The 144,179-nt window shown below is 37.9% G+C and overlaps 1 protein-coding gene and 1 pseudogene across 1 annotated transcript; both read right to left on the reverse strand.

Moving 5' to 3' along the window:
• Positions 1 to 24,846: 24,846 nt before the first annotated feature.
• Positions 24,847 to 121,082, reverse strand: ELL2 (elongation factor for RNA polymerase II 2). Its single transcript, XM_043976290.1, has 12 exons — positions 120,783 to 121,082; positions 100,555 to 100,602; positions 60,811 to 60,932; positions 56,092 to 56,255; positions 48,282 to 48,541; positions 43,645 to 43,769; positions 43,213 to 43,306; positions 39,692 to 40,277; positions 37,449 to 37,518; positions 31,538 to 31,709; positions 28,750 to 28,794; positions 24,847 to 28,658 (listed from the first exon to the last, which is right to left on the reverse strand). Exons 1-12 carry the CDS (start codon positions 120,933 to 120,935, stop codon positions 28,542 to 28,544), a joined length of 1,956 nt encoding a protein of 651 aa, XP_043832225.1. The 5' UTR covers positions 120,936 to 121,082; the 3' UTR covers positions 24,847 to 28,541.
• Positions 86,664 to 87,029, reverse strand: LOC122735041 (annotated as a pseudogene).
• Positions 121,083 to 144,179: the final 23,097 nt, after the last annotated feature.

A 144,179-nucleotide genomic window follows, 5' to 3' on the forward strand; every position in this document is an offset into this window, starting at 1 on the left:
AGGATTGTCATGAATGACTCCATTTCCGTCTTCCAACTCTTCAGGTTTAGAGGTAGCCCTGGAACATATACTGCTGGAAATCAATTTGTTAAGCAATTTCTGCTTGTCCCAGCTGGGCATAAAGGTGGGGCAAGTAGGTGGTGCTTGGAATAGAGTGCTACACCTGAAGTCAGGAAGACTCCTCTTCATGAGTTCACATTTGGCCTTAGCACTTACTGTGTGACCCTGGGCAAGTCACTTGGCCCTGTAAAATGATCTGGAGAAGGTGTAACAATTGAAGTGACACCACCTGCTGGAGAGTTACTGTAGGAAAGCTCCGCCATGAGGAGAAGGCATCTGAGGGCAAGCCATGTGGTCAGTTCCTTGGCATCAGGAAGTGACATTTGCTCATCGGAACTGTCTATCAAAGCTACCAGCCAATCAACTTGAGGAGCCTCCCATTTCTGGGAGGAGAACATGAAGTAGGAAGCCGACACTGGCGGAGGGGTTCTTCCTCTTTTGGGTATGAGACATCAGCTTGGTGGCAGGACTTCACGTGGGAGGTTAGAAAGGCTAGGATTTCCATGCTATAAGAAATCTGTTCTTAATCTTTCTCTCTCTTTACTATCTTATATTTTTTAATAAACCCTTAAAAGCCTAAACTCTTAGTGAATTTATCAGTGATTTTAGCCAGTTTTTCCCCAAAACTGGGGGGGACAGATTAGAACCCACATTTAGATTTTTAAACAACACAAAGGAAATGGCAAACCACTTCCATACCTTTGTCAAGAATATCCTAAAATGGGGTCACAGAGAGCTGGATGCGACTGAAACTACTGAACAACAATTAATTAGGGAGACAGCACAGTATAATGCATAGTGGACCTATTATTCAGGACAAATTGCTGAATCTAAAAGAGGAACAAAATTGCATGTCTGAAACCTCTACCTGTTCCTTGGCTTATTTAGTTCCAAGGGGGGAAAAAAGTAAAAAAAAAAAAAGAAAATTCCAGAGGTGAACATTAAGATGGATATTTGACATCCTAACAGCCACCAGTAGGCTAACAGGCTTACCTAAAGCATCATGACACCCTAAGGGGGGGGGGTGACAGGAAGTAGCATGTGCCAGGCACCAACATCATCACCACTTCCCCATAGACCCTGATGGGGACAGACCAGGACCCTGAATCCCAAAGCCTTGGGAATAGCTATGTTTCCAGCCCAGGGCCCTCAGTCACCATGCTCAGAAGCAACCCCTCTGGAGATACAGCCTGGCAACAGCTCCTTCAGTTGTTACTGGGATGCTACTCAAGACCCAGAAAGGAAAGTTCTTGCCACCAAAGACTTTCACCCTGTCAAATGGTTTAACATTAGAAACTGATGATTTTATCAGCGGAAATGACAGTAAATAAGAGGCATTGAAATCTACTTTGCTGTAGACTAGTGAACCAAGGGCTATTGGACCTTTCCATCTAACTTTTAGATGGAACCTTCCACACGTTTCTTCTTCCCCAACAGAATGTGAATTCTGAGTATGGACTGTCTTACATTTCTATTTATATCCCCAGAACTTAGTATAGTGCTGTGCACGTAGCAAGAGCTTAATAAAGGTCTTTTCATTCAGTCACTCATTCATTCGTTTGTTCATTCATTCATTTGTTCATTCATTCATTCATTCATTCATTCATTCATTCATCTATTATTGAGGGAAAATGGAATTTCAGTCAGGTAAAAGAACATCTCTGAGTCTAATTCAAAGCTAGCAAAACCGGGGCAGCTAGATGGCACAGTAGATAAAGCACTGGTCCTGGATTCAGGAGTACCTGAGTTCAAATCCGGCCTCAGACACTTAACACTTACTAGCTGTGTGACCCTGGGCAAGTCACTTAACCCCAATTGCCTCACCAAAAAAAAAAAAAGTTAAAAACAAAGCTAGCAAAACTAGGGGAGAAAGAGCTGACAGAGAATGGAGCTTCTTATTTAACTCCCTAGGTTCAATCATATACTCCTAGAAAGCAGGGAGAGTGTTCCCCATGGGAGAACTCTCTTACCTCACTTACCTTGCCTTCCTCTTTTCTTTAGCTCTTTTTGTATCCGTAGTATTTAGCATAGTGCCTGGCACAAAATAGGTACTTAATGATGTTTGTTGTTTGATTGATTGGTTGCTCAGTAATTATTGATTGGTTGATTGTTTGAGAGTAGGTTAGGAACTGCACTTTGAAGAATGGAAGTAGCAGGTTTAAGTACCTAGTGAGAAGAGGTGGTAGCTCTAACTTGGATGTAGACATGCTTCCACTCAGATTTAGAGAAGGGAAATACTACTAAATGAAGAGAAAGAAGACTTTGGTTCTGATCCCTGCTCTGATGTGTGACCTCAGACAACTCACTTCACCTCTGGGATCTCCACCCCTATAAAAATGGGGACAACTTCTACTCTACCTGCTTCACTGATCCATTTCCAAGTGCTGAGGAAAAGATAAAATGGAAATGTTGCCTTTTTGTCTTCCCAGCACTTTTCACAATGCTTGGCACATGTAGGTGCCTAATAACTATTTCAATTGATTGATTGAATGTATATGGAAGTGTTTTGAAAACTGAATAAAGTGTGATAAAATGCAAAGTAGCTAGACTTCCAGGAGTGGAGCCAAGATGGTGGAGGAAAGAAAATGTTTAACTGAGTCTTTCTAACATTCCTTATAAACAATTTAAAATCTTGCCTTAAATTGAATTTTGGAGTGGCAGAGTCAATAAAAGGTCAGAGTGAGACATTCTTTCAGTCCTAGGCAATTTAGGAGTTTGGAAAAAAAGATATGGGACATAGGAGTGGAGGCTGGCCTGGAGCCCATGTAGATGAAACACCAGTGATGGGACTAGGTGGTGGTGGTGACAGAAGCAACAGCAGCCTTGGGAGCTCAAAATCCAGAGGTAAGGGGACCTGGCAACTGGTCAGAAAGAGCCCACAGAGGACCACTGGGCTAGCACTGGACACAAGACCAGATGCTGTTTGACAACTCCATTGCTTATATCCATTTCATAGTTCAAGGGCAGGGAGGAGCACTTTTGGTCCAGAAGGAGTGGAAGGCCTGAGGGGCAACTGATTAGCAACTCCATTGTCTATACTTCTGGGTCATAGTTCAAGACTAGGGAGGAGCACTTTTGATTTAGAGGAAGTGGAGACAACTGTTTAGCAACTCCATTGTCTATACCTACTTCTGGGTCATAGTTCAAGGGCAAGGAGGAACACTTTTTTTTTTTTGGTGAGGCAATTGGGGTTAAGTGACTTGTCCAGGGTCACACAGCTAGTAAGTGTTAAGTGTCTGAGGCCAGATTTGAACTCAGGTCCTTCTGACTCCAGGGCTGGTGCTCTATCCGCTGCCCCAAGGAGGAATGGAAGCCCTGAGGGCAATATCACTTCTGGTCCCAAGGGATCTGGGACCCTGAGGAGGAATTAAGGATTTGCAATTCCAAAGAGCAGGGGCCCTCCTGGATAAGGATCAGAAAGCAGAAAAAGAGAGTACTGGCCACACCTCTACACCTTGGAAGCACCACAAACTTTCAAAACTAGCTCTGAAAACAGCAGTATGAAAAACCCCGAAGCTTGAGACAATACCTCTACCTCACTTACCCCAATGCTGGTAACAGTCAGGATCACAATAGATTTAGTAGCTACCACATTAAAGGAGCAGAGGGCTTGGAATATGATATTCTGGAAGGCAAAAGAGCTAGTATTACAACCAAGAATAATCTATCCTGCAGAACTGAGTATAATCCTTCAAGGGAAAAATAGATATTTCATGAAATAGAAGACTTTCAAGCACTGCTGATGAAAAGACCAGCACTGAGTAGTAAATTTGACTTTCAAATACAAGACTCAGAGAAGCATAAAAATGATAAACAAGAAAGAGAACTCATAGGGGACTCAATAAGGTTAAATCATTTACCTTTCTATATGGGAAGATGAAACATGTATCTTCTAAGAACTTTATTGTTATTATGGTAGTTAGAAGGATTCTTTTTTTTTTAAATAGGATTATAAATTTTTTTTTATTTGTTTATTTGTTTATTTTTTGCTGGGCAGTTAGAAGGATTCTTACACAGAAAGAAGGTACAGGAGTGAGTTGATTATGTTTGGATGATGTAAAAAAAAATGGATAGTTGAGAAAGAGGGATCCGCTAGGAGAAAGATGAAAGGGAAAGAATAGGGGAAATGATCCTACATAAAAGAAATTCACAAGGAAGCATTATTATAGTGGTGTGAGACTTTTTTTTTTGTTGTTTTCTAGATAGAGCTTTTATTTTTATGGTAGTCACAAGGTGATGTTGATTAGAAGGATAGGAAAGTAGAAATACAATACAAATCGTCTTAAGTCTAGGCTTAGTCTATATTCTGTATAAAACTCACCAAAACCCAAGGCCACCTTTGGGGAGAGAGACCGAGTCAAGCGTGTGCTGTTAACCGAGAGCCGGGCCAAGTCAAACTCCAGTCCGCGTCTGTCTGTGCAGCGCAGCCAGGAGACCAGCGGAGCAAGAAAAAAAGCCCCACTTCCATTCTCTCCTTGCCTTTTAAGCTCGCACCCCGGAAGTCGAGTGCTCAGCAGGCAATCTGGCGTGCGTTGCAGGCGGACTGGTGTGTGTAGCTCATGCTGTTGGTCTCCTCCCCAAAAGGGTGGTCCTAAAAAAACCTGGCGTCTCTCCATTATCTAATCGACTGTTAAAACTTTTTACCACAGTGGAGTGAAGGGAGGCAGGCAATGCTTGAACCTTGAACTAAATTGGTTCAAATAGGGACTATATATATATATATATATATATATATATATATATATATATATATTCAATTGATAATAGAAATATATTTTACCCAACAGGGATGTAGGAGGAGAAGGGGATAAGAGAAAGGAAGGATGATAAAAGGGGAGGCAGATAAAAGAAGGCAGTGGTCATTAGAGGAGGTACAGGATGAGAGAGAGAGAGAGAGAGAGAGAGAGAGAAGGATAAAAAGAAGAAAATAGAATGGAGGGAAATACAGAGTTAGCAATTGTGAATGTGAATAGGATGAACCTACCCATAAAACAGAAGCAGATAGCAGAATGGATTAGAAACCAGAATCTAACAATATATTGTTTACAAGAAATACACTTGAAGCAGAAACACACTTAAAATAAAGGGCTGGAGCAGAATCTATTATACAGGAAAACTATATCTTGCTAAAAAGAAACCATAAACAATGAAATATCAATGCCAAAGGTATATGCACTAAATGGCATAGCATCCAAATTCTTAAAGGCAAATTTAAACGAGTTACAGGAAGAAAAAGGTAGTAAAACTATCCTAGGTAGAGACATCAACTTTCCCCTTTCAAAGCTAAATAAATCTAACCACAAAATAATTATGAAATAAGTTGAAGAGATGAATAGAAACTTAGAAAAGTTATTTATGGTAGACCTCTGGAAAAAATGGAATGGGACTATTAAAGATGATACTTTTTTCTCAGCTGTACATGACCTTCTCCAAAATTGATCATGTATAAGGGCACAAAACCTTCACAACCAAATGCAGAAAAGCAGAAATGTTAAATGTATCCTTTTTAGCCAATAATGCAATAGAATTATATTTGATAAATGTTGTGGGAGCATAGATTAGAAGTTAATTAGAGGGGCAGCTAGATGGCGCAGTGGATAGAGCACCGGCCCTGGAGTCAGGAGTACCTGAGTTCAAATCCGGCCTCAGACACTTAACATTTACTAGCTGTGTGACCCTGGGCAAGTCACTTAACCCCAATTGCCTCACTAAAAAAAAAAAAAAATTAAAAAAAAAAAGAAGTTAATTAGAAACTAAATAATCTAATCCTAAATAATGAGTGAGTCAAAGAACAAATCATAGAAATAATTGTTTATTTCATTAAAGAGAATGACAACAGTGAGACATTTCAATATCTGTGGGATGCAGTCAAAGCTGTACTTTAAAAAAATTGTCTCTTAATGTGTATATCAATAAAAGAAAGAGCAGATCAATAAATTGGTCAGGTAACTAAAAAAAACCTAGAAAAAGAAAAAAATTTAAAATCTACAATTAAACACCAGAATCAAATGAGAGATTAATTAAAGCTGAAAGTAAAAACAAACAAAAAACATTGAAGTAATGAATAAAACTAGGAACTGGTTTTATGGAAAAAAAACCCCAACAAACCAATAAAATAGATTGGTTAATTTGGCTTAATAAAGAAAGAAAACCAAATTCCTAGTATCAAAAATGAAAAGTGTGAATACACCAGCAATGAAAATGAAATTAAAGCAATTAATAAGAATTATTTTTACCAAATTATATGCAAAAAACCTGACAATCTAAGTGAAGTGGATGAATATTTACAGAAAATATAAATTTCCTAGATTAAAAAAAGAGGAAATAAATAAATAAACTTTTCTTAGAAAAAGAAATTGAACAAGGCATCAATGAGCTCCCTAAAGAAAAAAACACACTGCAGAACCCAATGGATTTACAAGTGAATTCTACCAAATATTTAAGGAATAATTAATCCCAGTACTCACTCTCTTCTCCCCCCTCTCCCTCCATATATATTATTAAAATTTAAAATATTTTAAAAATCATATATGTATATATGTATTTATATGCATGTGTACATAAATGTGTGTATACATATATATATATATTTTTTTAAGTAGGTAAAGAAAGAGTCCTACCAAATTCTTTTTATGACCCAAACATGATTTTGAGACCTAAACCAGGGAGAACAAAAACAGAGAAAGAAAACTATGGACCAATTTCTTTAATGAATATTGATGCAAAAAAATTTTAAATCAAACACTAGCAAGGACATTACAGTGATATATCATAAAACGCATACACTATGAACAGGTGGGTTTTATACCAGGAATGCAGGTCTGGTTCAATATCAGGAAAAATACCAGTAAAATTGACCATATTAATAACAAAAATCATACAATTATCTCAATAGATGCAGAAAAAGCCTTTGACAAAATACAACACCCATTCCTATTAAAAATACTAGACAGCATAGGAATCAATAGAGCCTTTCTTATGTTGTTTTTTTATTTTTAATATTTTATTTTCTCCTCAATTACATGTAAAAACAATTTTAAACATTCATTGTTTCCTTTTTTTTTTTTTAAGTTTTGAGTTCCAAATTCTATTCCTCCCTCTGTTCCCTTTCCCTTCCCCTTCCCTGAGATGGTAAGCAATCTTATATAGGTTATAATTGTGAAATGATAATAATGTAATAATATATAATATGAAATAATATAATAAAGTAAAATATTTTTATATTAGTCATTTTGTAGAAGAAAATCCAAACAAAATTTTAAAAAGAGAGAAAGAAAGTGAAAAATAGTTTGCTTCATTCTATATATAGAGGGCATCAGTTCTTTCTCTGGAGGCAGATAGAATTTTTCATTATGAGTCCTTTGGGATTGTCTTACATCATTGTATTGCTGAGAATAGCTCAGTCATTCACGATTGTTTATTATACAATATTGTTACTGTGTACAATGTTCTCCTGGTTCTGCTAATTTCATTCTGTATCAGTTGATATAAGTCTTTCCAGGTTTTTCTGAAAACATTCTGCTCATCATTTCTTATAGAACAATATTTCATTATAATCATATACCACAAATTATTCAGTGATTCCCCAATTGATGGGCATCCCCTCAATTTCCAATTCTTAGTCACCACAAAAAGAACTCCTATAAATTATTTTGTACCAATACATCCCCCTCCCCTCCTACACACACACACACACACACACACACACACACACACACACACACACACACACTTTAAAAAAAATCTCTTTGGGATACAGACTTAGTAGTGGTATTGCTGGACCAAAGGATATGTACAATGCTATAAAGCCCTTTGGGCATAGTTAATGGAACTTTAAAAAAATAATTAGTATCTATCTAGAACGAAGAGCAAGCATGATCTGTAATGGGGATTAACTTGAAGCCTTCCCAATAAGATCAGGAGTGAAGCAAGAATGTCCATTATCACCACTATTATTCACCATTGTAGTAGAATTGCTAGCTATAGCAATAAGACAAGAAAAAGAAATTGAAGGAATAAAAGTAAGCAATGAGAAAACAAAACTATCACCCTTTACAGATGATATGATGGTACACCTAGAAAACCCTAGAAAATCAACTAAAAAATTAGTTGCAATGATTAACAACTTCAGCAAAGTTGCAGAATATAAAATAAAACCACATTAATCAGTAATTCTAGAGACTAGCAACAAAGTCCAGCAGGAGGAGACAGAAAAAGAAATTCCACTTAAAATAACTGTAGACAATATAAAATACTCAAAAGTCTACCTGCTAAGACAAACTAAGGCATGATATGAACATTATCACAAAACACTTTTCACACAAAGACAGAGCAAAACAATTGGAGAAATACTAATTGCTTATGGGTAGGTTGAGCCAATATAATAAAAATGACAATTCCACCAAGTTACTTTACTTATTCAGTGCTTTACCATTCAAACTACCAAAGAATTATTTTATAGAGCTAGAGAAGATTAGTAACAAAATGGGAAGACTTGTATGAACTCATGCAAAGTGAAGTGAGCAGAACCAGGAAAACATTTATGCAGTAACAGCAATATTGACAATCAACTGCGAAAGACTTAGCTACTCTGATCAAAACAATGATCCAAAACAATTCCAAAGGCCTTATGATGAAAAATGCTATCCACTCCACCTCCAGAGAGAAAACTGATGAACTCTGAATACAGATTGAAACATACATCTTTAAATCTTAATTTTATTTTCTAAAAAACCTTAATTTTATTTTTTAAAATAATTTCTTTTTAGTGAGGCAATTAGGGTTAAGTGACTTGCCCAGGGTCACACAGCTAGTAAGTGTTAAGTGTCTGAGGCCGGATTTGAACTCAGGTACTCCTGACTCCAGGGCCGGTGCTCTATCCACTGCGCCACCTAGCTGCCCCTAAAATAAAATTGTAAAATAAAAATTTGTGTTTTCTTTTATAACATGTCTTCTATGGAAATATATTTTGTATAATTCCCCATGTATAGTTATCAAATTGTATGCCTTCTCAGAGAGGGGAAATTTTTAAAAAAGTTATTTTTTTTTGCATATAATTGTGGAAATATTAAAATTAAAATAATTTTTTAAAATGCAGGGCAATATTGAGAATTCACTTTGCTTATCTTCTGTGCCCATCTTTGTCCAGAAGTATCCCCGAGTCTTCCTTTTCTTTTGTTTTTTTTGCTAGGCAATTGGCGTTAAGTGACTTGCCCAGGGTCACACAGCTAGTAAATGTTAAGTGTCTGAGGTCGGATTTGAACTCAGGTACTCCTGAATCCAGGGCTGGTGCTTGAGTCTTCCTTTTCAACGCTACTGGACCTCTTAGAGTTCTCCCTCAACCTTTCTATTGATTTTTGTGCCTTTTTTTTTTTTTTAAATCAGACCTGTGATTTCATTGGTATTGGAAACTCCTAGTGAGGACACTCCTCCTTCCAATGCAGGTTGGCATTTGTTCTGCAATACAAAGTCTTAAAAAGTTGCCCGGGGGCACTGAGAAGTTGAATCAGACAACCAGTACCAGTCATTGGCAGGATGTGAAAACCCTGGTCTTTCTGACTCCAAGCTCAGTCCTTGAACTACTATACCAAGGGTGACATTTTGTTTCCTGTTATATCACCAAATGTAATGCTCATTCTGTGGTGGTGCCAAATTTAATGATTAGCTTTAGCTCTTAAAAAAAGTTATATTTGGGGCAGCTAGATGGCGCAGTGGTTAAAGCACCGGCCCTGGATTCAGGAGTACCTGGGTTCGGATCCAGCCTCAGACACTTGACACTTACTAGCTGTGTGACCTTGGGCAAGTCACTTAACCCCAATTGCCTCACCAAAAAAAAAAAAAGTTATATTTCTTCACCAAAATCCTATTCAGATGTCTTACCATTGTTTGAAAGTACCCCCCTCCCCCTTTTTAAAAATAGGATATGCCAATGGAAGTCAAGCTCTGGTAGATAATAATGCAATTATTTATATAGCCCTTTAAGGTTTGCAAATCACTTTACAAATATCATCTCATTTGATCCTCACAACAATGCAGGAGGTGAGTGCTATTAATATCCCCACCTTACAGATGAGGAAGCTGAGGCAAACTGTTGCTTAGTGACTTGCCCAGGGTCATACACATAGTGAGGTTAGATTTGAACTCAAGTTTTCCTGACTCTAGGCCCAGTGCTCTATCTATTGGGTCACTTACCTATTTGTAGGCCCTACTAAGGTGAAAATTTTAAATATGGGCCTGGTAGTTTGGCTATTAACTAATTAATTAATTTATTTATCTATTCATCCATCTACCTATGCATTTATTTATTCATTTATAGGTCACTAGATGCTAAATTTTTATTTATTTGTTTATGGGCCACAGAAGCTCATGCAGATATAACGATTGGAATGACGCCACCTGCTGGAGACTTACTGTAGAAGAGTTCCGCCTATGAAGCAAAGGTCTTTGAGGGCAAGACCAGGAGTCTTTTCTTTGGAAAAGGAAGTGACGCGGGCTAGTGGGAGGAAGAAGGAAGAGACTAGCGCTCTGTCTGGCGCTCTTTCCTTTGGACTCTGGTGGAGAGCGGAGCTAGAAATGTGCTCTCCCTTTAATAGATAGGAATCTAGGCCTTTCTCTCTCTTTACCAAATTCTTATTCTCCTTAATAAATGCTTAAAAGTCTAACTCTTGCTAAAGCTTATAATTTATTGGCGACCACTCATTGGATATTTTAGACAGACTAGCTAGAATTTTAGCCCTTAACACAGACTATCTGAGAAAGGAGTAGTGGTAGAAAACTTGTATTTGTATCAGTGGAGGATGAAATACACAGGGATGGAATAAAGATTTCTCTATACTAGGATCATAGATTTTGAGTTGGGCAGGGCTACTTTTGGATCAGGCAATTCAATCTCTTCATTTTATAGACAAGGAAACTGGGGCCTATCTCTAAAGTCACTTGCCCTGGGTTACACAGGTATTGGATGGCAGTGTTGGGATTGAAACTGCATGTCCTCTGACTCCAAATTCTGGCTTTTCTATTATATAGAAAATTATATCATGCTGACTCTGAGCTGGAAATATTTTCTGGATGCCCATAACAAAATTTTGCTATTTTGGTAGGTCATTTTCTTCTTCATAAAACTGCCCGTGGACAACAGGCCCTTATAAGTTGGCCTAGACTTCCTGGTATAGCCCATAGAGACATTCTAAATTCAGTCTACCTGTGAATCTTAATCCCCTATGCACTCATTACACACCAACCTCTAACCTCAGGGATTTAGGTATCATTCTGGGGCTCTTGGGGAAGGCAGTCATTACTTCTTCCAAAGATTTAAACTCTTGCCTTACTTTAGGCTGTGTGTGTGTGTGTGTGTGTGTGTGTGTGTGTGTGTGTGCGTGTGCACGTGTATGTGCGCGCATGAGAGCGCGCATATATCTATACATGCGCATGTGCTTACACATATATGTATATATCACACACACACACACACACACACACACACACACACACACATTTCCTACGTATCTGAATTAAAAGCCTAGATTTCAAGACTGGTTGTCTTGAGTTTAGCAATAGGATACAGTAAATAGCCTGGCCAACCAACCAAAACATTATAGTATTTGGGCTAATGCCTCAAACTGGCCTGTGTCAAGTCTCAGGGATGGAATTTATGAAGGGGCATTTTTTCAATCCTGAAGCTGTTGCCCACTGAGAGTACTTAATATAGAGAGATAAACAACAGTATCACCTAAATATTGCATTATTCTTATTTATGAGTTATTTAGGTATTATTTATATAGTAATTATATTTAAACAAATTTGTCATATAAATTATTTATATAAATATATATTTGTTATAAAACAGTTATTTAAGGAATTAAAATACTAAGATATGTATTAGAATATATCTAGGTATATCTAAATGTAGTAATATAGGAAATTTACATTATATATGACATATGTGTCTGTGTATATCATATCTATGTTTGATATATACATATATGTAAATTTAATTATAAATCACAAAAATTAACATTTAAAATAAATATTGCTTTATTCTAAACAAAAACAAGGCTTGATGAAGGCTGATGTTGAACCTTGTGCAGGAAATATTTAGTACTGCACTCTCTGTGATCCAGCCATAGCTCCCTATCATTATGATTCCTTCTTGCCCCTGAGTCCCCAACAAACAGGGGGCAAGGTCTCTGTACTGACTGAAGGGTTCAGTCCTGACCACATCTTGCTTTTGCTTATCCTAGGACAGGAAAGGATATGGAGGAAGGAGCAGGTGGGGAGGTGATAATTGGCTTCCCCAGCACTCCCCACAGGACAGTAAAGATTTGTCAACAAAAGGGAGGGTTGAGGGGGGAAGCAGGAGGCTGAGCTGACGGCCCCTGGTGCCACCATCTACCGTGCAGCTGTTCCCAGCTTGGGGTTTTGGTGGCTCAGGTGGCCGTGACTTCCTCAGAGACCCTCCTGGAACTTCTTTGACCCCACTTAAAGGAACGTTGAACTAAATGGATTCTTTCCATTTGAAGGGCAAAGAAAATTTACAGAGCCCTGGGTGGAGTTGTTTCACAGCAGTCTCTGTCTAGAAGCATTTGATCCATGATTAGCCACTTCCACCCCCCCACAGGTGGCTTGGTTACTTGGGTGTGTGAATACTTTTGTTGCACAAACCCCACCCCCTTTAGGACCACTGAGACTTAATTAAAATACAGAAGCTGTAAAGTTTAGTTGGAGAGAGGATACTGAGAGATGAATCAATCAAAATACCTGAAGGCTTTTTGTAATATTAGGGAACTGCTTCCCTGCTGCTCCGTGACCAGGCTGAATTCATGAAAACATTAATATTGAAAGCTGATTTCTTAGAGGATAGGGTCAGTGTGTTTACTGTATGTCTTAGACTCTGCCTAGTGAAGCAAAAGATTATATTTGTGTAAACATCCAACAAAAAAACATAGCAATGCAACTTATTGGCGGTTTTTATGTTGTCATGCACTTTGTTAGGCCAGTTTGCCCAGGCTCGCTTTAGGACTTGGGGAAGAAAACAGATCTAGTTTTAGCAACTGCTTTTATTCACTTAATAATATAATTTACTGCCAAACATTTTTCTTGAGTTGCTTCACATATGTAAATGGTATCTCTGCAATAACACTGTAAGCTCTTTGAAAGGAAGGAGCAAGTTTTATAATGTGGAGTAGTCAGTCTCTGGTCAGTATCTCTCTCTCTCTCTCTCTCTCATCTAGAACAAGTTCTTTCATCTATCTGGGCCTGGTGTGTAAAATAAAGGAGTTGGATGAGAAAAGAGGGGTTCTTAACTGTGGATAGATTCCAGAGTGTACATCAATTTGGAACTTTTGATGTTTTGATAACTGTGTTTCAATATAAGTGGTTTCCTTTGAAATCCAATGTATTTCTTTTTTTGTTTGTTTGTTTGTTTTGGTGAGGCAATTGGGGCCAAGTGACTTGCCCAGGGTCACACAGCTAATAAGTGTCAAGTGTCTGAGGTTCAACCTGAACCCAGGTCCTCCTGACTCCAGGGCTGGTGCTCCATCCACTGCACCACCCAGCTGCCTCACAATGTATTTCATTTTACACATTTAGAAACATTGTTATGAGACTATCCACAGACCGAACCAGACTGACAAAGAGGTCTGTGACACACAAGAAGATTAGGAATTCCTGGATTAAATGAATTCTAAGATCTCCAGCAATAATAGTCTATAAACTATTAGTAGGTCTCCTTTGTATCTCTTGAGATACAGTGTCAAGCATCTTGCTAGATGCCAAATACTTGTTGAATTGGGTTAAAATAAATTCATCTTGGGGCAGATGCAAATTAAAACAACTCTGAGGTACCACCTGACACCTATCAGATTGGCTAATATGACAAAAAAGGAAAATAATAAATGTTGGAGAAGCTGTGGGAGAATTGGAACACTAATGCATTGTTAGTGGAGCTGTGAACTGATCCAACCATTCTGGAGAGCAATTTGGAATTATGCCCAAAGGGCTATAAAGCTGTGCATACCCTTTGACCCAGCAATATAGCTAACATCTTGAACTGGATTTTGGAACCAATTTGCCAGTTGTGTCAAATGACTGGACAAGTGGCACTGAAATCCTTGCAGACATGATGATATAGATTCCGTTTTAGAGAAGAGTAGGAGCAAAGGCTGCTAGCTAACTATGACAAAAAGAATGAGCTCCACGTCCACCAACTTGACACAGGCACTATAGTCAATTAATCAATAATTCATGATATTGAGGACAGAAGAGGAAGAATATGGAAACTTTGCATCATGCAATAATCCAGATTCTTCCTCAGGAATCCATTTACAGAAACTTTAGCATCCAAAGCTAAAGAGCAGGAATCTCTTCCATTTGTAAATATTTCTCTCATTTCTTACTTCCAGTGAGTGGCTGGTTCCAAACCATTTCTTAGTACTTTGGAAGGTCTATGATTTCACTGGTGTGGAAACTCCTTCTATTTATGCAGGGTACAATATCCCCATTCTAGGTCTTTTCATCTTGGGCAATTCTTTCCCTTGGTAGTCCATAAATCCTCTATCCAATGCACTAGAGGCTTTACTCTGATTCTTTTCATATCTCAGGGATATTGATAACTGCCCTTGGCTGCCCATTTGTTGTCTCTGATTCGGCAATCCAACTTAATGAGCATTCATTAATTACCTATTACTAGGTGGTATAGTAGATAGAGAGTACGGGGCTTGGAGTCAGGAAGAAAACATTATTGCCTTAGTCACTTACTAGCTGGGGGACTTCAGAAGAATGACTTAACTGCTCTCAGCCTCAGCTTCTTCACCTGTAAATTAGGATTAATAGCAGCAACTCCCTCACCGGGTGTTTGTGAGGATCAGATAACATATGTAAAACACTTTACAAATCTTAAAGATAAATGCTATTGTTGTTGGCGGTATTGTTAAGTATCAGGCAGTGTGCTGCCTACCCTTGAGGGACTGATAATTGACGGGGGGGGGGGGGGGGGGGGGGGGGGGGGGGGGGGGGGAAGCAATGTGTACAAAAATATGTAAATACAAAATATACAAAAGAATTTTTCAGAGAACTGGGGAAATGATAACAATTGGGAAGATAAGCAAAAGGGCTTCTTGAAGTAGGTGACATTTAATTGATCTGAGAAGGGAGCTAAGGGTTCCAAGAGGTAGAGGTGAGGAGGGAGAATGTTGTGGGCATGGGGAGTAGTAGTCTCTGAAAAAACACAGACATAGGAGATGTGGTATTGTATTCCAGGAGAAAAAAAAGCAGGCCAGTTTGCTTGGGATATAAAGTGCATCAGGGAGAATAGTGTGCAATCAATCTGGACAGACTGGCTAGAATTAGATCGTTAAGGGCTTTAAATGCCAGACAGAGGAATTTGTATTTTATTCTAGAGGAAATAGAAAGCCACTAAAGTGTCCTAAACTGGAGAGTGGCATAGTTAGACTTGCGCTTTAGAAATGCCAATATGGCATCTATGTGAAGGATGGGTTAGAGAGGGAGGGACTGCAGGTGGGGAAACAAATTAGGAGGGTATCCAAACAATCCAGGCAGTCAGTGATGAGGGCCTGAACCAGTGTATAAGTGGAGAAAAGGAGACAAATAAGATATATTAAATATTTGTAGTGGACCCAGTTAGTTTTATGACTTCCTATAGCAGTAGGTTTATCAGTACTAAGAAAAGCCTGGAGAAAGTGGATGGTTAGAATAATCTAAGATTGGAATTTTGAAAGGGATCTGTGGGGCCAGGACTAGGGGAACAGAGATTCAAGTTGAGTTTATTCACTATGGAGTCAAGATTTATAAGGGAAGAGAGTGAGGCCAGGATGGGATGATAGTCTGGGAAAGCTGGGAGGTATAGATTTGTTGGAGGTTGAGGGGAAACCTGGGAATAGGCCCTGACACACTTAAATTTAATCTGCATTATTATTATTTTCACGATTGTTTTTTGTCCAATCAAAACAATAAAACAAAGTATTGATTTGTAGCGTTTACTGATTTCTGGGGGATAAGTTCTCACAAGGGGTAAATTCTCTAAAATTAAAAATTTGGCTTTTGTTGGCAGGGCTCCAGCACACCAATGAAGGAAGGGCAAAAAGTTATGATCAGAGAGAATTTCAGAGTTATGGATTGTTGAGGTCAAATGCTTGAAAATGACTCTATCGAAGATATAACCTTCCCTGTGTTTGGCTAAGGTAGAGACAAGGTGCAGATGATGGAAGCTAAGGAAGCTGATGAACTGGGAAGCCAGGGTCTTTTGGGGGGGGGGCATCAACGGGAAGCTGGAGTCCCCCAGTATAAGAAGCAGGGCATGGGGGTAAAGAGAAACTGTGAGCTCTGTACTGAGCTCCTTCAGCAAGGAAGAATTTTCACTAAGTGACCACTTCTTTTCCTTTTCTAGGCATACATAATATTTTCATACATGCAAATAACTTGTAAGGGCCTAAAATTCTAGCTGTGATGTCTAAAATCTAATGAGTGGTTGCCTTAAATTAGAAAATGTATAGCACCAATCTTTGGGCATTAAGTATTTATTAAAGTATATTAGGGGTTAGTAAAGAGAAACACAAGGATAAAGTATCCCTATTCTGCCTGTCCCTGCTGCCTCTGCTGCCAAGCCGCTGTCCGGACCAAAAAGACCTTGCTCCTCAGCGGCTTTTATCCCAGAAGCCTCCTGTGAAACCAGAAACAGGGCTGTCCACATACACAGCTCCAAGCTAATTGGCTGGTAACACTGATTGACAGGACCCATGTATGGCAGACATCACTTCCAGATGCCAAAGTCATATGGTTTCTTTTCAGGCCAGAGCTCACAATGTCCCTCCCAGCAGGGGGTGTCATTCCAATTCTCACACACTGGAGTTTATTTCAGCCTACTTATGCTAGCCATCATCTTTCAGGTAATTCCCAACATTGATACTTCTGAAATCATGGCATTTTATTATTTGCAGCTATAGAACATCACTGGGAGCAGCTAGGTGGCACAGTGGATAAAGCACCAGCCCTGGATTCAGGAGGACCTGAGTTCAAATCCAGCCTCAGACATTTGACACTTACTAGCTGTGTGACCTTGGGCAAGTCACTTAACCCTCATTGCCCTGCAAAACAAAACAAACAAAAGAACATCACTGGCAGATCTTAGTGTTTCACAGAGGCCCATTAAATTCTTCCACCTTTTTCATATTACCTTAATTTTCTGTTCAAAATTTTCCATGGCTCCCCATGGTCTATAAGCTAGAGGTCCTATTCCTCATACTTAGGGGCTTCTCTACAACCTAGAGCCAAATGAGCTTTTCCAGTCTTATCTACCACCATTCTCCTGTAGAAAACCCAAACTAACCAAACTGGTCTAACTACTTCTCCCTTGAAATAATAACCTGTGCTTTCCTCTCCTCCCCTCTGTAGAATGTTCTCTCCCTTCTCTTCTCTAATCAAAGCCTATCCTCGAAGGCACAGATCCAGTCCTACCTCCTCTTGGAAGTCTTCCCAGGGTGCCTCCCTCCTCTGATACTTGTCCTACTCATTGATCTTTATTTACTGTCCTGTATTTTTAGTTACATCTTTATGTGCATTCTTATCTCCTCAATTAGACTGCAAGATCTTTTGATGTAGGACCTGTTTTATACATAGTAGCTTGTGCCTATTAATAAGCATTTATTTACTGTTTTGGAAGTATTGGGTGGCAGAAAGTTGTTCCAGGGGGTATTGGGCTGAATCAGCATCAATAAAAGACATTCAACTAGAAGTTGGGGTAATACAATGTTGTTCAGTTGGATTTGACTCTTTGTGATCCCGTTTGGTTTTTGTTTGTTTGTTTTTTGGCAAAGATATTGGAATAGTTTACCATTTCCTTCTCCCAGCTCATTTTACAGAGGAGGAAACTGAGGCTGACAGGATTAAGTGACTTGTCCAGAGTCACATAGCTAGTAAGTATCTGAGACCAAACTTGAACTCAGGAAGATGAGTCTTCCTGACTCCATGCCCAGCACTCTCTGCAGTGTGCCACCTAGCTGCCTGAGGTAATATGCTGTTGAAATTCAATAAATTCTGATAGAATTCAGGAAGAGTGGGAAAATGGCCATTCTACTAAGAATATGCCAAATAAACTTGAATATTATAGATAATTAAATCAATTTTCTTTAGGAAAAGAGTCCTTTATTATGAGTATATCATGTGCAAGACATTATACCAGGTCCTGAGGATATTCAAAGATTAAAAAAAAAATGACAGTGCTCATTCTCAAGGACTGTACATTTTATAATAGCAATGGTTCTAAAACTGTGGTCTGGGGACCACCTCTGGGGATCCTTGAGGCTCTTTGGGGGGGTGTCTGTGAGATCAAAACAATTTTCATAATAATACTATGATTAAAACATAATTCCTAATATGGTAAATAGCAAAACTTGTCACCCATGTAAATCAAAGCTCTTTGGGGGTCCTCAATAATTTTAAAGAGTGTAAAGGGGTAGTGAGACCAAAAAGTTTGAGAAGTGTTATGTATGCTGCTGTGATAAATATAATGAATGAATGATGAATGAAAATACACTGATTGAGCTCTTCCTCTGTGCAGATCACTGTGAGCTAAGTACTGGGGATACAAAAAAGAGGAGTTACCACAATGGAGAGGGCACATGGTGCTTAGGTACGGAGGCAAAATAGATTAATCCATTTTTAATGTTATTTCCATCCATAAAACTATTGACAGTGCAAGATGGAGTTAGATGCCAAGGATAAATCCAGGTCTTAGAACACGTAAAGGGAGGGTGCTTTCAGCGAAGGTGTTTCTTTAACAAAATAGGTATAGGATCATTGCTTGCCTTCTCAATAGGTGGGGGACCAGCTGGAGGAAGGGAGAAATTTGGAATTCAAAATTTTAAAAAAATGAATAATAAATTGTGAGGGAAAAATCCATCCTCTTCTCAATAATTCTCAGGAACTCAGCAGTGAAGTGACAAAGGCTTTATTTTCTTCTCATCAGAAGGAGGCACCCTAGTGTGCAGCTAGTGGGTGCCCCGAAAGGGGGCTCGCAGGCCCTGTTTTATACCCTATTCCCTAACGCAAATGGACCTTCCCCGTTTTCATCACTGGTCGGTTACAATCTACACGCAAAAACTAGCTAATCGTAATGCAGTATTCCCACCCCTCTTCCTTCTATGGGCATAACTCAGGAGTGGACCTTATACTTCCTTATATGGACAGAACTCTGGAGAGGACCTAATTGAGACCAGGGCTCCTTGAACCATGTGACCTTGCTAACCTGAGGGGGAGGAGGGGATCTGAGACCTTTGTTCTACAAACAGGTCAGGGGAGTAAGACTGACTGTTATATCCACATTGTGAGGAGACAATTACCCATTTCTCACATAAATGATAAAATTTTTTAAAGGCACAGAATCAATCAACAAGTATTGATTAAGTACACTTTATGTGACAAGTTCTGTGCTAGATGCTAGGGAAACAAGTACAATGAATGAAACAACCCTTGATCTTGATGAGGCTAACTCCAAAAAACTGAGAAGTGCCTCAGTAACCTGAGACTGTAAAACTCCATTAAACACTTGCTGCTATTTTGCATACTGAATATGATATTTCTCTTTAGTCATATGAATTTTTGCTTAGGTGTGTGGTCTGGATGCTTCACCCAAGACTTCTCCAGGTTTGTCTGTAGAATTCACTGCACCCCTTAGGGTTCTGCATTATTTTCTCTCTCTTGGTCAAGAATATGAACCAAGTTTTGTAGGCTAAAGGATTGCTAACTCTTTGACACAGAACAAAATGAAGGGTCCTAAGTCCTAGGCCCTGCTAGCAAACTCAGATAAAGAAATCTCTCCTACATTTCAGAGACCCATATGTATAGCTCATTGTCTTTCTACAAATGGTTACATTGTACTAAGGATTCAACTACAGCAAATACACAAAGCATGGCCAGCCCAGCTGAATCATCTAGGCAAGAAATACAAATAGCTCACGTTCATGGTCTGTCTTCACTCCCCATTCATTAAGTCATGGATGACAGAAACATTTGACCCCAAACATACATTTAAGCAATAACCCCATGTCAGGGCTACTGACTACCATTGCTTCCCTCCATACTTTCCTGGTTAGCTTAAACCTGTAGGGCAGGTAAGTATAGGTGCCAACCTTTAATAAAACAAAGCCCCAAACACCCCACCCCAAAACATCAAGCCTCTCTCCTCCTTTGTCTCCTTTGTATTTCATTTAAAACTGATTCATCACAGGATTCCTCACCTTGAAACCAATGGCCCCCAAAGGTCTTTAAGACTCCATCTTCAACACTCTAAGCACATGGTTTGTACTTAAAATACCTTTCATCCACTGAACTGCAAATGCTTTCCAAACAATAATTAATCCTTCCAATTGTCCAGCGAAGTAGGCATTATTTTTATTTTTAGAAAAGGGTTAAGTTAAATAGACTGGTCAGTACTACAAAGCATTCCATGGATGAAGTCCTAATTCTTAGCTTCTTCCTCCCAGGGTATTGCTTCATAGCATGTACATATCTGATATGTAGTTCTATACTTGGAGTTGAAATTCTATATAGTCAGACTCATCCACATCTGAAACATGGCATAAATACAGTGCAGAAGTACTTTACCAGTTCAGTTTACTTTTTTAACTAGTCTTCTTCCAATCGACCATACTGACTGGGTACATTATAAGTATGCATGTTATCCAGTTTCAACTGGGCCCTCACTGCAACAAGGCAATCCTTTTATAGCATTTTTCTCTCATAAACTTCTTATAGAAGTTCTTACTCCCTATAGAAGTCATTCTAAACCTCTTCTCTCTTCATGTTTCCTATACCTCCCTCCCCCTCCAGTGTAGGATCTTGCCTGTTTACTTTACTGAGAAACTGGATCTTGCCTGTTTACTGAGAAACTGAGATTATTCAATTTGAGTACTCTCTTCTCCCTTTCTCTTCATCTCAAAACCCCTTGACAGTATCCCCTACTCTCTTCTTTCTTCCAGTCTCTTTTTTGTTGTTGAGGCAATTGGGGTTAAGTGATTTGCCCAGGGTCACACAGCTAGTGTCAAGTGTCTGAGGCCGGATTTGAACTCAGGTACTCCTGACTCCAGGGCCAGTGCTCTATCCACTGTGCCACCTAGCTGCCCCTCCTCCAATCTCTCTTAATGAAGTGGCCCTTCTCCCTCCCAAGGCCAACCCCTCTACATCTGCCCTTGATTACATTTTGTGATGTGATTAGATTTTTATTGCAAACTCAATCACTCCTTGGCTAATCTTCAACTTCTTATCTAGTAGTTCCTTCCCTGCCAGCAAACACATATAGATCTCTTCCATCACCAAATGACCTTCACTAGCCCCTATGAATCCCTCAAACCATATGTCTCCTCTCCTCAGCCAAAATCCTAGAAAATAGTCCTCTAGTTGGCCCATGTCCTCTTTTCTCATACTCACTTAACTCTTTGCAGTCTGGCTTCTAACCCCATGAGTTAACCACAGGTGTTCTCTCCAAAGTTACAAGTCATTTTTTTGGGAGGCATTCAGGGTTAAGTGACTTACCCAGAGTCACACAACTAGTAAAGTGTCTGAGATCAATTTGAACTCAGGTCCTCCTGACTCCAGGGCCAGTGCTTTATCTACCCAGTCACTTAACTGTATCCCCCCCACCCTCATCTCGTCAAATCTGATTATCTTAGTCCATCTTCAACCATAGTACTTGGTACATAATAAGTACTTCATATATCTTACTGACTATCCCCTGCATTTGTCATTATTGATTCTCCTCCCCACTGGATACTCTTTCTCCTTAAATTTTTTTGTCACATTGCTCTCTCCAGGTTTTCTTTCCTGATCATGCCCCCCCCCCTTTTATATTCCCCAGGGCTGTTCTGGATTCTCTTTACCTCCTACTTCCTTTCTTTTTTTTTGGGGGGGGGGACCTACTTCTTTTCTTATTGACCTCATTAGCTCTAAAGAAGAGGGAAAGAGGGAAAACAAGCATCTCTTTTAAGTGTAACTTAGCATGGTGCTTAGTACTCTGCAAATCGTATCTCATTTGTTCCTTACAATGGTCCCAGGAGGTAGGCTTATCCCCATTTTACAGTTATGGAAACCAAGGCAGAGAAGTTAAATGACATACCCAGGATCACAAAGTGTCTGAAGCTGGATATGAACTCGGGTTTTCCTGACTTCAGGCTCAGAACTCTATACCACCTAGTTGCCATGGATTTATTATCTCAGTGTAGATGGCCCCTATTTCTCCTGAGCTTCAGTTCCACATCACTCATTGCCTACTGACCATTCCAAACTCAACATATTCAAAACAGAACTTTTTTTCCCCTAATGTAGAATCCACCTCTTTCAGATTTTTATTTCTGTCAAAGGCACTAGCATTCTTCCAAGCACTCAGCATGTTATCATACTTTTCTAAAGTTGCAAGGTGTGAAATCCAGTAGGCATTTGTGCCATAGTAATTTTCCTAAGTTCATAGTGGATTAATCAACTACAGATGATTTCTGGAAGGACATGGCTGAGAATCTTTAACATCTAAGTGCCTCCTATATATCAGGCACTCTTATGTTAGGTGCTAGGAATATAAATACAAAAAATGAACTAATCCCTACTCTTTAATAAGACAGTAAATACAAAACAGGTAAGTATACAAAAGAAGGGCACTAGCAGGTGAGGATCAAGAAAGCATGACATAGAAAGTCATGCTTGAGCTGTGTCTTGAAGAGGAGGAGTCTATGAGGCAGAGATGAGAAGAGGTGCACTGCAGGTATGGGGCAAAGGAAAGGAGATGGGAGTGTCACATTTAAGGGACAAGGAGGAGGCCGGTTTAGCTGGATGGCAGTGTGTAGGAAGGGGAATAATGTGCAAAAAGGCTGGATAGATTGGAGCTTGGTTGTGATAGGCTTTAAAAAAGCTAAACAAAGGGAGTTATTTTTCCCCCTAGCATTAGTAATAGCCACTGGAGTTTGAGTGGGGAAGACTTGACAGCAGTGTGGAAGGTGATCATATAGGAAGTTATTGAGGAAGGAGCCACAGCTTTTGGAGGGTGAAGTGTCCTGACACAGGAACCAAAGGCACCTTGAAGATGGGCCTTGAGTTTGGGAACCTGATCCGGGTGAGGCACAACATTTCCTACAGCCTGTCCCTGTTCCAGCAGAATGCCTTCCCCAGCTGCTTCACAAAGGGCATCACGAATATGTTAAACAGGACACAGGACTTGGTTCTGTGGATCAGGTCCCCCTCCCCCCAACATTTATAGGCTTTTACTTCCTCTATACCTTGACAACCCAGAAATTTGATAAGTCAAAGAGGAAGAAGCCAACTGACTTTGAAGAAAAATAAGCAGTGGTGGTTACCTGGTAGTCAGCTCTGTGATATAGAAGAAGAGTGTATAAAGATAATTTAAAGATGTAATAAACTTCACATTTCACTAAAAAAAAGTTATTGAAATAATCAAAGCAAGAGGAGTTGAATACCTGAACTAATGTGGTAGCTATAAACAGAAAAGGGGTCAGAGGTCAAAGATTTGGAAGTAAAAATAGCAAGATTTGGAAACTGACTGGATATAATGCCTACTAGATCTCACACCTTGCAACTTATCTATTACCTTTCCTTATTCCAAGAGACTGCTTTTCCAAATGTACGTCTTTTCCAGTACTAATACTCTTATTTATGAAAATAGTGAACATATAAGGAATAGAAACACATTTTTATACATGAATAGTCATGGAAAACATTATTCAATTAAAAAAAAAAAAGAAACACATTTTTAGAGAAGTTCCTAACCTTGAGTCTATGAAAAAATATGTTTTGATAATATTTCGACACTTTTGGTTTCTTTTGTAACCCTATGTATTTTAATTTACTCAAACATTTTTTGAGAGTTAAGTGATTTGCCCAGGGTCACACAGCTAGTAAATGCCAAGTATCTGAGGTCGGATTTGAATTCAGGTCCTCCTAAATTCAGGGCTGGTGCTTTGTCCACTGCGCCACCCAGCTGCCCCAAGTAACTTAATTTACTTAATATTAACTTGAGAAGGCATTCCTCCATAGGTTTTTCCGGAGTTCCATGACACAAAAAAAGATTAAACATCCTTGTTTTAGAATTTATGAATATATTCTTAAGAAGCAAGATTTTTTTGTGGGGGCTTATTTTCAATTTCATTTCCTGTACTCCTCCGATAAAAAATTAACAATTAAGATTATCCCTCACTGCCTAATTCTCAAGTTTTACACCCATGGTATTCTACATCTTCACGATAACTCATTTCATTTCAGCATTTTATGGCTCATCTTTCCCACCACTGTAGATCTAATGCTTGAGAAATGTCCTAAGCAACGTAGGATCACAGAATCAGAGAGAGAGCTGGAAGAACTGGAGGCCATGGAGTCCAAATCTCCTGTATTTGACAGCTGAGGAAATCATGCCCAGAATGAGACAGCTAGCAAATGTTTACAGCAGGATTCTGAACACACCTTCTTGATTCCAAGTCCACCATTCTACCCCCCATGCCACCTTTAATCTCCTCAGAAATGAGACTGCCATTTTCTGAACCTAATTTTGCATGCTCAACAATTCACAAACTTACCTTAGCTGGAGGAATGTCCCCTCCTCAGTGAATGTCACACTTGTTCATACAAGTGAATGAAACAGGGGTTTACAGCAAACTATTCTAGTTGACATTACTCAAATATCTTACCTGTGACATCTTTGTGTGCCTTTATAACAGATAAGCAAAGATTTTTTTAAAAAGTTAAATATTTTGAAACGAGACAAGAAAAACAACAGGATTGCAAAGTTAACATTTTTTATTGAACTAAAATTGGTGTAGAACAGTGGGGGCAACAATGGCTCAAGTGTTCATTAGCTTAACAAAATGCCCCTGTGGCATTTTACCTTTGAGAGTCCTAATATGGGTCGTGTGGAATCGAGAAATAGTATGGGTATGTATTTTTTTAAACACTTCAAAAAATTCAGAAAGGAGCCTCACAGCCTTGTTTATTTAGTCTTCATGTTACAAAACACTTTGCAAACATCCCCTGTTGTTTTCCTTTAATAGTGTCAGTTTAATATTCTTCCCCAAAAATGTCCCTTTCACAGTGCTGGCTATATTAACTCTTTCCCATAAGGTTTGTGGAAGGAAAGGATTTAGTAACACTTAGGCAGATAGCTAGCTGTAACAACTTCAAAAGTAGTGAAGACATATGCCAAACATATGTGGTGTGTCAACACTGCCAGAAAGGCAATGAACTGGCTAAAATGTCTCAGTAAAATTTAAAAAATAAGATGGAATGAATAGAACTATCAAGTTACAGTATCTCAATGCTGGATCACTTTTGTTTTAAATTTCCTTTCAGAACCTTGCTTTTAACATGTGAATCTGCCTTTGCTTTACATAATACAGTTAAATACTTCAAGGGAAAAGGAAATTCTTATAGAGATCATATGATTTAGTGAGATACAGAAATTAACACTGAATTTTTAAAAAATAAAAGTAGACAGCAATGATCTAAACTTGTTTCAACCAGCTACTTTGTAAGAATTAGGATTGACTGTCTACTCAGAAGGTTGATCCCTCTTCCTAATTTATTACTTGAGAAACAGAAAACCAACAAAATGAGGGGAAAAAAATCTGTAGTTTATTGTTGCTTTTATAAAACTATTTAGTATCATTTTGATTTGATTTAAATTATATGTTCATTCATTTCATAAGAGTTAATTAAAGAAGAAAAACTCTTAAAGAGTGCTTCCAACTGATTTAGAGTAACTGCAGTGAAAGACATGACAACCTTGATTGATGCTATTTTGCTATTATTGTTTCTCTCAAATGAATCAAACTCTATACAGAGAGTAGTGTAACTGAACCTGCACCATCACCATCACCTGGAAAAGTTTCATTTGGCTTCCATTTGAGAGAATCTATAAATCTTGCAGTGAGAGATTAATATTGTTAAAAAATATCACTTTGATAAGTTCATACACTTATTCAACAGAGATGTAGACTAGAGTAAGAGCAGATATGTAGATTTAAAGAACTACATTTTGCAACCAATAGATGGACATACATTTTGCATGGATATGTTCAATGCAAAGGATGCCATCTACATTAAGGCTTTTACAGTAGGTGGTGAAGCCTAAGGATGTGCAATGCTGGACTATACATGTGATCTCCAGCTTAAGTCATTACCCAACCTGTAAACCAGAAGATGTGCTCACATGTTTGTGGTAGTAGTTTTAAGCAGGATAAAATTTTGGCTACAGGGAGAGTCTTATTTGTAAACACATATTTAAATAGGAATTGGCATGGAAACAATTACAGAGGAACTCTTGCATCACAACTAGAGGACAAATGACTTGTACATGATGTTGGGCAGACACACATAGGTAGCAGCCTTTTCTCTCTTTTTCTGTTATTGGAACTTGCATTTTAACTGAAAGATGATCTCTAAGGTCCCTTCCCGCTCTAAAATTCTATGACTTACAGACTTAGATATTTGGAATTGTACCCGAGCTTTTAGAAGCACATATTCTTGTCTTAAAGCCAATAATTCCTTGTTAACCTACTGATTCATCATCATCCAAGTAGTTATACCAATGAATCCCTTCTGGGATGAACTGCATTATTTATAGATAAAACCCTTGAGACATATTGATAAAAACATAATATGTATAATGACCAAATTATACCTTATCCCTGAATTAATTCCCCTTGGTCTGTGTATTTTTTTTTTAAATATTTGGAAACCCATTAACATCTAATAGTGATTGTATCAATGATGAGGTAAGAGAAAGCACCAAGAGTCTCAATGATGAGTAGTAAAATACCATGAATTCTGCTCTACATAGTAATAGGACTGTTGTTTATAGTAATATGAAAAAGAGCTGGAATCATAGGCAGACTTGTTAAGAACCTTTGCACATTTCTCTCCAACAGCCTAATCATTTTGGTAAATGTCCTGGAAGGACATTAGAGAGAAAGTTCCCCACTCCCATCCCTGACTACTGGATGATGACACAATGACACAGTATCTCAAGTATCCTAGACACCAAACATATTCTGGTTTACAGTGATACACAACAAATTTGGTTGGGTTTTTTTCTTTTTCTTTTGGATGCTGGAGACATTTATTAAAGACACTACCAAAATTTTGGCAAACATTCCAAAAATCAGATTTGTAAACATAATGCTTCCCTTTTCAATTGGCAGCACTTTGAAAAGACAATACGGTAAGACAACACAATTTCAGTCAACGTTAGTTCAAAATCCTTACATGCTTGACCAAATAACTTATGTTCCCACATGATAAAACAAGCGATAGTTTAAATCAAAGTAAACAGATAAACTGCATGAAATGAAAGTTTGTGCTGTTTGATGAATCACAGTATTTTATAGTTAAATATATCTGTTCTTTGTTATATTCCTGTCACCCAGGAGAAAAAAAAATCTTTAAATATACATTTCATGTAGGCAATAGCTTCTTTGCATATCTCTCTTCAAAAAAATACTTTATAGCAGTATATAAATAGGTCACCTACATGTTTAATTTTATAATTTTGCCCCAAAAGTATAGATCAGTTTCATTTTCATAACATTGATTTTTCCCAACATTAATAAAGCTGACAAACTGTTGAAATGGAAATGCTTTTGTCTTCCACAATAGAAGTAGCAATTTTATAGGAAAAAACCTACAGTAACACTCGTCAGTTGTTTTTAACCTGAGCGTTTGGGCCTACTAAGAGTAGCAGCTTTTTTCTTCATGCATGCTCACATCCACACAACCTCTGCACACATACAGTAAGTACAAGCACACTCTTACAGACGCTGGTAGGCCACAATTCGCTTCCCTGTTGCTTTAATAAAATGGGAAGCAGTGTAGCTAAGGATTTAACTACACTATGGATACAACAAGCAAACACCTTAAGGCAACCATTGCAATGGGGGGTTTAACTTGTAGGGATAAATTACTGTTCGAGATCAAGTCAGGCTGTATATAATTTATACATATATATATATACACACACACCCTTCTATTTCTTAACCCTCCAAAACAATGTTTTAACTTTTTTTTTTGTATTTTGTGCAAATTTCTAAACCTTCTACCAATTAAGGCAAAGAGTTCTCATTAATAAAGGTCAAAAACCAGGCCTATATTTATCCAAAAGCATCTCAACTTGCTACATTGTTATTTCTTTGAAAATGTGCACAACCATTAAGTATAGACACTGGACCCCCAATATCTAAAAGTGATCTCCATGGACAAACTAAAGTCTTGAGGGGGGAAAAAAGGGACCAGAAAAAGCAGCTTCAAATATGCAGGGAAGCAAAATAAAATAAAAAATAATAAAAAAAAGTAACTCAAAGTTTGCTAATACTGAAACTTTCCACTGACAAAAGTTTCAACTTTTTAGAATCTTAGAGCAACTCATTTGGAATTTTAAATAAATAAGCTTAAGTTTATTCACATCTTCTGGTCTAAGCAGAGGTCTAGTGCCAGGACCCTGCTTGCTGTTGGTCGAATTCACCTATTAGTCTTTTGATGTGAGACAACTTGTTATGAAGATATTCACATCTGTATTTTTCTTCATGGTAATTGGGACTAGACTGTGGAAAGGAAAAAAAAAGGTAGGTTTTAGAAACATATATAGTACTTTAAAATTACAGAATAGAAAACAAAATACTGACTTGTCCCTACCTGATTGATCTTCTTATATTCTTCTAAGACTTCTTCATGAATAGTCTACAAAACAAAAGGTTTGAAATCAGAACAGAAGAATTCTTCATGAAGAATGAAAAATTGATCTCAATGGTAGTTGAATTTCATTATGAAGTTTGCTATCAACTAATAATGCAGAAGGAAATAAAATGAATCCACCTCCATTGCTTATACCCTAACCCATTGAGTAGTCCTATAAAAATGGTAAAACTCTATAAAGTGAATATAAAAAAGATTAAATCCTGTTAAATCTATCACATAATGAATCTCAAGGGCATGAGCCTTCAGGCTTTTTTGGGCAGGGCAATGAGGGTTAAGTGACTTGCCCAGGGTCACAGAGCTATTAAGTGTCAAGTTCTGAGGTCGGATTTGAACTCAGGTCACCCTGAATCCAGAGCCAGTGTTTTATCTACTGTACCACCTAGCTGCCCCCAGGCTGTTCTTTCATGGAGGATTGGGGGGGGGGGGAGGATAGATTTAAACTGATCCCTACCTATTCTCATCTATTCCTTTTGTCTGGATTTTATAGACATTTTTTGGTCACACAACAGAACAAACGCTGCTTATAAGGCAGTAAGGGGAGGGAGGAGGTAAGTTAGACTTATTATTCTTTTATGAACTAGGAAGAATTCCCTTGGCCAAAGGGTTAGGAAATTCTTCATGTACTTAAGTTCTAGGTTTCCTAAGTGTGATAATAGTGACAGTATCCCTTGAAATAAAAGTTGGAGCTCAATGACTTGGGTAGTTTGAACAAGGGTTGTGAAGGTTAAATCTGAAGTCGGGGTGACAAGTTTATTTGCTTATTGTCCTAGAGTATATTATATATTCTGATGAGGGTTTATTAAATCTTTTTTTCAATGGGGTTGTAATGAGGGTAAAGTGATCTTACATATCTTTAAGGATATAATAAGGATTATATAAGGATACAATATATAGATGAAGTACTAAGGTACATGAGTCTCAGTAGTTAGTAAACACATGGTTATTAAATGCTTACAATGTGTAAGCTAATATACCAGGTATTGAGGATGCAAAGGCATAGTACCTGCCAACAAGGAGATTAGGGATGGGAGACATGCAAAATATGATACAAATCAGAAAGAAGTAAGTGCAAAGGTCAGATCCAGACATAGATAGATAGTGCTTTGAGACATCTAGGAATTTCTGTTATAGAGAGATCAGGGAAGGCTTAATTGATGAGTGACAGATTATAAGGGGAGGGAATTATTTCAAAATAATAATGGTTGGACCCTTTTATCTTCAGGGGGATGGCATGCACCAAGGCAAGAAGAGAGCAGGATGAAAAAATGGGGCAGTCCAACTTGGCTAGAACATTGAGGAAGTGAAATGAAATAGAATGAGAGAAAAGGTAGGAAAGGTAAATTAGTGTTGGATTGTGGAGGATCTTGAATGCCAGTATAAGACATTTATAATGCAACCATTAGTTTTGTTTTGTTTTTTTAAATTAGACCAATGACATTGTCTGATCAGTGTCTTAAGATTCATGTAAAGGATGGAGAAGAAGAGACTCGAGCTAAGAAGGCCAACTAGAAAGCCATTTTCCACTTTACATTTTTCCAATTTTTAGAACTGGCTAGTAAGAAAAGAGGGAAAAGGAGAAGGAACATTTAATAAAATTATATAATAAACTCATATCTGAAAAACACTAGTTATCAAGGAAAAGAAGCAAAAGTAGTCATGACCATTTCATCAATACCAATTGGACACATACACTTTTTTTTTTTTTTTTGCGGGGCAATGGGGGTTAAGTGACTTGCCCAGGGTCACACAGCTAGTTAAGTGTCAAGTGTCTGAGGCCGGATTTGAACTCAGGTACTCCTGAATCCAGGGCCAGTGCTTTATCCACTGTGCCACCTAGCCGCCCCCGGACACATACACTTTTACTACATGAGCAAATTTTTTATGTGGCATTGCTTAGATATTCCCCTCAGTATATAGTAGGAGAAGAGGTTAAGAATTAAAGCCCAAATGGATATTTGAGCAATTATATTAGAATAAATGTGGGAAAGGTTAAATCAGACATATTGGCAAACTTTTAATATTATTATATGTGTTCATAAGTGTTTTGACTATTTTAAATTTTATTCTGGGTGACAAAAGGAAAGTAATCCCTAATAGGAAATGCTTTCTTAAGCACCATAGGCTCTGGCCAGAACATACACACTCTGCATGATCTCAGGCAAAGCTTCTTAAACTGTGGGTCATGACCCCATATGGGGTCACATAAATGAATGTGGGGGTTGCAAACAGCAAAAGGTTATGCATACCTATGTTATGTACCTATATACCTGAGGTCGCATAAAAATTTCTCGGGCAAAAAGGGGTCGTGAGAGGAAGAAGTTTAAGTAAAAAATTTTTAGAAGTCCTGCTCCAAGGGATGGGGCCTTATCTTTATCAATGCCAAGGTAATACTTCTCTCATGGCCCTAAAAACTATGGGTTCAAAAAGTTAATATACTACTCCAAAAAGCACACATCCCTTCCACTCATGGGAAGGAATTCAACATCTCTATCAGTAATACTTTTTCCACTAAATAGCTCTCTGGATTACATATTGCCTCTCTAATTTTATGTTAAGGTCAAACATCACATGGCTGTATTTGGGAATAGGATGGTCTGCCACTCTCTGAGCACAGCAAAAGGTTCAAAGTTCTCTGATAATGAGCCTGCACTGTTTGGTTAGAGATGGAAGATGGAGACAGAAAAGTTTAGTCATGTGCATGAGGTCAAGTTCACCCATTCATTACCTGATACTCCTTGGAGCCTGGAGAAAGGCGTTTACGTTGTGCATCAAGTTTAATAAACCTTCTAGCAACAGTCTCCATCCTGGCATGCAAAGTTCTGTACTCATCATACTCTGCATTGAAGTCATCCTTATAATTCTGGCGTTGCTCGTGTGAGACAATTGCAATATATTTTCTAATAAAAAATATTTGAAGGTTAAGATTATAGGGCAGAATACCTTAAAAATATAAGCATCATCATTCTGACCAAGATTTTATTTAAATATTTGAAAAAAACACATTCTCAATAAATTATATTGCAAGAAAAAACTACAAATATACTCTTTGCTGAACTATCATAAGCTATCAAAGGATTAAGGACAAATGAAATGTGAGAAAATGTAAAACAACATAATCAATAACAACTTGGTGACAATTAAAATGTCTTCAGGCAAAAAAATAGAAAATAATTTATGAAAGATTTATTCTCTTAAAACTACCTTTTTTCCAAAAACAGACCACTACTACACTAATCAGATAACCATTTGACACATTGAGACATAAGGAATCAAGAAGAATTGCAAAGTATTCATAACCACAGGAAAGAATGGTACAAATCAACAATAAGGGAAATGTAAATCAAAACAAACCTAAGGTTTTACCTTAGGCCTGACCAAAAAAGACAACAGTTAATGCTGGAGGGGCCATGGAATGATTGGCACACTAATTCACTACTGGTGGAGCTTTGAAATGGTAGAACCATTTTAGAAAGCAATTTGGAATTATAAAGTGACTAAAAATGTCCATATTCTTTGAACTAGGCTTATGACCAGTAAAGAAAGTCCTTGGGGCAGCTAGGTGGTGCAGTGGATAAAGCACCGGCCTTGGATTCAGAAGGACCTGAGTTCGAATCCGGAATCAGACATTTGACCTTACTGGCTATGTGATCTTGGGCAATTCACTTAACCCTCATTGCCCTGTCCACCCCCCCCAAAGAAAGTCCCCATAAAAACTAAGCTATTTATAGCAGCACTTTTTTTTGGTGATAGTAAAGAACTGGAAACAATGATGTCCACTGACTGGGGAATGGCTAAACAAATTGTGGTACATGAATGTAATGGAATATTACTGTGTTGTAAGAAATGGTGTGATGAATACAGAGAAGCATGGAAAGATCTATATGAACTGATGCAGAGTAAAGTAAGCAGAGCCAAGAAAATATATACAATAACTACAACACTGTAAATAGAAAAAAATTATATATAAAAAATCTAAAGTAAATCTAACAAAATTATTCTTGATCTCTATAATTTGATTGAAGAGATGAGAGGACACTCTCTGCCCCTTTGTGGAGGTGGAAGGTCCACAGTTCACATTGTATGTTTTTGGACCATTTCAATGTATTGATCAGTTGTGCTGATTTTTTTCTCTCTCCAAAAATACTATTTGTTACATAGGATGGTTCTCTGGGAGAGGAAGGGGAAAAATCCTTGGGATAACTATGATGATGTAAGAAAAAACAAGACATTTAAAAAACTTATTTAAAAAGCAAAGTAATATTTTACAATACAGCAGGGGCTCTGAAGCTAACTAAAAATATATTTTGTTAACTGCAGTTCAGTGTAATTGGTTGCCTTTTAAAACCTGTGCATTTTTTTATATGCATTTAAAAACGTTATTGTGAGAAAGGGTCCATAGACTTCACCAGAATGACAAAGGTTCTAAGAAACAAAACAAGCTAAGGGCTCTCACAAAAGAAGTTCTCCTTTAGCTCTTAAAGAATTGCTGGCACTATGAGTATTTCCTAAGGTGCAATTCTGCATCTGAATTATATCATGCCTTTTGCAGATCTCTATAGGCTATATAAGAAGTTTTTTTTTATAGTTCATTTAACAATGACAGCAATAAAATAGAACAAAGTCTATTCTCCTAGGCAGAGAGAGGCAGAAGACACAGGGACTATAATCATGCCTGATATAGGTTCAGAGATAAAAAAGATGTCGAGGGATCAGAACTAAGTTTTATTGATTGTTGAATTTAGTTTTTTGAAAACATTTATATGTCACACTATATGGATGATACCTGGAAATTGGTAGTATAGATTTTAAGATGAGGTTATTATACTCCCTAACATAAGACTACTTTAATTTGCTTTCCCAGGAAAATGTCTTGATTTACATTCAACTCCACTTATTACATGATCCTATCGATTTCCTAGTAATGGATATACCACAGATGCTACAGGAAACAGTGATTTAATGCTCCACTTAGTATTTTTATTCATGCTGAGTTGGTATGCAGTTTAATTTCAGTGTAACTGAGATTGCAGGGTCATGCCAATTTCAAGCATCCTGCTGTCCAGAATTGCCAAAGGAGGGGCAAATTAGTCTTTATTGCCAGTGGATTGCCTTGACTGCACACCAGAGGGAGCCCAGAAAGAAAATATCAAGAATAGGCAAAATGGCTACATAGAACATCAAGTTTAGTTTTATTTCATCACTTAAAATATTTATCCCTTGCCAGATTCATGCTTTCCAGCCAAAGTTATTTTATTTAGTGGTTCTAGACTATTAGGAAAAGGTTTCAAATTGGGTTTTACAGTTTAGGGTCTTGTCAGTATTTAATGATTTCTATTTAAACATTAAATTTTTTTTCTTAAAATTTAATTTTTTTAAAAAGGAAACTGGTTCTCTTTTTTAGTTAAAGAATGACATTTAAATTGGTACCAGAGCAGACCATAAACAGCAATGAAACATGCAAAATAAATTACGCTTCTTGTGGTCAATTCCCAATTTTTTAGGGAATGATTAACCAAGTTGCAGATAGTTATCCTTTTTTATTTTGCCTTCTTTTCTTATATAATAAGTCTTTGTGATACTTTGCACCCTTAAGTTAGTAGAAAAGCAAAGCAACTAAACCCATATCTACTTTCCTAATTGTTTAAAATGAAATTTAGGAATTATTTGTCTACTAACTTTGTCCATGGAAACTATAGACAAGAAAAATTGACATTGACACAAATGACTACCACATCCTTCCATACATTTTTCTCAAGATGGTGGTCTGTGTTGGTTTTAGTCACTCCTGAAGGATGGATCATTCTGAGTTTCCTTTGCAAGATGATAATCTCTCAGTTCCATCCCCACTGTGTCAATTTACCTGAAAGCCTCTATCCTGACCCCTCTTTTCTCTCTACACTCTCAGTGACTGCATCAGCTCCCATGGATTCAGTCATCTCTAGGCTGATAACTCTCAAATGTCCATATCCATCCCTCATTGCTCTCCTGAGCTCTAGTCAGGCATTTCCAACTGCCTGCTTGATATCTCTAACTAGAAAGCTGATATGTTGATATTCCTAAAAGACGGGTTGGATGATGACACTACCTACCCTGGCTCAAGGGGTGCTAATGGCTCCCTGTCCCACTATGATAAAATACAAGCTTTTCTATTTGTTATTCCCAATCTGGTTCCAGCCTACTTTTCCAGGATGGATTACACATTACCCTCCTTCACTTCCTCTATACTCCAGCCAAGCTGGCCAACTTTACTGTTCCCTTTACATGGCATTTATATACTTCTCACTTCTGTACTTATGAACAGCCTCTTCCCACTTCCTCCATGCCTGGAATACTGTCCCCCATCTCACCTGCCAGGCCTATGGCTTCTAGCTCCCTTCAAGACTCACACAAGTGCCAGCTCCTGCAAGAAGCCTTTCTTGATTCTCCGAAGTGTCCCCTAGCCCATATATCACTTGGTATCCACTGTGTAAGGTATCTTTTTTAAATGCCTCTGTGAACACATTGTATTTTCTTCTACCTTCCCCCCTACTCCTGTCCCATCCCCCTAGTGGAATATAAGCTCTATCAGAGCAGGGACTGTCTGGCTTTTGGATTTTTATTCTCATTGCCTAGCACAGTCCTTAGGACACAGTGAGTACTTCATGAATGTTTACTGAGTCACATTGTGAAAAATGTCAGTTAATTAAATAGGTTGGCAAATTTCCTAAAAGTATATAAACCCAAAGAATATGAATAAACTCTCTCATTCGCCCCCCACATTCATTTTTGTATTTATATGTAAAAAGTTACTAGTACAAGTTTGTTCATCATAAATATCAACACAAACGTTTATATATAAGGGACTATAAAAGAGCTACTTAAATTGTGATTTCTTTAAAAAAAAAAAAGTAGTTACAAACGGCCCTAAATTTCCATTGGATGTTAACAATTAAAAAAAAAGAATCCTTTCACATTCCTTTATTATGAATCTGTCATCACTAGCTAATGTCACCAATAGCTAATGTATGACAAAGTACATTTTACTATTCCATCTTGGTAAATCCAACATCCACAGGAAAAGGATTTAGGATTTGATATAGTCCTGCCACTTACGAGAGTGGCCAACTTTTAAAAGAACAGTGCAATTTCTGTACATACATTAAAAAAAAAACAAAACACAACCCAAACCACCATTCTCTTTAGCCATGGAGTAGGTGCTGTCTCACCAGAGAGCACTGCTGACTGTCAAAGGCACTGGAGTGCCAACTCAGCAGACACTGCGAAGTAGCTGATTTGGTCCTGGCTGCTACTGGGTTTTTTAGGCTTCTCTACAGAGCTCTAAAATCATACACTAATTCAAATGAAAGGTATTGTTTAGCACTACTTCTTGAATTCCTCTTTAGCTATACAAGTAATAACTAGCATGGAAAGCATGCTGGATCTGGAGTCAAAGGAACTAGGTTCAAATCCCAGCTTGCTACTTAGCAATTATGTTTCTAGCTGCCCCCCAAATTACATTTTAATCAAGTCCTGGCTGTACTCAAAAAGTGTTTGTAGGCGACAAGTTTGATACCCCTGGCCTAGATGACCTATGCAGTCCCTTTCAGATCTAAATGTATTATCCTATGTTTTAGGGCATTATTATTCATAATTAACTTTGTTTCTCAAAATAATGCAATCACTTCATTAAAAGGAACTTTAAAGTATTCTAAGGACATATATTTTGGAAAGAATGTTTTTGATAAATCTAGATAGCACAAAAGTCTGACCTGATTTAACATAAGATTCTAACAATGGTAAAAGTCCTTTCAAACACTAGCCTAAATTCCATTTAGCTTTTCATGTTTCATATATACTGTACATTCGATCATAATGCATTTGGAACAGGGTTTGCCTGATTCAGTTTCTGTTCTTCTGCTGCTTGATTATTTTCTACTCCAAAAGAAACTATGATACTATAGAAAGCAGAAGTAGGTATCCAAGTCATAATTTCAGTTTATAACACCCTCAACTCAGCATTTTAATGTGGGTGATGTCACACACAGACACAGACACAGGCACACACATGCATATATTCATACACAGAAAAAGGAATTAGGACCATATAGGCATTTTTTCTCCAACTTAAAGGGAGAACAGACCTCTAAGTGTTTGTTCTAGTATTTAAAAAAACAACAAAAAACCCCCAATGTAATGCTGTCCTTTATATGATTAAAAAGCACATTGTAAATCCCAGTGATTCCACATTTGCCAATAACTATGCCTCCCTTAGGGAGGCTAGAAATTGACTGCCCCCTGACTAAGTCAGCTTGTCAGCTTTGAAGTATTGGAGAGCTGAATTCTTCCATACTCAAATGCTTCATCTGCCCATGGGAACAAAGAACAGGATTCTTGTCCACTTAAAGGCCATTGAACAGAAGAACAGCCCCGAAGAAGGATGGGGTGGTACTACATGCCTAACCAGGAAAGCTAGTTGGCAGGACTGATATTAGAAATATCAGCTTTTTAGGGGTAGGTAACTCTTTTGAGGGGAAAAACTGTTCAAGTATTTTATTTTTTAAGCCTTCTTAAAATTACTGATCTGGAAGTCATGCAGAGAGAATCTGCAGACGTCTAAGCCCCACATTATAATTTTTTGGCAGCAGACATTAACTTACATCAAGTAATCCGGTAGTTCAATAGTTGAGGAAGGAGGATCTGTGGAGGCAGTGCAAACCTCTTTAACTCCTAGGAAGAAACAGAATTTGAATATGTTCGTCACCTAACATGGTTATAATAAACCTCAAATTCTAATCCACATCAGAAGCACCCAGAACACTCTTCCTAGAAACTCTATTCTGCCACCTCAATAAGCAACAGTGAGCAAGGAATACAATTGAACATGAACAATAGAGGCCATATGACCAGCTCTACCACGGCCAATACCAGGCGTTGAAACTGCATTGGCTACTGCAGCGTCTGCACAATAAAGGAATCCAATCTTAACCCAAGGTCAATCTTCTATTATTTCAAGAAAAGTTGTGGCATCTGCACAGCATTCAAGCACCTCGGCGGCAGATGCAGTCACAATTGGAGATCCAAGTTTTACACCAACATCTAATTTTCATGGGATTTGAACAAGACAGACAAGACAATAATGTGAAGTAGCAGACTGCTTCAGTCACTGTATTTTTACTGCCATCCTTTTTGCAGGGAGATGAGGAGGAGGAAGAGGATGAAGTCTGCTGAATTGGGTCGGAAGTTTTCCCATCAGTTTTAAGACACTTAAAATAAGGCAGTGCTATGCCCTAATGCATACTGAACTAACCTCCTAATGCTAAACACAGCTTTAAAAGAAAAAGAAAGAAAGAAAGGTAAAATAATGTGTAAGTCCCTGAGGAATGTTATGAAAGTGTGTAAAATCCCCATAGTATTCCATTTGAATCTTCAGAGAGCATGTTTAGTGGTGCTTTTAATTAGAGTAAATTTGTCCCATCCAAAGTAGAGTGAGGCTATTAACTAAAACTACCACTTGCTTTCTGGCAAAACTTAAATCTATAAGTATTTTAAAGGGCATAAATTGACACGCTATTATACCAAAGTTCACATTAATGGTAAATTTTCCTACAAACATTCTACTGTACCACTTCTGGAGACTTTTCTCAGCTAAAAGCATCATATGGCTAAAAAAAAAGTTAGATTAGAGAATTGTAGCATTTCAATTCTATACACGAAGATAGAAAATAAAACATGCCACTCCTTAAAACCTTATTCATACACTTGACAGTGGTATTTTTTCTTGGAAATTTTGCCTTAGTCATCTTTTGCATTTATAATTAGCTACAAGACTGAAAAATGGGCTTGGATTCTTCCATTTTTTTTGGAGAGCCTGACGTCACCTCATAGAGAAGTAACTCCACAAGGCTAGCATTTTTTAAAAAGCAAAAAACTGAGTTCGATTATTATCAGATTTTAAGTTCAATGCAGTGACATCAAGAAGGCACCCTTATGGTAATTACAGTACTTTAGCTTAATGTTTTCTTTAAATGGGGCTTCTTAGTCTATCTACTTTTTTCTTCTTTTTCCCCCCCTTATGTTAAGCTTCTGCCAGAACATGCAGACTTTCTATGTTTATGGTTCTTAGGAAAAGAGGGCATTTGATCTAGGTTTGGATAAAAGAAACCTGTGTATATCATCCCTTGCATTTCTGTTACTCCATAACACCTGGGTTAATGGAAATCCAGAAGTTTCTTAATTATATTACTATACTGATAAAGACTATTGTTATAAAACATCTGTACAAGACTTATCAAACTAATAAAATAGCAACTTATAGAAAACTGGCAAGATTTTGAGTGGTGACATTCTGAACCCTCAAATTTAATTTTACTTGCAAGTTCCAAAGTTGTTTTTTCTTAAATTTTAATATTTTCTCACCTCTAATGCTAATTCTAGTAGCTATCTTTTCTGGGGGAAGGAGTAATTAATATTCCTTATTTTTAAATGTTTCCAGTTAAGTTTAAAAATGACATTTATGGCTGTTAAAATATCCTGCAAAGCTCCAACAAGACCCACTTTCCACAAGAGGCCTAAAAGACATTCTTGGGAGGACTGACAGAGTCAACCCTATTTTTTTTTTATACCAAATACTGCACATGTAAAATCATATTTAAAGATAATTTTAAAAAGCATCTTCCAAAGGAAACCACAGAAATAACAATGCAAAAAAAGTTTACAAATTTGCCATAAAGAAAAATGTGGTCAAGATAAGGACTTAACTAAAGAACTGGAGATCATTTGGAAAAGTTAAGAAGAAACCCCACCCCACTCCCCAAACAGTACCCACTAGAAACCAGTAGAGTCCCACCAGCACGCCCACATTATGATTTAAAGCAGCAATCTTTTCAGGAATTTCAAATACCTTCATTTGGATCCAGACTGGAGTTATTTAGCTTGGCAATTTCTTCTTCTGTCTTAAGGTCTTTCTCATTTTCCTCAATGTCCTGTCTTTTAATTTGGTCCTTTTCCTTATGTTTTTTAGATTTTTTTTTAGATTTTTTATGTGAAATTGAATTTTTCTCTTCCGTGGGCTTTGGATACTTCAACAGGATTAAATCAGATGGTGGGATTTCCAAAGAAGTCCTAGAGGTATATTTGTCCTGCTGGTCCTCAAAGATGCTACCATTTTGACTGAAACTGTCAACAGGTAGGTCTTGAGTCCCCCGGCCTTCTGGAGTGCTAGGGGAATTGGAGTTAGAATTTACAGTCTGAGGAGGATTTGAAACTGGAAGGTGGGTTGAAGGAAGAGGTGGTGGAGTTGGGGTGGCGGCAGCTGCAGGAGGAGGAGGCGGAGGAGGAGGAGGAGGTGGTGGTGGAGCCACAGCAATTTTTTCATGGGTGGAATTCAAATGACCGTTTAATGTTGGGTGAACTCTATTTGTTAGGTGAGATATCCGAGTTTTTTTATTCATTAAAGGATCTATGAAATCTGAATCCAAGAGGCGTTTCTGAAAAACAATAGAAAGGTAAAACCAACAGGCTAGTTGGCACAAAGATGGAACACAAAATTTAAATGACAGATTAACACATGTCCAGTAGAATAGCCTTGTGTACACCTTAATGCCAAGGGTGAAACTTTAACCTTTTCTCAAGAGTCAGCAACAATAAAAAATAAATGTGAATGTCATCTAACAGTCTGGCTCATGGACATTTCTCAGGAGATGGTATTCAGATCCATCTGATCAGATCACCAGCTCTATGTAAATGCTTCTGTCACAGAGATCTTAGGGCATAGTAATAGCACTAAATAAAGAAAGTAGTCCAGCTCTGCTGGTCACAGTTGACCTAGTTTTAGACAGTGTGAGGAGGAAGCAATTTATATCATTTCACCCTGTGCAAACTAACGAGACCTGGTAAAAAGCAATAGGCCAGCACTTATTTAGTCTCTCCTAATGTGTGAAAATGTTCCAGCTTGAAAGTGAATATTATGGCCCATATTTATCATTTCAACTATCTTGGAATAGGAAGTACTTGTCATTTTTTAAGCACCAATCTTTCCTGAAATACAACTACTTTTTTACTCAAATATTCTGTTGCTAAGTGATAATAAATAATAATAGCTAGCATTTATATAGTGCTTCAAGGTTTACAAAGTGCTTTACAAATATTAGCTCTCATTTGATTCTCAGAGCAACCCTAGGAAATAGGTGCTGTTATTATCCTCATCTTACAGATAAGAAGCTAAGCCATGTGCCCACACAACTAGTAAGGATCTAAGGATGTATTTGAACTCAGGTATTTCTTTTTTGACTCTAAGTGCTCTATCCACAGCACCACAAAGCTGCTTCTAGGTTAGGAGAGGTCTAAATGACATCAGAAAGATGAGAAGGAATGATTTTGACTCAAACAGGAGAATATCTACTGTCACAAAGTTACGTGTGAATCCATCTACACCTGGGGTTCTTTAGATCCCAAAGGAATTCATGGATAGATTTCAGAGGGTTGGGGAAGCTGTATGGGATAAGAATTACATCTCTATTTTCATTAACTTCTAATAGAAATTTAGCATTTCCTTCAGGTACTTAAAAACATCTTTTTGAGAAGGGGGCTGCAGGATACACCAGGCTGCAAAAGGGGTCCATGACACACAAAAAAGTTAAGAACCCCCTTTACTATATATAGAAAAGATGGGCTTTAAATAAAAAGTGAAACAAGGTAGTTCAAAGTACAAGTTATATAGGTTTAAGATTAAATGTAATTAATATCATAGGCTTCATGTGTGATAGAAACAACATAAGGAATAACCAATCCATTCATCTACTTTCTCCATTTATTTGCCACCATGAACTATCAAACCATTCTCGGTATATAATTAGATCATAGTATAAGTAGTATCATAACAGTTATCTGCTATTTGGTTAAAGCTCTGACAAAATCAGAGCAAAGCCACAAAAATCAAAAGTTTTCTTTTCTTCTATGTTCCTCACATCTCCAACCTTTCCTAATAGCTGAAGGTAAATTTCTTAACAAGAAGATTGGCGAAGTTATGCTCCTGGGATAATGATGTGGATGAATTAACAGCTGCCATTAAACCCAAGGCATGCTTCATTACTCTTTATCACAGGTCATTTCTATTCCCAGTCCAGGGCATGTGTGCTGAGAGTGGGAGGTCTATTCTGGTCATCAGTACCACCAGGGATCTGGGTCAACTGCCAAGAATAAATGATCAAATTTGCTTAAAACTGCTTCATAAGTCTTAGGCAGAAACAGATTATGTTCAACCTCAGGTAGACTGGTTCTGATTTAACTTAGAATTGCTTTGATCTCCCTGTGGATTAGGCCTACTCCACTGAGGTCTAATTCTAAGCCAGAGGGGATCCGCTGGGACACCCCAGTTCAGAGAGGTTAAAACCCGACTGGCCTCTGGGAACTGAGAGGCATGGCAAATGGTTGTTTGCTTCCTTCTATTCAGTGACAGACTTCTAATAACAGTGATCCTCTTACTTAATGCTTTAAGATAAAAACAAAAAATGTAAATAGCACATTAACAACAAATTTTCTTTATTGTTTTATAATTCAGGTTCAAAGTTTGTTTTTTGTTGTTTTTTTTTAAACTCACTCCTGGAACATATGAGAAAATGTTTTCTTTGAAGCTACAAGCATATTAAAAATAAACTTACTTGATATTTTTCTTTCCTGAAAAAAGGTATGAAAATAAAGCTCTTTAAAAAGTGAATTAGGCTTTAAACTATTAAGGAAGGCCTCCAGCAGTTTAAGTGGATTATCTAAGGAGTATTTATTAGAAAGAAATGGCTAAGAATCAATCAGGGTGAGGTGTTGAGGGGGTTGCAATTTGTACTTGTAGGTCAGCCCACACCCAAGGAGAGTATAGCTTCACTTACATATTCAAAGCAAGGAAGTTCATTTTTAAAAATGATTTTCAGGTGAATGCTTTTACAAAACAACATAGTTCTGTAATATGAATAGCCCTATCATTTAGCTTTCTTTAACTAGTGGTAAACAGAACTTTTTCTAGTTACAATTAAATTTCCTGAATTTCCTACAGTCACTCACAGAATCATGGGGCTGGAAGGGATTTGAGTCATCTCGTCAGCTATCAAATGGAATAGAAGAAAATCCTGTTATGACAGTTAAGCTTTAGGACAACAGCCACAAAAATCTATTTTGTCTGTTGCACCAGACAGTCAAGGTGAAGCATTCCTGTTAAGAAGCCACTGGGATTGGAAGAGTACTGGACTGGGAGGCAAGGGACCTGGGTGCTAGTCCTGAGTCCTGGCTCTAGCCCTCTCAAGCTGTGTGGCCTTCCCTTCCCCTCTGTGCGCCTCAGTTCCTTCATTTTTTACAAATTGGAGGTAAGACTCGATGATCTCCAAGGTCCTTTTCAGCTCTAACATTCTATGATTCTATGATTTTATGAAATACCTGAGAAGGAGAAGATGCAGCATCTTTACTAGAACATATAGGAGATTCTGAACCGCTGGTGCTGGTAGCATTCTGAGGAGATGGGTTTAATTTTCTGTAAAGGACACACATGTTCCAGGTTATACTAAAGATTTAATCAAAACTTTAAAGTTTACCCCTGTTTCTCCTCCCCACCCTCACCTCCCAAATCAAAACATTAAATGCCAACGTTTATTTAAAAAAAATTTTTTTTTTGAGACAATTGGGGTTAAGTGACTTGCCCAGAGTCACACAGCTAGTAAGTGTTAAGTGTCTGAGGCCGCATTTGAACTCAGGTCCTCCTGAATCCAGGGCCAGTGCTCTATCCACTGTGCCACTAGCTGCCCACAAATGCCAATGTTTATTGTCATAACTTTATTCTTCCCCTTAAAAAGCAGCCACAAAATAACTTACCTAGAAAGCACTAACTCCAGTGACTGTCTGTCTATTTCATTGTATCCAGGCCAATCTTTTTGGAGTTCTTTAAATACATAATCCTTTAAGGTATAAGAGAGGTCCTTAGGATTCAAGTTGGCTACCTACAACATAGAACACAAGAATATAATATTAGACCAATTTATAAAAGAAAATTCCACTGGCTTCTTATCTCCAGGATCAATTATAAAGTCCTCTATTTGGCATTCAAAAACCAAAGTTTATCCTCTGTGTGTGTGTGTATATATATATATATATATATATGTTTTTACTTAGTTATTTTGGGGGGCAGCTAAGTGGTGCAATAAGTGCGGGCCCTGGATTAGAAGGACCTAAATTCAAATCTGGCCTCAGACACTTACTTGCTAGATGACTCTGGGCAAGTCACTTAACCTTGTTTACCTCAGTTTTCTCATCTGTAAAATGAACTGGAGAAGGAAATTGCAAACCACTCCAATAACTTTCCCAAGAAAACCCCATGTGGGGTCAGGGAGAGGGGCCTGAACAACAAAGTATAGAATCAGTAGCAACTTTTAAGATTTACACTTAAAAGTCACTATTGAATTAATATTAGCATATAAGAGATGGCTGGTTTGGGACATGGTAGAGATTTCATTAAACACTTTAAATTTATCTTTTGTGGGCATCTAAGATGTTTTCTTCCTGAAAACCTTTTTTACTTATATTATGATATGCAAAGACATAAGAAAATAAGGAGAAAAAGCATTTCTTGGATATATTTATCCCTATTTTTCCAACCACAGGTAGCAGTTATGTTTATCAGTATTTCTACATATGTTCAGTTATTGTTGTTATCACTCTCTTCAGAGAGATAATTCTCAAATTATCTACACTCCCAACAAATACATGCTTTATAAGGACACAAAACAATTGTACATTTGAATTAAATCAAAACTCATTCAACTTTCACATGAAAATTATATGGAAATAAGTCACTTATCTCTACCTGTTTATTTTCACCTATCCATTGATTCCATTAACTACACAAATGCATAGTTCCAGAACTGATTAATTACTAGAAATGACTCTTTTTCCAGGTTAGATAAAAGGTGTATTTTACTCTGAATTTACACTGGAATCTCTACTTTTTAGGGTGGTGGGGGGAGATTGTGATTTCCTTTCATAATTTTCAGATCACCTATCAAAATATCCTGAACTACACAGTTCTCTCACTGTAACTCAGCTGACATTTACATAGTTTATACACTGAAGGCAAGAACTGAATACTTGAAGGACCTGTTATTGGCAATATGGCAATATTATTGGCAAGATGGGGGAGAAAAATTCTGGTGCAGGGATTCCCTCCACCAAACAAACTGCAATCCATTTGTGACTTGGTAGATTAATCTTAGGGAGATGATTGAGGCACACAGTTTAACATACTTGTTCAGGGGTCACATAACTACTGTGAGAGGCATTTTCTGAACCCAGATTTTCCCAACTCTGAGTCTAGCACATGACCTCATTATGCCATTTATATCTATGGTGATATGAAAACTAATATAAACTATTGATTTTTTGGTAGAAAATTGTAAGTAAAAAATTATGTTAACATTAAGTTACATCTGCAGTATTTTTATGTAAGGTTACAGGACTTTTACAATGCAATTCCTGTTTTCCATTAGGAAATCCTTAGGCTTCCCACTATCCTGTATGAAATTTTTGTCCTAAAAAGTATGTCAAAATGTTACATGTTTACTTTTATTTATTTATGTTTAAATGCTTTTAAAAACTTTATTTGGTTTGAAGAATATCCTAATTTTAGATGTTATCTTCTGAAAATGAAACTAGTTATCTTAACATGGAACCATAAAGGCACTGTGGGGAGAAGGTTGACCTTGGAGTCAGAAGGACCTGGATTCCAGTTTCCTCTTCCAAATTCTGTGTAACTGCTGACAAGTCATTTCAATGCCTTTCAATACTCTGGGCAACTTCCTAAGAGTGTAAGTTACAGAACAACTGCCTTGGGAGGAGTTTCCACATTAATAAAAATCACAAGTCTGGGTTTTAAAAAAAGTAAGTTTATTCTAGTAGAGCAAAATGGAAACCTAACCTGAATGCCCAGATAATTTAAGTAGGAAAACCCAATTATTGTTTTTACTTTGATTATCTGGCTATCGAAGGTTGTGTTGGGGATGAATTATAAGATTGTTGCTTCAGTTCTCTCCTTTCTAAGTATAAGCCTGGCCTTAATTTGAGCTGGTTTTTCCTGTGCCAGGAAAATAGTCACATAAGAATATTCTCTATAGAATTATAAGGAAAAATGAAGAACAAAGTCATATGTGTTATTTGAATAAGGAACAAGTTATCAATGTTTCCAAAAAATATCAAGCTAATTTTAAATTTAGGCATAATCATCTCAGCTGCAGTTTAGTTTGAGGAACTATCAACTCGCTGAATTAACAACAACTTTCAAAGGATGACTTATAATAATCAGGTTGAGCAAGAAATCAGCAAACATCCCTATTGGCAGAGGAGGAACAGGATTAGTTTAGGCAACTTTTCAACTTTTATTACTCAGGAGATGATTAACTGGTTTGTGGGACAATCCCTTGATCTTTCATTTTCCATCTTTTACATGTCCTTTGGGGCAAGCTTACTATCCATTTTCATGGACATCAGAGAGAAAGGAAAGGCAGAGAAATTTTATCAGGGGTGCAGATACTTAATTTTAATTGAATTAGATGTAATTTGATACTGTGCCTATTCAATGTAAGGCACTGGGGACAAAAAGATAAAATTGAATCAGGCTCTGGTCTCAGGGAACTTCTATTCTACTTGAGAAAGATGCTAAGATGAAATCAATATTACTGCGTATTGGGGACAAGGAGAGAGTGGACAGGAGGCTAACGTGGCTAATCTGAAGGATGTTTTCGTATTTTTTATGAATTTCTATCTCTGCTTTGCTTCAGCTCTCCTAATGATTATTGTACCACTTGGTTTTAATAGGGTTGGAATAAAGTCAAGAATTACGTAGTGTAGAGTCTCCATATATCAGGAATCCCAAAACAACTCCCTCAAGTGTTCCCCTCATCCAAGTTTAATGCAAACCCAAGGTTTAAGACATCTTTGTATACAAATAGGATGTGTACCTTACCTTATGCTAGGTTTACCTGTTTTGTCACTCCTATTAAGAGTGTCACCTCTGTACTCCAATGCAATGATTTTGTTTGATTTGTAACCTGCCTGCAGCACACACCTTTCCCCCAAAGAGCTCTTTGCCACATGAACTTAAACTGATTTGAAATCATCTAACACCTCAAGATATGATTTTATACATGTGGGAATGGGACAAATCGAGGCTCCAAGATCTCTCCCCTAATCTTGCACTTCATTTAGTAGATAATGCCACGAACATAGTAGATATTCAATGAAGGAATAAAAAGTTCTTAGTCTTCAGAATAATGGTTAAAGTTTTTAGTGAAACTTAATAATAGCTTCTCCTAGAGTGAAATTGTTTTTAGAAAAAAACAAAGGATAACAAGTCCCACACCCATAACCATAATAAAGCATAAGGTCTGAATGCTATTCAAACTTGAATAGCTTCATAAATTAAGAGGCTAATACTATCAACTTAAGAATTAACATTCTAATACTAGACTCAAACCTATGATTATGATGTTATAAGAACCACTAATGTTCACTTCAAGTCCCTCCCAAATTCATAACCTAAATATATATTTTATCTGCAGAAAAATGAAGTCTTAGCGCATGTAGTTAATAGAAAAGGGGATAAGAATAGTAATAAAGAATAATCAGCAAAACCCATATTATAAATTGATTTGTAATTTAAATATATTTTGGCCAAACAAATGAGATAAAAAGGCAATTGTCAAACCTCTATTGAGTCTACACAATGGAAACTGGGACAATTCCTCAAGTAATTCAATAAAATTTAGTGTAAAATTTTTCTTGCTTACATTTTCTGTCTCATAATTTAGAGATGGGGGCAGCTAGGTGGTGAAGCAGATAAAGCACTGGCCCTGGATTCAGGAGGACCTGAGTTCAAATCCGGTCTCAGACACTTGACACTTAATAGCTGTGTGACCCTGGGCAAGTCACTTAACCCTCACTGCCCCCCCCCCCAAATTTAGAGATGAAAGGGGTCTTGTGATCATTTAGGTTCACCACTTCTGTTTTACAGATAAGGAAATGGTAGCCCAATGAGTAAATGGCAGGGCTGGGATTCAAACTCAGATCTTCTAGCATTCATTCATCTGTGGTTAAATAGAGGTTATGGGTTAAATGAATTGCTCAAGACCTTGCAACTATGAATTAGAGTCCAAATTCCTGACTCTCAGTCCAATAGGATATGCTGCCTTCCCCGTGCCTCACTGAAATGTGAGGCCTGCATATTCTTTTAGTCTAGCCTGTCTAGATAATAACTTCATTTTTTATTTCATTTATGAATTAAATGGTTACCCTGAGGTAGTTCAAATTCACATAAGTGAATTCAATTTTCTAAAATTTCCCTTTACTAAACTGAGCCTGACAGTTCTTTCTCTATTTTAAAGAGGAACAAGCCATCTTAATTGAAGGTGAGGAACTAACTCTCTAGAAGATGAAGGAATGACCGTAGACTAAACTGGTCTCACCTGTTGAAGGATGGCTCCAAGGGAGTTCTTGTCTTTTTGATTAACGCCATCTTTCTGTAATCGAGCAAGTAGCTCTGGTTTCTTGTATGTCTTCAGTGCCAGGAGGTGAATCACCCTGTCTCTATAGGGCCGCTGAGAAACACTGTTGTTTAAATGGATCTTTCGTATTGTATTTGCAGGATTAATAGGAGTTGATCTTTTCCTCTCAGGTACTGCATCGGGAACAACTTGTGGTGCTTTCCGAATTTGCACTCTTTTACCTAGGTCCAGTGGAAAAGGCAGGAGTTAGTGTCTGCATGCTACAACAAGCATTGGTCAGTATTTGGAGGTAGCTATCTTTACATTTCATATGTAGGGATCTTTCTAAGGCCATCTTTTTTCTTCTTCCAATTCATTACCTTAAAGTTAGTTCTAACAGTGCAATGTTAATCTAAAACCTGATAATCCTAAAAAAGGTGAGCAAGCACTGAGAATGTGAGTGAGCCTGATTCTGCAGGGCTTGGGTGCTGCAATGTTGTTTGTTTTTGAGTTCTGAGGATGGCACACACATTACTGAGGCAAATAGTAACTCCAAGTTTCAAGAATTTCTCTGTTAGGTCAGGTTCAGCTAGACTCATCCATTCAATTAACTCTAGTGAGATCATGTTAGTCCAGCTCCTGAGGTCCAGAGAATTAAAGAGATTTGCCCAAAGTCACACAGGGACTGAGCAAGGCTATAACCAAACCTCCTTACTCCCAGTTCAGCATTCTCTTGTTTTAAAAATTATCAGTTATTATATAATCAATAATCATCAACAAAGATGAATAATCCAGCATACATGGAACATAGGGAACTGCATATGAAAATTTTAACTTCTATAATGTACAGTTTGTTTTTCTCTGTACTCTATACACAAATATAGAAAATCACAGAGATTACTAAAAATGGTTCTAGCCTGCACTGAGAATGGGCTAAATGACAGAGTTGTGCATGTGTTAAATTAACCTTTTCACCGAAGGCACAAACTACAGGGCTAGTACCTACTAATTATATGTTCTTATCAATTATAAAGACAGAAATTTTGGAAACCTAAACAAAAATGTCAGAAATGGCCAAATAAGCAGATCTCCATTCCTCAGCAGTGGAAGGATAGTGAGCAGTTTATGCCTCCCTGCAAAGTGAAAAAGGCCTTTCTCACTCTTTTTGCAGATCACATCCATATAAGAACCAAAATCTCACTAAACTCTATTTTTGATTATTCAATAAGTATCTTTTGTAAATATAACAGGCTAGGCTGAACTGGGCATTGTGTACTAAGTATACAATCTACTGAGCAAACTTTTTGGGGAGAAAAAGCCTCTTACTGTGTTTTTTTGTGTATCTCGGGCTCATCTAGCTTTGATTCCCCTCCCCCAAATCTTTCTGGGTTACCTGGAGAGTAGCCATGCCTATGTTCCTTAGAGTTAACTAGCTATTCAGATCATTAAAATGACAGCCCAACATACTGGATCACTGAGTTATGAATAACACTAATTGGCTTCAGATATTTCAGAAGGAAAAGTAAATGGTGAAGTCGTCAATAGAAGCTCTCAATGATCTTGTCAGTAGCTTCTTTATAACTGAGGTTAGAGCATGGAGGGTAAAGAAGAGAGCTGGCATGGAGAGATGGCCTATTTTTTATGATCTTGACCAATGTTAAGTTTGAGTGATCCGAAAGGAGTCTCTTGCTACCATAATTACCTTTCATTTTAACATCTGGACATGATTAATGGCAAAAACCATTCCTCAAAGTACACAACAAAGACCCTCAATGGAAACATGGGAAGGTCTAAAGGTCAAAAGGATGGCATGGAGAAGAAGTATGTTTTAAAAAAAAAAATCTTTTTTACTGCCCCTTTCCTCATGACCTGGGGAAGAATTATGGTTTAAAAAAATCTTTTTTTATCCCTCCTTCCCCCAATTTTAGAGATTACTGGAGTGTTTATAAATAAACACTAAATTTCCAACAATGACCAGAGCAGAACTTTCCACCCTTAATCTTAGCTAAGCACATCCTACCAAAGTAAACAGGTACAGCTTCATGGTCAAGAGGAAGATAAATGTTAACAAGCACCAAAAGTAGTATACTTTTTTTAATGGCATGGCAGGTAGCTTTATCCCTTCCTGGTATACATGCTTCTTCTCCCTCAGGGTGGCAAGGAAGACAGGGTCCTGGTTTAGCTTTACCTCTTCTCTTGGCAGTGGGAGGATAGATAAGTGAAAATGGGGTGGTTTGGTTATGAGTGTACAAGAGTGATTGTCAGGGTAATGACCTAGTAGAAAGGTCTAGGCAGGGGCCTAGAGTTGGTCAGTTAACCTGGCCTCTTCCCCTTAGTCTACTTTTACACTTCTCTTGATCTAGTTGTTATTGCCTATTCTGCAATGATAACCTATCATGTGGCACCAGTGAATTATATTCAAGGAATATTGCTCATCTTTTTGCCCACTCCTAGGTTCCTACTCAATTCAGGTAAACACTGTGGAAAAAAGAAAATATTAGTAAATTATATAACAGCTTGAAAAAGAAAGCAGGAAGTATTAAGTACAAGGGGTGGGGAAAACATTTTTTTTTAACCTCTGAAAATTCCCTTTAATGAAACCTGTGGGAGAACCTGATTCTCTTTCCAGATCCAACTTCTAATCAATCCCTAGAGCTCTTTATATAACTGGTGGCAGCAGATCTGTGTTGTGTGACCTGGGGACTGCTCATCTGAATCTATATTTCACTATATTAAGATGGATACCTAATACTATGAATCCAAGAGCTTACTGACCTTCTACTCAATGAGACAGAGAGTAAAGACTCATTCCCCATGTCTAACTATCAAATAAGCAAGCTGAATCTGAGACAAGACACCATGTCACAGAAAAAGTAGATATTGCCAACTGGCTTTCTGAATTTGTTTTTCTGTCCCATAGGGGTGGGGGGAGGGGAATGAAAGACAATGGCTTTGGCAATATAGAACCAATGCTGGACTTTAAGGTAGCTTATTCGGTACAACTAAATATGACAAAAATTTTTTGAAAGGCAAAAAATACATATAAATAAATACATGCAAGTATATAAACAAACATCAATGACATTTTTTTTAAAGGGGGAAATGGGAAGGCACAGCGCTGGAAATTATATTGGTTATATTTACTTATTTAGAAAATTAATAGCCAGCAACATGAACACCTTGAAAACAACTATATAAAAATATGCTTATAAGCATTAACCAGATCACACAGATAGAATAAAGTAAAAAAACAAAACAAAACAAAACAAAATAAAAACCGAACAAACCCAACAAAGAGATTAATTTCCTCTTAAAGGAATAAGAAATTTGGTGGACTAGTAAAAGGAGCCATGACCAATACTGCCTTAACAAAGAGTATATGTATAAGAAAGACTCACTTGTGAGAAACTTTGTTACTAAAAGTAGAAATATAGAAGGGATAAGAATATGTATCCCCAGGGGCAGCTAGGTGGTGCAGTGGATAGAGCACTGGCCCTGGAGTCAGGAGTACCTGAGTTCAAATCCAGCCTCAGACACTTAACACTTACTAGCTGTGTGACCCTGGGCAAGTCACTTAACCCCAACTGCCTCGCTAAAAAAAAAAAGAATATGTATCCCCTTCTAATGTCTATCTTTCTCTTCTATTCAAGCTGTAGATAACCCTTACCCTAACCCTCTCAATCTAGATAGGTCAGTCTTGCTTCTGGTGGGATGAGTCTCTCTACTCAATGATATGGCAGCAAGTGTATAGGCGTTTCCCCTACTCCCAGGTGCCACTGTACTATAAACCATGGCTCACTTTTTAGAGTCCTCTATTGGAGACTGAACTCCTCTGTTACTGTCAGATCAGAACTTTCTCTAATTCTCTTTGTTTCCAGATGGACCCTCTATGAAAAAGAACTTTGGTTTCTTTCTTTTTTTTTTGAGAAGCATTTATTGTGTGTGGTTTTTTTTTGGGGGGGGGGGCAGGGCAATGAGGGTTAAGTGACTTGCCTAGGGTCATACAGCTAGTAAGTGTCAAGTGTCTGAGGCCACATTTGAACTCAGGTCCTCCTGAATCCAGGGCCGGCGCTTTATCCACAGCACCACCTAGCTGCCCCCAGAACTTTGGTTCTAAGGCACCATTGTACTGACTTTGAACTTGGCTCTCCATGGTACTAACAGGTAAGGGGCATTCTGTTTTATGAAAACTGCACAACTTTCAAGGACTACTTGCCGATGACAAAATGTGGGTAAGAAAAGAATCAGAAATAACCTTGAAATTGGGAGATGTGACAAGATAATTAGAGAAATGACTGAAAGAGATATGATGCTATAAGGATTAAATATAAATGAGATAGCAATATGGACCTCTTAAAAAGCATTATAATAAAGATCAGACCTTTATTAAAGCAGTCTGTCCAGTTTTGAACTCAGATGAGAAGAACTGGAGAGGATTCAGAAGAGAGCAATGAAAATTAGAGGGTTGGCATACAAGCCATACAAAGAAAGGTTAAAAGGACTTCAGGTCATTTAGCCTGTGGAAGAGAAGCTGAGGAAAGCTGTAACAACAGTGTTTAAGAACATGAAAGAATATGGTATGGGTGATTGTAAGCAGTTCATTCAATGAGGATTAGGACAAGCGTGAGAAGTTTAACTATCAGTCTATGAGAATTATTAAGCATCTCTTATGTGCCAGGCTAAGTGCTGGGAATAGAAAGAAAGACAAAAGACAGTCTGACTCTCAAGGAGCTCATAGTCTAATGGGGAAGACAATAGGAAAACAATTATGAACAAACAAGACATATACAGGCTAAATTGAAGATAACAGAGGGAAGGTACTAGCATTGAAGGGCATCAGGAAAGGACTTCTTGAAGGAAGTGAGATCTTAGCTGGGGCTTGAAGAGGAGGGAATATTTCATACATGAGGGACAGCCCATCAAAAAAGGAGGGAGATGAAGTGTCTTGTTTGAGGAACAGCAAGGAGGCCAGTGTCATTCCACTTCAGAGTAGGGAGGAGAGGGGAGGAGGAAGGTATAAGAAAACTAGACAGCTGGGAGGGGGCCAGCTTTAAATGCCAAACAGGGCATTTTATATTTGATACTGGCAGTGATAGGGAGTCAGTGGAGTTTGAATAGGGTAGTGACATGGTCAGATCCTGAGTTCTAAGAAGATCAATGAGTGGAGGATAGCCTAAAGTGGGGAGAGATTTAGGGTAGGGAGACTAACAAGCAGGCTCTCAAAATAGCTTGGTGTACAATGATAAGAGCCTGCACCAGGATGGTGGCAGTGCAAAGGGGACAGGGGAGCTTATCTAAAAGATGTTGTGAAGATGTTACAAATTCCTAACTCTAACAGAATGACTTAACTGAAGTGCTAGGAAATTTTGCCAAGGGAAATTGTTAATAGCAAGGTTGACAATAACTGTCTGGAATGGTTGGGTGCAATTATTACTAAAAATAGCACACCACACTTAGACACAGTGCTCATGGATCTTCCTTGAAACAGGGAGACTCAATAACCTTGAATCTCCTGAGTCCTTAAGTTATCTCTTGGAAAGATGGAGCTCAGTCACCAGTGACACCAAGCTACAATGTCCTTTTTTTTGGAGGCTGAAGTAACTTGGTTACTTTTTAGTACCATTATATAATACTGAACTTGCACCGTGTGGTGTGTAGGAAGCTAGGTGTTTCGAATCCTGTGCATGCTAACCACAAAAGCTCTGTTAGACTAACAAGAAGTCTATTTAAAACCTCCAAACTATTCCCAATATGAAGTCAAAGGTTTTAGTCAGAAAACCCATCTCTGATAAGCAGTCATATTCTTTCAACTCCTCTCCACCCACTCCTCCCCCTCCAGCCCCAATTGATTTCTCTGTTTTATAATAAATCAAAACATTTTCCAAAGCATTTTCAACTGGCTCTGTGACTGGTAGAAATTCTTAATTTGTTTTGTATTCTACTTCTATTCTCCCTGTCCCCTATCCCTACCCCTACCCCCAACTCCTGTCCCAGAGACCCAGCACCTCTTCCATGTCCTAACAAAATCCAAATATATTTCACTTGATTTTTTTTTCTCTTTTGGTAGAGCAATGAGGGTTAAGTGACTTGCCCAGGGTCACACAGCTCATAAGTGTCAAGTGTCTGAGGCTGGATTTGAACTCAGGTCCTCCTGAATCCAAGGCCAGTGTTTTATCCACTGTGTCACCTAGCTGCCTTCCTCACTTGAACTTCAATGATAAAACTTTTAAGACATATTGCATAAAGAAGTTACCTACAATGTCCATCTCTATTACTTTTAGATAAGCTTGTTCCATATCAAGTTAAAAGGGGATGGGAAATAACTTAAAATGAAATCAATATTATACTGTGAATCTTAAAAATAATATCAAGGCGGGGCAGCTAGGTGGTACAGTGGATAGAGCACTGGCCCTGGAGTCATGAGGACCTGAGTTCAAATCCAGCCTCAGACACTTAACACTTACTAGCTGTGTGACCCTGGGCAAATCACTTAGCCCCAATTGCCTCACCAAAAAACAAACAAAAATAATAATAATATCAAGATTAGACAACTGGCACATAAACTTAAGTCAATTTTGAGGATAAAAGATTGTTATTTCACTCATTAGAAGTGGGGGAAAATGCTCTTTGGTGGCTGCTTGCTGAAGAGAACTTGGTCCTATGTGTACAGACACCTGGGGAAGTTATGAATTGTTGTTAAACCAAACTAAGTGTATCTAAGCTAAGCACTAGTTCCCAGGAGCATTGGCCTTATTCCAAAAAAGTGCCTATTAATGACAGAAGTGTAGTTTCTAAACACTGATGCATTGTAGCTGGCTCACACATAGAATGAAAAATACAGAAGCAGAATTATACTCAGTCACGGAAAGATGAAGATTAAGGGGGCTTGGTCCTTAGAGAGGCTGTCACTGCTAGAATTTCAGTTTTGAAATAATATTTCACTTTTTAAAAAAAGCATACTTGTGCTGTTTAAAACTGACAAAGGGTTCATCTTAATTTCTGATGGTATTAACAGTAATTAAAATTAATATACCAAATTAGGTCTCTATGTCAAGAACATGGTCAACAATCACCTTGTTGCCACTCTGATGGTCCCTTGTTCTGGTGGTTTTGTTGAGTGGAACTGGTAAAGCCTGAATTTGTAACCATTCTTTTGCATGCCAGATAAAAAAAGCACTAGGATACTAGATGACAGCCTTAAGTACCAAAGAGTAATTAGATTTCATTCCTTTAGTGCCTGTACCCTAAGGCTTTGTCATGGGGAGGAGACAAAAATTCCTTTCTAAGTGTCCACTACAAATATGAGGAAAAGTCTGCAATGGTGGGTTGTGAATCCCTCTCCCCCAATCTATTAATAGAAAAATTTTTATTTAAAAAATAATTATCAAACAGTAAGATAGGAACCATCCAACATTTTTCATTATTAAAATTACATTTTTTGGTGGCAAGGAAGCACCTCTCATGTCACTTTTTCAGATCTTAGGATATATTTTGTAAAGCAATATAGACTAGCTCTACTAGGTATAGTTTGAGAAAAAAAGTGAAGAAAAAAAATCACTTTAAATAATTAAGTAAAAAAAGCTTTTTTAAAAAAATGGTATTCTTATGGAATAATTTTCACCTAGATAACATAAAACTTTATTTCATATTTGCACACCCATTTTTCCTGACAACCACCTTTTTTGATTTGATATATTAATAATGGAAGTGGAATTTATACATGGCAACCTAAGCCACTTCAATTGCTCTTTATGAGAGGGGTTTAAAAAAAAAAAAGGAAGCTTATACACACCTACAAATGGTCCACCAGGTTTTATAACCTTTGTACTTCGGTTACGGGATTCCTCTTCTGCCTGGGTCATTCGTTCTCTTGTCATTTGATAGGAGTCATTTGTTGCACATACTGTAATTTTATCTTGTATAAATCCCAGGCAATTGAGCTGTGAGGCACCAGAACTGCAGAATAACAAAGTAGCTATGTAAGAGATGACTATTTGAAACTTATTTTTTGGTAAGTAGAGGCAATCTAGAAGTTGAAAAATCATTCTTTTCTTGTATCTTCCTCTAATTTCTAACGTTCTTATTTTGTACCCTGAAGAGAATGGGTAAGATGATTACCTCGGCTTTGTGGAGAAGGGGAGCCATATAAGGTTACCCTAGGTCTATAGCAACATATGAATGCCACATGTTCTTAAGAATCCTATCCTCCTGATTCTTACTAGACCTGAAATGAAGTCTGTATTTCAAAGCGACTTTTAAATAAACTCTTTACGGGACAAATCTTTTAGCACTGGGCTGAGTAGTGAGATGGATCTTGAATTTTAATTTGCAAATAGTGGGTGACATAATTCTAGCAAGCACTAAAGCCTGCTTTATTACCCTAGGATCCTCAAGTACCTTAGAATTTACATTTGGTTATTTAAAACTCATTTGTGGGAGCGGCTAGGTGGCCCAGTGGATAAAGCACCAGCCCTGAATTCAGGAGTACCTGAGTTCAAATCTGACCTCAGACACTTGACACTTACTAGCTGTGTGACCCTGGGCAAGTCACTTTAACCCCCCTTGCCCTGAAAAACAAAACAAAACAAAACAAAAACAAAACAAAACAAAACTCATTTGTAGGGAATGAATAATTGGCAGCATTTTAACATTTTAAAGAAAAAGTGACTATTTAAAAAGTTTAAAACTTAGCTATAGGTTCTTAACTTTCTTTAAGCAAGTTATACTGTCATTGGGTGTAACTTAAATACAAGGGAAATGTAACTATGGGTTGATTTTAAAATGTTGCCTAGTTTGAAAAAAACCCCACCACTTTTATAGTTTTAAAAATTGACTTTGAAGTTGTTTTAAGAACTGCCTTACAAGTGCTAAAAATTGTACTTCTCAAATGTGTTAGTATCATTTATTAGGTGACATATGGCTAGAAATAAGGCAAGTGAGATGTTTGGTTTGTGTTTAAGATTCAACTCTAACATAAGATGGAGTAACAGCTGGAGAGAGATATTTCGGGTGAATATTTTCCTCTAATGCAATATTACTATGGGTTAAATTTTGTTTGACAGCTAGGTGGTGCAGTGGATAGAATGAGCCTGGAGTCAGTAAGTCCTGAGTTCAAATATGTCCTTAGACACTAATTAGCTACAACTTTTGGCAGTTCTAGTAAGAATCAGGGGTAGAGGATTTTTAAGAATATGTGGTGCTCAGGCAAACACAGTACACAGCAACAGCAATACTATATGATGAACTGTGAATAACAGTTATTCTCAGCAATACAATGATTCAAGACAATACCCAAGGACTCATGATAAAAAATGCTATCGGCCTTCAGAGAAAGAACTGATACAGACCAAAGCATACTATCCTTAACTTTTTTTTTTTTGGTTCCAGTGTTCTTCCACAAAATGACTAATCTCATTGCTTACTATCTCAAGAAAAAAGGAAGGGAAGGAAGGGTTAGAATTTGGAACTCAAACTTAAAAAAAGTTAAAAATTGTTTTTACATATAATTGGGAAAAATATTTAAAAAAGAATATGTGGTGCTGATATTTTGTGGCAAGCAATTTAACTTCTATTTGTCTCACTTTCCTCATCTTTAAAATGGGAATAATAATAGCACCTACCTTCCAGGGTTGTTGTGAGGATCAAATGAGATATTTGTAAAGTACAGTGCCAAGCACATAGTGGAAACTACATAAATGCTAGCTATTATTATTTATACAAAATTGATCATTAACAATCTCAGCCAATTAACAAGTATATATTAAGTACTTACTGCAAGCCAAATACTAAGTAAGCCAAGTGCTGGGGATACAAAAAGATACAAACCCCACCCCCCAAAACCCCAAACAAGCAAAAACAATGGCTATGCCCTCAAGGAGTTCACATTCTAAAGTAGGAGATAGGTCTTAACTATGTACCTCCAGGACAAATATTATGTCAATGGAAAGTAATTTCAGAATGAAGGCACTAGCAGTTAGGGGAAAGAGAAAACTGGCTTATAGAAGGTAGGATTTGAACTGAGCAGAGAAAAAAGCCAGAGAAGTCTAGAGGCTGAAGTGAAAAGGAACATTCTAGGCATGGGAAACTAAGGGAAACAAACAAAAAAATCCCTGTATAAAAAAACTCAAACAAACCAATACTTCCCAGTGGATAGACTGGTTATTTCAAGGAATACCAAAAAAACTTTAGTTAGTCCCTTGGAATTTCTGGTAAAAAAGATGTCACTAGTCTTTTCTTTTCTTTTCTTTTCTTTTTTTGCGGGGCAATGGGGGTTAAGTGACTTGCCCAGGGTCACACAGCCAGTAAGTGTCTGAGGCTGGATTTGAACTCAGGAACTCCTGAATCCAGGGCTGGTGCTTTATCCACTGCGCCACCTAGCAGCTCCCCACTAGTCTTTTCATATTGCTCAGTTTATTTAGTTGAAATACTAAGCTAAAGGCTGATAGTTAATAATTACTGGGATGGATAGTGCTTAATAGTTAGAGGAGACCAGGGTAGCTAGTCTAACACATTTCAGTGAACAGTCAAAGAAAAGTAAAATACTTTTAAATATAAGAAATAGCAGGGTCTCGAGATTCCTTTCCCAGTACTAATTTGTTGTATGGATTGGCCAAAGTATACCTATGGGCTAATTTCTATTAATGATTAGCCTAATAATGTCACATACTTACACAATAAAATGTCAGCTGCAAAGGGAGAAAATGTCAACTAGAAAGTTAAGGTAGCAGATTTGGTGGAAAGATAGGAGTCAGAATTATTATTCCTGAAAGATTACAATAAATAAATGACAATCATTGCTCTAAAAAAACCTCATTTTCCTTAATCATTGATTGCTTAAAGACAGACTTCCCTAGTGTCTTCCCAGTAATATCACTTTAGGTCTTTCAAAGTACATAATTACAATTCAGAATGGTATTTTTCTTTGTGCTTGCTTTATACACAAAATGAAACTCTAGCTTCTTTTGACTCAAGGTCATGGAATGACCACCCTCCAAAGGGGAACTTGAAAAGAAAAAAATGCTAATCAGAGAAGTTAATAAAGGAATCCAGTCAACTGGTATTTACTGAGGTCAGGTTATGAGTCCGGTGTTATGTTCAATGAGAGAGAGTAAATATAAGGAACAGTCTCTCTCCTTCAAGTTTACCCTGTTGTTCACAAGATAAATTTTATAGACACAAAAAGATCAGAAATCATCATAAAAATCCTAGGATGTCATCATATGTAAATCATAGAATAAATAACATGCTGACTTATAAACTATAAATGTTTCAGAGTTCTCACTGATAGTTGATTAGTTAAGATGTACCAAATTACAGAAGTCTGAATCAGAGACACAATTTCTGTTGATTTCACATTGACCATCTACAGTGAGGAACAATAAGAGTAACAACCACCATGATGATAGTAATAATGTAGCTAACATTTATATAGCACTCCAAGGTTTCAAAAGTGGAAACTGATAAGTGATATTATACAATTAATTGCCTTATCTATAAGATGGTGTTGAGTCCTTTAATAAAATGAAAAATTTTCCTAAAAGAAATCAGTTAAATTAACTGACAGAATGTAGAAATATGGTATTTTGGACTGAGAGCCAGGAAATTTGGATTCTAGATCATTGATATCTTCTAATTGTGTGACTACAGACAAGTCAAAGTCTATAGGTTTCAGTTTCCTCATCTGAAAAAGTGAGGAAATTGTTCTTGATTACTATTAAAAATACCTTTGGCTTTGATTATATGACCCATTAATCAGGGAATGTCCCTCAGCAAGGCCTGTCCCCACCTTCACCCATTGTTGAGTTCCTCCTCCAGCCTCCATTTTGTGCAAGGGTCAACCTTCATTCTCCTCCTGGCACTGTTTCTTGACTTCTTCTAGACTTCACAACCACATACCTGCCCTGGGTCCCTTTTCCCTGTCACTCCCTCCCTCCTGCCCTTTTCCACCTCCCTTTTTGTGCGTTCTCTTCCCCTATAAGAATGTAAATTCTTTGGGTGCAGGTGTAGACTTTTTTGCTTGTGTATCTGTATCCCCAGAGGTTTGCATATATAAGTGCTTAATTAATGCCTGCTTTTTACCTTCCTCTTATGCTTTAAAATAAAATTTCAATTCTGTGCATTACTTCTCTACTCTCAATCACTACTGCCTATTTTTCTCCCCACGAAAAGTAAAATATTCAGAATGTTTATGAAATACTCTGAGAATCAGGGCTGTGATAGGACAGCTGGGCAAATGCTAGAGGCTATATACTGAGAAGTGGCCCAGCCAACTGAGATTTAGGAAATACTAAAGCTACTTTATTGAGAAGGAAAAGGTATAAATTCTCCAAGAGGCTCTTTGTCAATTAGAAGTATAATGTTAAAAAATATTAAATAGCCAATCTGTTTGCTTTGAAAGACGGCATACTCCACTGATTTGGCATTAAAGTATCCTAACCACCATTCCACAGTTTAATACAAGTCTGAGACATAAATATAAACAATTTCCCCAGATCATGACAAACAAACTTACCTTGAGACAGTTTGCTGGATGCAGTCAAAGCTTCCCTGAGGGTTATCTTTGCCAACGTTTGACAAATAGAAGTTAAAGTTATGCACTTCATTTGGAGGATCATTTTTGGGAATTTTGACAAGCTAAAAAAAAAAAAGAGAAACATCTTAAATTCAGCATAGGACTTCATAACAAAATTTGTTATATCCTAAGTTAAGTTGAAGCCCTCCTGAGAGGTATGTTCATACTAAATTACAAATTGTTAAGTTCAAGACATTTGTCATTTGAAAATAACTCATTTGGCATTCACCAAAGATTCTTACTTGTACCCTTTTCTGTAAGTATAATTGTTTTTCATAAGGTTTCATAGATGAGCTGCATGTTAGCTAAAAGGAAGAAATAAATAGTATAGTAACTATCTTAAAAATCTTCTTCTGATTCTCCTCTGGTTAGACTGCTTCTCCTTGGTTTCCTTTGCTGGATCATCAACCATGTCCTGACCACACATCCCCAACAAGCAATCAACAAACATTTATTAAGCCCTTAATATGTACCAGGAACCATCCTAGCCTCTTTTCTTCTCTTCTATAGTGAACTCATCATCACTTCCCACTGGTTCAATTATCATCCTTATGTAGATGACTTCCAGATCTATATATTCAATATACCTTCCTAAATTCCAATCCCATATTGCCAACAGTTTTTTGCTTGATGTCACGTAGACATTTCAAAAGCTACAGAACTGGGGCAGCTAGATGGAACAGTGGATAAAACACTGGCCTTGGATTCAGGAGGACCTGAGTTCAAATCCAGCCTCAGACACTTGACACAACTAGCTGTGTGACCCTGGGCAAGTCACTTAACCCTCATTGCCCTGCAAAAACCAAACCAAAACAAAACAAAAAACAAAAGCCACAGAACTCATTAACTTTCTTTCCCCTCAAACTACTGCCCTTTTCTGGCTTTCCTATATCTGTTACTGGTGCCGTAATCCTTAGTGTCACCTATTTTTGTAGCTACCAAAGCAACTTCACACTCCTTTAGTCTCTGACAGCCCATTTCCGATCAGTTTGCAATTAAAAAAAATTAACCTCTATAAAATCTCTCACCTGAACCCTTTCCCTCCACTTACTTACACAAACTGTCCTTTGGCATTTAAAGCCCTTCACAATCTGACTCCAACTTCTTTTTCCAGACTTCATTTCACATGTCTTCTCTTCAAATGTCCTAGGTTCCAGCAAAGCTGGCTTTCCATACCAGCATTTCACCTTTGCTTTTCTGAATGCCTAACTTCCTTCAAAGTTCGGTCCAAGTGCCAAATCCTTAAGTCTTCCCTAATTCCCTCCCAGAAGACAATGCTGCATCTACTAAATCACTTTATATTTATTTTCTAATTCCTTGGCTGTGTATCTGGGCCTTCCCTCCCACCCCCAACCCTAGTGGACTCCAAGTTCCTAGAAGGTAGATATCCTTGGTGTCTAGTTCATAATATGGGCTTAACCCTTGTTGCATGCTTATTTTAAAAAGGAAATTTAGCATGACTGCCTCCCAATAAAGCTGTGTTAGTTTTTTCAAAAAATATTTTTACAGATATGTTTCCCCCTTTCCCCCTCCCAGACAGTAATCCCTTATTTATAAAGAAAAAAAAAATTGTCAAAATAATAACAGCAGCTAGCATTTATATAGCTATAATATTTGCAGAGCACTTTACACATGTAAATTATAACAACCCTCCGAGGGAGATAATCAACATTCACAGTATTCCACTTTTACAAAGAGGTAGGGGATGGTGTCTTGGAGCCAAATTTGAATTGTAATTTCTAAGCAATTTCTTATTAATTTAATTCTTATTCAATCCCTACAATCAGCCAGGTATTATGCTGGCAGTGAGAATACAAAACCAAATGTCAAAACAGTTCCTTACTTCTAGGAGCTTACATTCCATGGGGGGGGTGGGGTGGGGGAAGAGAATACATACATATATATGTTAATACAAAACAAAGTAAATATAAAAGAATTTGCAGGGAGGCATTAGTAGCTGAGGCTGAGCGAAGGTCAGGAAAGGTTTCATGGAGGTGATACCTGAACTGAAATTTGAAGGAAGCTGGGAATTCTAAGAGGCAGTGGAATGCATTCCTGGCACAGGGCACAGCCGGAGCAATCACTGGTAGGTGGGCGATGGAATGCCATGTATGCCATGTAGAGCAGTATTTAATAAGCCAGGAAAGGCAGGCTGGAGCCATTTTTGCAAGGTTTAAATGCCAAAGAGAAAAGTTTGCTTTTAATCCTAGAGGTAAAAGGTCACCATTCAATTATCCCTATTCAGAGCCTGCCTCTACATTTCCAGACCTAACCTCTCTCAAATCCTGTCTTGCCTTCTGGACATCTCCCCCATGAGTATCACAAAACTCAATCATTATCCATAATTCACTTCCACTCCCTGACAAACCACCCCCTTTCAAAACTTTTATCTATCTGCTGGAGGCACCATTATCCTTCCAGTTACCCAGGTTTTCTAACCTTCCAACTTTCGACTCATACTTGACTCTTTCATATTCCTTACATGCCATATCCAGTCAGTTGCCAAGTCTTATTCAATTCTACCCACACCCTACACTAGTGCTTTCTCATTCATCAAATTATCTTCTATTTACTTAGGATCATTACAGAATTATATGCTCCTAGATTTAGAACTGAAAGGGACACCAGAGGTCATTTTATCCAATCCCCTCATTTCACTGATGAGGTTAAGCAATTTGCCAAAGGTGTCACAGGTACTAAGTGTCAGAGCTGAGACCTGAACCAATGCTCTTTAACTCTAAATCCAGAATTCTTTTCAAGACATGACAGCTGCTTGACACATGCTGTATCCCAGCAGCATCTCAGTTCCTTGAGGGGACTGCATTATCTTTCCACCCTAAAATAATGCTTAGCACAGTACTTGGGATATACTAGGCACGTACAGAATCCAAGAATCTCAGAACTGGAAATGACCTCAGGGACCAATGGAATCCAACCTATTCTGAACAAAAATCTCCTTCAAACATCCTGTACCCTAAGACTAGTCATTTAATTTTGGTTTAAAATGTCTAGTGAGGGGAACCTCCTGAGATAGCACATTTCATTTTGGGAGAGTTCTTAATTTTAGCAAGCTTTTTTCTTACATTAAGCATGTTTACCTCACTGTAATTTCTATTTGTTCTTCTCAGTTATGACCTCTGGGGCCAAGCAGAACAAGTCTAATCCCTTTTTCACATGACAGTCCTGAAAATACTTGCAGATAGCTATCACATTCTCTTTAAGTCTTTCTTTGGGGGGGGGGAAGGGGGTTTTTCTAAGGTTTATTATTATTAAAAGTAAGTACTGGGGCGGCTAGGTGGCATAGTAGATAGAGCACCGGCCCTGGAATCAGGAGTACCTGAATTCAAATCCAGCCTCAGACACTTAACACTTACTAGCTGTGTGACCCTTAGCAAGTCACTTAACCCCAATTGCCTCACTAAAAAAAAAAAAAAAGAGTAAGTACTGTACTTCAAGGTATACAAAATGCTTTCCTTGCAATAACTCTGTAAAGGCTCCACTTTATCCATAAGGAAACTGACTCTCTGAGGGGTGAAATGCTGCCTAAATCTTTTTGCCCAGGCAAAATATGTCCATTTTATTCAACTGATCCTCACACCTTTAATTCAAGGCCCTTCATCATTCTAGTTCCCATACTCTACATGCTCTCCAGCATGTCAATCTTCTTCCTAAAACATGGTGCCCAGCTGTGATCTGACCAGAGTACAATATGGTGGGATTGTCACCCTCCCTCAACTTGTATACTAGGCCTCTCTCAATATAGCCTAAGTTTCTATTAGTGGTTTTGGCTGACATATCACATTGTTGACTCTATTGAATTTGAAGTCCAATAAAACCTCTGGGTCTCTTTCAGACAAACTGAAAACAAAACGGATAAGGGCAAATTAAAAAAAAGGAGGTAAGTAAAAATGGGAGTTAAAAGAAGGTAACAGCTTAGACAATGACTTTTTACCTATAGCTGCTTCACAATTTAGCCAGAATTGCTAAGATTTAGATAATTTATTATGAAGCTATGAACTATAAATTTAAACTCTTCTTAACCCCATATTTTTGAACAACAAAACAGGGTTGTCTAGTCTAGCCCTTTATAGATGAAAAAACTGAGGTTTTAAAAGGTGAAATGATTCATCTAAAGTTATATACATAGTGAGTACTACCTCTTGGAATAACAAATTCCATAACTTTATTGCTACCAGTATAAACTAGCACTTTTAAACATTTCTTCTAAATTTACCTTCTTCAAGTGTCCAGGATATGCCCTACTTCTAGAATTCTAAGACTCTGAACAACCTGTTTTCATACTATATATACCATATATACATATACAAACATAAAACCAAATATACACCGTATCTGTCTCCTTCATGATTATGTAACAATGATGATGTTAACTTCAATGGAAAACTTTTGACTTGAAGGCCTCCTTCCTACACAGGACAGGAGGCTAGTTCTCTCAATACACAGGTGTGATAATGTCAAAACACTTTCAATGACTCTCATTGGACAGAAGCCACATCCCTTAACTTGGCTTCAAGGCTGTCCATAAACTGGCCCCAACCCTATTAACCCTTTCCAGTTTTATCTCATTATTAACAACTCTCATGGATTCTATACCAGTCATTCTCAAAGTGTTTGCCATGAAATTTTTGTTATGTTATTACAAATAAAATTAAACTTATAATTTTGTTTAATATACCTCTTACTCTTCCAGTATATTTAATATCATAAGTACAGTACCTGAAAAATAAACAAACCTTGCCCATTACACATACCCAATCATCTCAACTTGGAAAAAGACCAACAAAATTGGCTACTATTATTGAAGACAAACTGTGCATGCTTGAGTTTCCTGACTTTCCTGTAGTGTTGCCAACATAAATATTCAGTATGCTATAATTTCTCACAAAGGATTCTGTGCTATAAGCAAAAAAAAAAAAGAAAAAAAATGTTGAGAATTGCTGCTCTACCCTTTAGCAAAACTAGCTTACTTGACATTCCCTGAACATATTTCATGTGTTCTTGTCTCTGTACCTCATCTGTCATGGTTCAATATGCACATATGCTTCCCCCACTTCAGCCTATTACTACTTTACCTATCTATTAAAGAGGCAGCTCAAAGGCCACCTCTTCTATAAAGCTTTCAGATATCTCCCACCTTGAAATAATTTATCATTCCTCATGTGATTTGACATTTTTATGATTCTAGTGCTCTTTTATATGTTAATATACTAATTTATACCATACTTAGGTTATATTTATTCTCTCCTACTAACTGTAAATTCCTTCAGGGCAGGGATTAGACCAACAGCACTAAAGGATATATGAGGCAGGCCATATAGTTGATAGAGCACTGAACTTAAGAGTCCAAGTCAAGAAGACCCAAGTTCAGATCTGGCCTTTAGACATTTATTATTATTATTTTATTTTATTTTACATAAGGTATTTTATTTTTTCCGTTACATGTAAAGATAGTTCTCAACTTTTGTTTATACAAGCTTTACAATTTCAGATTTTTCTCCCTCCTCCCTCCCCTAGACAGCAGGTAATCTGATATAGGTTATGTCTATACACACACACATATATATATACACATAATAACATTAATCCTATTTCTGCCTTAGTCCTGTTATAAGAGAAAAAATCAGAGCAATGATGAAAAACCTCAAAATAGAAAAAAAAACCCAACAGCACCAAAAAGAAATAGTATGGTTCATTCAGCATCTATACTCCATAGTTTTCTCTCTTTTTTTTTTTCCTTGGATTTGGAGATCCTCTTCCATCATGAGTTCCCTGGAACTCTTTTGTACCGCATTGGTGAGAAGAATCTAGTCCATCACAGTAGATCAACACTCAATGTTGATGATACTGTGTACAATGTTCTTCTGGTTCTGCTCATCTCACTCATCATCAGCTCACATAAGACCCTCCAGGTTTCTCTGAACTCCTCCTGCTCATCATTTCTTACAGCACAATAGTATTCCATTGTATTCATATACCACAACTTGTCCGGCCATTCCCCAATTGATGGGCACCCCCTCAACTTCCAATTCCTTCCTACCACGTAAAGAGCAGCTATAAATATTTTTGTACATATGGGTCCCTTTCCCCTTTCCATGATTTCTTTGGGAAAAAGACCTAAAAGTGGTATTGCTGGGTCAAAGGGTATGCACAGCTTTATCGCCCTTTGGGCATAATTCCAAATTGCTCTCCAGAATGACTGGATCAGTTCACAGCTCCACCAACAATGAATTAGTGTTCCAATTCTCCCACAGCTTCTCCAACATTTATTATTTTCCTTTTTTTGTCATATTAGCCAATCTGATAGGTGCAAATTAAAACAACTCTGAGGTACCACCTCTCTCTAATCATTAGAGATTTAGAGCATTTTTTCATATGGGAATAGATAGCTTTGGTTTCTTCATCAGAAAACTGCCTGTTCATATCCTTTGACCATTTCTCAATTGGGGAATGACTTGGATTCTTATAAATTTGATTTAGTTCCCTATATATTTTAGAGATGAGGCCTTTATCAGAAGTACTGGCCTCAAAAATTGTTTCCCAGCTTTCTGCCTCCCTTCTAATTTTGGATGCATTGCTTCAAAATCATCCATTTTCCATTTTATAATATACTCTATCTCTTATTTGGTCATAAACTGTTTTCCTTTCCAAAGATCTGATAGGTAGACTATTCCTTTCTCTCCTAATTTACCTATGGTATCACCTCTTATGTCTAAATCATGTATCCATTTTGACCTTATTTTAGTATAAGGTGTAAGATGCCTAATTTCTGCCATACTATCTTTCCAGTTTTCCCAGCAGTTTTTTATATTTATTATTTATGTAACCCTTGGCAAATAAAACTCTCTTTGCCTCAGTTTCCTCAAACTATAAAATAAGGATAATAGAACCTAACTTCTAGGGTTGTGGTGAGGATAAAACTCTATTCTCACAACTACCATCACAAGTATAAGCCATTATTAACCAATCTTCCTGGAATATAACAATATGCTTTATATAAAACAAGCATTTAATTAAGTACTTACTGTGTGCCAGACACTGTGTTAAGCATTGTTTTAAATTTTTTTTTTTACTTATACTCTAACCTCTCTCCAAAATAATCTTACAGAAAGAGCTGGTTTTCCTTCTGAACTGCCTTCTGTTCTACTAATTACAATCCAATCAATCAATCAGTAACATTAAGCACCTATTATGTGCCCAGCACTGTGCTGAACAGTGTAGATTAAAAAAAAAGACAAAAAACTAGTCCCTGCCCTCAAGAGATTTACAATCTAGGGGAGCTGTGAACAAATATATAGTAATCAAGGCATAAGAAGGATAAATAGGAAATAATTAACAGAAAAAAAAAGAAAAATAATTAGCAGGGGAAGGCACTAGAATTAAGACTGGTTGGGGAAGGCAGGAGGTGAGATTTTAATTGGAACTTGGAAGTCAGGGAGGTCAGGAGTTGGAGTGGAGGGGGGAAGAGCATTCCAGACATGGGAGAGAGAATGCCTGGAAGGTAGAAACAGTGTCTTGTTTGTGGAAAAGCTAGGAGGCCCATGTCACTGGGAAGAAGAGTAAGGTGTAAGACGACTGGAAAGGTAGGAGGGGGCTAGTTATGAAGGGCTTTAAATTTTGTACTTGACCAGGAGAGAATAGGGAACCACTAGAGGTTATTAAGCAGGGTAGAGACATGTGCTTTAGGAAAATCACTTTAGTGGCTAAATGGAAAATAGATTGGAGTACGGAGAGACTTGAAGCAGGCAGACCCACCAGCAGATTACTGCAATAATCCAGGCATGAAATGATGAGGTAGCAGTGGTAGCAGTGTCAGGAGAGAAAGGGGAGATCCATTTTTATTGATTCATTGATGTTCTTTTCTTCCTTTTATTTTAGTAATATTGTCCCTATCTACCTTAACTTTGTTTTGTTCTCCCCCGCCCCCAACTCAATAAAAGCCTTCCCCTGTGTGCAAGTAAATTATTTTGTTCTTCAGTTTTTGGTTGTGTGGCTCTCTGTGACACCATTTGGGGTTTTCTTAGCAAAGATACTGAATGGTTTGCCATTTCCTTCTCCAGCTCATTTTACGGATGAGGAACTGAGGCAAACAGGGTTAAGTGATTTGCCCAGGGTCACACAGTAAGTATCTGAGTCTGGATTTGAAATCAAAGTCTTCCTGACTCCAGGGTTGGTGCTCTATCCACTCTGCCATCTAGCACCTAACAAGTGAATATGGTTGAGCAAAAGAAATAGATGCATCAGCTGTGTATGGAATTATGTCTCATTCTGCATTTCCAATTGATTATCTCTCTGCCATGGGGAAGCATAATTCACTGTTCTAGACTCTAACTGGTCATTTCATTGATCATGGTTCTTGAGTTAAAGTTATTTTTCTTCACAGTGTTATAATGATTGTATACAATATTCTTCTGGTTTAGCTCCTTCATTCTGCATCAGTTCATAGAAATTTGTTGTTCTGAATCTATTTTTCATTATTTGTTATTATAAAATAATATTCCATTATATCCATACTATGATTTGTTCAGCCATTTCCTAATTGATGGGAACCACCTTAGTTTCCAATTTGTTGCTACAATTAGAAGTATAGCTATAGATAGTTTTGTATGTGGGAATTCTTTCTTTCTTTCTTTGATCCCTTTGAGGTATGTGCCTAGTAGTAGCATCACTGAGTTAAAGACCATGCACAGTACCAATGATAGGGACAGTACCAAATTTCTTTCTAGAACAGCTGGATGACTTTTTAGCTCTACTAGCAGTGTATTAGTATGCCTGTCTTTCTAGGCCTTGAAACATGGTCAGTTTTCCCATTTTTGTCTTAGAGGGTTGCCTGGGGCACAGAGAAATTAGAGGGTTTTTTTTTTTCAGGGTCATAGCCAGTATTTGTGTCTTAAGTGGAATGTGAACTCAAGCCTTCCTACTTTTCTCAAATTGGTTCTTTCTATTTATCTATTTTAGTCTGGACTGTCACATGTGAGGGCAGGGATTGTACATTCTCTAAACTTTTTAGGTCAGCTAGTACCTAATGTAGTGCTATGTAGCAAGACAGTACAAGCTTAACAAACGGATGTGTTGCAAAATTTAGGAAAAAACAAAACTGCAATCCATTCAGCTGCTATCATGTTATCCCTTCAACCACATAAACACCAGTGGCTCCCTATGGCCTTTAGGATCAAATAGAAAATGCTCAGCTTGACATTTAAAAGCCCTTTATAACTGAGCTCCCTCCTATATTTCTAGGCTTTTTACACCTTACTCAACATGTACTCTGATCCAATGACACTTGCCTCTTGGCTGTTCCATGAACAAGACACTCTATCCCTTGGGTTTGAGCGTTCTCTCTGGCTGTCCCCTACACCTGGAATGCTCTCCCTCCTCCAATCTAACTACTGACCTTCCTTTTAGTCTCAGCTAAAATTCCACCTCCTATAGGAAGCCTTCCCCAACTTCCAGTGCCTTCCTTCTAATTATTTTCTATTTATCTTGTCTATAGGTTGCTTTGTATATATTTGTTTCCCTCCTTAGATTGTAAGCTCCTTGAGGATAAGGGCTGTCTTTTGCCTCTCTTTCTATTGATGGCATTTTTATCAGTGTCTGGCACATAGTAGGCACTTAATGTTTATTGAATTGAAAAAATCAAATTGACCCATTAAGCAAGGGTCAATAGAATTTATTCTTAACCATATACCACCATATGGCCCACACTTTTATGCTTATATGAAATTACTGGCATATAATATATACTGAACTTGGCCAGAACCGAAGTGTGATAGTCAATACAACCTTAAACTTGGAAGAGACTCTCATTTTACTGACAAAAGTGAACTTCAGAGAGGTAGGGTGTCTTGTTTAAGCCCTGAACTACTTTAGTAGGTCCTATGATTTGTTTTTTTTAATCAGAATGGGTACTAATCCAGAACAAACTCCTGCACACCTTATTCTGCATAATTTTGGTCCATTTTCTTCCCTAAATATTCTATAGAGGACACACCTAATGGGCTGGAGGCCTTCTTCTGTGTTTTTTAATATCTTATGGTTAGGATACCGCACTATAGCTGCTGACCTGTTTTCTTTATTGCTAAATGACAACTTTTTTGTTGTTGTACATGTTGATATTTCTTATGCTGTTTCCTACCTACCAATAATAGTCAGCCAATTAGCATTTATTAAATGTCTAGGTGGAGCAGTCAATAGAACACTGGGTCTGGAGTCAAGCCTCAAACCCTGTGTGACCCTGGACAAGTCACTTAATGGCTTCCTGACTCAGTTTTACCAAATGTAACGAAGTGAGGATCATAATAGTATCTCCTGGGGCAGCTAGGTGGTGCAGTGGATAAAGCATCAGCCCTGGATTTAGGAGGACCTGAGTTCAAATATGACCTCAAACACTTGATAGTGTTTGACCCCGGGCAAGTCACTTAACCCTCATTGCCCTGAAAAAAAAAAAAAAAGCATCTACTTCACAGGGTTGTTATGAGGATCAAATGAGACATTTGTAAAGTACTTAGCACAGTGTCTAGCACATAGTAAGAACTTAATAAATCTTTTTCCCTTCATTTTCCCTGCCCCCTCCCCTCCTACTTCCCTCCATGTGTCAGGTGCTGACTAAAGGCAAACAACCCCACCTCTCAAGGAGCTCTAATGTATGTCTAATGGACGAGACAACATGTAAATAATTATGTATAGATAAGATAAAATTCAGAGAAGAGAGATTTCTTGTAGAAGGTTGAGACCTTCCTCTGAGACATGAAGGAAGCCAGGATGCTAGGAGGTGGCAATGAGGAGGAAGAGAATTCCAAGCATGGGGAACAGCCATGTAATAGTAGTAACACGTCCTTCACTCTCAGAGTAAATTTAATTTTGATTTCTTTTGAGAAAGAATGTAAGTTCCTTGAGGGCAGGCACTCTTTCATTTTTGTCTTTCTCTCCCATGTGCCTACCATAGTACTTGGCATATACTAGGTGCTTAATATGTTTGCTTATTGATTATAGTATTTCACGATTTAGTAATCATACAGCATCACTGGGGGAATATTGGTGTTAAGGATTTTTTTTCCAAATAAATAATTTGTTTATTTAGAATATTCCCATTACATGTATAAAGAAATTTTCACATCGATTTTTAAAACTTTATGTTCCAAATTCTCTTCCTCCCTCCCTCCCCACCCCTCCTTAAGAACACAAGAAATTCAATATAAGTTATACATATGTGCAGTCACGCAAAACATTTCCACGTTAGTCAGGTTGTGAAAGAAAACAGACCAAAAAACTTTAGAAAGAGCAACTAAAAAAAATTATGCTTCAGTCTGTATTCAGATACCATCAGTTCTTTCTCTGTAGATGGACTGCATTTTTTCCTAAGTCCTAAAGATGTTTTTTTGGGTAATGAACTAGGTTCAGCAGTGCTAAAACCACGTATTGTTGCCAAATCACAGGGTCACTGAGGGTCAAAGATTTAGAGCTGGAAGGGGCCACGGAAGTGACCTAGTTCAACCCCTTTCATCTTACATAAGAGGAAATTAATATTTAGAAAGGTGAACTAATTTAATTTGCTCAAGATCACACAGAAAGTAAACAGTGGAGATGGAATTTACATCCATGTCTTCTCACTAAATCTGTTAGAATGAAAAAAAAAAACCTTAAAAATGAATATTATTGATGCTCTGAGAATTTCTTGGATATTTTTTCTTTCTTGTCCTAAAACTGAACTACCCTAAATAACACCTTAAAAGTCAAGGATGTGATTCTATAATTTTTATTTTAGGAATCAGGACTAGTGCACATATTTGAAAATCAATCATAATTACTATTACATGCCTCTTGCAGTGTGTTGGGTGGCATTTTGCTGCTTTAGTATTTTCATTCTTAAAAAAGTCACTTAGAATGCTTTATTAAAATTTCAAAAATACCGAACATTAATATTCAATAAAATGACAATGAACAGAAAAGGATGTTGCCATAGAAAGAACTCCTTCTGGGGAAGAAATCTGAGTCCTTTAGATTCTGGCACCTTGGGACAAAGTTCTGCTTGCCTAAGGCAAATTATGGTTCTTATCTGAGCTACATATGGTGCCTGGTCCAACTATGACTATTTCATCATCTATTTGCTATACCAGAGACTTCTTAGCTATAAAAAGGCCAAAATGAATGGGGGTGGGATATGGGGAATTCTACTTTTTTTTTTAATTTTTTAAAAGCTTCATAAACCTTGTTTATATGGTATACAGATTTGTTATATCTTATTTCCATAAAACAGCAGAAAAACACCCAAATATTGAGCTAAGAATAAAATATACATTATATATATATAGACAGTTTTAAATAGTCCTCATAATCCCCTCCCCCCTTTTTTGTAAAGGGCAACTGGAGACAGTTTATTCTGACACCCAGGGAGAATAGAAAATCAGGACAGTAGACCAATGTGTATATATGGCCATTGTGCAGCTAGCTTGTGGGATGCAGCCCAGTCAAACTTCTTGATAGCCTAGTTGGATTAGAGCCCATAGGGCTAAAATGATGTTATAAGTTGAAAATGAGGTTGGATTGACAGGCTTTAAGAGTCCACGGTCTTAGAGAACCTATCCAGATGACAGAGCTCTCTACTCTAGATCTTCATCTTCCCTTTAACTGCTTTGTTCTATTCTAGGAAGAGATAGAAACATGTAAATTCTAGATCTAACACCTATCCTCCTTTCCTATATACACACAGATTATGAATACTCAAGGAGGTCTGGAAAGTACCCTACCCACCGACCAAGAAGGGCTCCAGATCAGTGGTCTTTAACTTTTATTATGAACTTCTCATCAGTTAAAAAAAAGTTACATGCCAGTATGTGCACGTGTATTTAACATGTTTAGCTGTGGGTGGAGGAGGGAAGAGGAGGAGACTCATTAGGAAGCTATTTCAATAGCCCAGGCAAGAGGTGACAAAGGGCTAAACTACAGCAGCATGTGGAGGTGAGGGGGAGAGATGAGAGATGTTGTGGAGACAGACAAGTCAAGGATTGGCAATGGATTGGCTAGGTGAGTAAGGGAGAGGGAGGAGTCCAGGAAGACAGAGAGGCTACAAGACTAGGTGTTAGGAGTCTTCATTCCTTTCCAGATCGCATTCTTGACTCCTCTGACTTTCGTTACCATTAACAGAGAAAGCCATTTACCTTGGAAACTCAACTCTACAGCCTGGACTTCCTGAACAAGAAAGAATATCCTCAGCTCTGATGGCCTCATTCCTCTGGCTGGTTCTTTCCAGCCCTGCCAATGCTCTGGCCAACCAAGTCTTCCCTCCTTTTCCTAACTCTCCAACTTTCCTTACCACGTGCCGTCCTCCCCAGAATGTATACTTCACCTTTCCTCCTCCCAGGCCTCTTCCCTGCCCCTCTTCAGCTCTCGTGTGTGTGTTGTCTTCTTTCACTAGGATATAAACTGCACTGTTTTTCCTTCTGTTTGTATTTGTATGCTCAGTACACAGCACAATCCTGACATATAACAAGTACTTAATAAATACTTGTTGGCTGAGCATTGATGGATGCCCACCACATCTATGATGTGATGTGAAGGACAGGGTATAGAAAGTGGGAAATTTTTTATGTTCAACAGCTGTTGTAACCTGGGTCAAGTTAACTACCCCAAGAGCTAGATATCAGAGATATGAAAGAGACTTGTATTGTGCTGAAGATAAGAAAGTGAAGGGCTATTCTGGGAAGGATGGGGTGAAACCCATCTTTCTACTTCTTCATTAACTGATCACACACCCCTTACAGTCATTGTATGGCCCTCACTTTGTAGATCAATGCTATAGAGATAGCTAATTACCAAAGTCCAGAGCAGCACTTTAATCTATTATGTCTATTAACCATTGTAGGGTTTTCTGATCCTGGAACTGATGTTTGCTCATAGCTTAGTTTTGGGGCAAAGTTGCTAATTGTTAATGCTTCATCTTAAATTACCCAATGCTTTCAGACATAGTATTTATTATATGAAAAGGGTTGTTTAGATTAGTATCATCTACTGGCCAACAATGGTGGCAGATCAACAGAACATGTTGGTCAGCAACTTGTTAGACTTGTATTTGGCTGAAGTCTGTCCTAGAAAAGAGATCTAGATTTTGTTCCTAGCTCTGACAATGATTTTATGTGATAGTGTCAGGAAACAGTGGATTAATACCAGCAGGGTCGGAAGGCCAGAAAAATGGTTCTGAAAGCAATAAAGCATTCCTCGATTCATGAGTGTTGTCCTGAGGTATTTGGCTGCTTTTTATATTCCCATTTTTCTTTATGCAGGACACCCAGCACAGATGCAACAACTGGGAGTGGAGGTCCCCTCTTTTATGTTCGGCTAGATGATTGATGTCTAGGTACAAGTGAATGTGGGGGGAGGAGAAAGAAGGGTTCCCAGTAGTGGCAAGTTCCCTTATCATAGTACAGAATGATCCCTATGCAATGGCGGTTAAACAAAAAGCCCATTTAACTCATAATTTAAGTAGTTTTTGAAGGCTTCCTTCAGAATTCAATCACCATTTAGATTTAAAATTTATATTTCAAAAGTAATAAGGAATATAACTCTAAGTTAATTTTTTTTATCAAGATGAATGCTATAAAAATATCCCATTCTGTTCTGGAAAAACTGGCAAAGCAAATTTTTTATTTTTGTTTCAAAAATGAGAGACTGCAAATCAAAGGTTAAGGACCACAATCCACAACCCTTATCCCAAACTCCAGTCTGTCTCTGATAAAAGCTATGAATAAAAAAGTTTCAGGGAACTTTCAGACATTTATAATTAACATAAACACAGTATACCATGATATATATATGTTGAAGCTTCTAATTATTTTCACTTTCATGCTCAGGCATGTGGCAATGGGATAGAATACTATGTGAATTGTCATTTCACCAGTTTTGCATCTCTCATTTCTGTAAAGATTGAAGGCAGAAGACATACCAAAGTTACTACCACAACTGTTTTAATATTGGTTTAAAGTACCACTAGTACCTCTATTACAGGAGACTGCCAACATTTTGGTCAAAGGACTTCACTATTTTCAGCTTGATTTTGTATCAGGGCACTTTCCTGAAATTTCCAATTGTCTCTCTATTAGTACCCAATACCATTTTTACACAGGTTATTGGTAAATTCTTATTATCTCACAGGTCCCATATTTGTGAGATAAGGTCTCATTGGGCTCATCTAATCATTAGAATTTAACAGTGTAGAGGTACCTTAGAAATTTTCCAACCAAACCACTTCATAAGAAGAAACTGAGCCAGAGGCTGGAAGGTTTGAAATGACTCACATCAATTAAGGGGATGCATAATTAGGGAATATAGTTGAGATTAGCATGGGGGGGGAGCTTTTGCTCCCAAATGTAGCTATATTTCCATTATGCCACTATGTTCCTCATTTCTACAGAGAAGGAAAGTAAGATCCATTGAAATTAAGTAACTTGCCTTAGTCTACATGCTGTTTAGAAATAGTTATGAGCCCACGTTTCCTGAGTCCCCAGTGTAGTACTCCATCTACTATACCACAATGCCTATTAATGTATATAAGGTATGCTTTATTTTTATACTCTACAGCAATGAGAGTGCAGATTTACTGTTCTTCTTTGCTAGACTTTATGCAATGTTCCTATGAAAGCACTGCATTCAGTGAAAGATGATATAGATGACTGCTCAATTACATGATTCTATGATTTACTATAAAGAATTTAAAAAATTTAACTCTACTATGTTAACTTAAGATTCCTCTGGCAGGGCTTGGAGGCAGAATCAGGAGTTTTGGGGTTGAACTGAGAGTTAATAACCTCAGGTGAGAAACAGAATTATGAAAAAAGAGAAAACAAAACCAGACATAATATTGTAACTGATGATGAGAAAAACCCACTAAAAAATAAGAAAACTCTCATAGGAGTCACATGGGAAAACAGTAATGCTATACCTACCTACCATGAAAGGAACTGGAAACAAATTAGAGCATGCATTACCTTCCCAGTAATAACAGGTGTTTCCTGGTTACTACTTAAGTGCTAAAAAAGATAAGGAATACAAGCAAATAAGACAATCCCTCCCTTCAAAGAGACTTATGCTCTAATGGGGGAAGATAATATATAGTAAAGGTGAATTGAAAATGGTGGAGAGGAGATTTGCTCACCTGCTGGCATATTGAAGAGATGGCTGTGAAATGGCAATATTGGGCAAATGCTGACCTATCAGAGCCTGAAGTACCAGGATCAGAATGCAAGCTTCTTGGGGGTAAGGAGGGAAAATAGTGAAAATGGCCAGAGTACAGAACTAAGACTTAGGTATAAGCAATTAGCCTGTTGATTCCATTAAATCTTTCAGCACAGAAATGAATCTGTATTTTCCTGGCAATCTTACTGTTTTAGGTAATACATGTATTAAAGAAAAGAAGGAAGATACAAGTAATAGAAACCTAATCTGCATCTTCTTTTTAAGAAATTTTTCAGGGCAGCTAGGTGGCGCAGTGGATAAAGCACCGGCCTTGGATTCAGGAGGACCTGAGTTCAAATCCAGCCTCTGACACTTGACACTAGCTGTGTGACCCTGGGCAAGTCACTTAACCCCCATTGCCCCACCAAAAAAAAAGAAAAGAAGAGAAAAGAAAGAAAAAAGAACAGTTTTGTTAAAAAGCAGCTCTCCATTGACAGCTCACTTTCTATTTTTATTACTCAGTGTCTTATTAGGGAAATCAATCAGTACTAGTAACAGTGTAAATTTCAAAAGCAATTGGAATAGAAATTACAAAACAAGAAATATTCTGTAGTAGTGAAGGGTAAGCTCTTCAAATTCAAATACACAACGGAAAATGAAACAATTAGCTTTAGATAATTTTCCCTTTCCTATTACAGTGCTGAGAAATGATCAAGGTGGTCTTAACATAGTTGCTGTTAAAGGCAATAAATCAATTTTGTTTTCATCAGCTAAATTAATACTTTCCAAAACAGGTTTTGGTATTGCTCAGCAATGGTTATTAAAAATCAGATGGAAAACATTTTGGTATGGCTGGTAAGAAGATAAGGGTAAGGACTGAAGTGGGTACTCTAGGGTAGGGCTCTATGAGTATGTTATTTAAAAAGTATATTTAGGGGGCAGCTAGGAGGCACAGTGGATTAAAGCACTGGCCCTGGATTCAGGAGGACCTGAGTTCAAATCTGACCTCACACATTTGACATTTACTAGCTGTGTGACCCTGGGCAAGTCACTTAACCCTCATTGCCCTGCCCCCCCAAAAAGTATATTTATCACTATTTCAGCATAACTGGTTTCCTCTGTAATCCTATGCATCCTGTGTATCTGCAAATATTACTCTGTTAAGGGATCCATAGACTTCACTAGACAGCCAAAAAGATCCATGAGACAAAAAAGAGGTAAGAATCCTTGCTCTAGGAGGAAAGAAGGCGCTGGCATTTTTTACGTAGTGAAAGAAAAATGTTATAGGGACCTGGAAATATTTTAACCGTAAGAGAAGGTGCTGGCTTCGGAACATGAAGAGATAAAGTTGCATTTAGGATGGTATAATACTACACTGGACATGGGTGTAGGGAACTCTCAGTGAGGAAATTTCTCTACTAATTCAAAGCTCCAAATATTCTGCAACTTAGTCTGAGAAAATTACCTGAAGCACTGAAAGGTTAACTGACTCTCCAGTACTGAGAAGGCAGGATCTGAACCCAGGTCTTGCTGATTCTAAGCTACATCTAAGCTAAGGTTGCATAAGGGAGCAAGTCTTCATTAATACTAAAGTATTCATCAAGAACTGGTTACATATGAAATTAGTTTCCACTCAAGTATCTCTTCCTGTTTAACATTAGTGTCTATTTTCACACCAGTGGGTCTATCAGGAAGTTGTTTTAGAGAATAATTTGTATATCAAAGGAATAATTATGCAAGGACATTTTTACAATGATACCTCCAAGTAGGAACTTGCTAACACAAGTTGGGGATTTTGATTTGTACTTAAATTATACTGAAAAATCACTATGATTACTCCTTTGTTTATTCTAAGAATTAGCACACAGTTAAATTTTTAAGCTAAATTTTGTTAAATATAAAAATATTAATAATTTTACTTTCATTTTCAAGATTTACTTTAAGTAACCTTTTATGGTATCAATCCATGGATAAATGAGCACCTCTTGTTTGTTAAATCAGTCATGGATGGTACTGATTCACTAGTTAATGAAACAATAAAGAAAAACTAAAAAGCTAAATGGTGTCCAGAAGACAAACATAATAAAGTTGTATATAATTTTTTTATTGACTTATTCTCTTTAAAAGCCTAAACATCCAAAAAAATCAATGCTTTTTGAGATTTAGAAACAAAATTTTGGGGGAAGTGACAGAGAAACATGATAAAACATAAGCCGAACATATTATAAAACTGGGATTCTAGGGAACTACAGGCTTTTAAGGGTTTTGGAAAATTAAGCTGGTGGGCTGGGAAAAAAAAAGAAAGCCAGAACAAACTAAAAAGGAGGTTGAGTATTTTATCAACTTTATTATGTTTGTCTTCTGGACAGGATTTAGCTTTTCAGTTAAAAAATTAGGATGAGATAGAGTTTTTGACCTCTTTCTGCTGTGCTACATTCATTTCCCTAGGTTATATTACTTCCTGGGTTTGTAGGGCACAGATTTATGTCTTGCATTTTTCTTTTTTAAAGATCTCATCATCTTTCTTGAAAAGAGCTACAAGTTCTGACCTTCCAAAGTTTTGTTGAAAACATGAACCAACCTGAAGGATCATGTAAGCTTATAAGGTGAGCTCCTTAAAGATGCCTATTTCATAAAGATTTTTTTCAAAAGTATACTAATTTATACTTTTAAATAGTACTGGGCTTAAAATGTATCTGTACATGTTTTAACAGATACATATGAAAAGGAGGTTTTCGTAAATATTTTTTAAAGCTACACATTTTGAAGATCTGATTCAGGAAAAGCTGGAAAGTGATACAGGTTTTCAATTGCTACCACCGGCCAAATCCTTCCTGAGAGTCACTCCATTCTAGCGATGTTTTGGTACAAAATGTTTAAGAGGGGGTGGTTTTTTATGAGTGGGGAGGAAGAATTATACAATTTATTGTGCTGAAAAATTTCTTTTATGGTTGATCTCTTTTGTTTGTACCTCTTACCCTAAAGAAACAAACCCAACAACTTTTTCAAGCCCTTCCTCAGGGGCTTAAAAGGTGAGCCATTAAAAACGAGACATTTCTTCAGATGTAAAGCATCAACCTAAATGTGGCTGCTCTCTCTTAGAATTCTATTTAAGTCTTTCATATACTTTCCTTAGGAGAATGGGAGGTAATGAAGTGTTTAAAGTTCTTTCCCATGGGTTGAAGACTGGTAATAAATCTCTTGTAGATAATGAAGAGTCTCCCCCAGCCCCCAACCAGGTTTATAGAAATTAAGCAGCTAGGAACTCTGAATCATGGAGTCAAGGTTAGATGTTAGTGGAGATGGACTCTTAGTAAGCAATTCAAATTTTGTTCTTTCACAAAATTTACCAATAAATCACAGCAGTATATCCAATTATTCTAAAACTTAATTACGGGTGAAGGAGGTACAATAAATATTAAACTGCAACACAAATACTGGTAATGATGAAAAAATATACATGATTGCTGTTTCTCTAGGAGATTAGCAAACACTGCTTCCCAAGTGCTCCATCTAGAAAAAAATATATACAGCCTTCAGAGCCCCAGAGAGCCCTGCAAACTAGTTACAGCACAACAAAGACAAGAGGAAATAAAATTAAGAGTTCTCATGGGAATGACAACATCGACACCTTAAAACACCATCTTGGTAAATGCTGCCAATGTTTTTAGGTTGGTATTTTTTACTTCTTGTATTAAAAAGATAGTCCTAAAAATGCAATACTAAAAATTCCCAGTAAAAAGTTGAAAAGAATTTTGTATTTACTTTCACCCATGGTTCTCAAGAGACTTTATCAATACCTATTTTCACAATACCCCTGTGAGGGAGGGTAAACCCATGCCAAAAAAACAGCTCACATTGTTAACAATAATTAGTTTTGTATAACCTTCTGTTTTCCAATTCTGCAATATAGAAATCAGATTCTTGGTTCTTAGGGATCTGACACATCTGTTGTGAAAATAAGCTTACAATAAAATTTTAGTTTAGAACTGAATAAATTTTTTCTCTAATCTTTATTTTGTAGAGGATTTTTTGATAGATTTCTAAGACCAGCTTTGTTGGGTTATTGAAGCAGGAGCTCTACAGTCTAGACTGACATCAACATATTAGGTCTGCCACTTTAATGCCAATATATACCTCCTACATGCTGTAATGCCCAGATATGACTGACTGGTCTTACTTTACTTACTGCCTGTCCCCTCTCTAAGAATCCCCTACCCCTTTGCAGGATATTCTCATGGGACCGATTCAGTTATCCCAAAGGAGTAAAATATTTTTTCTCTGTAGTACTACAGATCAGGAATAAAGAATGTTACCACTGTAAAATGCTTTTTAAATACAAGTTATTATGCTGAAGGTAGGATCACAATCAGAAGAACTGAGTTCAAGATAAATTCTTCCACTTATGTGACATTGGGCAAATCCTTTAATTTATCTGAATGTCAATTTCCTAATCTTAAAAAATGAGAATATTTATAAGCAATCATTCTTTGATTATCTCATTTGATCTTCAGAATAATCCATCAGTAAGCATTTATTAAAGCTTCTCTTATGTGGTAGGCACTGTACCAGGTTCTAGGAATACAAATACAAAGGTGAAATGATCCTTGCTCTCAAGGAAATTACATTCTATTAGAAGGGAATATAATATGTTCAAAGATCAGTAAAGATCTATCTATCTATCTATCTATCTATCTATCTATCTATCTATCTATCTATCTATCTATCTAGATATTTCGGGAATAAGGAAAAGCTGTAGCTGCGCAAAGGCAAAGAGGTGAAAGGCAGTACACTATATGGAGCAACAAGTAGGCCAGTTTGGTTGGAGCATAGAATACATGAGAGGGAGTAAATAGTATACAATCAGCCTGGAAAGAGTGGAACCACATTGTAAAGGGCTTTATGCACCAAAAAGAAGTTTGAATTTTATCCTCAAGGCAATGGGAAGCCACTGAGAAGGGGAATGACATGGCCAGCCCAACACTTTAGGAATAGCAACTTGGTGGCTTTATGGAGGAAGATTGGAGAGCGAGGCCTGGTGGTGGATAAAATGAGCTCAAATTAGGAGGTGGCTGCAATAGTAATGAGAGTATGAACTAGGATGGTTGTGAGGTGAGTGGAAAGAAGGGGACATTTATAGGAAATGTGGAGGAGGTAGAATTAGTAAGACTTGACAACTGATTTTATATAGGGATTTAATGAGGATAACTCTTATGCTGTGAACCTGGGTGAATGGAAGAATGGTGGTGTCCTTGACAAAATAGAAAAATTAGGAAGAAGGGTGGGTTTAGGGGGGAAAGATCATGAATTCTCTTTGGGAAATATTGAGTTTGAGTAGCCTATAGGATATCCAGGTAAAGAGAGGCAACAGGCTGTAGGAGATGCTTGACTGAAGCGCTGAGTAGAGATAAAGGCTGTATATAGATAGAAAGATAGATAGAGATATAGATTTAGGAATCACTTGTGGGGCAGCTAGGTGGCTAGTGGATAAAGCTCTGGCCCTGAGTTCAAATCCAACCTCAGACACTTGACATTTACTACCTGTGTGACCCTGGGCAAGTCACTTAACCCTCAGTTGCCCTGCAAAGAAACAAACAAAAAACCAACCTAAGGAATCACTTGTATAAATATGTCAGTTGAACTAGATAGCTGATGATCTGATCACCAATTTACATAAAAACCTTTAAACCCTATAGTCCTATGCAAATTTGAGCTATCATTATGTTCCTAGAATCTCCATAAGGAAAAGACCTGGGAAACAGGAGGTGGTAGGTTTTTGCTGTAACCCAATGGACTCTCCAAGCCGAACAGCCTCAATACCTGATCCTGGGAATAAGGGATAGCCTTTTCTTCTTTCTGTCCCTCGGGAACTCCAAATTAATGCTGTTTGGGTTATAATTTCTGTCATTTCTTTTCTTTTCTTCTTTTTTTTTTTTTTTTTAGTGAGGCAATTGGGGTTAAGTGACTTGTCCAGGGTCACATAGCTAGTAAGTGTTAAGTGTCTGAGGCCGGATTTGAACTCAGGTACTCCTGACTCCAGGGCTGGTGCTCTATCCATTGTGCCATCTAGCTGCCCCTGTCATTTATTTTCTATCTTGGTTTTATTTCTCTTAGGGTTTTTAAATTTTGTTTTGTTTTTTTCAGGGCAAGGAGGGTTAAGTGACTTGCCCAGGGTCACACAGCTAGTAAGTGTCAAGTGTCTGGGTCCAGATTTGAACTCAGGTCCTCCTGTATCCAAGGGTGGTGCTTTATCCACTAGTATTTTTTTCTATTGATTTATCCGGGTTAACATTTCACAATGAAGTTCATGATTAATAATAAAAGAAAAAGGAAGTCAAATTAAGAAACCAATGAGTTTTCAGTACTTTTTCATCCCAAAGCATGTTCTAGGATCTGCAGGGCTCTGCCTTTTTTTCTTTTGGTTCTCACAAATGGTTTATCTGCCTAATCTCTGGGTCTTGCTGTCTGGGAAACCCTTCACTTCTCTATCATTGTACCAGGCCTTTGCACTATATAACTGCCCAGAAATGTTAGTGCTGACTTGTAGGAAAGTAGCCTCTCCTCCCACATGCCTGATAACAGCCAGTAACATAGCCTGTGCTTTCCATTCCAAACAGTGATCCGAGGGCAGGGATTGAGTTCTCCTACTCAGCCAATAGGTGACAAAGCAACATTTTAAATAGTTGGCTTATGAGATACTTGGCTAGCTTTGGATAATTTTTCAAGTCCTTCCCACTCAACTATTCCTCATAGACTCTGTTTTTCAAACTTTTAGTCATTTCTCATTGCTCTTTGACACCTGCAAATTCAATATTAAGGGCCTAACCAATACTAAAATCACAAGGGGATGACCTTATATTATACTTCTATAAAACTTCATTTTATTAATGATATATGTTCAGTTAGTGGTTCATTATTATCTTTACAATGAATATAACACTCATTGTAAGTGCTTAATAAATGCTACTTATTCCCCATACCAACTATATTTACTTTATCCTGAATAAGGTAAAAGGCCACTTTCTAGTCGTTTGTATAAGAAAACCTAATAAAAGGAATAAAATTTAAATAAGACTTAAGTTTAAAAAACCTCCTTGAATTCTAGTTTAAAAGCTTCTAGTTGTTAGAATATACAGTTGTCCCTTCCTCATCGTGATTCTTCCCATTGCAGTTTCCATATATTGCTCATCAGCATAAGAAACCAAATGGGAATTTTTTGGGAGTTTGGCAGAAGGTGCAGATGACACGTGAAGGCCAGCAGATGACATATAGTCTATGACCAAATACTTAATCAAAATTTTACAATAAGGTACTGTAAACACCTCATAAAAGAAAAAATTCACTACTGTTTAGCTAAGTACTGTCATGAGATAACTGGTCACTAGCTGAAAACTTTTCTATCATGGCTCTTTAATACTATCTACTAAGGGGAGCAGTACTTTCATACCAATGAAATTATAGTTCCTTGAGTTGTGAAAGTATAAAATGTCCATATTGCAAGACTCAATATGTAACATAAAATTAAAAAGACTTGTTGACATACACAAGCAATATAATGAGAAATAAGTGGGTATGTTATGTCACATATAGTAAAATTTATCGAAAAGACCTTAACTATAGGGAACTGAGAAATTCCACCTTGAATAGCACCAATACGTGTCCCAAAGCATGGCATTAGGTTTATATCAAAATCTGTAACTAAGTTTAATCATTAGAATCTCTCTTCCTAAAAATATTTTTAAAGTGATAGTTTGCTTACATAGTATACACATTGATAATTTTGGTAACATTCATATTTAGTACTCTCAACCCATTTCTAATTGAAATCATGGTTTAGGAATCCTAGAATCTCAAAGGCCATCAGCTCATCCCATTATCTGAATAAGCTCTTACCTACCAAATGAACTGAATACAAGATTCCAGATACCAACTGATCAGGGCAGAACATAGTGAGACTCCAATCTCCCTATTTTTTCTTGAAATTAACCTTCAATTGACATTTGATATTTTACATGTACAAAAAAAGAACATGAGGCCTTGTTATAAACTTCTGTTATGTACAATTTGTTTAAGATGTGTGTATAGATGCATATATACACACATACATAAAATTTAGCAGGTTAGTAATAAAACTGCTGTTTGTGTCCCCTTCTGCACTTTTAAATGTACTTTTGTGCATTTAAAAAATGTTTTATTGGTGCTGTTTCCCCTCTCCCAACTATGCCTCTCTGAGTTTTGGCTTCTGTGTAACGCTGTTAGCTCATGTTGAGCTTTCAGTCCTTTAAAATCTCCAGATCTCTCCCTCCCCTACTAAGACCAGTTTCAAATTTTTCTGATTGAAAAACAATTGATTTTTGGAACTCTATCCTAATTTAGTCCAAGAAGACACCTTTCTACCCTCCCAAAGAACAACTCCACATTTATCCCTATTAGATCTCAAATTATTCGATTTGGCCCACCATTCTACTGTTCAGAAATCTTTTCAAATTCTGGCTCTGTCATTCAATGAGGGAGCCATCCCTTACAGCTTTGAGTCATGTGCAAATTTGCTAAGAATGCCATCTATGCTCCAAACATTTCTAGATTTCTTTACCAGCTTCAGTTCATTCTGAGTGTTAGTGCTCCTGACCCAGTTCTACAGAAGACTAGACCATGCTTTTATGGTAATCCTGTTACCTACTCTCACTTCTATCTTCTTTAGATTCTTCAAATGGATACATGTCAATAAGACAGTTGCCAAAACATCCAAACAACCCTCCAGACAAATGCATGCGTCTTTTAAAAAAATCTAAATTCGTTGATGAATTCCTGATGCACCCAGGATCTTTTTAGCCAACACATACTCCAATTTTCTTCTTTACTGTAGTCTCTGTCTTTACAATTTCATTGAGTGCATCTCATTCCCTTGAAGGCTGACTTCCTCTGCAGAATGGGAAGCAATCTTTAATTCTTGAAATCCGAACTCCTCCAATTTAGGGCATGTGTCAGATTATGCCCAGCGTTTTTCTTTTTTTTATGAAATGGTAACTTCTGCCTAATGCTCAGCATTTCCATCCTCACCTTCCATAATCAATTTCTCTTTGCTGGTCACTATCAGATCCAGAATAGAAATTCCTTTCATTGGCTCTTCTACCATTTAAAGGATGAAATACTTTATAAGTCAAAACAAGAAATTTAGTTGTTCTCTTTTTAGCAGGTGGTATGAGTAATTGTATAATTAAATAACTGATAACTAAAGCCTCTCATCACTTTATGTTATGCTTTCATGTCAGGCTTGTGATTTGTTTCCTATATATACCATCTATTTTCTCCTTCTGTCCAGATGTTCTGAAGTCTACTGCCATGACAACACTGCCTTCTCTTTACTTTGTGTTAATCTTCACCCAAGGACCTGGCCCCAATCTTCTCCCTCTTCCCCAACCCCTGATCTCAGGTTTTCCTCACTTGAGCATATATTTTTTTTTTCCAGTGATCACATTTTATTACCATTTAGTTGCAGTACACAGCAAAAAGTATATCATGCTAGAGAGTATGTCACATTGGGCACAAAGTAGTGGACAATGATACCATATATAGATCAAGGATGACCATTGAACAAGAAAAGCAGCTTAATCATCATGATTGTCTTTCAGCCTTTTCATCTTGCTCTTATGACGCTCAATTTCTTTCTGCAGGCGTTCTATCTCCTTCTCGCGGTGCATAATTTCTTCCTGATGGTGTTTCCTCAGAGACGCCAGTTGCTCACCGCTCTTCTCGGAAGTACCAGTCCTCCTCAGCCTTCTCCCTCTTGCCGAAGGCCCTGCCGGTGTCCCAAATGGCACCGGCACCACCGCCGAGGGTTGTCGACAGGGCTGCTGCTGAACTGACAGGATTCCAAGTTGTAGCCCCGGGCCTGCATGGTTCTCGAGTCCCACAGGCCGAGGCCGAGTCGGGTGGCTGCCACAGCCGTACACGCCATTCTCACGGTAACTGCTACTCAGAAAGCAACTCTGCATATATTCTTTAATATACAAGGTTACTTTCTCCCATCTATATCTTCCCTTCATTCTTTTTCTTTTGAATAAGGCATACTTTTCTAGAGACAGACTCTAGTCCCACCAAGCGTCAGTGATAACTTCTGATATCAAATTTGTCTCCTTGAATTAGGAACTCTATTTGTTATGCATACATTTGTGCATAGATATTTTAGGCCATGAGTTTTACTGAGGGCTCCTAATAAAGGAGTTTTTATTTCCTGCAAATTTCTGCAAATGATTATATAAAAAAGAATGGCGGGGCAGCTAGGTGGCGCAGTGGATAAAGCACCGGCCCTGGATTCAGGAGTACCTGAGTTCAAATCCAGCCTCAGACACTTGACACTTACTAGCTGTATGACCCTGGGCAAGTCACTTAACCCTCATTGCCCAGCAAAAATAAATAAATTTTTAAAAAAAGAATGGCTCCCATATAACTTTCCACAGATTTCAAAGAAGGCAAGTGTGTCAAACTGAATAGAGTGTCATACTTAGGTTAAAATCCAGTCTTTGATATTAATTTACTTAAGCCTCTGAAAGGCAATTTTTCTCATGGAAAATAGGAATACTGCTTGTTGTATCTACTCCTCAGAATTTTTATGAGAGTCAAATGAGAGAATGTATATAAAGTATTTTTTCAAATTTTGAAGTGCTAAATAAATGTCAGTTCTTGTTAAAGGTAATAATAGCTAGTATCATTTACATAGCACAATGGGGCTTGCAAAGTGTTTTACATACATATCCACATATATATACATAACCTTTTTTTAGATAAATAAGTCCATCACATATTATCTATCTATCTATCTCTATCAGGTAAAACAAAACAAAACTTTCAGATTCTTATCCAGGCAAAATCTTGTTAAAATAAACTCCACTGAATCATCTAAATGATTCTACTTTACTGTTACTTTTGTGGCATCAACTGCTTCTTGAAATAGGCAATACTTTATTTATACTGAAATATTTGTTGCAGCTATATCTGTTAAAATGAACATGCATCTTTATTTCTTTTCTTTTTGGGCAGGGGAATGAGGGTTAAGTGACTTGCCTAGGGTCACACAGCTAGTAAGTGTCAAGTGTCTGAGGTTGGATTTGAACTCAGGTCCTCCTGAATCCAGGGCCAGTGCTTTATCCACTGCACCACCTAGCTGCCCCAAGGATCTTTATTTCAAAAAGATTGGTGGCTCTAATTCAGGTAATGCTGTAGTTAGAAAAAAAAAAAAAAGGCAAAGTAGTATTTTTATAATGTGTCAAAATGAGTAATTTTTTAGGTTTATCTTACTGGTTAATGTAAATGAATTAAGATACATTTCACTCAGCAAGTATTATGTCCTTGTTCTCAAGAAGCTCACAATAGGAGAAAATAATTTTCTTTTTACTATTTGTACTTCTGGGTTCTCAAGTTATAAAGTCTATAAATGCCAAAGGAAAACATACGAGAATTTTATAAAAGCAGGTGTTCAGAGACATGAAAATGAACATTTTCATATTAATAGGATGGAGAACCTTTGTCATCATTAGTATATGTCTTAGCACTTAAAGCACTTAAAGAATCCTGGAGGAAAAAATGATTTTCAGTTCTTTTTTTTTTTTTTGTGAGGCAATTGGGGTTAAGTGACTTGCCCAGGGTCACACAGCTAGTAAGTGTAAGTGTCTGAGGCCGGATTCGAACTTAGGTACTTAGGTACTCCTGAATCCAGGGCCCATCTAGCTGCCCCCTTCAGTTCCTCTTAATGGAGAACGTGTTTCCAGATTTAATTCTCTTTCTTGGAGAATTGTAAATTTAGCATTATTGTTTGTAGATGGTCTAAGCACTAGCCTGTGGTTGGGAGGGGGATAGGGGGGTGAAGAAGTATCTCCAAGGAAAAGAATTTATTTTGAACCATTTAGTAGTAATTGTGTTAACCCCTTGGTAGCCCCTTAGTATTCATGTATAATTTTATAACACTAGGAGTAGTTTGATATTCCAGATAACTCTAAGGCATTCTTTTCTACCATTCTCAACAGATAATTACAGATTGTTGTGGGAAGGATAATACTGCCTTATTTTCAACTCCAGTAGTTATTTCTTTTAGGGACTTGTTCTATTACCATTAGACTGTTAACATTAAACTATAAGCTCCTTTAGACCAGTGACAATTTTTTGCTTTTCTTTGTATTCCTAGCATTTAGTACAGTGCTGGATATATATTAGATATCTAATAACTGTTTGCTGATTTGACTTCTGCTTATGACTTAAAAAAAAATTTTTTTTTTGCGGGGCAATGAGGGTTAAGTGACTTGCCCAGGGTCACACAGCTATTAAATGTCAAGTGTCTGAGGCAGGATTTGAACTCAGGTTCTCCTGAATCCAGGGCCGATGCTTTATCTACTGCGTCACCTAGCTGCCCCCTGCTTATGATTTATAATCCTAAAGTATCTGGACTCTAAGAATGCCTAAAGTTTGAATTGGGAAGCAGTCAATAGTATGAGAAGTCATCTCTCCTCAGACCTTTTGCGTATGATTATATATTCCTTTTTCCCCCACTTCAAAAAAGAGGTAAGCCTGCTTCCCTGAACTGGATGGTGTTTTGTATCAATCTGAAAAAAGATACCATACATTCTTATTGCCATCTACACTTCAAAGATAGTTATATGAAATGATATAATGCAAGTTAAATCAAAAAGCATTTATTAAGCACCTATTGTCTTAGGCACACTAAGAAATGCAAAAACAATCCCTGCCTTCAAGAAGTTTATGACTTAATCAAGTTAATAAGCATTTATTAAATGTCCACTGTATGCTAGGCATTGTGGCTAAGCACTGGGAGTACAAAGAAAACCATAAAACAGTCTTTGATCGCAAGGAGCTCCCAGTCTAAGAAGGGGAGGCAAAATACAAACGACTATGTACAAAAAAGATACAGAGGAGAGAATTTGGAAATAATATTAGGGAGAAGTCACTAACAATAAGGGGAACTAGGAAACACTTCGTGCAGAATATGGGATATGGTATGTAAGGTAACCTACTTATCATTTCTTTCTTTTTTTGGGGGGGGGGGTGAGGCAATTGTGGTTAAGTGACTTGCCCAGGGTCACACAGCTAGTGTTAAGTGTCTGAGGCTGAATTTGAACTCAGGTCCTCCTGAATCCAAGGCCAGTGCTCTTTCCACTGCGCCACCTAGCTGCCCCCCTACTTATCATTTCTAAGGAGGTATGGTGCAGTGGAAGGAATACTGGATTAGGAATAAGAAGAGCAAAATTGAAATCCTGGCTCTGTTACTGACTACCTATGTAACTTTGGGCAAATCACTTATATATAAAATATAATATAAAAGTGAAGTACCTAAATGTCATCTACTGGCAGTGCTAAACAAGTCACTGAGATAATTTATGGGTTATTCAATCCAAAGATGGAAAAAAGAAGAGGACAAAGGGATATCATCTAGGAAGGAAAGGAAGCCTTAAGGATTTATTTTTATCTCCACTGCTTGTTTCAGGCCTGTAGTTAATTATGCCTTTAAAGTACATAACGAACTAAGGAATGGCAGTAGGCAGGAAGCACTTTTAGGGTCTAAGGCATAGGTGATGGTTTCAAGTGGGCTGAAATTGCCTGCTAATTTGGAACACTATATAATTTGGTTTTTCAAACCCCAAGACCTCTACCCGTCCCCAAATAACTTGAAATGGATAATTAGCAGCAAAGCAAAAAGCATTTCTAAATGCTTTGCTGGAGTTCTAAAGGGAAAGAAAATTTTTTTTTTTACTCTTAAAGATTCTCTAGACTGTTGTATAAAGGCCAGAGCTCTATTAATATTCAGGCATCTGTTTGACCCTAGATCTAATCTTCTGAAGATCACTGAGCTCTTTTGCAAAGCATTTATTTAAAAGTCGTTAGGCTGGCTACATCTTTGCATATTCTTGTAAATGAACATGTCATATTTGCTCACCTGTACCCCTCTTTTTTTTTTTTGTAGGCATTTGGGGTTAATTGACTTGCCCAGGGTCAAACAGCTAGTAATTGTCAAGTATCTGAGGCCATATTTGAACTCAGGTCCTCCTGAATCCAGGGCTAGTGCTCTATCCATTGCACCACCTAGCTGCCTCTTGTACTCCTCTTCTTAAATGAATTTTCTTAAAAAAACAAAAAAAGACCAACCACCAGCAACAGGGGTAGGAAAAGGGAATGGAGACGGTTAATGGGCTAGATTAACTGCACTAAAGGTTACTGTAGTATTATGTCTCTAATTTAAACAAATTAACAATGAAATACAGCAAATATAAGCAGGGTAACCTTATTCCCTTAAAAATACTGGGTTAATCTACTGGGACTTTAAAATGTATTTAGCATGAAAATGGAAATTGCCTCTTATAATCTTGTCATTTAGTGTAATCATTCCATCTAGGATATGAGTCCACCCTAGTAGGACACCAACCACATGGCTGAAAAATCAGTCATTACCTGCAGATGAAAATCTGTTTCACAATTCATCTAAAATACAAATGTAACAGACATATAAGCTGTTTTGTAAATTTCTTAATATCCCTCAGGATATTTTATCCACCCATTATTGTAATAGCATACACATCTATAGTAGTGTAACTTCAGTAGATAGGTCTTCCCTGACTCCCAAGGCCATCTCTAAGTTCAAGTCCCAAGTATGATACATACTCACTGTGTGGCCCTGGGCAAGTGACTCAACCTCTTAGTGCTCCAGGAAATTTAAGACAAAAGCTGAATAAGTTATTTATGCTGGTAGAGGGATTTTCCACACCTCAGTTCCCTATACCAATTTACTCATAGGTCTGAACAAAAAACTTCAAAGAAACCACATATTCAGGTCACACATTCTATGTAGACAGTTTTAGATAAGTACTTCTGGAACCCTGGGTCACCTCTATGCCACAAATGAAATAATGGACTAAGGTTCTGAGAGAAGTACTATATTATGATTTTTTCCCCCTTTTTGGGTGGATGTGTTAAAGAGGAATGGCAGGGACAGCAACTGCATGAAGACTTAGGCTGATGCTGAATCATCATGGCATGTAGGTGACCCAGGACTCTTGCAGTCTATGTCAGTGGACCATAAGCTCTGGCAGGTTCTACAATGCTGGAAAGACTGAGTACAGTACCTATAACAGATTGTGCCTATTTTTGTAAGAACCATCTTAAGTACAGTGAGGAATATCATCTACAGGTTGACCACTTGGTGATGAATTCTTTGGCCCTGGTAACTCATAAAACAAAGAACAGTACAAAATAGCCCACATTCACATGCAGTCACATTCACATGCAGTCATAAGGTAGTTGGAAGAGGGGGGGACAGCAGGGTGCTAACAATAAAATAGATTTTGGACTACCTCTAATAAATATTGACTTAGCTATTGGCCTCCCTGCTTCAAGTTTCTCCCCGCTACAATTCATACTCCACTCAACTGACAAAATGATCTTCCTGAAGTGCAGGTTTGACCATGTTACTCCCCATTCATTAAAATCACCTCTGTGATCGATTATAAAATCTGTTTGGCATTTACATCCTTTCATAACTTGGCACCTTCCTGTCTTTCTAATCTTCTTACACCTTACTCCCCTTCATGTATTCAGTGATACAATGACATTGACTTCCTTGCTGTTCCTTCCAAACATGATACTCCATTTCCCAATTCTGGGCATTTTCACTGGCTCCTCCCCAACCCTGAAATGCTTTCTGTCCTCCTACCTTCTCTGGTTCCCCTTAAATATCAACTAAAGTCCCACCTTCTTCAAGAAGCCTTTCCCAGGCCTCCTTAATCCTAGTACCTTACTTATGAGAATATTCCCAATTTATCTTGCATGTTTCTTGTTTGTACATACTTGTTTACATATTGTTTCTTTCCACATTAGACTGTATTAGACTGTTCTTGAGAGTAGGCACTAATTTTTTTTTTCCTTTCTTTGTATCCAAAGAGCTTAGCACAACGTCTGGCACATAGTAGGCTATCAGGCACTTACCAAATGCTAACTAATTGACTGTGACTCTAAATACAAGGTATTTATCCAATGACCCAGTGGACATATCAGAGAAAATGAACTGCATCAATACAGACATTCCTTCTATGAATGAAAAGAAAGAAATTACAACTAAATGAAAGGATGGGACACAGGTTTTTCTTAGAGAGGCAAATAAAATAACTGGCAAATGTGGTTTTAATGTGCAGCCAAAGGTAACAAGTTGTAAAATTCATGGATATTTGGACATCTCTTATATGGCCCCCAGCATAAGCATATGCAAAAAGACCCAGCTAGGTAAGTAATTGCAGCTAATGCACTGACCTTTCAAATGAAATCAAAATATACTTTGATACCTGGTACCTCCAATGCATATAAGAATAGCAAAAATAAAAACACTCTGGAAAAGTAATTAGACTAAAGACTTGTAAACTACATAGGAGCCTTCTGGCAATAAATCATAAATAACTTTTTTGGAAAAAAATAAATGGAAGGAGATGTACAAGGTAAGCACTAAATACTACTACTATTATATTATACTATTGTTAGCTAGCATTTTTAATACAGCCCTTTGTGCCAGAGATTGTGCTAAGCACATCACATTTATTATCCCACTTGATCCTCACAACACCCATGGGTAATAGATACTATTATTATCCCCATGTTACAACTGAAGAGACCAAGGCAAACAGAGGTTAGTTAAGTCACTTGCCCAAGGTCATACAGCTAGTAAATGTCTGATATTCCTTTATACTTATTGATTATAAAAAGGGAGGGAAAAAAATGATTCAGTCGACTAAGTGCCAGCTTAAAAGGTTTACCACTAATAAGGTTTTAGCTGGGTAAGTCAAAATAATACAAGAGTCCTTTAAGGCTAAGATGCCTGATCATTAAAATCAGGCAAGGTATAAAAGAACAATTTTGGTTTGTCAGAGGAGTCTGCCTTGGTCATGGGAAGAGATCTTGTGCAGAGTTCAAATTAAAGAGAGATCTCCTATAGACCATAAAGTGCACTTGATATTCCTATAGACAGATTATCATTCTGGTTGCTAGAACCTGGCAGTCTCCTAAATGAGATCCATAATAACTCAAAATATTTTGGGCCTAACTATTCACAAAGGAAATACAAATGGATGAAGAAAATCTATTGTATAAACTGTTCCAAGTGCAGTTGCATAAAACCCAGAGAATTTACCCATTTATCTTGTACGAACATTAAAAAACATACAATAGGCTGGGCCCAGAAGTGAAAGGGAACAGGAAAGTCAGTTGGATTGCTTGTTCAAGGCTGTAAGGTTCTTAAAGCCCCAAATTTCTCCCTGAAACAAAGGCCTATATTTTCTTTTTTTTTAAGTGAGGCATTTGGGGTTAAGTGACTTGCCCAGGGTCACACAGCTAGTAAGTGTTAAGTGTCTGAGGCCGGATTTGAACTCAGGTACTCCTGACTCTAGGGCCAGTGCTCTATCCACTGCGCCACCTAGCTGCCCCCTTATTTTCAATAAATATTTTTCCAGTGATGTAGTGTGACTGCAAGACATGGAATACCAGCCTCCAAAAAATGAAGTTAAGGATCATTGCCCAAAAGGAATCAGAGAGATCCAAGATGGTGCCCATCAGGCTGCAACACATTATAAATAGGGAATTATACATAAAAAAGAATTGTATAAATTTTGACATATTATAATTATATGTAATGTAATTCTATAATTCTATATGGTGATATGTCACTATGTTATTATTATATATTATTTCTTACTATAAAACCATAAGACAAATTTCAGTTAAATAATAGCACACAGACTCTTCTAAGAGAAGCAAATTGGCAAAGATGGTTTTCCTGTGTAGTCAAAGGCAATGAGACAAAATTTCATGAGCACCCATGATAAGCCTGTACAAAAAGATAGGAAGTCTTATAAAGGGTGTCCCCCCGCCAAAAGCAGTGAAAAAGAAGAGGGGCTAGTCACATGGTGAAAAGGAGAGATAACTGACCCACAGACTTTGTGCTTCATCAGTATTCCTTTGGTGTCAAGAGAACATGAAGAAGGCCCCTAGAACATTGGGTGGATCCTCTGCAGCAATGAATTTATGGGAGGACTTATCTAAGTCCTGACCAAAGAAGTCTAAGCATGGTGCTACCTAATGAAGAGGCCAACAGTTCCTCCTTCCTGGTATAGGCGTTCATTATACCTTCATATTCTCCAGATCCTTTACCAGACAGGGATAGTGCATTACAGTGATTCCAGTATCTCTTTCCTTTGTCAGCCAAACTTTGAAAAAGTTGTCTGCATACTCTGCCTTAACTTTCTCATCTTTATTCACTCCTCAACTCTTTGTAATCTAGCTTTTGACCTCACTCAAATGAAATTGCTCTCTCCAAAGTTTAATGACCAATTCTGATCTTTTCTCAGTCCTACATGGTTGAACACTCTTCTAGTTTTTCATGGCATTATTCTCTCCTGCCTCATTCCCCTCAGCATTCCCCGAACCAGTAGAAGTGAAGACCACTTCTTGGTTTCCTTTCCTGGTTCATCATGTATTTCACATCTCCTAACTGTGGGTGATCCCCAAGATTGTCTTGGGCCCTCTTCACTTTTCTCCCTATATTCTTCTCTCTTGGTAACCTCATTAGCTCCCATAGGTTTGGCTATCATATCTCTGTGCAGCTGACTCCTAGATCTATAGTTCACCCTAGTTTCTCTCCCGATCTTTAGTGCACATCACTACTTGCCCACTGGACATTTCAAACTGGAAGTCCTAGAAACATCTTAAACTCAACATGTTTAAAACAGAACTCATTAACTTTCCCTCAAATCCCTCCCCCTCCTCTAGACTTTCTTATTTCTGCAGAAGGCACCACCCATCCTCCTGGGTTCATAACTTTGGCACTATTCTTACTCTTCCTCATTCTATATGTCAATTCCCAAATATAGTTGTTTCTACCTTTATGGTAACTCATATACGACCCCGTCACTCTATTCACAGAACTACAACTTAGTTCAAGCACTCATTTTCTCTCATTTAGATTACTGTAGTAATAGCCTCCTAATTGGTCTCTTTGCCTCAATTCTCTCCCTATTTTAGTCCATCCTACAGTGCTGGCAAAATAAGTTTCCTAATGCACAAACCACATGACTTTCCTATTCAACTTAAGTGGCTTCCTATCATCCCTTCAGTCAAATAAAAACGCTAGCTTTTACAGATATTACTTCCCCTCCCACACTGTGATCCAATGAAACTGGCCTTTTTGTTCTTCACTCAAAATATTCCATCTCCCACGTCTGTGCCTATGCACTGGTTGTCATCCCTCATGCCCCAAATGTACTCCTTTTACCTAACTCTCATAGGTAGCTTCCCTTAAAATAAAGATTAAATATCTTCTGCATGAATTCTTTTCTGACTTCCCCCCAAATGCTATTGTTCCCTCTTCCAAACTACTTTGCATTGTGTATGTATATACAAACACATGTATTTATTTATTTTTGTCTTGCCCTTTAGAATGTAAGCACCTTGTGGGTAAGGATTGCTTCATTCCTTGTATTTGTAGTTTAATACAATGCCTGGCATACAGTAGGCACTTATACTTTTGTTGGTTATATCATGCATTCTCTCTTACATCTAAAGATCAGAAAAATATTAGATATTTATTTCAAAAAAGCACCTCTAGAATACAAATTGCTGGGACCTCCCATGTTACATTATATTTTGGGTATCTAAAGGAATTGTGTTTTGCACTTAAATAGGCTTATGGGGAAGTGAACATGAAATTGAGAGGCTTAGCATGTGACTGATGTAGTCCTTTGATTTAAATAATTTATGGAGTTCTAACCAAAAAAAAAACTTAATCACTTAAAACTTTAGATATGAGCATTCTGGGTATGGGTTTGAGAACTACAAAGATGATTTATTTAATCAATCGGGATGTGAATACAGCATTTTTTCAAGAGATTTAGAAAAGGCTGCTGACACCTATCAGTTTTAGAAAATAGAATCCCCTATCCTTATTGGAACATTTCCCTGTTCCTCCTTATTTTAGCACTTGGTACTTTATAAAAAGGACAATCCCATTATGTGTGAGCTATTTAAAAAGAATATTAAAACCTATTCACACTTTGTACACTTTAAAAGATATCTGCAGGAACTATCGAAGACCAGGGAATGAAATTAATCAGATTTTTCACCAATTTAATTAAAATGAGTTACTAGATAACTTTCTTAACATTCCAGTTTGGATATATTTAGAGGAAAATTTAAACATGAACATGTTCAAACACAAAAGTGAAATACACTTAAGAGCTAAATGGAAGGTTCTCTTGTACAAAAATGGAAAATGGTCTCCTAAAGATATCACTAAAAAAAAATAATGGCACAAGCAACAGGGAAAATCTGAACCATAAAGGATTCAGCACAGGTCTTAGCAGGTAAAACAGAAGAGGTAAGCTTTCAGTTTTAAGATGCCATTGGAATTTTAACAACATTTCAATTCATCTTTGAATAGGTCTATAAACCACGCATGACAATTAATGCATATTTTAAACCAAGGTTAACACCTAAGGAATGTAACATTGTTAAATAATACTGCTGAATCCCTTCAAGGAAGAGGTATGAATAACTCAGAAATGTCTCAACTACTCCACAGAAAAAGCTATTGAAAATTTCCCTAAGAAAAATATAGGAACCTATCAAGTTTTTAAGTCTCATCTATATAGCACAGCATAGTAGTCAGCCATACATATGATCAAGAAGACCTGGGTTCAAGTCCTATTCCTGATACATAATATCTGTGTCCTTGGACAAGTCACTTAGCTTTTCAGTTGGCACAAGCTGAAACTATAACTAGCAGAAACTGTAATTCTTCATTAGTGAAGGATGTTTTCAAACTGGAAGTTTTCTATAGTGATGAAATGGGGGGGTTCGGGTACCCTTCCCACACCAAAAAAAAGCTCTAATTATCACAAATTAAAACTTCACAAGCAGATACTTCTTCAGGAAGGCTTTTACTAGTTTATTTTATTACCAGAGTCTCTGAGATAAAAATAAAATACAGGAGACTCACATTTATTGTTTCACAAATTTGCTGTGGGTTTTGCCAACCAAAGCTATCTTCCCAGCAATGAATCTATTTTTACTGAGCCCCAAAGTTGTACACAGAGCTCTGCAAAAGGGAGGAAGGGGTGGGTGGGTACATGTTACTAAACAATTCTGAATTCACATTGTTACCAGTCTAACTAGTTAAAATGTGTGTGGGGGTGGGGGAAGGGGAAAGGGGGGGAAGTAGAAGGGGGAAGAAGGTGTGTTCTCTGAGAAAGCAAGACCAAAAGTCAGATCCACCTGTTTCTCTCTTCCTTATCCTTTACTCTCCAATCCCCACAACAAGAGATAAAAGTTCTGAAAGGCAGCTGGAATGATTCCAAAGATAAACTTTGTAATTCTGTCCAGGGTCCTAGGAAGTAGCCAGTGTTTCCCAGAACTGTAAGGACTAATTTGGAATGCTGCAAACCTCAGCCTTCCACCATCTCCCTGGGTCAGGCTGGTATGGTTGCCTCTGGTTTGGTATCTCCCTGACCAATTATGTCCCCTCCCCAACTGGGAAGGAAAAGAGAAAATGGACAAAGAGGTTTGAGATAGAGTCATGTGTCTGCAAAGGAGGGACAAGTAGATTAGGCTCTGACTTTGACATTATTCTCCTCCCACCTCCTCCCTATGGTGCCAGTGAAAATCCTCAGAAAGTCTAGAATTCTATCCCTATGAATGTTAAGGATTTCCTATATATGCCTTGGGATAGTTTAAAGGATGCCATAAAGATTCATATATATAAAAAAAGTCTTGGGAGCCAATGAATGACATTAAGGACCCCCAGATTCATAGTCAAAAAAGCAGCGTTTGAATTCTGCTTATGCTCACTACCTTATTCGACCTTCAACTTCTGGTTCCCATGTCTGTAAAATTAGGGAGTTGGTCTATATCTAAGGTCCTTTTCAAGCTCTCAACATCTTGATCATAAATAAAATAACACTCCTTAAACTTTTTAAATGACTACATTTTCATTATCAATGGGGTCTAGTTTTAACAAATGCCTCTTCCAGAGTAAAATCCAACCTATAAAGCTGCTTCATCATCCATTTCATTTGTGGGGTGTCAGTTATGCAAATGTCAAAGGGACTGCATTATAAGGTTCCTATGTACATGGCTCAGCCCTAACATATATAAAGATTTTTCTACTAAAGAGAAATATAAAAATCTCCTATACCACAAATTTAGGGGAAAAAAAGTTCTTATAACTTGTTTCTTAACAAGTGGTTTGAATGGGTAGCATGATGTTCCTTGGTTCCTGGAATTACTAGAATTATAAAAAGGTGGATAGAACTTTTATTTTTCCAAAGCAAAAAAATAAAACAAAAAGCATATTCCCTTTATGAAGCTAAAATAAATAGGCAACAGAAATAATTATATGCACAAATATCACCAAACAGAAAGTGTTCCCCTCAACTTCTTTTCCTCTTTGGCAAGAAAATCAGCTTCCAGAAGAGTATGTATTTTAAAAAAAACACATAATACAACCAGTGCTTTATACAGGAATATAAAAAGGAGGGGACTTTAATTTGTATGAAGGGTATAACAGAATGAACCTATCTGCTTTCCCATACAATTAGGATTATTATATTTGATTTATTTAATGTTTACATATAGGTCATCAATCTTAATTGCAGGCTTGTCTATAATGAATATCCTATATCTGGAGCTTTTGTCATTATTGTAGCTAAGTGGAGCAATAAAAACAAAACTTTGCTATATTCTTTAAACCTGCTAGCACTATGGTGTAAGAAAATCTTCCATTCATACATTACATTTATACACTTTAAATGAAATTTGAAATTGTGCCATATTACACTCAATACTAATGGCAATTAGAGAGCCATCAGTTGTTTATAATTGTTTTTAATTTCTTAAGGTAAAGCACAGAATCATAGTACCTTGTGATGTAGACCAACGCTTCCCCACTATAAGAATACCTTCTACAGCATTCCTCAAAAGTGCTTGGTCAACCAACCTCTGCTTGAATAATTCCAGTGATAGTTTTGCAATATTTAATTATGATAAACTGGTATTTTTTCAATTTAAAATATTGATATTTAGGCTTTCCTTCTAATTCTTAATCCCTTAGGATAAAATCAAATGGAGCTGGAATATCACATGATCAGTTTTATATATATAAAACTTATAAAAATGATAAAGGAAAAGTAATCTATGTCCTGTTCTTACTATTAAAAATTATGTTAGTAATTTATGGTTTAGTTACATATATCTACTTTCTCACTTTAAATTGACAAAGGGTGAACAGTCTAGTGCTTATCAAACCAAACCATGAGCAAAGGATACCCAGCACCCTTAGCTATCATTGATTACAAGAGAAACAGGTGAAAAAACAGATTAGACATTTAAACATAATAGGTGAAATGTAAAAAACAAAACAAAAAACACTTTTCTGAAAAACTATGAAAGAAAAGGATTACTTACCCCTTGGAGTCCTTGAAACTGGATTGAAGGTCTGGAAGGAGTTAAATTCTATTAAAAAAAAACAAAAAAACAAAAAAAGCCACACCAATCAGTTTAATCTGTGTTACAGCAATACAGTAATATCTCTTAAAAATTTCAAATCCTTTGCAAATTTGGTAAGATCTAACAAAAAAACTTTTTATCTTACTTTTAACAAAATGAGATCACAGTAACATGATAAAAGATAACATTGTTTGAAATATAAAACCTAAAAATGTTTCCATTTTAAACTAATTTTTCTCCCCATACCTAGTTTATTGCTAACATGCCATAAGAATATATATATTTTTGGGGCAGCTAGGTGGCACAGTGGATAGAGTACCAGCCCTGGAGTCAGGAGTACCTGAGTTCAAATCCAGCCTCAGACACTTAACACTTACTAGCTGTGTGACCCTGAGCAAGTCACTTAACCCCAATTGCCTCACTAAAAAAAAAAAAAAAAGAATATATATATTTTTGCTTAGTTTCTCAAAAATTTTAGGACTGTGGGGGGAAAAAAGGAAGCCAAACAGAAATACAGAAATGTAGCTGGCTAGTATAAATTCAGTAACTAAATATTTCAGAACATTTGGTTAATACTTTGTACCATTTCCTTTCCCTTTTTATCATGGATAAAACCAAGGGCTAGGTTAATATATGGGGTGCTTAGATCTCCCTCTTCCCAAGGATCTAGTTCCAAAAGAACATATTTTCTGGTACAATATTTTCAGTTTTATTACAAAACTTCTTTGTGTCCTTTATAATGAGTTGAATATTTGATCAGAAATTTTACTTTTAAATATGTAAGTTTTGAAATATTTAATCTATCTTGGGACCATTTTTTTGGCAGGGGGGAGATAAATGCATCTTCCGAAATTTAGTTTTTAAAAAATGTATTGTCTTTCTACTCTTTTTGTACTTCCCTCACATCCCCCAATCAGGTTGTAAATTTAAGGTCAGGAATTGTGTTTTAGTATCCAGGAGTATTCATTCATTCAGCAGACATTTGTTAAGCACTAAGTTGGTTGTATCCAATCAGCGTTTGTTGAATTGAACATATCTATTCCATGAAGTGAATCTATACCTCATATTCAATGTAGAATAACAATTCTGCAAACAAGACTAAAAAATACTGAAAACAGTTTCTAGCTATAGTATTCACTTCTGGCACAGATAAAAACATACAAGCATGCACAAACACTTCTATGTTCTTTCTCATTGACAATTATTTGGTTATTATTTTAAATTTACAGTTTACAAAAATTTTTTTCACACTGAATGAAGTCAGTAATATGGGAGTGAGTCAATTAAACAGACGCAGGTAAATTAGCAGGGCATGCTTCAGAAGGATATCTCTATAAAAACTAAGGGAAACACCTATCTAGTTTTAATTCATGAAAAAGGACAAAAATGTTTTGGAATATTATTATATGGCAAAGTACTATGATGATTATGATAGCTAACATTTATATAGGCTTACTCTATGCCAGTCACTGTGCTAAGCTCTTTACAATGATCTCATTTGATCCTCACAACCACCTTGGGAGGTAAGGGCTATTATCTCCATTTTACAAAGGAGGCTAAGTGACTTGCCAAAGGTCACACAGCTAGTGTCTGAGGTTAAAAATATAAAAAAAGAAATGAACATAACTGCCAATTTTAGGCTTATCAATAAAACTGAAATTTCTTAACAGACAAATTCATTTGTTGGATTTGGGAACTATGGGTATAAAAATACTAATCTACCTGTCTGTATGTCTGTCCATTCATCCATCCATCCATCCATCCATCCATCCAATTTCTCCTACTGTTTTTTACAGTTAAACTGCCATAACTGAGATGGTCTACCCCTGCCTGCCTCTCTAAGGTCACCCAAAAACCTTTTAATTTCTCATATTCTTAATCTATCATGTAGAGAGATTATTATTTGTAATCTACACAGGTGGCTAGCTAGCTGGCTCAGTGCAAAAGGTTCTGGGATTTGGGAGTCAGGAATAACTGAGTTCAAATTCTTCCTCAGATACTTAATGACTCTGGACAAGTCACAACCTCTCAGCCTCAGTTTCTTCATCTGTAAAATGGGAATGATAAATATAGCACTTTTCTCACATGGTTGTTATAAGGATTTAATGAAGTAACATCTAAAGTACTTTGCAAACCTTAAAGCACCATATAAATGTTAGCTATTATTGTTGTTGTTAGGTCCTCTTGATACTAATAGACATCACTTTCTTTCCGAAACTGTCTTGTCCTCTGGCAATTTGTCCTACATCCTTATGTGGCTTTTCTTCTGCCTGTCTTTTCTTCTTTCTCCAAGCTTAAATTGTAGTTATCTCAAAACCCCCATTCTTGGTCTTCTCATTCCATATTTGTTCCATGAGGAAGCTCATTACTCTTATAGTTTTAGCTACTATCTTTAAATAACTTCCCCCAAATCTACATCTCCATTCTGATTCTATTAGCTCTCTAATCTTATACCTCCAAATGCCTAAAAGACATCTCTGTAAGCATAATGACTCCTTATATGAAATGTTGAAAATTGACTTTCTTTCCTCTCACCCTCCATCAAAAGAGGAGCCCTTTCCCTATTTCTACCAACCATGACTGAGCACTCTGGCCCTACAGACTCACAACTTCTAATTTATTTTTGGTCTTATTTCTCCTATCCCCAAATGAATCAACAGTGTAGTAATACTTAGGCCCAACACCATACTAAGTACTAAGAGAGAGACATAAATATAAGACATAATTCCCTGGCCCTGAGGAGGTTTTGTTTTTGTTTTTGAGGGTTTTTTTGGTGGGACCATGAGGGTTAAGTGACTTGCCCAGGGTCACACAGCTAGTAAGTATCAAGTGTCTGAGGCCAGATTTGAACTCAGGTACTCTTGAATCCAGGGCTGGTGCTTTATCCACTGTACCACCTAGCTGCCCCCTCCGCCTGCCCCTGAAGAGTTTATGACATAGAACAATGATGTATTAAACTATACCAATCATAAAATTAATAATTCTGAAATGAGAGATAACAGAGCAACTAGGACAAAGTGGATAGGGCAGGCTACAAGAAAGCAGAAGGAAGTGAGCTGGATTTTGAAGGATGGATAACAGTGAATGGAGGGGTAAAGCATGAGCAAAATCAAGTCAGGAATGGCTATGATGTCTACCAGAAAGAAACAAAGTTTTAAAATGGGAAATAAATTGATAGTTAAGAATGGAGGTGAAATTATGGAAAGCTCTGAAAATTGGGTAGGGAGTTTAAATTTAATGAGTCAGACAATAGGGAATCATTGTAGGTTCTTGAAAAGTGAGATGCTTTCAGAAGATAAACTGGATTGGATACTGGAAGAAATTGTTGATTATTTGGATAACTGTTGCAGTGAGATACAGGTGTGAGGTGATGGTCTGCACTAAGGCAGAAACTGTGGTAATAAAGAAAGGTAACTCTTACGAATTACAAAGTGGGGAAAATGAAGGATTATATTAAAGGACTGGGTTCACAGGATCATATATTTTAGAGCTAGGACGGAACCTTAACCCCTTTCATTTTACAGATGAAACAGTTCCCAGAAAGGTGAAGTGATTTGTTTTCCTTTGCTTTGGGCCCAGGCTGTTCCCCTTCCCCAGAAGCGTTCCTGAGGCCCCTTGGTCAATCCAGGTTTATCACTCAATTCCCTCATGACAACTCAACATTTAGCCTTCTAAGAAAAGTTCCCAGACGGTCTTCACCCCATGCTGATTACTCCTGAGCTTCTAGTTCCAGGACACTTAAACAATAATGTTATGCTAAGCACTAGGGAGACAGATTGGTGAAGTGGAATGAGGCCAGGACTTCAGAGTCAGAAGACTTAGAAATCTCTCCTTTGAAATTCACTAGTTATTTGCCTGACAAGTCACTTAACTCCTCTTATGTAAAATACCTATAGTACTTAATTGACAGGGTGACAGTGAGAATCAAATTAGATAATGCACATAAAATGTTTTACAAAATCTGAAAGTGCTATACAAATGACAGCTATTATGATTATTCATTATTACTGCTTTGTAATTTCTTCCATGATGTGTGACTTGACTCTCTAGTGATAATGTAAGCTCCTAGAAGGCAGGTACTTTGTCTTCCATTTCTATGGTTACCTAATATATTGTCCTCAGAATGCACTGAGCAGTAGCTTAAAATATACTTGCTGAATACATGAATTTTAGGGTTGTGAGCCAACAGAATGCTTTGCCTAGAAATTTGTAAAAAGGCAGTTATCTTTCCAGAATGGTTCAGTACAGAAATAGAAAGATGGAGAAAAGGACCTTTTCATCATCATTTTGGTATTTTGATTCTAAAGAAAGATGACTTTTACATAATCATTACGATTTTTCTCTTGTGTAGTTAAAAACATGTTGACATAGGGAAAAAAAAGCTCCAAGAAGCACCTCTCTCACTAAATATAATTCTAGTAACAAGATATTCTTCTTCTAAGGTATTCTATTCTCATTTTTCTTTTTTTTTTTTTTTTGGTGGGATAATGAGGGTTAAGTGACTTGCCCAGAGTCACACAGCTAGTAACTGTCAAGTGTCAGAGGCTGGATTTGAACTTAGGTCCTCCTCAATCCAGGGCCAGTGCTTTATCAACTGCACCACCTAGCTGCCCTGTATTCTCATTTTTCACTGAAAAATTGAAAATCTCACAACTAATAAAGGAGCCTTGCACACAAATTCAAGTATACCAGAATAAAAGTCCTTTTTATTAAAAAGCTACAACAGAAAATGTCTACAAGTAGAATGACTTAGAATAGACTCAAATATTGTACTGTTTTAAATTCTGCTTCCAGACTCAAATATAATTCTGGACTGTTGGGAAGGTGGGGGTGGGCAGAAAGTCTACTTTAGAGTCAGGAAGCCTTGGGTTCAAGTCACACCTCTGACATATACCTGTACTAAGTCAAGTCACTTAATTTACATTCTTCATCCCAGGCAATTCAAAAGCTATAAATTGCAAAAAAGGTGCTGATTTTGCACTGCTAGGGGGAGTCTCCTCAAAAGATATTCCAATGTAATCATAGGTCCAGCCCCATCCCACCTCAGTCTTAAACAAAAACAAAAGCATAGCTTTGCCTTTCTATGTGACTAGCTCCAAAGAACTGAAAATGAGTATTAATCAATCAGCAAGTATCTATGAAGTTCCTACTATGTTCTATGCAATGTGCTAGGCACTGGGGACACAAACACAAAAAAATGAATCCCTCTATGCAAAGAACTTAGATTTTAGTGGTGGAGACAAGGATGAATAAAAAATATATATAGCATTTGTACATATACATATAAAATGCACAAGGTATATTTAGAAGATAAAGAGATTAACAAAATAATAGAAGGTCTGTACACACAAGGTAGTTGGAGGGGCTACTAGTAGTTAGGAGGAATTAGGAAAGGCTTCATGTAGAAGATGGTGTTTAAACTCCATCTTACAAGAGAAGGACTTTCTGAGGGATAGGCAAGGAGAAAATACAGTCAAGGCACAGAGGTTGGAGATGGAGTATTATGAATGAGGAACAGAAGGGAAGGCCACTTTGCTCTGTCACTGTCAGGGTAGGGAAGTAATATCCAATACAGTTTGAAAAGTAGGATACCAGGGGACCAGGTTGTATAGGGCTTTGAAAGCTAAACAGAGGAGTTTTTATTTGATCATAGTGGCAATAGGAAATCAGTGGAGCTGACTTAAGTAGGGGAGTCATGTGGTAAGAGCTGTGCTTAAAGAAAATCATCTTGGACTGGAGTAGGGAGAGACTTGAGGCAGGGAGGCTAACTTAGAAGCTGTTGCAGTAACTTAGGTGAGAGGTGATACAGGCTTAAAATAAGATGGGAGCTCTGTGTGTGGAGAGAAGTGGTGAGGATGCAAGAGCTAGAAACAGCCAGATTTGGCAACTGATTGATATGTGGGATGAAGAAGAGTGAGGAGCCTGGGATAATGCTGAAGTTACTAACGTGACAAACTGGAAAATAGCAAAGAGGGAGGGATTTAGGGTAAAGTTATGGAGTCTTGACCAAGTTGAGGTTAAAATGTCTCTGGGATGTTGTTTGAAATGTCCAACAGGTAAATGGAAATGCAGGACTGAAGCTCAGGGGAAGACTGAGGCTGTGTATCTGAAGCTGGATCATCTGCATGGAAACAGATGACAGTTAAAGTCACAGGAGCTGAGGGAACAGTTGAGAGGTACATGGTGCATGTGAATGGGCTATGATGAATTAATAAGTCTTGTAAAGAGTGTTATTAAATAGATGTACAAGCATAAAAGATTGGCTGGTTATTGCAGCAAGAGCAAAGGCACCTGATGGACCACCTCTATGTTCTACTGGTGGCCTCTTGATGTCGAGAGAGGAAGGCCTCACTCAGAATGTTGGCTGAACCCCTGTGAATTTCTGGGAGAAAACTGGCCTCCAGGTAGTTCCTTGCCCAAGACACTCCATTTTCCAACTCCAGGCATTTCCACTGGAATTCTCTCCCTCCCCTGTCTAGCTGCCCTCATTTCCACCAAGCTCAGATAAAATCCCACCTTCTACAAAAAGCCTTTCCTAATCTCTTTTAATGCTGGCCTTTTCCCTTTTGTTGATTATATCCATCTTGTTTGTACACAGATGTTTCCATCTTGTTTCCTTTGAAGGAGGGGCTTTTCTTTGTGCCTGATACACAATAGGTATTTAACAAACGCTTAGTGACTGAATGACAGACAAGAGTTGCATAGGTTGAGCAGTTGTGATGCCATAAAATCACAAATCCATGGCTCTTAATCTTGGTTGGTTGAGAAATGCCTAATTATAATAATCAAGCTTGACCCAGGGAAGGGAAATCACTTCCCTCCTTTCTTTGCAAGAGGTGGAGGACGAGAGCATGGCAAACTGCAAATACTGTCAGACATAGATGGGGTGTTTTAATAGGTTTTAATAGGTAAGCTGTTCTGTTCCCTGCTCCTTCACTCCTTTTCCTTCTTAGAAGGGATAACTTTCTCTAGGAGTGGGAAGGGAGGAGAGATATGTTTGTAAATGAAAGTGATGTAGGAACAAAGTCTATCCATAAAATAAAATGAAATAAACTGGTTGAAATGACCAGATCTCAAAATTAGTAATAGATTGAAAGACTTATTGGCCAAGATAGCTGTCTGAATGGAAGCGGGCTACCTAATTTTACTTCAGCAAAACCCTAAAATCTTCACTAGACAGAACAATAATCAAGAAAACCAACGAGAAGTACAGTATAGTGACTTCTTCCATCCAGAGAGTACATAAAATGTCAGCCAGCAGCCCAAGGGCAATAGAAAGGACCACCAGGAAAGCTAGTGACAAAGACAAATAAGCTTGGAACCTCCCAGCTGACCAAAGAAGGGCCAGATATTCATAGCCTGCAGGGCTTTCTATCCTGAGGCAGCAAAGGCTCTCCCAGAAAGCCCCAGGGGGGCTATAAACCTACCTTGGGACCTTTAAGAGCCCTTGGCTGGACAGGATAACCAAGAGGTCCTTAATCATTTTGTTCTGACAGACCCAGAGGGCCCTGAAAATTCAATGCTCTAAATCTCAGAAGATAAAGGGGTGGAAAAGCCTAGACCTGGAAAGAGGTTATCAGCCCAGGAACCCAGGTGACCTAGGGCAAGACTACACCAGTTTGATCACCCCACCCAAAAAGCATAGCCTGTTCCTGGCACAAAACCCTAATTCAGGAAATAATGCTGGAAAGATGAAAAAAAACAAAGGAGTCACTGACTAGCATACAATTTTAAGAAATAAATGGAGAGCTCTCTCAAAAGGAGAGTCACTCTATAATATGGATGTTCCACAAGAACTACACAAATACTTAGAACATATAAACATAAGTCTCAGAGTCTCTTTACTATATATTCTAGTTTTCAGAGAGTTCATTACTTGGATAACAGTAAAGTTACCACTTTCTCTTTGTACGTCAAGAGCAGAACAAACTTCTTTGATCCTGAAGGGGAAATTAAAATAGAAGAAAAGCAAAGAACTAGAATCTGAAGGGTTGTTCTTCAGTTTGGGAATGTCTGAACAAATTGTAGTATATGAATTCAATGGAATATTATTAAGGCATAAGAAATGATGAAAGAGATGATTTCTAAGAATCATAGGTAATATGAACTAATGCAAAGGGAAGTGAGCAGAAGCAAGGGATTATGTAAGCATAACAACATAGTAAAGAAAAACAACTTTGAATGACTTAAGAACTCTCATCAATGCAATGAACAATTATGTCTCCAGAGGAACTGCAGTCAAACATGTTACCCATCTCCTGACAGATGTAACTTTTTTTTGAGAGGGCTATTATGTGGATTTATTTTACTTGACTATGCTTATTTGTTACAATGGGTTTTTCCCTCCTCTTTTTGGGGTTTTCAATTTGTGGGAAGGTTAGGAGAGAAGGGGGGGGTCAGGTTTAGAAATACTGATCCCCTCCCACAGGGTCATGGAAACATTTTTCAAACGAACAGAGCACCAGATTGATTAGTTTAGAAGAAAGCAATGACAAGTAGGACAATTTTAAAAGTGTTATGTGGAATGTATTATATGCTTAAAAAATACTCAAGCAGTATGAAATATTCAATTCTCTTTTTGTGCTGTATGTGGAAATACCCATTTGGGGGTGTTTACATTCAAAATTTAAAAGTAATTAAAAAAAATAATTGGGTTGACTTCAGCTCTGAAGTTCTCTACTGCTATGCTATCTCTACAGATCTAACCTTACTTAACCCAAGCTGTTCAATATTTTTATTAAGAACTTGGATGAGGGGCAGCTAGGTGGCGCAGTGGATAAAGAACAGGCCTTGGATTCAGGAGTACCTGAGTTCAAATCAGGCCTCAGACACTTGACTTACTAGCTGTGTGACCCTGGGCAAGTCACTTAACCCCCATTGCCCAGCCAAAAAAAAAAAAAAATTTAAAAAAAAAAAAAAAAGAACTTGGATGAAGGAATAAATGTCATATACTTATAAAAATCTGCAAAGGAAAAATAAGGCCAAAGGTCATATAATTTTGGACGGAGCAGAAAGGATACAGGACAAAAGCATTTATTTGCTCATGTTATGAATTCTATTTTGTTAAGAGTTAGGGAGTTAAATAAAATACTGCCCCTTATGTTGTATGCTTATTCAATTATTTTTTATTGTAAAGAAAATTAAGACAACAGTTGTGCTAAAAAGATCTGTCAGCCTTCTGTGGCTGTACAAAAAGTGGAAAGGACTGCCATGGTAGATATTGGGTTCCAGGTCTCTGGAGGTCTTCAAGTAGCATCTAAATTCCTAACTGTCTAGAATGATTTAGAGGAAATTCTTGCTCAGGCAGAAGTTAGATTAGGAGATTAGGATGCTCCTTCCAACTCTGGAATAGTTTGTGGTTCTATGTTGCTGAGAATCCCTGGCAGATTTCCCCTTTCTACCTCAGCACGTTTCTAGGTTGCCTCATGCTACCATGATTTTTTTTATGGCATATAAGAAACTTCATACTAATGTAAAAGGACACTTCCATCTATCTCAATGCTTTTGCTCTGACAAACAATAACAAATTTTGTAGGCCAGCATAGTCTTTGATTCGTCTCTAAGGCTGGGTCAATGTTTCCAAACTTTCGTCTATAGAAATCTGGTGTTTGAAGACTGATGAATTCAGCAGGTTTTCCTTTTCTTAGTGGAGAGGAGGTGAATTTTAAAAGCAGAACGAGTTATAGAACTCATTGAGGCATGGCCAGTCTGTTGATTTTTTTTTTTTTTGCTACTTCACTTTCATAACAAAGGAAAGTAATCTGCTATTTTGATATTATTCTTGCCATTCTCTCTCTCAGTATTAACAGGTAGATGTATCCATTTCACAAGATAATTTTAAAAGAAGTGTGGTCTATATGAACCATCACCATCATTGGCTAGTCTTTTTCCTTTTCTTCATCCAAAGACCAAAGGTTGGTGGCAAATAACTTCTTTCTTTTGCAACAAAGAAAAAAGTCTTAAATTTAAGTCTGATGTTTCCTGCTCCTGTGATTGGCTAATTATGAACAGTTAGGATATAGAGGTTTTGATAATTTAGTAGAACAGATCATGTTCCCTCCCTAAGGAGTCTATTTTATATACTATTCTAATAAATTTTTATTTATGTATATATTTAATATTAATATAATATTTGATGAAATTACTTTTAAAAATACTTTATTTTTGGCAACTTCACTAACATAAATGTAGTCAATGTAATTAAATATTTATGGGGAAGGGGGCATCTAGGTGGCACAGTGGATAGAGCACCAACACTGGATTCAGGAGGACCTGAGTTCAAATCTGGCCTCAGACACTTGACACTTACTAGCTGTGTGACTCTGGGCAAGTCACTTAACCCTCATTGCCCTGAAAAAAAAAAATCTATGGGCAAATATGCCTAGGGGCAATGGTAGCAGTGGGTGAGAGGAAATGCTTAATAAAACACCAACAGCCTTGTGGTAAAATCAAAATAGAACCAACCAACCTTTACTTTCCCGGGTTCATGGGAGGAGAGGAGATTAGAATGACAACATGCATTATGAAGACAACAGAGAGTCCAGATTCTAGCAGGCTAAGAAGTCTCTTTATAGTAAACTCTTACTAAAATACTCCTAAAAGGGTCAAAGGGTCAGAAAAACCAGACTATTGAGCAGCAGCAGCAGCAACTATATAAATAGTATTTTAAAGTTCGAAAAGCATTTTACAAATCTCGTTTTATCTTCACAACAATCCCGGGAAGTAGGTATTATCCTCATTTTATAGGTGAAGGCAACAGAGGTAAAGGGACTTGCCTAGGGTCACACAGCTTGTTCAGTGTCTAAAGTTGCATTTTGAACTGAGGTCTTCCTTGTCTCCAGGCCCAACGCTCATGCTACTATGCTACCTAATGTATCCTAACTCTTCTCTGCAGATGTGTAAGAGCCACACTCAGCAATTTAAGTAATTATACAGTTTATCCAGTAAAGAAAAACTGACTGATTTCTAGTTATTACAGAAAGCCCAAAGATTTAAGAGAATTAAAAAAAAAAAGGATCCATTCTCTGTTCCACACAGCAAAAATGATAAGGTTTTTGTTTCTTTTGGAATTTGGATTCAAATCCCCCATCCAAGACAGACAACTGTAACTTAAAGTCTTAAATGGATACCTGAAGTGACTTCTCCAGGGGTACGTAGCTAATGTGGATCAGAGGAAAGACAAACTCAGCTTTTCCTAACTCCAAGGCCTGTCTTCTACCACTATATTACCCGTCATTCTATAAGGAAGAATACTACTAAATGATGGCTACTGAAAAGCTATATGTATTGGAGGCGGAACATTAAGAACAAAGTCAAAGATTTTAGCACTGTTTCAATGTTAGGATTTTAAATGGCTCAATTTAAGAGACATTTTTATCTGTACCATTAGCTAAACAAAAAAAAATGAGTTCTTGTGAATCACCTACTTTGTACCTGCTAGAGTATAGTAGCCTTGTCTTTTTTTCAAAAGAGATCCATTTTGGCCTTTTAGTTGTCCGTTCCTCATAAAGGAAAAAATAGTTCTATGATCAAGACCAATTGAGTGAAAGATATAGAGAGTAAAATGGCAAAATAAGCTTTCCTGAGAGGTAGGGTGATACTGAGGAAAGAGGGCTGAATCTGACAGAAGGAGCCTAGGTTTGAATCCTGGCTCTTCCACTTCACTGCCTGCCTGACCTTGGGCAAATTAAATTATCTAGGCCTTGGTTTATCTGTAAAATGAGGAGATTGTAATAGGTAACTTCTAACGCCCTTTCTAACTCTCAATATACAGGCCTATGAAAAGGCATGTGGTTTTATAAGGAAAACTTAGAAAACTTCCCTAGCTTAAGGGAGAGTCCATAGAACTCAGCTTCCAAAAACATCTCCATTGCTATTATACACATATTGTAACTATAAAATGTAACACGTTGGTTTGCTGATAGTTAAAGAAAACTTGGCATTGTTTTAATATATGGAGAGTATTTAGGAGGTAACACTGAGCTAAAGTCATGGTTATCCTCAATACTAACCTGGTTCTAAATAATATGATAATGTTTTCTATCCCCTAAAATATTTTAGAAGAAAAACCTACAATATAGATATAGTTACTAAAAAATTGGATTTTTCATTTGTAAAGGATATGTTCATTTATTCAGCAAGTATGTATTAAGAATAAACAGTTGGGGAGGGAAGAGGTCTATATTCCTTGTTAAAAAGTGCAAACAATTTCCACACCATTAAAACCATAAATAGGGGCAGCTAGGTGGCGCAGTGGATAAAGCCCTGGCCCTGGATTCAGGAGGACCTGAGTTCAAATCTGGCCTCAGACACTTGACACTTAGTAGCTATGTGACCCTGGGCAAGTCACTTAACCCTTCAGTGCCCTGCCCAAAAAACCTCCCAAACCATATATAGTCCACTTCATAATTCTGATACCCACAAGCCTTAAAGAAACTGTCCTTCACAACAAATAAGTTTATGATTCAATTACATTCTTGTTTTCTCTCAAGATATAGGATATATTATTTTATAGATCTTATACCAGTACCTTCTTATTAATATTTTTATTGAAGCAAGAAATATCTATTAAATTACTCAACTAGCCTTTTACTGTATGTGATCCAAGATCAGTCAGTCATTCAACAAACACTTAAGTACCTACTATGTGACAGTCACTGCACTAAGCACTGGGAATACAAAGAAAGGCAAAAGAATCCCTGCTCTGAAGGAACTCAACCTAACAAGGGAGACAACATGCAAATTACTATGACAAACAAGCTACATACAGGATAAATAGGAAATAAACAGAAGGAAGTCATTAGAATTGAGAAGCATAGGGAAAAGCTTCAGGTGGAAGGTGAGTTCTTAGCTGTGACTTCCAGGAAGCCAGGAAAAGTTTTTGTTTCTCTTATTTGATTGGCCTAGATCTGTAATTTTATCCTCTATCGACACAGGATAAAATCTTGACAGGCAGTATCAGTGGAAATGAAAAAAAAAAAAATATATATATATTTTAAATGGGAGTCATGTAAAAGTGTCTTCTCCAGTAAATATTTAAATCCCAAAGTGAGTAAGTGCATCTAAAATGAAAATTTAATCTATTGGACTGTTCTTGCATAGATTTTCTGTTGTCAAACTCTTTGACAGGTCAAACCCTATCCAGTGAATAAGGTTCATTGTTTAGTAGAAAAATTTTCTGGCAGGTTACCTCAACAGACTATGAACCAAGTGTTGCTAACTGGACCTTTTATAGCTTTTAAAAAATGTATTGTAAAAGCTTTATGTACTGGATTAGTGTGTATGTGTTTTTAAATTTCCTTAAAGAAATTCTCAAACTAAAGGGGAATGAGACAATCAAAAGACATGGGAGAACAGAGATGGAGGGGCAAGGGAAAATAACAATGACTTCTTTTTTTCAATAGTTTAATTAGACTTAGAAATGGAGCTTCAAATTATAAATAAGGGCATATACCACAGTAGTGTTACTTAACTTTATAACTACAATGGTTATCATCTTCAAGTAAGAAAAAGATTTTTCTATTAACAGAAATCTCTGGAAGTGTTAAGTATATTAATTTATAGAAGTTATGCAATTAAGGCTACCAAAAAGGACTTAAAACACCTATCTCAAACTCTAAATCCTCTTAGTTATGAGGGAAAAAAGGCAGACAAAAAAATACACATTACATCCAAGATTTCCTTTCAGTTTGACTTAAGAAATATTTCCTAATTTCAGAGTCTGATATTTTTCTTGGTGGAAAATCACTTTTCAAACCTTCACCCAAACAAACCACTTATCTAATCATCCTTTAACTTAGCTGAAAAAATTTAGTCTGTCACTAAGCTTTAACACTGGAAGGACTGTTAAAAATCTAGAGCCAAGATCTGTAGATTTGCTTTCAGTCATCTAAAGGTCATTTACGGTTTGATAGCAGACACATTCTCCGATAAGGAAAGCTGAAGCATGACCCTATTTGTCTATATTAATAATTTAATTACTTACAGTACCAGTAGAACAAATTTCTCATTTTGAAAATGCTGGCTAAATGTTCTATATTCAAATAGGAGCAACCAATTACTTCTGGGCTTAAGTTCCTGGATTTTGATTACATAAAGCTTTAAATCATTTATATGAAAAAAAATTTTTAATTAAAAAAAATAATTTATATGCTTGTTATTTAAGGTTCTGTCTTTCTCCCCTCTATCCCATACTTAAATGACAACCAGAGATTCTGTCGAATGGGTTCCAGGTATGTACTTTCCAAGCTGTCAGTGGAATCCTTAGAACCAGTTCTTCCTGAAGGTTTAACATAGCCCATTGATAGCAATAACTCCATAGCCAAGCAAAATAGAGTTACAGCCTTCCCATGTAACTCTGGCCTGGATTATGTTTCATATTTCCCAACAGTGATTTTGACGTGAAAAACCAGTTAGAACCGTGCTATGATGCTACCTGCTTTTTAAAAGTTTTTTTTTTTTTTAAAACAACTCAAGGAGATTAGGTGAAATTAAGAAAATAATTTAGCCAGGTATGTTTTTAAAAAATACTTTGAAATTTTCTAAAAAATCACCAACACACAAAAAAGGAAAAAGATTAGGTCATTTAAAATGCATTACCACTTGAGATACCTTTCAGAAACTTCTTTCTTTTTTTTTTTTTAAGTGAGGCAATTGGGGTTAAGTGACCTGCCCAGGGTCACACAGCTAGTAAGTATCAAGTATCTGAGGCCGGATTTGAACTCAGGTACTCCTGAATCCAGGGCCGGTGCTCTATCCACTGTGCCACCTAGCTGCCCCCTTTCTTTCTTTTTTTAACCTAGTTTCCAAACACATCCAGCCAAAACTAAGAAATAGGCTGTACTCTTTGTAAAGTAAGGAGAAGGGTCTGACTATTGCAAAATTACACCAATGACTCAACAGTTGAAAATTATATTTTAGAACCTTTATGAACTTACACTCTGATCACAATCTGACAAGCTAAAATAGAGCTGTAAAGGCTGGATCCTGTGCTTATTGTTACTAAGCATATTAATTATTATTTCAATATGTAAATGACCCAATTGTGTATGTATTCATGTATGTATACATATACATATACACACATATGTAATATTTCACCTTCCAGTTTCACCATCCAAGTTCTAACTTTTCAGACAATCAGGATACTTTTTTTCAGAACAATCTTTCAGTTATCACTGAATGATCTATTCCTATGAATTCTCTACTACATGAAATCTTAAGCTTGAGATGAAGGTTTGCATTTTAAATTATTTTCAATTTAAAAATCCATATAGATAATTTACTGAATGACAACTTTTGCTATTTTAAGTGAAGAGGGATTTTTGTTAATTGTGCACAAACCATATTTATATGATACTGAGAAATGTTAGTAAAAATTAGAAATAGAAAATTGATGGAAGTGAGGGAAGATGACAAACAAGAAAAAGAGAATTAAGTCAAATCAAGAAGCATTTATCAAATTTATTCAATCCTACTATGTGCTTGGCATAGTGCTGGGGATACAAGGAAAGGCAAGAATTGTCCCTTTCCACAAGGAGCTCATAATTATGCAAACAACTACCTTTAAACAAGATATATAGAAGATAAATTGGAAGTAATCTCAGGGGAAAAAAGGTGCTAGCATTTAGGGGAACCAGAAAGTTCTGGCAAAAGATGAGATTTTAGATTATCCTAACTCTGAACTAGCATACTTAAATGTAATGGTAATCCAGTTTTGGAAATTTACCATGGCAAGGATATCAACTAGTGGATCTGAGTATTTTACTTTATTTAACCTAGGATTCAAAGTATATCATTGATAAAGGGGAAAGATGACCGGCCTTTGATTCTACTGTGAAGTAGAATTCAGTTCAAATATTTATTAAGCCCTTATTACCATGAGCAAGGCATATTGCACAGATAATCATTTTGTTAGTTTAAGTTCTGAGAATTTTCTGCTTTGGTAATAAGTATTAGTACTTAAGTATATTGATTTAAACTCTGATGTTGAGAAAACCCTAAAAACATGAATTTTTAAATGCTTATGTCTGAATTTGTATATTATTTACTACCAGGTGCTAATAAAAACAAGACAGTTTTGTTCAAATGTAAAATTAGATTTTACAAAAGAATGTGTTAATGGGATACTAGTTAATGAATGTGATAATTATTCTTCCTTCCTAGAAATTAACTTTCACACAGTCTCTCTCACTCAGAGACACACAAGCTTAGGAAGCTTTAAAGTTTGATTTAAAATATAAATACCATAATTAACAGGAAGTGGACATAATGATAATGCTTTGCACATAGCTTTTTCATTCATTTATTCACTGAGTATAAATGCCTCTAAAATTTCCATCAAGAGACAATATTCAATTGATTAGATTGGCAATGAAAGTAACATTTGCATAAGATTATTCCTTCAATTTAAATACTCAAACTGCCAAATCATTTTTACCAATGGTATTTGACAAACTAATTAAAATGTTTCCTGGGATGCAGTTAGGAAAAATTGATATATTAAAATGTTCCCCCCCATATTGGCACATTCAGACAGCAAATTTTAAAAAAAATTTCATGTCTCATTTGCCCTTTTCCTTATCCAGCTTACATTTACCTGCAGTTAGGACAGCTTTGCTAACGTCAGCAAATTATCCACATACTCATCTGCTCAAACATGTTTGTTCATAATGCAAGTCATGAAAACCTTTTAAGTTCACACACTTACACATATAACCTGTTTCAAACTGTTTCCAGATTCAAATTGACTGGAAAATTTCTTATAAAACAAATTCTCTCTCATTGCAACTTTTTACTCAGACCTAATTTGTATACTTACTTAAAAATCATATTATATAGGGAAAAACATTTGACAATCATGCAGGATTATCCTTCTTTTTAACAAAAAGGAGGGCACCTGACTAACTAAAATCAATTAGTTTGGGATGTCTTCTGAAGCAGTAAGGAATTGTGATTTGAGAAATGAGAGATTTCAGAATTTTAATTAAAGCAAAGTGTTTTCATGAACTCTATGTTGCATGGTTCTTTTAGGTTCACTCAACTACTACTAAGAACTTTTCATTTCTTCTACTTCACAGCTCCCAGAAGTTCTTAAATTCATCTCCTTAAAGCCTCCCAATTTTCAAGCCTGAATGGATTATCTCGGAAGAGAATCCAAATGGACAAAGAACAAGCTTAATTTGGGAAGGTTCTATTAATTGTACTGTTGAAATTTCTGGCTCTTAGAAAGTATTGTCCCTTTCAAGTGCTCAGACTGGGAGAAGTAATAATAATAGCTTTAACCTTGCCCAGCCTGAAGTCACTTGGGGGATGCATGCTGCTCTGGCACCAATCTCTTTAACAATGAAGAGCACAGGAAGGGTGAGAGAAATTTTATATGGGAAACTGAAGCAAATTTTTCTGTGAGCATAGACCTAACCCTTCTTTGCTAGTACACAACATTCAGATATATATGTACATTTCCTAATATAATTAGGAGTTTAAAGCTGCAGTTTAAAGTTTTTACAATTTATCCCGACAAAGGTTCAGGGTGAAAAGAGAACCAGACTGGCATATTTTTATAGATCAATATACCTCTTTTGGGGGGCTTACTGCTGGGGATTGTAGCTACTTCTTCCCTACCAATCTTTGGTTGACTAGAATCAAACTATTAGTGAGGAGGAAAATAAGCACTCTAATGCAGGGTCAGTTCTAAGATAAATTTGTGTCTGATTCAGTCTTTGTGTCTGATTTAGTCAGACACTGCATGCGAAGAGGTTGCATTGGGAAATAACCTCCCATTAGCTGGTCTAAAAAAGTCAATGTGGCAGCTCCCTAGTTTCTGATAGTTCCCCTACCTCTTGAAACACTTCCCACTTCCTGATCCATAGTGCCCAGCAGCCTCACCCTGACTCATAGCTTTGCCAAGCATGTTAAAAAAAGTTCTGTTGGTGCTATACTGACCGCCTGAGCTGTTGGTCTGGCCTTGGGATAGGAACTGGTTAAGTCCAGAGCTGGGCCTTGTCCTGTGGCAAATGCCAAGTCAGCAGGTTTCCTCCCCCTCCCCTTCCCCTCCCCCTCCTCCTGCACCCAGGAACTATGCACAGTACCAGCAACAGTTTTTCCTCCAGCTTGGTAGATTAGGAGAAAAGGGATCCTATGTCCAACCCATCCCACCTGGCTCCCATGCACAGAGAAATAAAGGGACAAGAAAAAACAAATTTTTCCTTAACACCTCACTCTGTCCCTACACAAAGAGTACACATATTTCACCAGTTTGCAGATGGAAGAGGAAAGTAACTTTATGGAAAAAGCCCAAAGCTAACACTGTTAATATTAACCCCCTGACTGATCCAAGGACTCAAGTTAGCAAGCTAACCAACACCATAAAGTCATTGTGGAGAGGGGGTGATGGGAGAAGATTTCCTTCCCTTCTCAGCAAGGATGATGGAAGATATACTTTTCCTGCTATCCACGCCCAGAGCTGAAAGCTGTGGGGTTTGAATTTGCTTGATCTTAACCCTATACTAGCCAGACATTAAAAGTAGTGAACATATAAGTGAATGCCGGAGAGAAAAGTAGGGAAAATAAATGGGTCTCCTTTCTCTGACCCTCAGAGGTGGTGCAGGGCAGCACAGACTCTGAATCACTTAATCATCCTGCTACCCTCTGAACAGCACATCTCTCCCTGTATGTCAGGGTTGTTCTCAGTATGAGAGTATGTCTGTCTTCCTCAATCTCTGTATCTAGTCTCTTCCATTCAAATTGTGTGTACGTCTCTTTCTGTATATCTTTCTGGGTGTACACTTCTCTCTCCTTGTGAGACTTTTTCCCCCCTTTGTTAACCACACCTGTCCGTTTTGAGTCTCTCTCCCACCTCTACATGCCCATACTGTCACCCCCATGATATTGTGTTTTTGTCCATAATCCCACTCTTGCCGACGTTCTCACTTTTCCTATACTTGAACTCATTCTTATCTCTCCGTCTGTAAAGCTGTGTTCTCTTGCTGTATATCTGTCTCCTTGCCTATCCTGCTCCGAAATGCATTTCTTCTTTTCACCTTTCCTTGAGTATCCTTCTGGCTAACTTTGTGAGCCAGTTCCCATTTATCTGTGTATCTCCCCCTCCTCCCCCATCCCTATTTCTCTGTCCCCAATCATGGTGGGGCTCTTCTCAGATCCCAAGAATATTCGTTCTGCCTTAAGACTCCCCTGTGCACGTCCTTTCACTCAGTGTCAATGTCCCTGTGCACGTCTGTATAGTTGTCTCCTCTTATGTGTACGCACTTCTACTTGTGAATTCATGAGTCCGTCTCTTCCTGGGGTATGGCTCACATGTATGTTTTCCTCCCTGGGAGTGTCTCTTTCTGTGTGTACCTATGTACCCTCTATCGTATCTGTATTCCAGTTCACGTTCCCGTGTGTACATATTCCCGGCCTTGGTGTTCTCTGTCTCCGTGTCTCTGTATCTCTCTGCTCCTCCTGCCTACTCTCAGGTCCCCTCGGCTTCTGTCTCTCCCCATACGAGTGGGTGTCCATGTGTCATTCATTGTACCTCCGCTTGGTGGGGGTTTCTGAATTGCCCCCTTTCGCCCCCCAATGAGGCAAGTGCTGAGTGTCCCTCAGACAGCTGTCCCTAAGCGTGTATGGCCGTGCCCTATGTCCCGACTCTGTCCCTTCTCCGCTGTCGCCCCTGTCCCCGGTCTGCCGGGCGGGTCCCAGGCTGTCCCGGGCGTTTTTCTCCTTTTTGCTGGGGTGTCTTGGGGTGTCCGCTTCCCGGGGAGCGGCGGGTCAGTGAGTACCTCTCTCCCTCGGGGTCGCGTTACGGACGGGGGTGGGGGGGGGCGGCGGACGGGCGTCCGCCCTCGGAGCCCTGCTCGGACTCAGGGGAGCCTCCCTGCCCGCCACCTAGCTACCACCCGACCAAGGGGCATCTGCCACCGACGCCACCCGCCGGCCTGGGGGTGTGCGGGACTGAGTGAATCCTCCCGGGAATGAGGCTGAGAGAACGGTCCCGGGAAAGAGGACGGAATCCTCCCGGGAGTGAGGCGACGCCTGCCTGCCCGCCCCGTGACTGCCCTGCCGGGACGGGACGGGACGGGACCGGAGAGGGCAGGAGCGCGCGGCGCAGCCCCGCTCCGGAGCGCCCGCTCCGCAGCCCAGCCCAGCCCAGCCCAGCCCAGCCCAGCCCCGGCTCGGACTCTCACCTTATGGGTCTGGTACGTCTCCAGCGCCCGGATCGCCGTCTCTGTGAGCTTCACATGCAACACCGTGATGTTGTCCTGGCCGAGCCTCCCGCAAGATAAACCGTAGCGCCGCTCCTCCCGCAGACCCGCTGCCGCCGGCCCCCCCGCCGCCATCTTAAACTCCCCCGGGTGCTGCTGCTGCTGCTACTGTTGCCTCCACTGCGGCCGCAGCTGCTCCGGCTCCTGCAGCCGCCACCACAGCTACGGCCATCCCGCTGCTGACGTACTGTCATATACTGAGCGCAACTAAACCCTCCCGCTGCCCCGCGGCCGCCACGTCCCGCCCCTTTCCACTCCTTTCCCTCCCTCAGGTTCGGTCACCGCCTCCCGCCTCCTCTCATTGGCTCTCTTATTTCAAGGCCCTCCTCCATTGGCCACGCTCCACCCGGAGTGGGGCGGAGCCTCTAGTGGCCTCAGTTTCGCTTCGGAGACTGTATGCCAGGGAACCGAAGGACTGACGTAGAGGTGACGCGACTCCTTAATTATTTCTGACGTCACTCATGGACACCTTGGCTAGTCGGCCACGATTGGTTAGTCTGGCCAGTGGTTCTTATCCTAATTGGGTGGCTGGGTTTAGGCTCTGGTTACCTGGAACCGGAGCCCCTCCCAGTTAGGGAGTGAAAGCGGGGGTTGCCGGTAGTGGTTGGCGTTTTCCCCCTTTTCAGTGGGATTCCTGAACTTCTGTGTGGACTTTTGGGACGTGAGGAACCAGGGCTGAGTCAGGGGACTGGGTGAGGGTTGGAGGTGGCCAAGTAAGGAATTTGCCCTCTTAAAGTTAAGAACTCCTGGTCTTCCATGTGAAGACAGTGGGTGGACTCTTTCCAAAGCTCGGACTCTACAGCTGAGGGGCGGGGACTCTACTGCTGGGGGCGGGGATTCTACAGCTCGGGAGTGGGGACTGCAGCTAGGGGGAGGGGAATCCGCTACTGGGACGGAAGGGACGCTGTAGGGCTCTGGTGTTAAGGAAAGGGGACTCTAAAGCAAGGGTCGCCCCCTTTGGTCATTTTCACCCTGAACCTGGAGTTGGTGCTGTAGACTTTATTTGGAAAGTTACGTTAGATTCTTTTAGTTTCTTTGCTCTGGAAAGAAACTGTATTTTAAGTCAGAGGTCCATTCTGCTCATTAACTTTGTGACTTTGGACATTAAATCATTCAACCTCTCTAGGCCTATTCCCTAATCTATATAATGAAAGGGTTGAACTCGATAGCTTCCAAGGTCCCTTTTCGTTCCAAATCTATAATTCTACAATAGTCTTTACTGAAACACTTGTTCACTTGAAACAACTTTAGTATATCCAGTGGTGGAAATAGGATTGCTTAAATGCAATTTTGAAGATAATTAGATCAGTTCCATTCCCACCCCTAATTACTTACAAGTGGTCAAAGTTGGTTGGGGAGCATGGTTAAATGCTTACTTTTGTGTACATATACCTATTGCTAGTTTCTGGAGGCTTTTCAAAGATAATTGGAACGTAAAATTTAACATATTATTCTTTCAAAGGATTGAAAATAGTCCAATTGGAAAGACTATTAATGAGGAGATGGGGCTTTGGCTCAAATTTTAAGTAATGTTAATTTTATCTACTTGACAAAGAAGTGGGAACACCTGAATGCATTAAAATGGTAGATTGAAGGGGAGGTTCAGAGGTCAACAGGAATTTGGGCATAGTAGGGAAATAGGGGTCATCTTATCCTTCCCATTTAAGAAGATATGTCAAGCCCTGACTGAAAGAGCGCTGCAAATAACCAATAATCCTTTTCCTATTTCTGTGGAAAAATCTTACAGATAGAATGCAGAAAATTAGTACTAACTGAATTGCTGGAAATAATATTTAATAAAGCCATTGCAAGAATTAAAAGGAATATTCCCCAAGATGTTATTCTTATTAACCCAACCCTCATTGCAACCAAACAATCCACACTGGTCTAACTGTAAATTGTGCTAATTGAATTAGATCGAATGAGATAATATCTGTAAAACTATTAGCACAGTGCCCAGCACACAATAGTCACTTATCCCCCACCCCAGATAATCAGTATGGCTTTAAAATTAAAGAAATATTTTTAAAGTAATGACTTTAGACAAAACATGCTTCTCTGTATATCAAGTAGTTTATGACATGCTTAAATTGATTATTTGTAGACATGAGGAGATATAATACAGTGTCAAAATTAAAATGTTTTAAGACTCTTAGAATCTTCTTGCAGAGGTACTTTTTCACACTTTCTGTGAAGTGGAAGCTTTTGCCAGACCAGCTCTCTAATACACTCCTAAAGTAAAAAAAAAAAAATGCTCAAATCATTTAGACTGTGGTCCTGAATTACTTTCCATTGTCTTATTGACTGTTAATATTGTCTGCTGTTCCATTGTCTTAAGACTATTGTCTTATTTTTCTTCTTTACTTTGGCAGTGAATCTCTAGTTATATATCTATTGTCTTGGTTATTTTGTGTGTTGGTAGAGCACAAGAATAATCTATATCTAAACTCTTTCCCTACATAGGATTTCTGATGGATGAATTCCCACCCTCAAACCATCTTAATTTGCTTTCCCCTTTGGTGGTATCTATTGCCATGGTAGCTTGGAAGCCCCTCAATAGGAATTTCTCATTCTATAATTTGGCATATATTGAAAATTTTTTCTAACATGTTAGAGCATATACCATATTAATGAGAATTAATGTTTACATTTCTGTTTTTTTCCTTTGAACTTAAGCATTTAATTTCTTGTGATTCAAGATGTTCATAAATAAAATGTATCAAGCAAAAATGCTATTTGGATGATCTGCCAGTCATTCATTGATGCCTCATAGGCACCCAGGACATCATGCTTGCATGAGGCTAGTCAGAGTTGTGATGCTGATATGGGTGATTATGAGGGGAGTGATGTAGAAAGACATTATGAAGGTTGTTATTTTTGTCATATCAATATTTGTTTTTTTTGTTTGTTTTTGTTTTTTTTAGTGAGGCAGTTGGGGTTAAGTGACTTGCCCAGGGTCACACAGCTAGTAAGTGTCTGAGGCTGGATTTGAACTCAGGTACTCCTGACTCCAGGGCCGGTGCTCTATCCACTGCACCATGTCATATCAATATTTCTTGGATACTTCCAACGTGCAAGATGCCATGGGATGTTTATTGGATACCTACAAACTGCAAGATGCTGTGGGGATACAGATGAATTTAGCATCTATAGTTCTTCTCCAGCAGCTTACATTCTGTTTGTGGTGACAGAACCAACATACATAAAATAGAAAGCAATTAAGTGCTGAACCATTGTTTAATACTGTGTTGGTGTAGTAGGAATTCAGGAAAGACCCATGTGGCCTGTCATAGGTGGGAAAGGTTTCATGAAGAAGGTAGATTTGGGGCCTTGAAGAACCAGTAAGATGTAGATAAATAGATGAGAGGTAGAGATAGGGCAGGGACTCTCTTCAATCCATTAGGTTCTTTATTTTTATTGTGATTGTTAGATGTCTGAAAGAGCTGTAAAGTATACAACAAAATATTGGGTACATTTAATCAAGTGCAATACTTTAAGGATTGGTGATATTGTCAGTGAATTAACTCCTCCACTTAGTCTATGGTCTTTGAGAGTTGTGGTGCTTAAAAATTCATTGTTATCCAGCCAACCTGCTAATGAGCCTCTTTGAGCCTAATTAGTTTGGCTAGGCAATTAAGCATTATGAAGGACCTCCAGTGGATAAGGGGATTGGAGTATAAAGAATAAAACAATGCCCTCTTGTAAAGAGCTTACATCTAATGAAGAAGACAGGAAGTACATATAACGATATGTTTCTGCGTGAGGCAGCTAGGTTGCTCAGTGCATAGCATACAGGACCTGGGAGTCAGGAACACCTGAATTCAAATCTAGCTTCAGATACTTGCTAGCTGTGAGACACTGGCTCTGCCTCTGGTTCCTCAACTGTAAAATGGGTTAATAACAGCACCTACCTGGAAGATTCTTGTGAGGATCATCAGAGATAATATTTGTAAAGCCCTTAAGCAGAGAGCACAAGATTTAAAAAAGACACCTTCCCTTTTCATCTATATGTAGAACATCAATACATAGAAATATTTATACTAAGTAGTTAAATACAGGGTAATTTAGGAGACTTGAGGAAAAGTTTCATGCCAGAGATAGTGCTTGAACTGTCTTAAAAGGAAGAAAGGGACTTTGAGGCAGAAATAAAGAGGAAACCCATTCCAACTAAGTAGGAGGATGGCAAGTACAAAGGCAAGGAGGTGGGAGATTGATTTAATTCATTCAGTAAATATTTTGTTTTTGTTTTTGGGTGGGGCAATGAGGGTTCAGTGACTTGCCCAGGGTCACACAGCCAGTAAGTGTCAAGTGTCTGAGGCCAGATTTGAACTCAGGTACTCCTGAATTCAGGGCTGGTGCTCTATTCACTGCACCACCTAGCTGCCCCCATTCAATAAACATTTATCAAGTGCCTACCATCTTCCAAGCACCATTCTAAGCTCTAGAGATACAAAAAGAGGCAAAAGACTGTACCAGCCCTCAAGTAGTTTACAATGGGGGAGATAGGGTATAGATAAATATATACAAAGCAAACAAAGTACAGGATAAATATAAGATAATCAAATGAGGGAAAGCACTGGAATAGATAGGGGATAGATAAGGTTTCTTGTTGAAGGTAAGACCTTTAGTGGAGACCTAAAGGAAACAAGGGAGGTCAAAAGTTGGAGTGTAGGAGGGAAAGGGTTCCAAGTACTGGGATCAGCCAGAAAAAATGCCCACAGGCAAAAAGATGGAATGTCTTGCATATAGAATAGCCAGGAGGCCAGTGTTACTGAATTAAAGAGTACATGTAGGGGGGGCGGCTAGGTGGCGCAGTGGATAAAGCACAGGCCCTGGATTCAGGAGTACCTGAGTTCAAATCCGGCCTCAGACACTTGACACTTACTAGCTGTGTGACCCTGGGCAAGTCACTTAACCCCCATTGCCCTGCAAAAAAAAAAAAATAGAAAAAAATAAATAAGATTCAATTAAAAAAAAAAAGAGTACATGTAGGGACAGCTAGGTGGCACAGTGGATAGAGCACCAGCCCTGGATTCAGGAGGACCTGAGTTCAAATCTAGCCTCAGATCCTTGACACTTACTTAGCTGTGTGACCCTGGGCCAGTCACTTAACCCCAATTGCCTCACCCCCCCAAAAAAAAATCAAATGAGAGGTTGAGGAAAAATTAGAAAAAAAAATTTTTTTAATTAAAAAAAGAGTACATGTAAGGGAGTAAGGTGTAAAAAGATTGGAAAGGTAGGGCCCCCCCCCCAAGGTTATGAAGGGCTTTGAATGCCAAATAGAGCATTTTGTATTTGATCCTGGAGGATTTGATGTGAGGAACAGAGAAGTCAGGCTACATAATAGAGAGTGAGAAAAGAGTAGTAATATTCAAAGAGACTGGTGGTGAAGAGCTTTTAAATAGAGAACTGAGTCAAATTTATAAGATTTTAAGTCATTCCCCAATTGGTAAATGATCAAAGGATATGAATGGATAGTTTTCAGACAAAGAAATCAAAGCTGTCTACAGTCATATGAAAAAATGCTCTAAATAATTATTCATTAGAGGAATGCAAATGAAAACAACTTTGAGATACCACCTGACACCTATCAGATTGGCTGATATGACAAAAAAGGAAATGACAAATGTTGGAGGGAATGTGGGAAAATCAGGACATTTGTGCACATATTTTTGGAGTTGTAAACCGATCCAATCATTCTGGGGACCAATTTGGAACTATGCCCAAAGGGCTATGAAACTTCATACCCTTTGATTCAACAATACCACTGCTAGGTCTGTATGCTAAAGAGCTTTTTTTTTTTTTACAAAAACATTAAGAATTGAAAACTGAGGGGATGCCCATCAATTGGGGAATGGCTGAGCAAGTAGTGGTATATGATTGTAATGGAATGATATTGTGCTATAAGAAATGAAAAGCAGCATGATTTCAGAAAAACCTGGAAAGACTTACATGAACTGATACAAAGTGAAGTAAGCAGAACAAGAAGAACATTGTGCACAGTAACAGCAATATTGTACAATGAAGAATTGTGAAGGTCTTAGGTATTCTCAGCAATACAATGATCCAAAACAATCCCAAAGGACTTATGATGACAAATGCTATCTGTCTCCAGAGAAAGAAATGTTGTTTAAATATAGACTGAAGTATACTATTTTTCCCTCCTTTCTTTTCTTCTCTCCCTCTGTCCCTCCCTCCCTTCCTTCTTTTTTTTTTGGGGGGGGTGGTGGTGGCAATGTGGGTTAAGTGACTTGCCCAGGGTCACACAGCTAGTAAGTGTCAAGTGTCTAAGGTCAGATTTGAACTCAGGTCCAACTGAATCCAGGGCCAGTGCTCTGTCCATTGCACCACCTAGCTGCTCCTCCTTCCTTCCTTCTTACACAAAATGACTAATATGGAAATGTTTACAATGACTGCACATGTATAACCTGTATGGTTACCATCTCAGGGAGTGAGGAGGGGCAAGAGGGAGGGATAGAATTTGGAATATAAAACTTTAAAAACAAAGCAATGTTGAAGATTATTTTTAACGTAATTGGAGGTGAAATTTTTCTTTAAATAAATAAATAAATCCACACCTGTAACCTTACTGGTAGAGGGAATTCCTATTGAGGAAATTCTCTTGACAAATACAAATCTATATCTGTTCTACACGTATAGCCTTAGACAGTTGCCTCTATTAATGAGAGGTTAAGTAGCTTACCAGGGATCATATAGCCAATATATGTTAGAATCAGGACTTAAACTACTTAAAACTTCTGACCCCAGGGCTAGCTCCATTGCTACTTTAGACTTCTTTGAATTGCTCTTCCTTATTAGTTGGTGATGTGCAAATGGTTCTCTGGTAGGAGCTTGCTTTGTTCACTCTTAATAACATAATTAAGTTGTAATTTTGCCCCTGTACCCTAAAGTCACCTAGGCCAGGATGATTAGGATGTTGATTGAACATTAAATTCACTAAGTATGTATTAAGTATCTGACATATACAGTGTACTATAGTATCCCCCTAGGGATACAAAGATGAAATGAAATATAGTTTCTTCCCTCAAGAAACTTACTGGAGTGGGGAAACGAGGTAGTTAAGACAAATACACAAGTAACTATAGTACAGATTATATGGTAAGGGAATAAAAGAAGTAGGGCAGGGCAATGTCCTGGGTCAGGGTGCCAGATTTTAAGGATATTAACTGTACTTACCTTTAATTGGAAGATACAACTGAGAATCTCTCAGCTAAGGACTTTGCCTCTAACTTTACCAAGAAAATTGAAGCCATTTGAGGTATGCTTCCTCTTTTTCTCTTCATCGAAAAATCCCTTGACTTCATCCCACTCTCTCCTTTCCTGCACTTCAACAATGAGGGAACCATTCTTCTTGTCAAGGCTAACCCTTCTACATGTACACTTGATGATTATATTGCTTCCTGTTTTATCTGTTGTTTTCTGTTTTTTGTTTTTTTAGTGAGGCAATTGGGGTTAAGTGACTTTCCCAGGGTCACACAGCTAGTAAGTGTTAAGTGTATGAGGCTGGATTTGAACTCAGGTACTCTTGACTCCAGGGCTGGTGCTCTATCCGCTGCGCCACCTAGCTGCCCCTGTTTATCTGTTTAAATTACTTAAGTCAACCCACTTGTCTGATCTTCAACTTCTCCTTTATTTCTTGATACTTGCCCTACTGCCTTAAAAAATGTCCAAGTCAAGCTAGCCTTCTCTCTTTGTTCTTTGTACACCCCATTCCTATTTTTCATCTCCTTGCCTTTGCACTGCCTGTGCTCTATACCTGAAATACACTTCTTCCTCCCCTCTACCTCACAATCTTTCTCTCTTTCTTCAAGATGCAGCTCAACTTCAGTGCATCTACAATAAGAAGGGAACTGGCAGAATGGGGAAAAAAGAGAAAAGTATATTAAATTTCTCAGCTGGGTGGGGGTATTACAAGATATCCCAAGAGTCTTGGTGTACTTTTTTTTTTTTTGCTGGGCAATGAGGATTAAGTGACTTGCCCAGGGTCACACAGCTAGTAAGTCTGAGAACAGATTTGATCTCAGGTCCTCCTGAATCCAAGGCTTTATCCACTGCACCACCTAGCTATCCCCTCTTGGTATACTTTTAAACACTAAGTGTTTTAAGAGACTCAAATCTCCATTACTAGGCATATATCCCATAGAAATCAATGATGAAAAGAGAGTCCCCCGGGCAGCTAGGTGGCACAGTGGATAAAGCACCAGCCCCAGTTTCAGGAAGATCTGAGTTCAAATCCAGCCTCAGACACTAGATCCTAGCTGTGTGGCCCTGGGCAAGTCACTTAAACCTCATTGCCCCACAATCCTGCCCCCCAAACCCAAACAAAAAAAAAAAAAAGAAGAAGAGAGTCCCTATATACACAAAACTTTAGCTACCGTTTTTAAGCTACTAAAGCTTAAAACTGCACTAAGACTTTTGGGAAACCCTGCTAAGCACAAAAATCATTCCTGAGTAGATCATAGAATATGAACAAGCGGCTCTCAAAAGAATTGCAAACTATTAACATTATGAAACACATGCAACAATTGCAAACATATGAAAGGCAGTGTTGTCACACTCCACGAAACCATACATGAGGATCCCTGGAGGTGGACATTTTTATTTATATTCTTAAATATTGTCTAATTACATTTTAATCTGATTCTGGCTGTCCTCAGGAGTGTTGTAGGCCCATAGGTATTTGACACATCTTCTCTAAATAACTAGTAATAAATGCAAATAAACACAACCCTGAGGTTTTACCTCACACTCAGAAAATTGGCAAAACTGACAAAAGGTGGGAAATATTTATTGTTGGAGATATTGTGGAAAGATAGGCATATGAAGGCGTGGAGTTCATTGATACACAAAACTATAGCAGCAATTCTTGTGGTGGGAATTGCTGAACAAATTATGGTACATGAATGTAATGGAATATTAATGTAGTGAATATTAATGAAGTGACAAATATGATTACAAAGAAGCATGGAAAGATTTTTATGAACTGATGCAGAGTGAAGTAAACAGAGTCAAGAAAACAATATACACAGTAACTGCATCAATGTAAATGGAAAGAACAAGCATCACAAAATAATCAAAAGTGAATGTTGCAGAATTACAAAGAATTAGCCTTGGCCTCAAAGACAACATATGAAAAGAAACCTTCCTTCACTGCCTTGCATATGTGGGATGTCCACTAGTGTGGAACATTCCAGATTTTTAAAAAAGTATTGATTGAGACAATCCCCAAGGGACTAATGATAAAGCATATGATCCACCTTCAAAGAAAGAACTGATATTGATTGAACACAGAATGAAGCATGCTATTTTTGATTTTCATTTTTTTATTCAATTTTTCTTCTATATAATGACTAATGTGGTAATGTTTTACATAATTGTACATGTATAACCTATATCTGATTGCATACTGCCTCAGAAAGGGAAGAAGGGATGGAGGGAAGGAGGGATAGAATTTGGAACTCAAAACTTTAAATAAAAATGTTTATTATTATTATTATTATTATTTTTAAAATGTACTGATTAGTTTTGCTGGGGTTTTCTGTCTTCCTCATTTTCCTTTTCTTTAAAAAATATTTGTTTATTATTTGGGAAAACTCTCTGGGAGAGGGAGAGATACTAGAAGAAATTTAGATATAAAAAGAAAAGAAATAAAATTCTATTTTAAAAAAACAGTGTAGTTCAACTACCTATATTATGCGTTCTTTTTTTTTTCTTTTTTCTTTTTTTTTGGTGAGGCAATTGGGGTTAAGTGACTTGCCCAGGGTCACACAGCTAATAAGTGTCAAGTGTCTGAGGCCAGATTTGAACTCAGGTACTCCTGACTCCAGGGCCTGTGCTCTATCCACTGCACCACCTAGCTGCCCCTATATTATGAGTTCTTAACCTGACATCTGTGAACTTTGTTTTTGCAAAACCTGTATTTTGATACTTTCAATATGATTAATTTTCTTTGTAATCCTATGTAATTTTTTTGTCTTTTTTTTTTTTTTGGCAGGCCAATGAGGGTTAAGTGACTTGCCCAGGGTCACACAGCTAATGTCAAGTGTCTGAGGCTGGATTTGAACTCAGGTCCTCCTGAATCCAAGGCCAGTGCTTTATCCACTATGCCACCTAGTTGCCCCTGTAATCCTATGTATTTTATGAATTTAAAAACATCCTGAGAAGGGGTCCGTAGGCTTCACCAGACTGCCAGAAGTGTCTATGACACACAAAAATTTTATGCTTACATGACTCCTTCCCAAGTTCCCCTACTGCTAGTGCTCTTCCTCCCCAGCTATCTTCTTTTTTGTTTATACCTATGTATATTCTTGTCTCCCCTTACAATATAAGCTTCCTCAGTGTAGGGGTTGTTTCATTCCTACTGATGTCCCCAGCACCACACTTAGCACAACGCTTGGCACATAACAGGTATTTAAATAGTTATTTGCTTGCTTGGTTAATTAGCATATATAATGAGTTAAAATAGAAAAGTGCCAGGTGATTCCTACCTTCTTCATACACTGTACTCCCACCCAGCCTCACTGTATACTCAACTGAATTTGTCTTAAAAAGTTAAGTTGAGGACATGTCTCTATATAATTTTGTCTTTTTGTAAAGCTTGTCCTAGGGTCAATGTCTCTGGGTTATGGCTTTAGGTATGAGAGATTCAGGAAGGGATAACTAATAGCTAGAGAGGAAGGGAATCAAGGGAAGGCTGCATAAAGGAGGTATCACCTGACCTAGGCAGAATATTGACTTTACTGTTCTAGGTGTGTTCATTGGAAATGTGAATTGTAGTATTGTCAGTACATAGAAGTCTCATAGAGCACCATCAGAATGTGGTGATAAGGTTAAGAAAAAAGGAAGCTAATCAGATTCAGCATAAATAGTTAAGATTAGCAGCCTTTTAACTACCTTTAATTAATTTAAGAGATTAATTATAAATATTATCTGAGACTAGAATTTCCTTTATCATAGAAAACTAAAACACTTCCCAAATTTCCATCCAGAAGACTAAAATATATCTAATGGAAAATAAGCCAATACTACAAAGTGAATCCATAATATACCTGAGTTGTGGCTTTAGGCAAATCATTTAACTTCCCTGACCTAATTTTTCCTTACCTATAAAATGAGGAGTTAGACCAGATAGTCTCTAAGATTTCTTTCAGCTATAGATCTTTTTGTAATGGCATAATAGAAGCGTGGTAGTCTCTGTAGGGTATAGGAAAAGGAAAGGCGGCAAGGTAAGAATTTGTCAGAATATCTGCAGTGCTGCCAAGGAAAAGGATGCTCTATTTTGGTAAACACTACTGGTAAGACAAAATAGCTCTTGTTGAGTTGTTTCATTCATGTCTGACTCTTTGTGACCCCATTTGGGGTTTTTTTGGCAAAGATACTGGAGTAGTTTGCAATTTCCTTCTCCAACTCATTTTACAGATGAGCAAACTGAGGCCAACAGGGTGAAGTGACTTGCCAGGATCACATGGCTAGAAAGTATTTGAGGCTGGATTCGAATTTAGGAAGATGAGTGAGTCTTCCTGACTCCAGGCTGGGTGCTCCATCTACTATGCCATCCAGCAAGTAGATTTGCTATGGGCTAATTTTTATAATTGATAGAGAGGCATGCAAATAATTTACTATAATACATGTTTGTAAAACAGTCCCTTTAGAACCGAAAGGGGGGCAGCTAGGGGTGCAGTGAATAAAGCACCAGCCCCGGATTCAGGAGGACCTGAGTTCAAATCTGGCCTCAGACACTTGACACTTACTAGCTGTGTGACCCTGGGCAAGTCACTTAACTCTCATTGCCCCTAAAACAAAACAAAAAAGAACTGAAAAGGAACCCCAGAGAGCATTTATTTTAATTTCTTTATTTTGCAGATGAAGAAATTGTGGCACAAAGGAGTTAAACTTATGCAGTGTTAGAACTCAGTGTTAGAACTGGAACTTCCACTTCTACAACATTGCTTTGTTCCCCCCTATTAGACCACACAGATTATCTAGGGTTTGGATTATATAGCAGAATAGTGGTGCCAGTTTTAATGTTGGCTCAGCCTAGTTGGAGCAAAGGAAAAGGCAAAGTCAAGGAAATTGGCTCAGGATCTGCTGCTCTTTTGTTCAGGGCACAACCCAACCTTAGCAAATTCTGCAAGAGAACATGGGTTCACCTTTCATCAGTTTAGCTTTGTGGGTTGTTCTAATCACCCTTGACTGTCTATTTAGCACCCATTACCTCAAACCAATTTCCAAACTCTAGGGAGATCAGTTTTATGTCAGTCTTAGAAATTTAGTGAGAGACCTTTTCTTTTGTAAGGTTATGCTAATAACCAGTTTTTTGTTTTAATGGCTTTCTAGCAAGGTGATAGCTCTTTAAGATTTAACAACATTGTTTCCTGGTGTCATTGCCAGGTACAAGAAACCATGTCTCTGAATCTTTATATTTGAATGAACTATCTGATCTCTGAGGGCCCTTCCAACTCTTAGATTCTTAGGCCCTATGGCAACATATGCCATCTACATATGACTCATTTAGTTTGAAAACATGTTGAAGATGGTGATGTTTTCTATACAGATGGTCACAAAGACCTAAGTATTACTAGTACCTCTTTGCACACATATTCAGAATGAATTCTGGTTTGTGGCTGTTAACCATTTTCAGGGTTCAATATTATTTCTGGATTTGCCATAGATCTATACATTTTTTTAAAAATGAGGGATAATTTTACATGTGTTTTAGATTCCTAAATGATTATTAACTTGGTTAAAAATAAAAGTGTTATAGCTTTCTGGGCAACTAGGTGATGCAGTGGCTAGAGTACCAGGCCTCTAGTTAGGAGGACCTGGATTCAAATCTAGCCTCAGACCCTAGCTGAGAGATCCTGGGCAAATCATTAGCTCTGTTTGCCTCAGCTTCCTCATGTGTAAGATGAGCTAGAGAAGGAAATGGCAAACCATTGCAGTATATTTTCTAAGAAAACCCCAAATGGGGTCATGGAGAGTCAGACATAACTGAAAAAACTCAACAACAAATAATTATGGCTTTCCACATTTATCCTATGTCACTTTTAAATGTTCTTAAAAGATAGATGACATGTAACTATTTCTGCCTGTTGCACTGAACTTGATGTTTTTACTTAAATCCTTAGAGTTAGAAGGGACCTCATATGACTAGACCAATCCAAACAACAAAGGAATATGCACTGCAAAATAGCCAACAAGTGGCCAACAACTTCTGCTTAAAGACTCCAAGGAGGGGGCAGCTAGATGGCACAGTGGATAAAGCACTGACCCTGGATTCAGGAGGACCTGAGTTCAAATCTGACCTCAAACACTTGACACTTACTAGCTGTGTGACCCTGGGCAAGTCACTTAACCCTCATTGCCCCGCAAAAACCCCCCCACAAAAAAAAAACAACAAACCTCCAAGGAGGGGAAACCTACCACCTCTTAAAGCAATATAGTCTGCTTTGGGGCTATTCAACATTAAGCCTCTTTCTAAGTATCACTCTAAATTTGCAACTTTTTTGTAACCTCCACCCATTATTTCTAGTTCTGCCTTCTGACACCAATAGAACAAGTCTGATCCCTCCTCCATGATAGCTCTTCAGATACTTGAAAACAACTATCATGTCTCCCCTATCTTTTCTTTAGGCTAAACTTGTCCAGTTCCTTCAACTAATCCTTTTATTTCGGTAAACAAGTATTTATCAAACATTTAATGTATGCCAGCACTGTACTAAGAACCAGGGAGGCAGAGAAAGGCAAAAGCAGAGTCTCTGCACCCTTCACTATCCTGATGGCCTTCTGGACATTTTCCAGTTTATCAGTTTCCTTAAACTGTGACACCCAGAACTGAACATCCAGATAAGGTCCGATGAGGGAAGAATGCCATGGGACTATCATCTTCCTATTCTTGAAGAGTATGGCCTTTAATGTAGCTCAAGATTTTTTTTTTCCTTTAAAAAAATTTTTTTTAGTATTTAATCCCCCCCCCCAATTACATGTAAAAACATTTTTTAATACTAGTTTTCAAAACAGTGAATTCCAAATTCTCTTCTCTCCCCGCATTGGGAAGGCAAGCAATTTGATATAGGTTATATAGGTGTAGTCATGCAAAACCTTTCCATGTTGGTCATGGTGTGAAAGAAAACAGACCAAAAAAAAACCTTCACAAAAAATTAAGTAAAAAAAAAAAGTACGCTTCAATCTGTATTCAGACCCCATCAGTTCTTTCTCTGGGGATAGATGACATTTTTCATCATAAGTCCTTCAGAGTTGTCTTGAATCCTTTTATTGCTGAGAATGTAGATCAAGATTTAATTAGCTATTTTTGGCTGCCATATCACACTCCTGACTTGTAGTCCACTTAAGCCCCCAGATTCTTTGGAACAGTTGCTGTTTATTCATGCCTATCCCATTTCTTATTTGTGGAGTTGATTTTTTTAAACCAAGTACAAGATTTTACATTTATTAAATTCAGAATTGACCAATGTTCAAGCCTGTCAAGATTTGTCATCCTGTAGGTTAGCTTATGTTTGTACCAGTTTTATACAAAGGTGATGAGTATGACATCTCTGCCTTTTTTTCTATATCATTAATAAAATGTGTTAAACAGCACAGGCCTAAACACTTGTTCTCCCTTCAAGGCCAGCTTTTTATTCACTAAATTGTCTCTCTGCATTCTCTTTTTGAGATGAATATGTTTTTCTTACATGAAGAGCATGGATATTTTATATTCCCAAATCAATTGTTCTCTTGTTTCTTTTGAGAGACTCATCACTGTGAATTCCAGTTCTTCTATTCTGCCATTTTTTTTCTGCTCTGCAGGCCATAAAGTATGCTTTCATGCTTTTTGTTCGCCTCTTGAACCATTCAGGAACATTTTGCTGTGGCTTCATGCTCTCTTGAGTCCTTTGTCCCATCAGATGTTGATTCATGTTCATTTGTTTTGTAGTACTTATTAAAAAATATTTGGACTAATATTCTAGAGGCTATCTTTTATGTTCTAGTATCTTACCTTTTGATTTATTTGCTTATATTCAAGGTCTTTGAGTTTTGTTCCTTCTTAGATCTTTGTCAACTTCAGTATTCCCCCCACCCCCACACACACTTATATTCCTCTATCATTCACTTTCTTACTCCTCATTCTTTCATTGCAGATCCCCAGAGCTGGATCTTAAAACTGTCTTAGCTTCCTCCCACATTAGAGGATTTCCTTTTTACCAGCCTCATTTCCTTCCCCATGTTACATCTGGGAGGACAGAACTGGCCTCAGCTGGATGTCAGTCCCCTTTCCATTAGGCCTGGTGTAGCCATCTACATATACTGGCACTCTGCCCTCTGTTCTTTAGTAATCTGGATGAGTGCTACTGCAGAGTAGCCCGCTGGGCGCCCCCCCCCCAACACTCTACCTTTTTTGCATACCTTCAGGGGTGAAGGTAGACAGAGTTGAGATCCACTTCTTGTTGACACAGAATTGTGGGTAAGGGTAGGAAAAGGGTGTTCTGGCAGAGGCTGCAGGAGGAGTAAGGAAATTGTTGACCCACAAGACTATGGGTCCTATTGTGCCATTCTTCCAGAATGTAGTGGCTGGTTAGGGAAGGGATCCTGAATGAGTGCTGAGATTAGGAATTATCCTTATCTGAAGTTAATTTATCAGGTTGTTACTTCATTAGACTTTTGGGTATCTACTGCAATTACTTTACTTCTTGCACAAAATTCTTATGTTTGGGAGTTTTTAGAATTTATGAGGATTGAAAAAAAGTATAGTTTTTTCTCATGTTGGTCAGGTAACCTCGAAGTTTCCTAGAACATTTCCCTAAATTTTATTTTATTCTTTGGTTTCTAAAAGACCAAAACTTTTACTTCACAAGATCTTCCTAAATACTCAAAGACCTTGTTTCCTGACTTATACAAGAAAATATATAAAGGGTTAAGTGTCTAATGCAGAAAACTTTTTTTTTTTTTGCAGAAAACTTCTTAAGAATTTTTTAGCTGTTTGTGTCATAACATCTAGAAAAGTGGCTTTCTCTTCATCTAGACTTTGATGTAGTGCTAACATTTTAAGAGTCTTTAATAGAAGACAATATATCTTACACATAGACATACATCTACCTGTAAGATACAATGTGGGAACATAGTAAAGGGCCTATGAGCCAGGAAGTCTTGACTTGGGTCCAAGTTGTCCTGCCTTTTGACACTAACATATACTAGCTGTGTGACCTTGGGAAAACAATTTACCTTCTCAGTATATCAAGTGCTCTTAGATTATGTTACAGTTGATCTATTCATCTGCATTGGTGGAAGAAGTTTTCATATGGGAAATTCTCTGTACCAAAGAAATCACAGATCTGGACCCTGGAAAAAGTATGAGTGTGTGTATACATATATGAAACAATTGACATGTGATCTATGTTAATAGATCCACTAGCCACTTTTCTATCTTCCAGGGCAAGATTTTTAAAGATCAGAAGTTTATTCACCTATGCTTTGAATTACTTAATATGCCAGTTTGACCAAAAGCAATTCATTTAATCTCAGTAAACCTGTTTCCTCATTTATGAAATGGGAATGAAATTGTAGACAATTGGTGCTATAGGAAAGAAGAAGAAAGTACTTCTTTGGGGGCAATTGAAGAAGTGGGATTTGGTCTGGGCTTTGAAGAATAGCTAGGATTTCCTATCAGGATAAGATAGTTAGGTAAATGGGAGTACATAGAGAGAATAACGTGAGCAAAGTTATAGAGATGGGGAAGTATAAAGTTTATTCAAGAAGTAGATGATGAAAAGGTTATTTTGACTATTATTTTTGGCTGCTTTCCTGTGTTAACAGATTCATTAACCACTTTTCTTCCGAGGCAAGATTTTTAAATCAAAAGTTTATTCACCTATGCTTTGAATTACTTAATATACAAGTACCATGCTACAAATATGTGGCACTAAGGGTACAATTGAGGGTCTAGTCAACACAGCCCCTCTTTGTAGGGACTTCATACTTCTCACCTAGGCCTATGAGACACCCTACTTCTATCTGGTTTTGGTTTGCTAACCTGCTTACACCAGCAGGTCTCAGTTTCCAGAGAAAAAATACCACTAAACAGTTATATTTAAATTCTTGCAGGGTCCTAGGCTAATTTTATTTTTCTTTCTTTTTTTTTGCAGGGCAATGGGGGTTAAGTGCCTTGCCCAGGGTCACACGGCTAGTAAGTGTCAAGTGTCTGAGGCCAGATTTGAACTCAGGTCCTCCTCAGTCCAGGGCTGGTGTGTTATCCACTGCACCACCTAGCTGCCTCCTTAGGCTATTTTTCTTTCTTTTGTGTGTGTGTGGTTTTTTTTTTTTTTGGCAGGGCAATGAGGGTTAAGTGACTTGCCCAGGGTCACACAGCTAGTTAAGTGTCAAGTGTCTGAGGCTGGATTTTAACTCAGGGAGTCCTGAATCCAGGGCCAGTGCTTTATCCACTGTGCCACCTAGCTGCCCCGGCTAATTTTCTTAAGGGGTATTTCCCTTATTTGCCATTCTAGTTCTTGAGCTTCCATCCACCAGATTTTTTATATATACAACCCACCACCCAAAAGTGAATGTATCCACAAAGTATGTGATGTTTATACAATCAGCCATTCACAATGGTAGAAGAAACAATTGTATTACAAACATTGATATTAAAGCAAATGCATTCATAAAACTGTATCACAATACACATATAAACTTGAATTATCATCTTCTACTAATGTGCTCAGTATCTAAGGTAAGGTTTGCAGGAACCTGGCAGAGGAGGCCCACGTTGACTCTTCATGTAAATAGCATTTCTCTTTAAGTTAGAGAACTCAATGTTTTACCAAACTGGCTATCTCTTGGTTATACAGATGAGATCAGTTAGTAATTAATTCACTTGGATGCTTCACTGTTCAATCCAAACAGAGTTCATAGCAACACAGATCAGGTTGACTCATTAAGCCACCTCTCTAGGATACCCAAGTAGATATGAAGATTCAAAGCCTCCTTTGCTTTTCCTTCTCTAGCCAGATGTGGCAGTAGAGAGCAAAAAGCCTACTGGAAAGCTTCCTCTCCAGCTCTAGGTATCACTAAAGGGCAGTAACTGTCATAGGAGCTCTTAGCCGAAGACATTAATTCTCACTGACCAATCAGGAATCAATCAGCAAAAGCTTTTTGCCAGCACGTTGCCTCTGGCCCACAGTTCTAACCAAGCAGTTTTCAGCCTAACCCTTCTACCCTCCCCTACCTTTAATTCTCCTCTAGTTACATCAGGTTCTTCTACAGCCTGGCCCTCTCCCTTTCATTGGTTCAACCAAAACCCTGCCGACTTTCAGTGATGTGTATCACTTAAAACTCATATATCTCCAAGTCTCCTCTCCCCTTTTTAAACACCTTTGATAATCCAAGTATTTAGGATTTCTGGGTTTTTTTAAGTTTTGCCCTCATTAGTCACAAACCATGTGTATACAAATTAGCTAGAGTACCCATCAGCTTGAAGCTCTTAAAGACTTCAGTATGGTCTCTCTTTAGTTCTTTGAAATTGTTTCTTTATACAGTACACTGTCCCTTTAAGATAAATGTAGATATTTAATTATTAAAGAGAACCAAAAATGTTTTTGTATAAAGAGATTTATGTTTAATAAATATATATTAATTTGTATTTAATAAATAAAATATCTTTTTCTATCTCTTTATAACAAACCATTACCACATATTGTTAACAAAGATATATGGACCCTCACATTTACACCACAGATCATTCTCAGTCCAAAACTACCCAAATTTCAGGGCAGCTAGGTGGTACAGTGGATAAAGCACTGACCTTGGATTCAGGAGGACCTGAGTTCAAATCCAGCCTCTGACACTTGACACATACTAGCTGTATGACCCCTGGGCAAGTCACTAAACCCTCATTGCCCCACCAAAAAAAAAAAAAAGACAAAATTATCCAAATTTTGAAAGTTGTTTCTTCACACACATATTAACAGTATAAATCTCTCTATACAAAAACATTTTTCTGTTTTTAATAATTAAATATCTACATTTATCTTAATTTTTAAAAAATTTTTTTTTTTGCAGGCAGTGGGGGTTAAGTGACTTGCCCAGAGTCACACAGCTAATAAGTGTCAAGTGCCTGAGGTCAGATTTGAACTCAGGTACTCCTGAATCCAGGGCCAGTGCTTTAACCACTGCGCCATCTAGCTGCCCCTACATTTATCTTAAAGGGAGAGTGTACTGTATATCAGGACAATTTATCTTCCTTATCCTTACATAGGCAATTCAGCTTCTTCAAAGCTGTGATGAAAAGCCAAGAAATACTCCATTCCACTATTTTTAATTTTCCTTATCAAGTTCCTCAAACCTCTATTATGCCAATCTCACGGGGTAAGTGAGAACTTTCTCCTTGTTCCGTCTAGAGGGCTCCCAGTAAACCCCAAACAATACTTTAACCACAGGAAACCAAAGGCCTATGTCTGGCTAACCCATCACCTAATGCTCCTTTTCTTCCACAGCATTCTTCCCCCACTTGAAAAATACATTTAACCACAGTCCCATTGCAAAATCACCCCTGCTGACTTTACCAAATGTTTTTAGCCAGTCCTGTGATTCAACTGCAAGAATTAGAATTCAATGAAGCACTTTTGAGGACCTTAATTGCAAGAAAAATAATTTTACCAATAACAGATTAAAAGAATACAATTTCCAAAGTTAAAAAGATACTCAATCAAATAAAATATTACTTCCCTCCCCAATGGTAACCATGGTAACTGGCCACTCTACATCAAGAAGACATTTCCCTCAGGGCAGTAGGCACTCCAGTAAAACCTGACACCAATTCCCCCTAGAGTGGGTCTTTCATTCCTCAGGCGGAAAGAAAGCCAAATGGCCTTCCAGACCACTTAAAGAACCAGTCTAGCCTATATGCTGTTGGTGCCACTCCCGGGTGTGTAGGTAGGGTGCTAGGCAGGGCCACAAAGGAGGAAAGAGAAGGAGAGAGTGAGGGGGGAGGGATAGGATGAGGAAGAAGAAGAGAAGGTTGTGGGGTGGCAGGATTTTCTTGTTCAGCATGGAGAAACAAGAGAATAATATCATTTCTGAAGAGCATCTTTCTTGGAGATTGATTGCTTGTTCAGTAGCACCTGAGATATGTTTAAATTACGAGTCAATTCTAAACCACAGGGTGTTACTACAAGTCTTGGGGATTGTGTATGACTCTGGGAGAGAAGAATTTTCCTTGAATCAGGGTATTGCTACAAAGGCACCCTCATGTTCAGTTCCCTTCTGGCAGGAGCTAATGTGCTGGGTCTTTTATGTATTTCTTTATCTGTTCATGAACTTCTGTGAGTTTTTTCTATCTTTTTCATTTTGGGTGGGATAAAAGAAAGGCTGCCCTATACCTAGGTGATAACCTACTTATGACTATATTATATTTTCCTGAGGCAACTTCAGGTGTAGGGGAGTGAGCCAAGATATAATTAACATCTAGGATTCAGGTCCTCAGGATCAGGCCCAGCCAATGCGAGTTCAGGGAGGGTCCTAGGTTAGACATTAAAGCACTATGTAGTAGTTTCTTGGTCTTCTACTATAATTAATTTTTTTTTTTTTTGCAGGGCAATGAGGCTTAAGTGACTTGCCCAGGGTCACACAGCTAGTAAGTGTCGTGTTTGAGGTTGGATTTGAACTCAGGTCCTCCTGAATCCAGAGCCAGTGCTCTATCTACTGTGCCATCTAGCTTCCCCCATTCTACTATAATTCTTTTAAAAGGTAGAAGGTCTAACATACTCAGTCATTAGGCTACAAAACAAAAAACAAAAAAACTTTCTAAGAAAGTTCCTATTTTTAGGAAGTCTATCTGTTTTTCTGAGCCTTGACTAATTTTATTTGGCCATTTAATTTCCAGGAAGACATTCCTTGTCTGAAGCACCAAACTTTTGGGAAAAAAGAGCAAGCAACCCTATCTTTATAGTGTTCTTAGGCTTAATTCAATTTTTTGAACTGTGTTATTTGACAGTTTTTAGCACATAGTGATGAGCTTTTTAGAGCTTCTAGTGTAGGGTCAGGAAGTCTTTGTAAGTTGCTGCTTAATTTCTACATGCTAAACTGCTCTCATTGTCCTCTATTTTTTATTCATTTGGATTTATTTATTGTGTCTTGGTTTCTTATAAAGTCACTGGCTTCCATTTGTTCAATTCTAATTCTTAGGCAATTATTTTCACCAGGGAGCTTTTCCATTTGTCTTTTTTTTTTTTCCCGGGCAATGAGGGTTAAGTGACTTGCCCAGGGTCACACAGCTAGTAAGTGTTAAGTGTCTGAGGCCGGATTTGAACTCAGGTACTCCTGAATCCAGGGCCGGTGCTTCACCACTGCGCCATCTAGCTGCCCCCTCCATTTGTCTTTTCAAACTGTTGACTTTTTTCTCGTGTCTTTCCTGCATCACCCTCATTTCTCTTTCCATTTTTTCCTCTAGCTCTCTAACTTTATCTTCAAAGTCCTTTTTGACTGCCTCTATGGCCTGAGACGAATTCATATTTTTCTTGGAAGCTTTAGATATAGGGGCCCTGACGTTGACATCTTCCTCTGAGGGTGTACCTAGATCTTCCTTGTCATTAAAGAAACTTTCTATGGTCTTCACCTTTCTCTGTCTTCTCATCTTGCCTTTTACTTGACTTTTTTACTCTCTCTCTCTCTTTTTTTTTTTTTGCAGGGCAATGGGGGTTAAGTGACTTGCCCAGGGTCACACAGCTAGTAAGTGTCAAGTGTCTGAGGCCGTATTTGAACTCAGGTCCTCCTGAATCCAGGGCTGGTGCTTTATCCACTGCGCCACCTAGCTGCCCCTTACTTGACTTTTAGCTCCTTAAAGTGGGGCACTGTTTCCAGGCTGCAGTATCCCAAGCTTCAGAAGTCCCAGGTGGTATGATTTAAGGAGGATCAGGTTCTTCACTCACCTGGACTGTTCCCTGGTCTGCAGATGACCCCAGACCAACTCGCTAATCAACCAGCTTTGTGTGTTATGGTTGTCAGCTCTGATGAGCTTGTGCCCCTCCCCCACCTGGGCCACTGCTACTCAAGCTTAACTCCTGGTTATCAGCAGGAGTGAAAAACCCAAGCTCTGCCTCAGCACCAGCATAGACCCCTGTAGTCTCCTCCCTGCCAAGGGCTCAGCCCTCTCACCAGACTGTGAGCTTAGTTCCAGACAACACTGGTGCTTCAGCTGATTCAGAGGCTCTGGGGGTCTCCTTCTCTGGTGAGGCCTTCCTGGGACTGGATCTGTGTCAGGGTGACTGTGGGGTTGAGCCCGACTCCTGTATCAGCACAGCAGCTCCCTCCTTCTGACCTTCCAAGCCCTTCTTGGTTAGAAGATGATTTCAGCACATTCTTCTGTGGGTTTTCCTGCTCCAGGCATTGTCCTATGGCATTATTTGAATGTTTTTTGGAGTGATCATGTCATGAGTTCAAGATCTCACTGCCTTTCCTCTGCCATCTTGGCTCCACCCTGGAACCTAAACTGCTCTCAACCTATTAATGTTTAGGTCGTTATTCAATTGTTTTTTGTGACCCTCTTTGTTTTCTTGGCAAAGATCCCAGAGTGCTTTGCCATTTCCTTCTCCAGCTCATTTTATAGATGAGGAAACTGAGGCCAACAGGGTTAAGTGATTTGCCCAGGGTCACACAACTAATAAATGTCTGAGGCCAGATTTGAACTGAGGAAGAGTCTGACTGCAGGCTCAGCACTCTATCTAATGTACCACCTAGCTACCTCCTTATTTGGCACTCTTTCATAAAATTGCCAATCACTCTGTGGTTCCCCATTTTCTCAATTCTGTAACCCAGATTTTACTTTCCCATTCAGATATGAAAGTGAGGGTGGTGGAGTGGATAGATTACTGTGCCTGAAATCAAGAAGACCTGAGTTCAGAACTAAATTCAAATCTGGCCTCAATCACTTAGCTTTGTGACCCTGGGAAGTCACTTAAACTCTAAGTGCCATCATTTTCTTTCTTTGAAAGATGGGGATAATAATAGCACCTTCTTGACAGGATTGGTGCGAGGATCAAATGAGATAATATCTATACAGTGCTTGGCACATTGTAGGTGGTATATAAATGCTTCTTGTTGCTATTGTTGTTATATAAGTGGTAAGGAAAAAGGAAGGCTTCAGAACAAAATTTAAGTCCAGGGAACAGGACCCTTGTTTCCCTCCCACTTAATCGAATTTTTTTGCCTTTGATATGCAAATTCATGAACAAAGCCTTTCTACTTGGGCATAAACACTCAATACAAATTGATTTACTAGCCTTGATTTTACTAGCAGTGACTGTACTA

Source organism: Dromiciops gliroides, chromosome 1, assembly GCF_019393635.1.
Source record: "Dromiciops gliroides isolate mDroGli1 chromosome 1, mDroGli1.pri, whole genome shotgun sequence".
Lineage (NCBI taxonomy): Eukaryota > Metazoa > Chordata > Mammalia > Microbiotheria > Microbiotheriidae > Dromiciops > Dromiciops gliroides.

Excerpts from the sequence above, each read along its gene's own strand:
- ELL2 (XM_043976290.1), bottom strand. The coding sequence starts at position 120,935 with ATGGCGGCGGGGGGGCCGGCGGCAGCGGGTCTGCGGGAGGAGCGGCGC. Across the intron at positions 40,278-43,212 it reads CTGCATCTTCTCCTTCTCAG|AAACGCCTCTTGGATTCAGA; the intron begins GTATTTCATAAA and ends ATTGTTTTTCAG. Across the intron at positions 31,710-37,448 it reads GAACTACCGGATTACTTGAT|AAAATATATTGCAATTGTCT; the intron begins GTAAGTTAATGT and ends ATTTTTTATTAG.